Raw genomic sequence first — 128,327 nt, 5'->3', positions numbered from 1 at the left:
GTTATTCTTACGCTTCAAAAATAACTAATGCATCCCAGAAGCAGGGGATAAAAATCAGCCTGGATGCACGCTTATTCATTTTTCAAATGTATTCAGGGTTTGACAGTTTGAATAGCGTCACAGACAGAGTCAGTCACCGACATTAGCAGTCATGCTATGCTACAGTGATGCCTCAGATAATAATAAATCCGTCTTGCCACTGCACTGATTGACAGGCGACCGAAAGCACACAAACATCTGTCTCGGTGGCTACACGCTTTTTTTGCGGGCAAGCCGCTCGCTGCACGTAAGCCGTGGAATTTGTCCCCCGGTCGTCTCCTAATTTGATTACCCAGTACGGATGTAAAGGATGAAAGGGAGTGATATGAAATCATTAAGTGCAGGAATACATATCACCCTTTTGTGTTTTACACCAATTTGCTTCACATAAGTGGATTGGTCAGAGCCCCTATCAGTGAATATACATCTCAGGGGGAAGCCAAGTGTAGTGAATGCAGACTTTCAGCCACACAGAGTACATCTGAAGGGGCGCTAATGCAGACAAATTGCATCAAATCACATATGCTTCGTTTTCTCACACCACTTATGATGCTGCTATTACTCACGAGTGTGTGTAATTCAATTAGAATAAACTAAATAAAGATAAGCAATGTTTTCAGACTGCAAAGGAAAAAAAAGAAAATGTGCTCATATTTCACTGTAGGTTAATATTCTCTCCCATTAACACAACCAAATGCATTGCCAGTGACATCTGTGTTGCTTTTATAATGCTTAAGATAAGTAGAATAACACTCAGTAGACCACAAAGCCAGATAACGGTGCAGACACAGGGAGAAGATGCAAACTCCACACAGAAAGACCCCAGTCGGCCTGGATTGAAACCTTCTTGCTGTGAGGCATCAGTGCTAACCGCCACGCCACTGTGCCGGCCGTCCATGACCACAGAGTCCAGTTTGTTTGTTTCTTCCATAGTTACCAATCTATGGACTATCAAAAGTATCAGAGCCACAAGACGCTCTCCTTAAAATGCACTTCAATGGTTAAGATTCATATCCTGCAAATATTATGTTGTTCAAAACCAGACTTTTCTGTGCTAGAGGTTAATTGTTAGCCAAACACCCAACCGCCTGATTACCGTAATGCTGTTGTAAATATGCCCTTTCAACTATGCAAACATCTAATATTTGCAAAAGAAGATACGAAGCTTTGCACAAAAACTTTGCACCATCCTTAAGGTCAGTGTTTTAACTCTGCAATGCTTTGATTTCTGACCAACCACACAGAGTCATAACCACAAGCTCTCAAGCTCAATTCAAAGGCAGCGCAAATATCTGCAGCTTTTGCAGCGTTCCCATTAATCTCAACTGTGCTCGATGCTTAAGGCTAACGGGAAAACTCCAGACTCAACCATTGTAGACCAAAAGCATCACTGTGAGCATATTAGCACGCTGCCGATGGCACAAAGCGCTGCTGTGTCTATGAAGCTGGAGGTAGACCTGGAATCATTAACACTAACACGTATTTTATTAGAAGCAGTGAAACTGAAGTGAGAATAATTATTAAGTGCACTGAGATGGCTACATAAAACAAAAGTCTCTATCTGGCTCTCTTCAAAGCCCCAGCTTGAAGAGGACAGATGAAGCAACGGAGCTTCTTCAACGTGGCTTCATCACTGCGGTATGAATTTACACAAGGCACGTTTTTTTTTTTTTGAGCAGTGATAATGGAGACAATTAAGACAATGCGATACTGACGGCAATTTAAGTGTTATTAACAGCAACTGGGACATCAGGGGCTGTAGAAATGCTGGACTGATGAGTTGATTTAAACCAAATGACAGAGTAGATTCAACCCCTGCTCATTCTCAGAGTCGTTCCAACGCTGACAAGGGACAAAAGCCGCGAGTATTTATGTGCTGTTAGACGCTGTTTTTTCTTTGCTTGTTGGCAAACGGGCCTCGTGGAGGAATTACACCGGAGTCGACGCCATTGCACCCTCTGACAGTTTCATTGCTCTGATTAAAAATTTCAAACGTGCTCGAGGATTCACCATAATTATTCTTTAACATTCATCATACGGTGAAGCTGGAGATGCAAACACTCAAGGGAAATAATGTTTTCACTCCAAACAGCTTCCGACCACTTGTTTCTGTCACCGGATCGCACGATTCATTAGTGCGAGAGGGCGGTGATGAGTGGGGAAGACAAAGAGGCTAAAAACTGACCTGGCCTCAATAAACAAACGATGAAGTAAATAAATAAATAAACAGGATTTGCATCTCTGCCTTGGCTTCGCGCTGGTGCAGGTGCCGGAGGGCAAACTTTGAAAAGAAGCTAAGTGTTTAATCTTATTACCTTGATACTGTAGGCGCGCAAATACAGCATTGGTGCTGAGGAGTTTGGACATGGTCTAAGCAAACAATGGGCTCTGTGGGCCCGGGCAGAGCGTGCCGCTTTCTGCAGAGGGCTGTCGAGTTGCCTCTGGCATCTACCATGAAACCATAAATATTCATGAGCACATTACATACATTTAAAACCTGCCCCATTACCATAATTTTAACCAGAAGATCTGTAATGAACATAAAGTAGTGGTCATAAAATAACCTTTAAACGCATGAGTTATAATGCACCGATCAGGCATAACATTATGACCACCTTTCTAATATTGTGTAGGTCTCCCTTGTGCTTCCAAAACAGTTGGGACTCATCAGAGAATGTACATGGGCCTTCTGAGGGTGTCCTGTGGTGTCTGGCAACAGAATGTTGTTAGTGGGGGGAACTTTGAGGGGAGGGGCCTCTGTGGATCATCCCACAGATACTTGATCAGTTTGGGATCGAGTGAATTTGGAAGACAGGTCAACACCTTGTGCTGTTTTTCATGTTTTTTTTAGTTGTTCCTAAACCGTTTTTGTGTGTGTGCCTGTCAGGCTGCATCCTGCTGGGGATGAGTGTCATTGCTGTGGGGTGGCGTTGCCTGGTCTGGTCTAGGTGGGTGCTACATGTCTAAGTAACATCCACACGAATGCCAGGTCCAAAAGTTTCCCAGAAGAACACTGAATTTTCACAAGATGCTCAATGAGACCATGGTCAATGTTATTCACTTCTCCTGTCAGTGGTTTTAATGTTGTGGCTGATCGGTGTAAGACGATACCAGCATTGGGATTTAATAAGGAGCAAGTCACGCAGCCAGGAAATCCAGATCAAGTGTGCACGAGCGCCATTACTATTCAGTTCCAGCCACCATGCTGCTTCTTATTTGCCAGTAGTATTCATGAGGCTTTCTCTCTCCGTGTGGTGCCACCATCAGGGCGTACATTCGCAAATTAACAACTGCTTGAAGAGTATTGTCTTCACCGTCTTTCACCAAGACGGTGAAGACAATGAACCGACAGGAAACTCCAACAAACGCACAAGAAGTGAACCGTTTTGCGGCCGAGCCCACTTTGCAGTTTGGTAGATTTTATGTTTGAGATTCTTCCAGGGTGCTCGCACTGAAATCAGCTGCTGATTAAAATGCATGCTGCTGCACTTTGCTTCAAATCTGCTCCCTCCCGTCTTCCACCACACCATATTATTCCCGATAAAGGGCTACAGGTCGCAAGTTCATAGTATTGTTATTCATCTGGTCCAACACGTTCTCTCCAAACATCCTCATAAGTACTCTTCATGTTTAAGAGAGTTTTGATAATCGGCTTGTGATTTTAAGACCTTCTTGTAAGAAACATTTCATAAAAGTTTCTAAAAGTTCTTTACAAATCAAGCTAATGTCAGTGGCTTCCTGTGGTAATTTTTCTTGCATATTTAATTTGATTGCAAAGGTATAACAGTCGAAGAACTAGATTGGTTTTTGAGCCTGTGAGCAGACACTAATCAAGATAAAGAGAGTATTATTAAGGCTTTCTTTTTCTTTACTATTAGAGAATTGGGAGCTTTTCTGAAATTGGTCCAGTTTTCTTTCATTGTTTTTACCTTCAACGTCACAGACAGAGTTGGAAAATTTAATGTAATGAGAAAAGATTAAGATAAACATAATTAAATAAAGCAAATTAGCTTCGATCTCCCATAACTACATCTGTGAAAATATCCTTTGTGTGAAATGAAGCTCACAGTCTCACAGTGTTCTCGCTGTATTTCTTCAGTGTGATTTAAATCAATCTGATTAGAGGTTCCAGCTTAACTGTTTACACGTTAAATAATAAAATAATATACACACTGATCAGCCACAATATTAAAACCACTAACAGGAGAAAGGAATAACATTGACCATCTTTTGACAATCCAATGTTCTGCTGGGAAACTTTTGGACCTGGCATTCATTCATGTGGATGTTACTTAGACATGTAGCACCCACCTAGACCAGACCAGGCACCCCCACCCCATACTAATGACACTCCCTGATGGCAGCAGCCATCCCCAGCGTAATGCAGCCTGACACAGACACACACACAGAAATAGTTTAGAAACAACTGAAAAAAAACAAACAAAAAAAAACAAGGAAAACAGCACAAGATGTTGACCTGGCCTCTAAATTCACTAGATCCCAAATTGATCAAGTATCTATGAGATGATCCACAGAGTCCCCCCTCCCCTCAGCCCATAGGACAACCCAACATTCTGTTGGAGGCACAGGGGAGACCCACACAATATTAGGAAGGTGGTCAAGTATGTGCCCACTTGCCAGAAAACATCAATCAGTATAGAACCTTTTGTCCTTACAGCTGTGAAGCGTGAAATCTGCAGGAAATATAACAACTTTATTGGCCACACGAAATTCACTCAATAAAAGAAGACGACTAAGACGCACCCACATTTCCAGCTTAGTTCATCTTTTCATCGTTTTTCCTTTGAACAATTTGTTGTTTTGAACCTTTTGACCATCAAAAACTTTTTAACTCTTGTGAGGTTTCCAGATAAAATGTTTCTACCAGCCACAGAAACTTGCACTTCTCACTTGTTGCACAGGAAGATTGTGTTTATCACAACTAGAGAAATGACCGGATCAAGCATTAGCAGCACTAGGCCTTAATATTTCCAGTTTAAACAGATTATCAGAGGTGTACCTGAACCCTGAAAATCAATTCCCATAGAGTCAATTTGTTGCAACAGAGGTGGTAAATGTTCATGTAATTATATAGTGCTTTTCTATGTATTGGTACTGGAAGTGCTTTACAGTCACAGTGACACATCTACCCATTCGCTCGCACAAGCACACACACACTTTCACACACACCGCCCTAGGTGGTTAATGGAGGTATTTTTATTCCGACTTGGGTATTATTCTAAAACCATTTTCAATAACAAATAGAGTATTTTGATTTACAAATGAACATTTAGTGGTAAAACCTTGGGATAAAATATGATGAGGCAACCATGAGAAAACAAAAAAACGTCTCGGTTCCGTTCACGCCGCGTTGCGGTCCAATGAAACGCTGTAAATTTAGCTGGTGCATTATTTCCAGACTGTCCTTCTCACATCAGAGCCTATAGATGCGAGTTATGGAGCTTATGCTGTGCAGGCTTCTTCTCAAAATAATTACGTTTCATGCTGAGATGCAAGCGAACAGGTGGCCATTTTTCCTCTGCTTTCTGAGTCTCAAAGATAAATGAGGGTTAACGTGTGTGGGAGGAATCCTGACGAGTTCCACACACTGGGCTTCACTGAGCACTCGCTGTACCAATGCACCTGCACACACTGAGAAGCCCTGCGTTTTTTATTTCATGATTATTGAATAACTGCGCTTGCACCATTTGAAAGCAGAGCACTGAACTCACTGTATTCCAAGTGCCCTTTAAATTGGTTACCCTAGTGCAGAAGTACAGCTGTTCACTACTCCTGAATAATTGGGCTGCATCCAATTTGAAAGACAAAATTACCTAAAGCACTATTTCACCGATCCATGTACAGTACACACCATATATGGCTTAGAGTGTAATGGTTTTGCAGTGGGATTAATGCAGCAGACAAGCTCGTGTCATAGCCCTTCAACTGGAGCAGAAGAAGTCAGACTCAGCAGGGTGTAGCCGCTGAGGAAAAATCAGAGAGTGCACATTTTCCACTTTGACAGTGAAACAAAACTCTCGTCTAATTCTGCACCCATGTCACACCCCCGTACAGTGTGTGCAGCTCGTACAGCTGCAGGAGCCAGAGGTGAAGCCTCACGTCATGAAATGCTCCCACTCTTTTCTCACTTACCAAAGCAAGCTTGTTAAAGTAAACGCTGACCCTGAATCTGTGGCTACCAATAGAGCTCCTGCATCTCTCCAGCATCCTTGTTCACTTTTGTCTGTAAAAAAACAAAATTATCATCATCCACATCATTAAAGACTTGGGTTATACACCACTCAGCCATAACATTAAAACCAGTGACAGGAGGAGTACATAGCATTGACCATCTTGTGACATTTCCATATTCTGCTGGGAAACATTTGGACCTGGCATTCGTGTGGATGTTACTTAGACATGTAGCACCCACCTAGACCAGACCAGGCACACACACAAAAACACTTTAGGAACAACTAAAAAAACATGAAAAACAGTACCTGGCCTCCAAATTCACTAGATCCCAAACTGATCAAGTATCTGTGGGATGATCCACAGAGGCCCCTCCCCTCAACCCATAGGACAACCCAAAGGCCCCCACTAACAATATTAAGGACACCCTCAGGAGGCCTACATCCATTCTCTGATCAGTCACAGCTGTTTTGGAGGCACAAAGGAGACCTACGCAATATTAGGAAGGTGGTCATAATGTAATGCCTGATCGGTGTATATAGGCATGACGGATTACTCAGAACTGGTGTTCATTTCTTCTCAGGAAGAGCAGTTCAGACAAACGTAAAAGCAGCAGTCCTCTCGTTTTACAAACAAATACTGTGAATCAAATTGTCATGAAGAGCACCGCTCGTCTTCACAATTTTAATACTGCATGTGGAGGAAGCTCGGGGCTGTTGTTGAGTTAGACTTCAAACATGTGACAGGAAACCCGTAATAGAATCTTACAGAATGACATCTGAAAGATGAGGGAAGGTGCAAATGTATAGTCAAAGGATTCTATCGGGTTGCATTACGGGAAATATTGCAACTCGTTTGACTCACAGGGGAGAAAAAAGATAGGAGAAATCATATAACATCTATTCAAGGTCCACCTATTCAGAGTTGAGATATTTGTGTGCATCGGGGCGACATTCTACTATATTTTTGTGACTACTTTTTCAGATGTCAACCTTTTTTCCATGACATTGAAAATAAGCACAGTGCACGCTTACGTTGGACAGCTGACACCGTCTCTCCTCTCAAGGCCGATGACACATTGTACGATGCATCAGCCTGAACAGAGACACAGAGTGTGTTGTTCCCCTGCCGATAAAACTGATTAACTAAAGAATGAATGTCTGGTTCTCCACTGTGCAGACACACACACACAAATATCCTTTTCTCTCCTCGTTCCCCCATTATTTATCTCAGATGACCGGTCATTTACTGTAATTGGCTGTGATTCGTTCCCCCATATATGCCATTAATTGCAAATTTCTCTATGTTATATATTCTGCTTGTACAGTGTTGTTTATGTTTTTTCTTTCTCCACTTTCTTCGTGTCCTTGCTGCCGTGACTTCCAAGTCCAAGACAAATTCTCCTGCAAGGGTAATAAAGTTTATTTGATCAAATCTAATCTTCTCTCCGGATAGGCAGCTGGCGGACGCTTAGTATTCAGAAATATTTTAATCGGTATCAGTAGGCTGACACTGTGACAGCGAACTATTTATTTTACAAGTGGACAAGCTATAAAACCAATCATGCCTAACTGATGGTTAAGAGCCGGCAGCATTTTGACTTTCAGCACTTGTCCTTAGCACCGGCTTTAAATGAAGCCGGCCCGTTTCCCTGCACAGGTTGAACACCTCCTGTGGCTTCTTAAAGAGACCTCTTTCCAGCTCAGTGTTGTTATTTGACACTGGGTTCATGCTTATGAGCTAAATCATGCAGGCAAAATCATATTACCCCTACAGGGCATTGATGAATTATAAATATACATGAAAATAATTAATTTGCCACCGTTGCCAACATTCATTATCATTGTGAATTTCTTATTCTAAACAGACAAGCAAGGAGATGACGCCTGCCGAGGAACACATTTTGAATGCGTAATGTTTATTATCAGCACGATCTAATTTATTTAGAAACTGTCAGTAAAATGTCCCCCGGGCAAAATGAGATTTCAGACACCTATAAAGCCTCTGTCTCTGCGTCTATAAATTCAAACCCATGTGACATGCCAGACTTATAAAACTGACTAATTTCTGGCCCTTTGTATGTGTGCATGTGAGCGCGAGAGACAAAGAGGTGGGATTGTAATTCTAGTGGTCGCACATTAATGAGAAAGTTACCTTATGAATGAATCAGTTTGCACCCTCGCCCTGACCTTTTAGCTGAGGCTGAAATTATGTAAAAAGATTCAGTTTGGCAAAATGACATTCATATTATTGACGCGATTCCCCTGAATGACCGGCCACCGTGCATTAAAGACACAACACACAGATGAATTATCTACATTACAGTTTGAAAGCGACTGTGCTTGTCTAATTTACAAAGCGGCACTTTATGTCACATGACGTCAAAAATGGTTTATGGTGGTGTTGATCGTAATAGACCTTCAGCCATGCGAGCAGATAGACGGACAGCAATGCTCTGAGATGAATGCTAATGTTAGCACTTGCTGACCGTGAGAAATACTATATTACCATGGTGATATTTAGCAGGAAGCCCATAATATTTACTGTGTATTTTAATTCAGTGTGTTAGCATGCTAACCTTTGCTAATTGGCACTAAATACAATGTGCAGTTGAGACAAAGGGCAATGACCGTAGTTTTACGTATACCAATCAGCCACAACATTATGACCAGGAGAAGTGAATAACATTGACCATCTTGTGACAATTCAGTGTCCGCCTGGGAAACCTTTGGACCTGGCATTCATTCATGTGGATGTTACTTAGACATGTAGCACCCACCTAGACCAGACCAGGCACCCCCACCCCATAGCAATGACACTCCTTGATGCCAGCAGCCATCCCCAGCAGGACGCAGCCTGACACAGGCACACACACACAAAAACGGTTTAGGAACAACTAAAAAAAAAAAAAACATGAAGAACAGCACAAGGTGTTGACCTGGCCTCCAAATTCACTAGATGCCAAACTGATCAAGTATCTGTGGGATGATCCACAGAGCCCCCTCCTCTCAACCCATAGGATCCAAAGGCCCCTACAAACAACATTCTGTTGCCAGACACCACAGGACACCCTCAGAAGGCCCATGTCCATTCTCTGATGAGTCACAGCTGTTTTGGAGGCTACACGATATTAGGGGGGTGGCCATAATGTTATGCCTGATCGCTGTATGTCAGGGGTTTACTAAGGTCATTAGGATTCATCCTCTGGGGACAATAAATATTAGTATGCTAGTGATAGTTCCTGATAGTTCCCGAATTAGTTCCTGAAAATGTTGGTGTGTTTGCAGAGGCTGCACACTTGCACTGTTGTTGACATGAGATACACAAAAAACATGAGCAAATATCATGTCCACATTCAGACTCAAAAGAACATGAGCACACTGAAGTGGGACAAACAACCTCCCGACTTGGGAAATGGGACTATCTACAATTGAATGCACTTTATCTGTACAGACTGTGACCACAATTCATCATAAGATGCTTAGACACTGTGCCAAAGTGGTGGACCGACCAACTGACCTGCAAATGCCAACCATAAAGCAATCGTGGAACAGAAGTAAAGTTCTTTATTTCTTGTGCAGCTTTATCTACTTCATGCTTCCAATGTACATAGATGGGGAAAATGTGAGGAGGTCAAAACTTCAGCTACACTTGCGATATATAGAATGATTTTATTTTTTGCAGCCTGGCGCAGTTCATCAGGGTCATCTAGATGATGCTACAGGCCTAAAACACTCCAGCTTAAATGTGAAATATATTGCAATAGCAACACGGCTGAGACCACTTACTCCAACAGCAGCGCAAGGCTCATGAATGTTGTTTTTTAAAGAGGTCTCTGCAGTCACTGTTGTTCCTCTGGAGGGATGGAAAACAGATTGGCAACAAGTGGGACAAGTGAGTGATGATAAAAGCCCCAGCTGGGACGACAGTAACAGAGATTGGAGATGTCACCGGCTGCAGCAGCTCTTCTCATCCGCTCCACTTTGGAGGCCACGCTGCTGGTCACGGCGAATCCTCTGAGGAAAACACGCTTAAGCTCAAACAGTCCCAACTGCTCTCTATACTTCACTTTTCACGCCTTTCAAACTAACCCGACATGTTCATTTACGAAGGTATGATGAGTTAAGATGGTGAAATGTAATGGATAAATCGATCTTTCTGCACAATAAACTGGAACAAAGGCAAATAAAGGTGCAAAGAGGGTGTCAATAATATGCCATCTCCGAACTTGGTGCTGCTCCAAACTTAACCTGCAGCAATGTTCACAGTTTCATAGCTGATGTTTGTAACTCTGTTAACTGTAAAGTCATTTTTCCTGGAAAACAAGACATTTCTATGTTTGGGAGTTCAAAGTAACCCAGGATTTTTTATACGATTCACAACAAAATTGTGCCGTGTGCCTCCAAAACGGTTGGGACTCACCAGAGAATGGACATGGGCCTTCTGAGGGTGTCCTGTGGTGTCTGGCAACACAATGTTAGTGGGGGCCTTTGGGTCCTATGGGTTGAGAGGAAGGGCCTCTGTGGATCATCCCATAGAAAATTGATCAGTTTGGGATCTAGGGAATTTGGAGGCCAGGTCAACACCTTGTGCTGTTCTTCATGTTTTTTTGAGTTTTTTCTAAACCGTTTTTGTATGTGAGCCTGTGTCAGGCTGCATCCTGCTGGGGATGAGTGTTATTGCTATGGGGTGGGGGTGCCTGGTCTGGTCTAGGTGGGTGCTACATGTCTAAGTAAAATCCACACCAATGACTGCCAGGTCCAAAAGTTTCCCAGCAGAACACTGAATTGTCACAAGATGGTCAGTGTTATTTACTTCTCCTGTCAGTGGTTTTATGTTGTGGCTGATATATAGAGTATATGTTCTTTTTTGAGTGTCTGGTCAACTTGCTGCTGGGTAGGTGGAGTTCATAAGCTCAGTACTTTTTTAAATCCTTGCTGGAGGTTGACTCTTAGCTAAACAAGACATGGAAGACTGCTTTTTATAGCAACATACTCCTGTTTTATTGTTTTGGACTAAGACTAAAGAGTAAAATTCAACATCAAAGTTCAACCCGACTAGGATGTTGGAGATTTTTAAATTACTCTGAGGATTTCCCCTCAGTGCAAAGCCCCATCTTACCATCACTCATCACTTCATGTGTGGGTGAATCCCTCCCGGAATTTAATTTGTTTCCTCCAAATAGGTTACAATTCATAGGTGTGTTAGGGGACGTCTGCTCTGAGTTATTGCACTGCTTCAAATGCCTGAAGCTATTAAGGCTTTTCATGAACTTGCGCGAAGCCCATTGTTCTTTCAGGGCAGTGTAAATTTAGCACCACAATGCCGACAAAATCTTTAAGTAGAGGAACATCTTGTGTCACACAGAGAGCATTGGAAAGACGGTAATGAGTTTTCCTTTATTAACAATTCCAATTTCTATTAGTTATGTGTAATTAATATCAAGCCTTTCATTATCGGCAGGTTTTCTAAAGCTTTTGTGGCCATTATGCGGCAGCGGTCTTGTGAGAATGAAACATTACAGCTGTGCATTAATTTTTCAAGATGGCAAACAGCCAGAAGAAATGTTTAATTCTTCGACTGTGGCTGAAGGTCTTAAGAAGACCTTTAATAATGGTCAGCAAATTACTGAGTCTGCCGATTAATTATCTGAGACTGAGGGGGGAAAAAAGGGGGAAGAGAAAGTGGTACCGAAGCTAATAAATCCTTTTTCTACCTCATACATCAAGATATTAAGTAATGTTTTACAAGAATGTATATACATGAAACTAATCCCCTTTTTTTGGATTCTGTAGCTTCGTTTGAGGTCGGAGTGACCCTTGAGGAACAGATGGTTTTAGCATAAATGCAATGCAAGACATTTATCTGCCTGTGCACAAGTAGGAGCCTATAAAAAAGCACATGCTGGGCACATTTTAGAAGTAATTAACAAACCTTCAGGATGCTTTAAGGAGCTTTAATTCGGCTTCACACTGTAGTTTCACCTTCTTAGCCTTAGCCTAAAAAAAAAACTTCATCATTAACACATAACAGGGTGGAAGTAAATCCCGTAAGAGGTCTGTCACCCAACGAAAAATCAAAAAGCGAAACGTTTTCAAATACTTTTATGACAAAATAGAGCACATTGTACAGCATTAGTGATCATTTTAAAAGATACAGAAAAACATATGCTCCTATTGTAAGGTTTCGATTATTCGTATGATATAAATATACACACATTATATTTCCAAAATTAACAGTAGCCTCAACATGCAGCTCAGTCATGAAAACACGCTGGTATTAAGTCACGGACGCACGCTAGCATGGTCCCTCTTAATAGCGGCTCAACATCGACGATACAAAAACATTTACATCTGTGAATAGATAACTGCTCAATGACAACACGCGCACTCACACCCACACACGCTCTGTACATACATACATATTCCTACAGGACAGCGGTGTGCTTTTAATGACTATAACTCTGTCTTAGCACTCTTATTAAGTTCATCTGACGTGCTCTCCCTCGAGTCATCCTTAAGCCATTTGTTGAAAACGGCAATGGGGTCGATGTTCCAGTGTTTATGGAAAGAGATGGGCACCTGGTGAGCGAGCAAGTCTCTGGCGTAGTCCTCTGGGCGTGCCTGAAAGGTAAGATAAAGCACAGTAATTTATATTTGGAAGCAGTCACGGGAGACTGAGTGCAAGCGCTGCAAAAAGCCCCGCGTGAAAGCATGAAAAGCTGAGTTTAGGCTCTGACACTGAATACTGAAAACAGAGACACTGATATTTATGATGTCTTAATAAAGCTCTGCTTACTCGGGAGATTTCGGTTATGTACGCAAACAGGTGTACGGGCTTCATTTACCATCTTACTCTTTTGTGGTTTTGCTAAAATGGGACAAATGAGATTTTTTGGACTGTCACAGCGGTAAAAGCACAGGTGCAACGCTGCCTTCATATGAACTCGTGGTTACTAATGGGAACGTTTGGCGTTCAAATGGTAACATCAGCCGTATACACCGATCAGCCACAACATTAAAACCACGTACTGACAGGAGAAGTAAACATTAACCATCTTGTTACATTGTTGTGCTGGGAAACTTTTGGACCTGGCATTCATTGGTGTGGATCTTACTTAGACATGTAGCACCCACCCAGACCAGACCAGACACCCCCACCCCATAGCAATGACACTCCTTGATGGCAGCAGCCATCCCCAGCAGGATGCAGCCTGACACAGGAACACACACAAAAACGGTTTAGGAACAACTTAAAAAAAACATGAAAAACAGCACAAGGGCCTCCAAATTCACTAGATCTCAAACTGATCAAGTATCTGTGAGATGATCCACAGAGGCCCCTCCTCTCAACCCATAGGACCCAAAGGCCCCACACTAACAACATTCTGTTACCAGACACCACAGGACACCCTAAGAAGGCCCATGTCCATTCTCTGATGAGTCCCAACTGTTTTGGAGGCACAAGGGAGACCTACACAATATCAGGAAGGTGGTCATAATGTTACGCCTGATCGGTGTAGAGTCAGTAGCTGCAAAAAGGCATTCACACAGGGAGAGACTAGCAGCAAAGTGACTAATTGAGAGAAACGAGTTGCGTCTCTCTAAACTATCTTATCTTATTCTGAGAGTGGAGCTTAGAGCGAACCTGGATGGAGTAGCAGCATAACTAATGGTATTTTCTTTAAAAATACAGAGCGCTGACGGCAAGGCGAGCTAACTCTGCCCATATAATATCAATATTTTAATGTTCTGCTCATTTCACTTTAAAATATTTGGGATGGGAAATATACAAGAGGGTTACCTCGGCAACCAGAGCTCGGAATATCCACTAGCGACCAAGTGTCCGCTCCAAAGCGATGGATGGAGAGTAAATCGCTTGTGGACGTGGCTTAAGTTTTTGAGAAGGCGGCTACTAAACAAGCAAACGCGCCACAACTTGTGAGCTCAGATCATTCGTTTCAAACGGATTCCTCTCGTGAAACACAGTCAACACAGCCCTGTTTGAAGGGAGCAGATACATTCAGCTGCGTTGGTTAGAGGGTCCAACACTGTGATGTGGAACATTCTCTGGTTTTCCTCACATGCTATATTTCACCGTATATCTCTGAATGGCAATCAATGGCACAATTATGCTGAGAATGAAATACTATAATTACCCCTTATAATTATGCCCCCGTATTTTTTTTTTTCTCAAATTGCTCTGACATATTCGAACAATATAAGCTGAATAGGTTAATAGATGGATTCTCTAGTCACATATATGCCTGGTCTTTTCTGTTCTGTGGCTTTGAAATGTCTCAAATTAAGAAGTACAGAGACTGACATGTAGGGTATTCCCACTCACCTTGTAATTACAGAATCTATGAATCTTAAATGCTCTAACCTGTCTAATCAACCAGAAAGAAAAAAACAACCCCTGTGTGTGTGTGTGTGAGAGTGTGCAAGGCTTTTCAAAAAGAAAATTAAGCTGCGGCAAAAGTTCAATAGGAAAAATTTGTTCACACGTTCTTTCTCTATCCCTCCTCGATCAAATTGGGCTATTTCTTCTCCATTCTCACCCCACCCGCTATTCCCACGCTGTCGAAATCACCTCATTCTCAATTTCAGCATCACTTACTCTCGTCCCATTATCCGTTTGCCCTCGTTCTCCGCGTCAATCAGGGGCTCATTCTTTAAATTCATTCCAGCTTTGTCACTCCGCATTTAAGCCCTACACCTCCCACATCTCCACCTCATCCTAGTTGTCCTGGGGGTCTCATGTCTCAGTCTCCACCTGCAGCGTCTTGTCTCCAGGTGGTGCGGTACCCACCTAAGGAACGTTGCCCCACGGTGTCGCTTCTCATCATAGTCTAACTGCCAAAATATTTACTCTAACAAGCTCTTGTGGGTTCAATATACACTGATCAGGCATAACATTATGATCACCATCCTAATATTGTGTAGGTCTCCCTTGTGACTCATTAGAGAATGGAAATGGCCTTCTGAAGGTGTCCTGTGGTGTCTGGCAACAGAATGTTGTTAGTGGGTCCTATGGGTTGAAGGGAATGGCCTCTGTGGATCGTCCCACAGATATTGGATCAGTTTGGGATCTAGTGAATTTGGAGGCCAGGTCAACACCTTGTGCTGTTTTTCATGTTTGTTTTTTTTTTGTTTGTTTTTTTTAGTTGTTCCTAAACAGTTTTTATGTGTGTGGCTGTGTCAGGCAGAACACTGAATTGTCACAAGATGGTCAATGTTATTTACTTCTCCTGTCAGTGGTTTTAATGTTGTGGCTGATCATTATGTCGCTTTACTTTCCAATTATCTCTCCTTCTGGAAATCAGTAGTCAGTCAGTTGTGTTGTTCCCTATCAAAAGGGTTCCAATCGCTCTTTGGATGATCAATCCGCAGAGGTGGCAAAAGTATTCACATTCTGTACTTAAGTAAAAGATACGGATACTTGTGTAAAATAATACTCTGGTAAAAGTAAAAGTACTGATTCAACTCCTTTACTCAAGTAAAAGTAAGAAAGTACAGGCTCTGAAATGTACTTAAGTAAAGTAAAAATGATTTTGCCATTAATGAAACAATTCATCTGTTGATAATTTTGCAAAATGAAAAAGGTTCTAGCAGAATAATCTAGACTGAACTGACCAGAGGTCCTGCATGAGCATCCAGATAATTTTTAATAATAAATTAAGTGCTATTGGGTTGTTGTTGTTTTTAAACCGAGAGCGATGTGTTCCCATAGCATTGCTAACGTTGTAAACTGGCTTCCAAAAAATGCTCAAAAAGCTACAGATAGCAACAGAAACCACACCATATCTGAATTTGTTGTTATGAGCGGCAGCGTGGACTTTCAGTGTCTTTAATGATGCTTGAACAATTAACAAGCCTCCAGTCACTAGATGACTGTTCAACTCAGTAGAAGAAGTATACAGGAACACCGGTGTATAGAACTGATGGAGGGTATTGGAGGGTATTTTCCTTCATAACTGTAGGCATGTGCATAGATCACGTTTTTACTAAATATGACGCCATTGGTCTAATTCTAGGCTCAGTTTCTCAGTCCCCTGTGAATTTCCATTGATTGATAACAGGCACCTTCAGCATCAGCATCAGGTGAACAGGTATCACCAACAGGCCGGTCATTTTGTGAGCGCAGTCCATCACTGACTTTCCCTCTCTAGTCCGATGCTCTAGTCATGTCCGATTATGTCACGTCTTTTACGTCATGTCATCCGTAGAAGTTAAAAAAGTAACGAGCCTGTTTTTCCAATGTAAGGAGTAGAAAGTACAGATATTTGTCTACAAATGTAGGGAGTAAAAGTAAAAAGTCGCTAGAAAAATAAATAAAACTCAAGTAAAGTACAGATACCTGAAAAATCTACTTAAGTACAGTAACTAAGTATTTGTACTTTGTTACTTCCCACCTCTGTCAGTCTGTAATACCTTCCTTACAATCCACAATGCATCTCAATAAAAAGTCTCTGTCATAGCAGATATACCTCGCCAAAATATCATATATCTCAGTATATTTTGGCATGATGGTATTTCATAAAATAAAAAAATAAAAAACATCCAAAATCTTTCTCACAGTAGGTAAAAAAAAAAAAAAAAAAAAATACAACTGAATACAACCTGGTGGAAGAGGGGACTGTGTGTGATGGGAAGCCCCAGAGCATTGAGGCACATTCCCAGCACCATGTCATCTGGCGCATCATTGCTGTAGCACTTGCAGCCACTGTTAAGAAGTCGGTCCACTGCCTCCCTGCTGAACACCATCCTGCAGCAACGCATGGGGAGACATAAAAAAAAGAAAAAGCATATTACGGCTGAGTTACTTGCACTGTAAAATATCACTTTAGAAGCAAGTGACATAACTTTGAGCTATCATCTTATGGTTCATTGTGTGCATTTTATTCATTCAAAAAGAGCCCGATAGAGTAAATAGTGACAGTATATTGAGCGAGATGTGTTGTTTTTCCTCCGCGTATCAGTTCTGCCCAAAAAGCGGCGTGACACCTCTTTGAAATGAAACAATTACGCATGAAAAAACAAATCTTAAGCTGCCAGAAAAATCATTCATTGCCACTCGATACAGGTTTTTAGGAGACATCACTTTCGAGGAGACTGCCAGCTGTGGTGATGTAAAGTGTCACGGCAGCTGAAGGGACCCTAAGTGGAGTTCCTCACACAGCTCAGGATATATGTAGGGTGCAGATTTTGATATATGAAATCAGGACTATAGAAATGTAGAACCTTTGCTTCTTGTCCACTTAAAAAAAAAAAAAATACATATTTTATGTAGAAAAAGGAGCGATGAAATGGGAATTTTAATTTATTGCAGTTTGTCATGATTTAGAGTATAACAAAGCATCGACTTTCTGTCTGGTCTTATCAATTGATGACCATTTCTCGACTTAATTCTGCAGTGGATTTTTTCAGTGCTTTAATTAAGTACCTTGACTGTAATGCAGCCTGTGAGCCAATTTCCCTTAGGGGAGCAACACATCTTTTTTTTTTTTTAAACTAAATTGAAATGCTTTATCTGTAAATTACAGATTACATACTTCATAGTTCCTCTGCCACCTCTGTATCTTTCATCATTATTCCCAGAGCATTTAAGCGGTGATACTCACCCTCCACCTCCTGTGATGTAACTGTAGCCACCTTGGCTCAAGCCATAGCCGTATCTCTCCCCTAGACACACCGGTTCAGAGGGGTCATAACAGCTCAGCAAGACTTGCAGTCTGGGGATGCTGCAGAAAGCACAGATCAAACTCATCACGCGCTGGTCATCATCATCGCACGCGCACACACACATGGCTGCCTGCGCCTGCACGCCGATGAAACTGTCCATTTAGAGGCTGAAATAACTGCTCTCCCTTGGGCACTAATCCACATCCAGAGGATTCCACGTGAAGGGGCAACCTGGCGGAAAGTAAAGCGAGCTGGACGTGGATTTATGTACTGAGCTTTTTAGATGTTCGACAAGATGGTAATATCTCTGGAACTCATTTTCCCAAAGTGACTCTCGTCCAAGAGTCTCTCTCTTTTTACTGTGCAAACCCTTTTATGGATGAGACAGAATCTCTTGGAAAATTTATGAGCAGCTGTCAGTCAAACTTTGGTTTAAATGAAAGTGTGGCATTTAAACAATAAAACATTGTGTCCCAGTTTCAAAAAGAGGGAGCCGGACCGTGTTGAAAAAAACTACTCGTAGACCACGAGACTGTACCTGATAAGAGTGTCATCGTCCACAACAAGGAGCCACTTGGTGTCCGGGACAGCGCTGCTTAAAAATCTTTGAAGGATTGCAAATGTTTTCCCGCAGTGGCCTGCAAATAGAGACATACTATCAATACAAAGGCCAGTGCGACTTAATCACTGTGTGCTTATTGACCGTGCTGTATTCAGGCTTACAAAGATAAATGACCCTGTTAGGAGGAAAAACACACTTGGTATAAGCAGTTATTTACATGCACACGGCTGCACGCACATAAACACAAACACAGGACAACAGCATACAGTAAATTACAGTCATTAATTATCCCGACAATAAATGATTTGAAGGGAAGGCGGGGGAGCAAATGTCACAATCGAGCGCCAACCTCCAGTGTTGAAAAATGAAGCCAGCATAATGGCGCCAAAGCTGCAGTTCATCAAACGGCCACTTGAGACCAGTTCTGAATGAGAGGCAATCCCCATATACCGCCATTGTTAAAATGTATAACCCTACAGCAGACATAAACACCTTTAAAGCTTTGGATGGTGGTCTCTATGGCTAATTTTCACAATTGGTATATATGGTAATATAAAACTGAGCTCCTGTCCTCTAATTTCTTCTCTATTGCCACTCATGCAATTGTGAGCTACTACTGTATGTTAACTGCTGTGTGTCCCTCCCTCCATCTCCCCTCCCCTCCCCTCGTCCTCCATCTTCTTGTGAGTGTTTCTGACTCGTGGAGCTCCATACTACTCCATCTGTTGCCCTGGTCTCATCAACCTGCCCAGTCTTCACGGCCTGCAGTGATCCACTTCAACCTGAATGCATCATTTTCCAACCGGACTATGTTACCGCTTATACTGTATCCAACCATCATAGCAGCTAACTCACCTGTGATAGAACAACTGCTGTCACTAACAGCTTTATTTGTATTCATTATCAAACTGTCCTGTAACAAACATCCGCTATATCTTGTATTTGTATCAAAATCAGATTCTACATGCTCGCTTTAGTCAGATGCGTGTATCTATGACAGATGTATGTTCGTCTCGTCGTTATCTCGTCTCTACCCGGCCGGCCTTAGGCAGATGGGTCCCTCCACATGAGCTTAAGGTTCTGCTCAAGGTTTCTTCCTGTTTAAAAAGGAGTTTTTCCTTGCCGCCGACTGTTTATTTTTACACTACAGACACAGCATCTTTTAACTCAGGACATATAGTAAAGCTCCAACTATTACAGCAAACAAATGACTATTTAGTCTTTTCATTCTCTTGATTGGAGCCGCTGCGTAGGCAATATGAATAAAAAGGTCTATTGACTAGGGAGCGCTACTTTTGTGTTTGCATCTTTCGTTTGTATAGCCGCATTAAACTGATGATCATGCCCATCATGAGTGTGAACAAGCATCAGTTATGCATTCTCCTCAAGGACACCTCAAACGTATATATGCATCAGTGGGCACACACATCATACACTGCAGAGATCAAACCTGTGGCCTCACATTTAAAGGTACTATAGAAGTTAAGCCACTGAGGTACAACCGCTATTTGAATACATATCTGTATTACGGCTCCAACAGTATTTTTTTAAGATTTGGTGTTCGGCAGCATTAAACAACCTCCTCTTTGGCCTTTGCAACGTAAAGATGTAATGCACAAATACCTAGCTCCTCTGTAGCTCTGTGAGCAGAAACAGAGCTATTGTCTGCATTCTGACATCTCAACGAAATAATAAGGTAGGTTTGGCATGATGGACCAGGAGGAACAAACTTTTACTCCGACGTGTTTGACATGACGGCCAGATGGAACAAAATGTTCTGCCAACTCCTGAAAATAAAAGCATTGATGCAGCAGTACACAGCACATACGAGGAAACCAAAGAAATATATCAGAATCCAAATATCTGCTCACCATCGGGGCTGAGAGCAGAGACTTGGAAATCCCTGTTGGTAAGCAACACAAAGAATTCTGAGGCCCCACTGTTTTATTTATAAGGCACCCAAGGTGTTTTTTTTTTTACTACTATCTGAATATAAAATGAGCAAGGACACCTTGAACTGCTGACAGGAATAAAATCCAAAAATGCACTTTTAGAGACAGATCTCCAGACGAGGCTGGTAATCATATTTCTAGTTGGAGGAGGTTAGCGTTGCTCAGCGGCCTTGAAAGATGAAGCAGTTTCCTTCTTCGTGTTGCATGCAGCACGAATTGCTGAAATGTACAAATAAAAAAGAAAGAGCAATCACGGCTTCATTCATTTGTACATAAAACTACACAAGTTGACTTATTGTCCTTCAGAGAATTGTTTTTTTAAACACACTTGACCAGTGTGACTAGTGTGCGTATTTACCTGATAAAGTTCCTGTGCTATTTTCCCATTTCAAGGTTTTGCATCATCCTTTTCCCTCATTTACTCAAACAATCGAAATGTTTTACCTCAAACTATTCCTATTTTTTTGTGTTCATGTGTTCAAAATGCATGTACATATTGTAAGAATATGTGTTTTCACAAAATGTTAGAATTCTTTAATGACTACAGACAGCAGCATAAAAAAAACAACCAGTTTTAAATCAGGTCAAAGCTTGATTTATTTCTTTCTTTCTTTATTTATTTATTTATTTTCCCCCCATTGCAGCCCTTGGAATAATTCTGCCTATCTGCTTTCTTCACGAATGTTACTGCTCATACTGTACTCCATTTTCTTCGGTTCACATAATATAGTTTTAAGATTTGTCTCTTAGAAGGGAATTACCATTTTTTACAACCCGGACCTTATTTCTGGCATAAAATACGATGGCTTATGATGGTGTCATTCGGAGTCGTTTAGAAGATATTTAGCTCCAGCGGAGCGCCACATACAGTATATCCATATAGTGGGGGTGACTGGGGTACCGAAACGCAGCCTCTAAATAACGCATTATCTGCCACGAAACTCGTTCATTTCACCAATATTTTGTTATGATACGCTAGTGCTATTCCCCGTTGAGTCCGGAGTTATCTCTTATCTATTTGCGGACGTGCAGCGGTTTGTTGTTCTTTGGCCAGCTGTTCCTCTCTCTGCCTCCGCATCCTCCTTTCAACGAGCTCCTCATCCAGATACTCTGGCTCAAAACAGTAAGGACGTCCATCATAAACAAAGTCGTCGTCCACAACCTCAGAATCGGAAAAGTATTCAGCCATGTTGCAAAAAACTAGCAGTAGCAAATTACAGGTAAACAATCCGATCGTTTGAAGGTGCGCAAGGCGCTCAGAGATGACATCATCCAGGTCAGAGATTAGTAAATCAATCTGCAGACCCCAGATGATGGTAACAGGTAACTCCTGACTCAAGGGGGAATAGCACTAGCGTATCATAACAAAATATTGGTGAAATTAACAAGTTTGGCGGCAGGTAATGCGTTATTTAGAGGCTGCTTTTCGGTGCCCCATTCACTCCCACTTTATGGATATACGCAGTGCACCGCTGGATCTAATTATCTTCAAAACAACTTCAAATGACACCAAAGTTATATGGGTGACTAAACGATCGTATTTTATGCCAGAAATAAGGTCCAGGCTGTAAAAAATGGTAGTTCCCCTTTAAGGCTCAGGCAAGTATGTAAACAGACTCTTGACATATCGATGCCTGTTGATGAACTTCGAGGACGCTCAAAGGAATCATTATAGCATAAACTCAGAGGCCTCGGGAAACGAGTAAAAAAAAGAAGAAGAAGAAACAAGTAAACAAAAGAAGTAGGAATAAATCATGTATATCCCTACCATGTGGGTATTTGTCATTGAGAGACAGATAAACTGCTTATTTTTCAGTTGACCTTGCTCATATATCATTTCATTGCATGCTTATCAGATTGTTGCAGTGGCCGCAGGCTTCGTGTCCCTTAGTGACTGATTCTATAGCATATTTCTGTTTAAACAAAGATGGAGTTGTCATGGTTTCCTTTTATACAGGACCAATCACGTTTAAAAACTCCAAACTGCTGTGCATCCACTACGATGTAAATACATTTATGAGGTCAGCTTGAATGACATTACGGATTGACAGTAAATTCAGTATCTGGCCGTTTACCAAACCAGAGAAGATCCCCTCCCTGGCTTGATGACGAACTGTGGACTGTTGCCAACACTGATAGTTTGTTTTTTTAAAAAATACACATCATAAAACTGGTGTGCAGTGGAAGGCAAAATTAAAGGGAAGGATAAGCTTTCCTCAAAATGATCCATGGGAAAGACTTTGCCAAGACACACAAGCATAAATTACTGGCTGAGAGAAGCCCAGCCATGGCTTTTTTCTTGAATAAGATGTCAAACTCAAGAAGAAAGTCACACCGACTCTTGGCACCCTCGGTTAGGTAACATGTGGAGCTATGCAAATGAACGGGTTTGGAGAAGCCAGGCGACTTCAGCCTAATTTTTTTTGTCAAAGCATAACCAGCTGCAGACTTGTTAGTTCGGCCGTATGCAAACCAAATGAAAGCACACTTCAGCTCCTTCTGTAATGACCCCAAGATCTGAGAAAATATATAACAACATCATTTAGAAGGGCGCTCTGCTTAGCGACAACGGCTGAACCGATGACCATTTAACAAATAGCACTTACTGTACACTGACACTGTAATTAGTTACTCATTTATTTATAACCTACCTAAAAGAGCTGCAGCGATTTCTTGTTTGGTGGATTTTTGGAAGCAAAAGTGGCACCTTTTTAAATGTGAGGATGTTTTTCCTGCCAATTATTTTTTTTAGGTTTTGTACTGTTGGCTGAATAAAATAGGCAGTATGAATACATTGTGTTTGGCTCTTGAATAAAATTACAACAGGCATTTTTTTTTTTTTATATTTCTTGAAATAAAGTCTGTTATCTGGCGCAATCAACTTGAAGATCTCTATACGAGGTTTCTAGTCTATACTTCTATAATGGTTCTGCACCACAATATAATTCTGTAAAAAACAGCGTGAGAAAGCAATAATTTAATCTTTTAAAACGGTATTTTAAACTCAACAAAGCAGTTAAATCTGTTCCACATTACCCCCCCTTTCAATTAATGCAAAAAACAGTCATTAAATCTATAATACAGTAATTTCTTCATGGCTCATAATGTTCTTAAATGTAATGCGTTTTTAGCATTTTAAAGCATTTTCTAGACGTTGCTTCCAGTCAGACGTGGCCTGACTCCTAACAGCTACACATTGTAAATGCATTATAAGCTGCAGAGAGGCACAGCGGTGGCCCAGGGGATTCTATTGTCACTTTCCTTCTTACCCGTCACACCTCGAACTTTTCACCAGTTATGCCAGCACAGGAAGTTGTGCAGTTGCGACTCCAGGTCAAGGTACAGTATACTAGCTGTTGTAATGATGTGAACTGCACGGATACTGGCAGCGTTCTTGTCCGATAATGCAAAAGAAAATGAACAAGTTGCAGGTTAGGGAGCGGTTACACTATATATTCTGTCTGTGAAGTAATTATTTTGGATTCTGGAGCAAAAGATAAATAGTTTTGAACCATCAGAGGCAAACTCGTTTTAGCAGAGAGAGCGGGAGAAATATGAATTTCTTTTAATCTGAGTCGTCGATGTCAGTCTTATTTTTTAACGTTTGCTTTCAAAATAAACACATAAATGATTTCAAAGTGAGAATACCTGAGATTTGAGACAGCTTGCACATACACAGAATGTGTCAGTGTCGGATAATCAAAGGAGCTGGTAGTGGATTTGTTACGGAGCAAAAGTGGGTGAGACCTGTCACTATTATACTATGTCACAACGAGGAGGTGGAGACGACGCGGCTCTCAGCGTACGGGGGCTGCATATCAACAACAAACTGGACTGATAACTTGAGTAACTTTACAAGAAGACGTTGACTCTTATTCTTGATGAGCTCTGCAGCAGACGAGTCCACATGTACAAGCGAGTAGCCAGTGGCAGTTTGCATCCTTCACTGTCTCGATGGAAAAAAGGTTGCAAAAGGCGTCCTTGTTAAAGAAAGCTGCCCGGAGGAATAAAACTGAAGGGAGGCTGGAGACTAGACCATTCTCCTTTGAACAACAACCTTTAGCTATTCTACATTGGACTGAAAAATGCCTTGAGTCAGTGCAGCATCCCATTAAGGTGCAACATGAGAGGTCTTCTGTGCCATTTTGTGCTGACAGCCATCAGACTGTAGAATAATTCTCACCCAAATGGACCCTGCCTGAAGCGAGCAGAGAGGCACTGAAGCAGAGAGTTTGCATCGTCTTTACAAACTCAGAGCAAATTGCTCTGAGCATTTTAAGGTTTATTTAGATACAAGTTGATTTCTGTTGTGGAATCTCTGAAACTCGTGCATGAACTATAAAAATGAATCCAACATTTGAAAAGAGTCGAGCAGGCCTGTAAATAAAACGCCAGAGGTATTCTTGTCAGAATATCTTGACAGCAACGACTGATGAAATAGACCTTCCTGATAAGTTCAATCACAGATGACAGGAGCAACACTCAAAATGTTGCCTGAAGGAAAATCTGACTTTGGACCAAACTCATATGGAGGATAATGTCAAGAGCAGACTATGCCATGTTAAAATAATAATTATCACTTCCTACATTTCAGCTATGAGTAACGGTGAAGGAACAATATCCTGACAGTAGCTATCTATCATTCTCTTTCTTATCTGGTTCAAAGCATTAGTTGAAAACAGGCCAACTCTGCATTGTTTAACTCAACAACATCCTCTCGTTTCTCCCTCAGGAGAAGCTGGCGGATGCTGTTGGGTTAAAGCTCCTCCTGAGGGATCACAACGCTTAAGACCAGCAGAGGATGTGTTTTCCTAGCAGGGAAACCTGGTGTGTCCCAAGGCCTTATTTCAGTCAATCAGGCCTGCTGCACCTCCAGGGAGACACCTTTGGGTCTTGTTAGCAGGTGCAGCCACTGGTTGTTAACTGTCCCTGATTTTAACTTAACCATACCTGTCAAGTTTTGGATTTAAAAATAAGGGAAATTTTCCGGCGCCCGCCGCAAGCAGTCCCACCACCCCAACCAAGCTCCAGTATCCCTTATATCAGGGGTGCCCACATTTTTCTGGCTTGCGAGCTACTTTTACAATGACCAAGTCAAAGTGATCTACCCGTATATATATATATATATATTATATATATACATATACACATTTTTTTTTTAATTGTTATATTAATAGTTGTTACAGTGTTAAAAGCTCTATCCATCTTTGTTTTTATTTTTATCAAGAAAAATTGGTGCACTGCACCTTTACAAAAATAGCGCTGTCTCTTTAAGAAAGACGGTAGTCTGGAGTTGTTGCGTGGCTGTGGATGTGTGCCTCTGGACTGAGGGCATGTTGCAACTATAAAGTAAAAATAAAGATGAAGGTTTGTCTTGCTGTTTGTTTTGGAGTTGCAATGGATGCATGTTTTAGACTAACATCAAAAAAAAAAAAATAATAATAATAATAATAATTCAATGGCACGCGATCTACCCGCACTACCATCGCGATCTACAGTACCTGTAGTATGCTACTGCAGGTGGCAGTTATCGCGACGCTAGTGACAGAGCTCAGATTGGGAATATTTTTATTTTATTTTTTTTACTCCGCCCGGGCCCGGGGTATTATTATTTTTTAATAACGCATGTTAAAATACGGGAGATTTACGGGAAAATACTAATACGGGAGGACGGCGGGAAAGAAGGGTAAAATACGGGACTTTCCCGGCCAAAACGGGATACTTGACAGGTATGAACTTAACTCTTGTACATTTTAGGAAAGGTGTTCTTGCACGATGTTAAATAAGAAGATAATTTCCACTCTCTCACATCTTTCAAATACAAAAATGCACCAGTGATCTGACTGGCCTAGCTTAGCATAGCGTTAGAGAGAAATCCTTCTTGTCGAAATAAAGATACACTAAACACACATTATGTGTACACTAGTATTGTATGTGTAGGACAAACTGACTTCAAAGACGATAATATCCGTGTAAAGGTTTCAAATCAAGTTCCGAGATAGTTGGTAAAGGTGTACCACAGGGATGAATATTAGGCCCACTGCAGATTCAGCTTTTTAAATGGTGGTGACAGCACCTTGAATGCAGTTATCTACAACATAATCTAGGTCTTCTAGAGAATACAGTGTGCTTTCAATGACCTGTACACCTCTTGGTTTAATTTAAACCCTATTCACATCCTATCCTATCCATCAAACAGTTCAACAGGGTTGGAAACTCTTTGGGAGAGGTCAGACAACTTCATGTCAAATCCAAAACTCTGATTTATAATTTGATCCTTACATTGAAACTGAGCTCCTTGGAAAGTTGAACACCCATTGCATAATCCAACATAATCTCTGTATGAGATTCTGCGGAATATAAACCTATTTCCAAAATAAAACTATTATGGTGGTGAAAATGGGAAATTAACTAATTTCAGATTTTCACTTTCCGTTCAATAAACATCTAAAGCAAACATTTTAATCACTAAATACTGACAGTCTGGCAGTGGGTGGAATCAGCAGGGGTTATATACTACAGGGCCAACCCTTCAGTATATAAATGTGGAGGTTATATTGCCTAGTCTGATCTAAGATCCCTAAATTCAAGAACAGATGGTTTCCAGAAGGCCCATTTTTATACAAAAAAATATAAAGGATATATATATATATATTATAATCTAAAATGTTTCTAGTTCTTATTCAGGTCACTCATTCTGCCAGCTACAGTAAACACACTTTTCGAGTCAAAAAGTTATAATTCACTGCTGACAGGGGTAATCCCACTCACTTCAGTACCAGTTCTCCTGCAATATTAGGTTTGAATTACATCCCCTTCACAAGGTGTTAGGTTAAAGAAGAACTTTCAATCCTAGTTTGCCGGCTCATTTTTCATGTACCTTTGTGTATGCAGCTGAGCCTGCACCATTACACAAGGCAAGTATCTGTGGGCACAACAGAGGCAGAAGCAGCCGAGGCTGTAAAAGAAGAAGAACTCACCTCTTTCGGTATTTGGGACTCCCAAGTTAATGGTTGGTATGGAAGGATCAGCATGGTCACTGTAGTACTCTAAAAACACGGCTTCCTTTTCCCAAGTCTTCTTTATAACTGGAACTAGAAGAAGAAAGAAGGAGAATCAGCAGAGCATTCACAAAGTTTCACAACAAGCCACCCCCTGGTTCTGTGCAATGCAGATTTGCTCCCAGAGCAAATCATTATTTCATGTTCATTTCAATACATGGTTTCTCTGATGTTTCTGTTTGTTTTTGGAAAACAGAATCCAAATACGGATAGTGAGATGAAATGCCCTTTAATCTTCACTCCTTGTTCAAAATTACGTCAAAACTGGATAGTGGGGGCAGATGCTAGGTTATTTTGTCACTTAGGGAAAAGACTCATTCTTATGCTAGCTTGGATAAGTCAAACCTGTGGCACTAAATATTTGATTTGTCTTATAAATGCTTATTCCATAAGTAAATAAATCACAAAACTGTTGAATTGTGACCTGTAAAATAAAGATTTCGTTTTTACTTTCAGAGCTGCAGTATGAATCATTGGATACCTGTCAGTCTTTTTCAAGAAAACATTTGGTAACTTCTAGTGTGTGCTAAATGCCTGGGAGCACATGGAGACCTGCGGCCTCTGACTGTCTGCCCTGTCTGTTGAAAAACAGCACAAAGCCAGTGTAGGCTAGCAGACTGTTGCATCTGCGCGAACACTGTCTTTCCGCATTTAGTACAGAGAAAACTCATGAGTCTCTGACCTAATTCCTGGCCAAGTTTTTCTATATATTTGATTGGGATGGGACTGATGAGAACTGAAGGCTTTGTGATAAGTTTCTAGGATTCTGAGGTGAGAGAGTACGAGTGGTAAGAAACACAGAATACCCAGACATCTACAGCAGCTGCTTGAAGCTGTGTGCAACTCCCATAAATCAACAAAAAAAGAGCCAGAGTGGCGTATCTAACACCAGATTGAACAAAAATCAAAAATGTTGGCTGCCCTTCAGTGCCTGTATAGCCTCTCGGAAACAGACAACTGAACCTAAACTTTAAACACTGTGATACAGGAAGCTTAGATGTGTATAAAATGGGATTTTATTTAACGTTTGATGCAAAGGCTTCTTCCTAAAAGAAAACTAAGTAAGAGTAGACAGCTATGATAAGAATATACTGTATGTAGAAGATTATCAGTACACTTAAAGGTCCCATATTATTGCCATTTTCTTTTAAAATTAATATAAATCTGGACTCAGACTACAAGAGATTGGAAATTCTACCCAACTTTGAAATCAGGTTGCATCAGAAACTTGAAGAAAAACTTCAAAGATATTCTTCTCACCTCTCCCACACGACAGAATTAGAAAATAATAGTGCAACACACAACAAACAAGATGTCATATAGGCTACTGTGCTCGACCAGGAAGCACTGAATGCACCGTCCCTCGGGATTTCTCCGGGAAATGGATATAAGAATGAAACGGAGACGGCGGTGCAACAACTTGCTGTAAATCTATTGATCCACACTCTGGTTCTTGCCAGCGACCAATCAACCAAAAGCAGGAACAGAAGAAGGAGAGCTCGCTGCAACTTCATAATGTTGTGCAGTGAAAAAAACAAAACAAAACAAAACAAAGGTGGACAAACAAATGTTTTGGAAGAAACTCCGTCAGCAGTAACATGCTAGCTGACATTAACCTCAAATGCTAGAAAGTGTATTGTTGCTTGACAACACACTTGGCTGCTCCTGCGTCCTTGTAGGTTATTTTCTGTGGCTGTTGTGAAAGAACTGACGTAATTATTTAGATATTAAATTCTAAATGTCAAGCATGTTTGATGTTATTGAGACGGCCCAGATGAGTCTGCGAGGAATTCGTTAAGTTTAAGAGCAAATCTGTGAACAACTCACATTACAAGACAATCTGGGCTGAACCTCGAGTACCCAGTGATGTCGAGATTTCTCTGCCAGGGTGAATTTGGGGATGAACCAGCGAAAACGTCTGCAATCTGAGTTTAGCATTAGTCTCAGATGTTCCCAGAATATGTCTTACTACAGAGTACGACAGAGATCGATCATACTAGTATGCTGGTATTTCCCTGATTTTATTCCAGACTCTTCAGGTCTCTGCGCCTCTAAACGCTACTGCTGCTGTCCACGACCCCTTATGAAACAAGGTTGGGCCCTTTCCCACCAGAACCAGGGATAGCTTGGTAAAATCACGGCAGGAGAAGAAAAAACAGCTGGTACCAAAGCAAGTCCAACCGTAAATGTCTGAACCAGCAGCGATTCTTATCTCCTTATGACGTCCTGAGGGTCAACAGACCTGAACGGATCACTCGGATACACTCTTTTTGATCGACGGAGAAAGAAAGGAAATCGGAGAGTAGACTTTTGTGCAGTTTCGTGGGTTTCCAGAGACACTGGGAACACGCAACTATGTTCAAAAGTGATGAAAAAGTCAATGTCGTCCCTAAGCAGGCGGTGAACGGCAATAGCTGCCGCTGTGGTTTGAGTTGTGTCTTTTGTTGTGGATTTCTTCTCTCCGACTTTGTGAAGCTTCGGAAAGAATGCCCAACAATAATGTGGTTTGTTTCTGACAGAATAAAACTCAATGCAAAAAAAAAGAAAAGAAAAAGCTGAACAAATCCAACCCTGAAACACGGACTGAGAGCAATTTTCCACAATTTTATTTTGTTTTTTTTCAATGTGTAAAATCTATGAAGGCACAAAAGAAAAACTTCAAGTGATAATAGTGAAGTGATAATAAATACTGTGTAACTCTTTATGTTCTTGGTAGTTGAAGGTAGAAGTATGGAAATATTAAAAGAAATTATAATAAATTCAAATCATAATGGTAAGACACATGACTGAGCATCCTGTTTTATATGATATACATGATAAATGTATGATTGTGCATTTTTGTCAAGATAAAACATTTTAAAGCCTCAACATTGAGTTCATGTCTAACCTTTGATATATAAATCTAATCTCATCTCATCTATCTTCCTTAAAGTGATAATGGCACCCTGGCAGGGAAAATGTTAATCAAGCTAATTAGCGAAATCACTTCTGAGCTGCACCCTTTAAACGTAAGTGCAATTTGTTTGCAGTTGACTTAACCTGCTTCATTTTTATCTGTTTGTTCAAAAGAGAAGCAGATTCACTGCAAATAGCTTAATGTCAGGCAGCATGTGCCAGTGAGTCGCATTGTCGGATGATCACGCAATTCCAGCATCAAGGGAGGTACAAAATTAAGCACTTCAAGGTTTGTTTGTTTGTTTCACCCTCAAACACTATTAAATCCTTTAAGACAGCGTGGTGGAATAATTCAGAGAAAGGTTTTATTATAACAAGGAGGAGAATTGCTCACGCAGTCACACATGTCAAAGGTGAAACAAATCCATTACGGGGAAACAACGGGACAAAAAAACGTGTGCCATCGCGTGAGGGAAAATAGTGCGTCTTTGTCTCTGTTGGATTCTGTAAGAGTGGGAGTGTGACTCACCTCTTTCACTGTGAAACTTCCCACACGTTTTCACGGCAACAAATATTTCTTCTTTATTTACAGGCTCCCCCTTTGAGGAAAACAGGAGACACAAAAATCAAAGAACTGTCTTTATGAACAAACCATATAAATCACACACAGTTAAAAAAGAATCTATATTACATGCAGTCGAGTGTGTAAGTGATCAGTGGAATACTTCAAAGTGAAATTAGAGCTGGATTTTATTATTTATTTAGTTAGTTTGTACATGGTTTGAAGTGATCTGACTCCCCTGGTTCTCCTTTTGGATCTGATAACCATACAGCATATTTACACTAACGCTGACTTAGACCTACATGTGTAGCATCTGCAGCCTTGGAAGTAAAAATGAAGATAATGAAGATAAACCAAAGGAAAGTGGATAAAACTCTGTTACAAGAAATTATCCCATACTGAAAAGATCAACGCATGAAAGATTCACTAAATCAACAACAGACAGAGTGCATTAAAAATGAATGCCAGATTTAAAATATAATCAGCTGCTGAACAAATACCAGTTTTCCAGTAATCATAATGGATTGGATATTGGGCACTGTATCTCTGTAGCTTGGTTTATACACCTGCAAGGGATCTATGTAGAGATTAAAGTTAGAGCTAAAGTTAATAAAAATTAAACAACAGTTACACAGAAACACAGAAAAGAGAAAAGAGCTGTACACCGTCCAGGCATAACATTACGACCACCTTCCTAATATTGTGCAGTTCTCTCTTGTGCCTCCAAAACAGTTGTGACTCATCAGAGACTGGACATTGGCCTTCTGAGGGTGTCCTGAATGTTGTTAGTGGGGGCCTTTAGGTCCTATGGGTTGAGGGGAGGGGCCTCTGTGGATCATGCCACAGTTTGGGATCTAGTGAATTTGGAGGCCAGGTCAACACCTTGTACTGTTTTTTTAAGTTGTTCCTAAAGCGTTTTTGTGTGTGCGTCTGTGTCAGGCTGCATCCTGCTGGGGATGGCTGCTGCCATCAAGGAGTGACATTGCTATGGGGTGGGGGTGTCTGGTCTGGTCTAGGTGGGTGCTACATGTACAAGTAACATCCACCCCAATGAATGCCAGGTCCAAAAGTTTCCCAGCAGAACACCGAATTGTCACAAGATGGTCAACATTATTTACTTCTCCTGTCAGTGGTTTTAATGTTGTGGCTGATCAGTGTAGATAACATGTAGGAGACAGATGTTTGACTTTTACTTTGTTATCAATCAAAGACAGACAGAATCTTATCCAAATATTAGAGGACAGAGATGCTTTACTGACCCTAAAAACCTCAAGAATACTAAAATACATTCTTATTATGGGCCTTTGGTTTTCTTCTCAGACCTCATTGTCTCTTGTTTGTCTGTGTATTACTCATTTATGAAAATGACTCATATTTCTTAAGAACAATGCCCTGTGCTGAAATGGTGTGCAGGTAGAAAGGAAGTACACTTGAGAAGGTTTAGCTATTGCCCAAAATACAAAAAAAAAAAGGCACGTTTTGCCGCAGTCACTTTGATTGAAGTCCTTCACCTTGAATCTGCCTCTTGAGGCTCTTGATTGTTTTATTTATTTTTTTGGACGCTGCAGCCAAGTGCTACTTCTGGCCACTTGGCAATTTGTCTCGCAAGAATTCTGAGCACCGCGCGATTACAACACGTCCCTTCTTGTTTTGTCTGAATGGAAACTTTTCACTGAATGCTCATTAAACCTGTGACCTGCCGCCCAAGCTGCGTTTTGTTCAAATGAATGTGATTTTACGAGGACAGCGATTTTCACAGAGCGGGATGTGGGAACGGCATGAATATAAATCTGACAGTTCAGACTGCAACAAACGTGTTCCAGATTTAACACCACAAATGTGCACGCAGTATGTGATTGGAATAACAACTAACAAGATCGGATTTACTTCTTCTCTGTCGTAACTAGAAGAATTGGGACACTTTCAGCTGCAGTTCTGCCTTCCCAGATTCAGCTCCCTTCACCGAAATACAGTCACATACACATTAAAACAAAACAGCAGAAACTTTATTGACTTTTTGATGCGTGTGGGGTCAATTAATGCGGGTTAAGGGAAGCCTAACCCCTTCTTATCAGCTCACAAAGGCTAACTTCTTCCAGAAAGAACAAATATGAATAAATCATGTATTTCGTGGGGGAATCGTGCTCATAATTCAACACACAGACATAGCTGGAAATATTTTCATATTTTTCAAAGTAAAAGAATAATAATAACGTGCATCAAAATCACTGACACTAAAAGCCCTGGCCTTACTTACAGTGTGACCCAGTCATAATGCATTTTTTCTTTGTCACACCCACTCACTGGCTCTCGCTCAGATACAATGCAGCAAAAAGTATGGCCTAACGAGAGTGCAAATTATTCCCTGCAGGATTATTCCGAGAAACCATCTGGATCTTGAACATAAAACTGCATTTTAATAATACGGTACATAAGAAGCTACATGTGATTCCTAACTTTGTAATAATGACTTCACCACACGCTGAGAAACATTTAAGTGTTGTACCTTACACACACTTTTGCATTTGCAGACTCTTCATGAGTGGCATTACTTCTTTGATACCAAGTTTCCTTCACTTCCATGTAATTAACCAAACTAGCTCCTCACATATGAAGCTGCAGCAAACTCGATTATTTAGAGGGCACAGATTTCCTTCAGACGTCCAGGATTTGCATACATCATGTGGCATGATTTGTGTTTTCATGTTAAATATGTGGCAAATAAATGAGATGAAGAGGATCAAGGACAAAGAGGAACTGAGAGGGTGTTTAGTCACCAGCTGTGGACAACACGAATTTACATGTGAATTTCAGTTTCCTTGATGTAGATGTGACAAAAAGTTAAATCCAGCAGAAGAGGAGGAAGAAGAAGAAGAGCTGAAGAAATGCACCAGTCTGTATACTTTGAAGCAGTATTAGTTAAGATGGAGATGGACAAATATCCAACATATTTATTTAAAAGAACATAAGTCAGAATCACCATGTCTGATGTACCTTCTGGAAATGATGCAAGAAGATGTCGCTTAGCAACGGGGGGTAATTGCTTTCTTGGTGGATGACAAAATTTGATTTAGCAAAACAGACCCAAGACGTCTGTCTTTTTAGGTTAATGCACAACGTTCTACTGAATGGTGTCTGACAGCGATAACACACAAGACAGTTCTTCACTGTAAAATATTGCTGCTGTATAGACATGTCCTTGGGCACAAAGGCCACAGGGCTGCACACATATCACTGTGAACCATTCTCTGTTTTATGTTGTCATTCAATTTTGTTCCCCTCTCCAGTTCCTGGGAATTGAAGGCAATGAAACTGATCAGGATACAGAGCAGATACTCACACACAGTGGAGGGTCTCTGCTCAGGGTGGTCGCACAGTCCCGGGCTTGAGGAGAATCCTCCGGTTCAGTGCACAGCTCGGGAACAGCGGTGAGATGTGGACCCTTCCCATTGTCCCAGATATACAAGGCAACCTGCAATGATACGAACAGATCTGCTTGTGTTCGAGGGCGACAGGCAGGATGCATTCTCTCAGACATGAATTATTTACTAAAAACTGAAACGATGTGCGCTTCTTTTTGTATTCTTTTACAGTAAACATGACAAATTTGCTCTCTCAACAAAATTCCACTGAGCATATTTAATATTTAAGCTGAACAACAAAAGAGATAAAGAAGAGGATGGAGGGGAAGAACCTGAGCGGAGCAGAACAAAATTTAGGGTTGTATTTAAGCACTCTGCAGGGGGATGATGGAGATGTTACAGTAAAAGAATGTGTAATGAGGATGGTACAATTACTGCTGTTTGGATTGTGGCAACAACCAGAAACAATGCAAACCGTAATCTGTGATGTTTTGCAGACTTAGAGCTAAATTACCAACAGTAAACTAGACTGACATAGCAGCAAATACAGTAATCTGTATAAATCCAACTTTCTTTTTTCCATGTGTAATCTCTGCAGACGAAAATCAATCTATTTTCTTTTCAATATGAATAAGGTGTAGCATTTTAATTGAATCTCCAAGAAAGAACTCATGCCATCTCTAACTGAAGCACCTTTTCCAGACGGAGCCCGATAAGTCTGATGTTGTGTTTACTCAACAAAATCCCCAGACGCCTCACCGACTGAATTTCAGTGATAAAAAATAAGAGGCTCAATGCGGCGCCATGACAATTCTCCAAAGTAATGAGATTTCAGTTCAAGGTTAGATGGATTTCATGCCTTGCTCTTTTTGTGCAAATAAATTATAGTATGTTGGCACTGGCTTGAGTGTGAGAAACAAGAAAATAGTTAGAAAATGGCTGAAAACCAGGAGACTCATCATCCCTCTCCAGACAAAAACAGGTCTCAGGGTAACCGCGCGCCTTGCATTTCATCTTACCTCATGTTTCAGGTCAATAGTGAAGTCAGATTTAAGTGGCTCGTCTCTCACTTTGTTTGCGAGCCTAAAAACAAGAGTTTCAAATCCATAAATGAACAAGAAATCCAACCGAATCCACTACATCCTGCATGATGAGAATAAATAACACACTTACTGCACATACTCACCGAACAACTAATGGGATGCTTAAGGCCCAGGCTGCAGCAAAGTCTGGATATTTAAAGATGGAGGGATTCTCCGCAAAGGCGTAGTGGTGGATGATGGTCGACTCCTCATCACGTAGGGGCTTACCGAGAAACCACTCCTGATAAATAAGTTTAGGAGACAAAGTTCAACATGTTAAAAGGTTAAAAAGAAAAAAAAAGAGGATTTTTCTCCGTTAACGTGCTTCTGGTGAAACGCTTCTGGTCTTATTTTTGGAGTTTTCATCCCGCACTTGTCAGAAACATCTTTGAAATTATTTTGGGTGGGTAGGTGAAATAATGAGATTGCTTGACAGAAAAAAATGTTCTCAAAGATTCTAGGCACAAAGGCTCTGATCATAATTCTTGACATATCTGAAGTAAAAATAATCTGAAATTTTTTTTTTTAAAAAAAGAAAGAAAATCCTTTGGGAAGTTCAGCTAGCAGCCGGTTAGCATAGCTTAGCACCAGCACTTCTAAACCCCTCTCTAAATCCCACCTTCATAAAGGCTATAAAGTTCCTTCATAAGGGATCCAGTTTTGGAGGTTTTTAGAGACGTGTATCATTTATTGATGTAAATGGTTTGCCACAATAAAGGCAGACCACATTTGGTTTGGCTTGACGAGCTGGCACCTGAATAGACGGATTTCCGTTAATATGGATTTAAGGTTTGTTTACAGCTTTTCAATCAAACATTGGCTCTCGTTTCCTCTATTTTTTATTTTTTGTCTGTACGTGTCAGATAATTGTCACGGTAATGCATCTCATTCGCTGAGGTTAATTTGGCAACTTGGAAAAAAAAACTAAATCTGCCTTTCTGAGCTTAAAATGAGGCTGACCACGCTGAGCTCTAACACCTGAGAGAGAAGTCTTTGCTTGGGGCTTTGTTGTAATGAATCAAGTCATCAGGATGTTGTCTCGCCGCCTCCTCCTCCTCCTCCTCCAAATGAGGTTGTGGATATGCATGCAATAATGAAATCCACCTCTGCCATAGAACTGAAATACCATGCAAGCAGTCTAAATAGGCCGGCATGACAATAAAAAGGGAGAGCAAATCAAATCTTACCTATCTGCATAAAGAAATAAAGGCTTTTCCCTGCAGGCTTTACATCAATTAACATCATATTTAGCCTTGTTTCAGCTAGATCTTGTTGTGTTGTGAGGGTTTGACAAGAGAAAAAAACTATATCTCTAGATCAAACCATCAAAATGTGCCAGTTATTTAAAACAAAATCATAAAAAAATTAACAAAATATTGATTAAAAACAAAAAAAAAATGGTATGATTTCCTGCAGAGCCCATTCAATATTTATATTCAACCAACCCCACCAACCCATATGGAAGAAAAATAATTTCATGAGTGGAGGGACAGGGCTTAAATTAGGTCGACAGCTGAGACTGGATTGACATGTCTGACAGGTTACGCTGTGAGCTGGTGGAGCTCAGTGTAGCTCAACAGCTGCAAAGAGGCTGAGCCAGCCCGATACAGTATCTCTTAATTGATGCAATGATGGGCTAAGCTGGAGCTCTGAGCAGGAGGCTCTGGTGTTGCTGATGAATTTGGCAAACGGAGACGGAGACAGGAAAACAAAGAGAAAGAGAGAGAGAGAGAGACAGAGATGAGGGTTTAGAGGGACTATTGTATGCTTACTTTATTCCTGTCAAATTTCCCAAGGACTTGCAGAAGGGTAGCCATCTTCACATTTGTTTCCTCCTCAAGAAATACAATCCAGGAGGAGTTCTTCCCAAAGGAGTATGAAAAACTGAGGGACACACAAACACGGACACAAATTATAGCATCATCTACTGTTATTAAATAATGATGCAAGGTCGAGTGGAACATTAGCATTTTTTAAAAAATTTCAGTCCAGACCGAGGAGCTTGTCTAATTAAGATTCCTGGCCCAATCAGGTAGAGGCAGCTTCAAGGAAACAAAGGCAAATACATCACAGGCACTTTTTCAGGGCGGGTGGACGTCTAATGGTTTCGTGTGACTTTAATGATCTAGGTCCTAAAATCTTTGGATGAAGAAGACAGACCCAGACAGATCTCAAAACAATCATTGAGCACATATTGGATTTTTTAAAAAGGCCAGGGCATGTAGACAGCTGTGGCTAATGTCATTATCATGCTGTTCACCCCGCTGACTAACTGCTGTAATAGGCTTACTGTCACACTTACAGACACATTAAGACGGCATTTATTATAATGTGGAGCAATCAATCACGGTCACTGTGTACATAATGGCAACGAAAGTGTCCTCAAAAATTAAATACGACCTTCGGAATCTCAACATCTGAACATTTTGTCCACATTATGAGCCATTAAACAGTAAAAACAGTTCAGGGATACTCACTAAGGCAGCAGAGGAAGGATACTCCAGTCACCCTCATTATCTGATAAACTGTGGAGAAGCAGAATGACCGGTGGTTTCTGCAAGAAACGTGACACAAAGCAGAGATCACTGTTAGCGCTGTGCAGTAGCCACACAAAGCTAAAGACAATTAATGCTGCTTTTCTGCAATCAAGGACCCTGAGGATGAACCTGGTGTTTAAGGAGACTATACTGTAACTGGAGGGTCAACCGTCTGATCAGTGCTAATGAGCTACTTCTGGGCCTTGCTTGTCCCAGTTGTCCCCGTGGTTTTGGCTCATTTAACTACAGACCCCAAATACTGTGCAATAGAGCTCACTGTTCTTGCAAGTTTTAAATGGATTTTAATTCTAATGCAACGCACAGCCATTGTTTCAATTCTATACAATGTAAAAATCTATTAACATACTTTGAAATCCTCTGTGAGCTGGGCATCTATGACTCAAGTTTTTGCACCGTGTCTGTCAGCATGTTAAATGAGTCGGTCAGAGAGACCACTCAGATTGGCTGTACAGGTTACGGTAAAACAAAATAAAATATTTCACAAAAACCCAGAATAAATAAACTGTAGACCCAATGATCAGCATGATTCAGACAGCTTTGTACGACAGTTAGTCACTCTTCCTAGTTTCCTAGCTGGTTCGAGCTCTTCCGGTTTCACATTTGAAATACTGTATGCAGAACTATGTGCTAGCCTGGTGCTAGCTGGCTGCCTGCCGAGTGGTCAAGTGCAACTTTTTGGTCCAGACACAGGCAATGCAAAGGTGCCTGTGGTGCTACGTGTTGACTGAGACCATTTACTGTATATAAATATGGACAACGCGTGCCCATTTCCTTCCATTGGCCATACTGACACTATTTCCCCGGGGACACAGGCGGCGCCATCTTGTGAGTTTGAAGCCACCACTTAAAAATAAATATTGGATTATACACTGTACTTATCTTTACCCACAGTACCGCTTTACAGAGTGCTTGGCCTGGCAACTGGTAGTCAACATGATGTCACATCCTGTTTCTATAGCATCAAAAAACTCAAGCGAACATTATATTGACTACTTAAAATAATAGAAACCAGCCTTGAAATGATTTGATGTGTATTTTATTTTGGCCCAAGTGCCATCCACTAACATGGAGGGGGTGGAGCTTATGGCCTATACTGCAACCAGTCACCAGGGGGAGCTCTACTTGCTTTGGCTTCACCTTTGTGGAGTCTTTCAGTCTATGGTTGAGACGCATGTCATGAAACTTCAGATGGCTTCAAATTTTTGTTGCTCTTTGAGGTCGCTTTGGTGTGTCCTGGCCTTACAACGTCTTATTCTGATCACAGAATACCCGACTTGGAACAACAAGAAGAATAATCATACTGAAAGATGTAAGCACATGTCATAGTTGCTAAACGCGGCAAGAACTCAAGACACAGCTCCATAGTAATAATCAACAACTGATGCAATCATGTGCTAAAAACTCATAAAATCTTTATATTTGTGAGCTATATTTTATTTTTAAAGATGTTTCAAGGCAAAAAAAAAAAAAACATAGAGATTTCCAGCCAGACTAATGATTCAGACGGCATGGTGTTTTTTTTTTTTTTCTTATCCAGTGGTCTCTGTGTCAGATGAACAGATCATAGAGTTATAAATTCCTGTCATGGCAGAGACATGACAGATAAAACCGATGCTCCCTCCTGAGCTGCTGCTCCTTCCGGCCTTCGCACAAAGAAATAAACTTGTAAGAAAGAAGGATCACTGAGAACAAGCACAGGATATTTCAGGACATTGACAGAGCGCACAATCCCTTTCCAAATAAGAAGAAAGTGTTTCTGGAACATTTGCCGTAGTGTGGACAGAGCGTGGAAGGTGTGCGAGGATTGTCTGAGCGAGCCAGTGCTTCACACTGTGAGGAAAACAAAGCAGCAGAGCGTAAGACCCTGTGGTTCATTACTGCACGGTCCACTCATCATGCAGGAAGTCAGGGAGAACAGTCTCCTCTCAGACGCTCTGTCTAACGGCAGCCTGTTTGATTTACGCAATGAGTCTGAAACTGTTTACATCCCTATTAGTCAGCTGAGGTTTATTAAGTCCGATCTAATTACCTGCGAGTTTAATTTTAGAATTAATCGCATAACAATGTTTTATTACGCCGCTCTCTACTTGACATTCACACCATCACTGAAGAGCCACATAGTGATTCAGAGAAAAAAAAGTTAAACCGCAGAAGCAGGGCCTTCAGATAATAATGCAATTTCACAAACACAGCGTTTGCTTCAAAAGCTATTGACATTCCTCTGATAAAGGAGGCATTCAAGAAGAACAGGCGGATACTTTTACGGCAGCTGTGAGCAAGCTGCAAACTCCTAATCATCGGATAAGAGCCGGTCCTTGTGGGGACATGCTTGCAACGAATATAACACTGATTGCTTGGTGACTGTGGAGAAAATGGAGGTCACTGAGACCTGGTTGCAAAGGAGGGATGGGAAGCAGGACTGGTTTTAAACATGTGGAGGGGGGAGATGGAGAAGCCAAGCTGTCACAACCGCTTCAGAAATGAGCTGCAGTCGAAAATGACACATTTGATGGCCGCGAAGTCAAGCCAGCGAGGGTGGAATCGCTAACGGAAAAGCAGGTTTTTATACTGAAAACACCTTTTTATTGTAGTTGCTCCTTGAATTAATAAAGAGCAGCAACGCTAGCGATGCATTTAAAAAACATTCCACAACTGCTGTTACAGGATTTAGTTTAATCTCATTGTAGCAGTAGTCTTGGCGTGTCTCTGTGGATATGAGCATTGGCTAAATGACAAAAAATACTGTATTAATGTAATGTGGATTTTCCCAGCAGGCAGAATGTCAGACTGGAGGAACACGGGCTGTGAGCCAACGCAGAATACACAAGTTCCCGTACGTGTAAATCTCTAGAAATCACAAAAACCTTGTTCAGTCAGACGAAGATAAAATTTAAAATATCTGCTGTGTGTGGAAGTACTGCCTCTGATCATCCCATAATTTTTGATCATAATTATCCCTCCACAATGCTTTTGAGCAGCGTTTTATAAAGTCAGAACATAACGTCACAACCTGAACCGTCTTTTTTGAGAGAGAACAGAAAACAATCTATAATGTTGCTGCAACACAGTTTCATGCCGAACCTGAAAGATTATGTGTAACAAAAGGCAGTATTCATTGTTTTGCCGTGACAGTATTGTTGTTTTTTGTGTACATGACCACAAAATTCACATTTTTCTCTTGTGACATTGACCACAACTGGTAAGAACGTGGAGGACTGGCAGGAATAAAGACCAAAGACAAGTTGACAATTTCACTGGTGGGGCTGGTTCATGACTCACACATGGGACTGTCACTCAATCTGGATTGTGATTCCTGTGTGGACACGCTGGTTTTACGATTTAATTCAACACTTATACCAATCAGGCACAACATTACGACCACTGACAGGAGAAGTGAATAACATTGACCATATTGTGACAATTCAGTGTTCTGTTGGGAAACTTTTGGACTTGACATTCATTCATATGGATGTTACTTGTAGCACCCACCTAGACCAGACCAGGCACCCCCACCCCATAATGACACTCCTTGATGGCAGCAGCCATCCCCAGCAGGATGCAGCCTGACACAGACACACACACAAAAACGCTTTAGGAACAACTAAAAACAAAACATGAAGAACAGCACAAGGTGTTGACCTGGCCTCCAAATTCACTAGATCCCAAACTGATCAAATATCTGTGGCATGATCCACGGAGGCCCCTCCCATCAACCCATAGGACCCAAAGGCCCCCGTCTAACTATATTCAGTTGTGACACCACAGGACACCCTCAGAAGGCCCATGTCCATACTCTGATGAGTCCCAACTGTTTTGGAGGCACAAGGGAGACCTGCACAATATTAGGAAGGTGGTCATAATGTTACGCCTGATCGGTGTATGTTTTGCTTTCTCTCAGTTTACTTTCACATTCTCGCCTCCAGCCGCCGCTTGGTTAGGTTGGTTGGGTTAAAATACATAAATCTGTGGTGCAAATACTTCCATTTGAACTGCATTATTTTCAAATTTGTTTTCGAGGAATCGGTTAAACTTCATTCTGTGACTATATCACCCGGAGATTGGGCTGGTCCCCGTTGGCTTTCTCATCTTAGAACTGATTTTAAGATAATTTTTAAGACATTAAAGGCTTAGCAGAGACCTCTCAGTGGCAATGTAACACAACAAACTGTACTGAACCCGCTGCACACCTACAAACTGAGCAAATCTCTTTGGGTTTGATCATTTTCTTTTAGTAACCCAGGAACATGCTCTAAGACTGTTAAACAGCTGTTTAGGGCTTTGGTGTTTTGTTACAGTTCTATCCAATTTGGTAGATTTAAATGGACAATTAGGCCACTCAGCCACTCAGAGATTGGTTGGTTGTTTAACACTGAATTAAGGGGAATATCTTCCCATCAACTACTTAATCAAATTAGAGAAAAACACAAAGTTTTTTACTACGATGCAGGTATTACTACCCCTTTTGAAGAAAATAATGCTACTTTGATTGTGACACAACCTTTTTTATGTTTTATAAGATCATTTCCTCATTATAATGACATTTTCTCATAAGACTAAAAGAAAATGTTGATTAAAATTAAACCAAACCTTGTTATTGCAGTGGTTTGTGTGTATATATATATATATATATATATATATATATATATATATATACACACACACACACACACACACAAAAAGTAAGCATTTCCATATAATACCTCTCAGTGTAACCAGACTAAAATTTGAAAATCAAAACTGAAAAAAAGGGAAACTTTAGGACAAATTTGAATAATGTATAAGAAAATTGGAAGTGGGAAAGTAACTATTCACATATATATATATATATATATATATATATATATATATATATATATATATATATATATATATTTCATTTCTCATCCTTCCTTTTAACATCTGCAGTTTTCCATCTGGCATTTCCAGCTGTATAAATTCTAGTACTTTTTCCAATTTAACTCTGGGTAAAATTATCCTGCATGCAGAGCTAGACCAAGATTAAAAATTTAATTTTTAATATTTTCTGCTAAAAAAAAAAAAATGCCCATTTTGAGGACACCACAGCCACGATGATGTAGTTTGCTCTGTGAGTGCTTTGCTGGTAGGCTTGAGTATTTTGACGCATTGACTGATCACAAATCTTTGTCTCTATCAATCCTTTGCCTGTTGTCTCTTTAAAAACTGAAATCAGTTTGTGTGATTTCACGCAACAGATGCTAAACTGCCAAACATCTGTGAAATAATACGTGCAAACACGACATGATGCGTCGAGTCCGTCTAATCTCATAAAATTTGATTTGCATAACTAACTACTGTATCAATCTTTTCATGACGAACCTTATCTGCTTGCACAAATTAATGCCACTATTTATTACGGGAAACATAAAGCTGTAAAAGTTTGCGTCTAACAACAGAACAAACTTCAGTACATATTTATCCTTATCTCTTATTTTAGAATTTACACTGAGGTGGAGAGCAGCATTTCATGGGTGCCGCGAGACACACAGGAGACAGAAATGTGTTATGTTCAAACGATAATAACTCCACTAAGCAGAGAAATAATGAGTCACTGAAGGTTTGGTACAGTCCTGCAGATAAAAGATATTTAGCATCCAGCAGTGGAGGATACAGAGACAACAGCAGCTCATAATGTTTCTGAGTCAGTGACAAATCCAAGAGGACAGAAATACGAAAACAAATATGTCTCTCTGTAGAGTGAACACGAGCAGTTGTTTCAGCCAATTCAACGCAATGCTGCAGCTAGTGATGCTGCATCCACTGTTTGACCAAACAAAATATAACTCATGCGTTCCATCAGCTCTTAAGAGATTTAATGAAAAGACACAAAGGGTATTTTGACCTGTTTGCCTTCATTTGACGTGCTTACTGACTTTACAAATTCCCACAAAATGGGAATTTACATCCCCTGAGAAAACATATTTTCTTTGTTTGTATGTCTTTGGATGATCAGCACGTCTCATTAAAAATTTACCTAAAAGTGGCCCGGGATGGAAACTTGGTTTGTTGAGTAGAGCGATACATATCTAAACATCAAAGCTGCACAAATGTCTGGATTTCCTAAATACATAAAATTATGAGCTGAGTGCATGATTTGCTGTCACAAGGAGCTGAGACTGTTGCATATTTCAAAGTACACTTTTTACTTTTGGACTTAAATGCATTCTAAGGGTTTAATCTGGAGGGTACCATAAATAATTCTTCATACTATCGTTCCGTATTAAAATGTATGAGTAGTGTGTAATGTGTGGTGTCGAAAACTCCAAGTGTATTTGGTTCTGTGCAGTGAAATTATGTGTACCACCATGTGGCAACATAAACTGGCTAAACATCTAAACGAGGACTCATGTTTAGATGGGACTTTTGCTGATTGTGAAGACTGTACACCTATCAGGCATAACATTATGACCACCTTCCTAATAATGTGTAGGTCTCCCTTGTGCCTCCAGAAAAGATTTGACTCATCAGAAAATGGACATCGGCCTTCTGAGGGTGTCCTGTGGTGTCTGGCAACACAATGTTATTATTGGGGGGCCTTTGAGGGGAGGGGCCTCTGTGGATCATCCCACAGATACTTGATCAGTTGGGGATCTTGTGAATTTGGAGGCCAGGTCAACACCTTGTGCTGTTCTTCATGTTTTTTCATGTTGTTCCTAAAGCGTTTATGTGTGTGTGTCTGTGTCAGGCTGCATCCTGCTGGGGATGGTTGCTGCCATCAAGGAGTGTCATTGCTATGCGGTGGGGGTGCCTGGTCTGGTCTAGGTGGGTGCTACATGTCTAAGTAACATCCACACTAATAAATGCCAGGTCCAAAAGTTTCCCAGCAGAACACTGAATTGTCACAACATGGTCGATGTTATTCATTTCACGCATCAGTGGTCATAATGTTATGCCTGACTGGTGTATATGTCGTATATGTATTTATCCTAGAATGTATACTGTATGTGCTTTTTGTAGGTGAAAATAACACGTGTGGATGAGTGAAAAATAGCTTGAATCTTACCTCCGTCAGACTGTGTGCCTGCTTGAGTAAATCTGCTCTCCGCCTTTCCGCCTGCCTGACATGGAAGGAGTTGCTTTGACTCTGGATGACGAACACTATCTCCCGAAGGTCTGCAGGAACACAAAGGACAGACATGTGAGGCCGCGCACATACTGTGAAAAGGGATCATGGCAATCGATGACCTTCTGAGAGCAAGACAAGATAAGAGCCACATTCTGAATAACTGAGGTGACTTTTGCTAATCTCCATTATTGGACTGGTGATAATAACCAGCACATCAAGAGCTTAATTGGCTTGGGGAGGGAGTATGCAAATGTCACAGCCCAGACTGTTTTACTTAATAAAAGATTAGCAGTCAGAGGCGTCTTCCTCTGAGGTGCTGTAACACCCAAAAGGTTGACACAGCCCAGCTGTCCACTTCTGGCTGAGCGACACATCTGCAATGTCAGTAAAACTCAGCATTGTGGCTGTAATGTTAAAGCCAAGGTTAACAGGGAGCGGTTAGCTCGATAATGTCTGTCAAAAAGCTGCTTATACCAGCTGCTTCGACACTAACAACATGTTTAGACTCCATTGTTACGACTGATCCAGGCAGCTGCAGTTCCTCTTCATGTGAAATCCATTTACAGGGCAGCAATAGTGACACAGCCCAGTGAAGAATGACATTGGCTTCACAAGTCCGCGTAAACCCTGAAGTCCTCACGGCCAGTACAATCCAAACTAGACCAAAAGACTGGGGGGGAAAGAAGGGAATAAAAAAAAAATAGATCTGTCATTTTGTCTTTGGCTCTGTACAATTACATCTGACAACTGCTAAATCCTGTACGCCGTCCTTCAAAATAAATCAAAATAAAGCCCGCAGCACCTGCCTCGAACGACGCCGACAACAAAAGGGCTTTTCAGGCGATAGGTGGGAACCAACATCAGGTGTGAAATAAGACGGAAAAAGAGAAGAGATGTCGGAGTTTGCCAGTCATGACAGGCAGCTCAGAAACCTTCCAGTAATGGGCTGTGCAGGTTGTGTTTGTGTATACGTTTTCATTAATAGGAGCTCAAACAAGCAACATGATCTGTGCCAAGCCATTCTCACTTGCTTTATACGTTTTAATTAAAGCATTTGCATAGAATATAGCCATAAATGTGTCACAAATTATGATTACCAGAAGGAAATTTCCCACGACGCTCCGTCAAATTTGCTGACTAGGTGCATTTTATTGTATCAAAACATAAATAAGAAGCAGTCACCACTGACAGGTCTAGAGTCTTCCCTTAGGAATTGATGCGCAAGAGCACTGCAAGGCAAGAGAGGAAGGGCGAGTGCTGACAATGGCAGGATTAGATGGATTGCCTCCGCCTCAATTACACCGCTCCGACCTAGTCCCACCCTGGGTTCAGATATTAGCATCGGGGTCAGGGGCAGACATTACGTACGGAGCACAGAGTACAGTATCTGTGTCAAATCTTTTTAATTAAGTGTTGGTGGGTGGGACGCTCCTCGGCCCAGCTCATAACAAAGATCCCATTGATCCCGAAGCCCTGGTGAAGGGATGTGGGGGGGGGGATTACTTGCTAAATCTCGGCATGTCCATCTCCCAACAGATCTAACCCCTGAGAGCTGAGCTTAGAGACTGAATACCCCAACACCACCTCTAAATGTCCTTCTGCTGAGTGTGCTAAATGAGCGACTACGTGCGTGTGCATTAGGTTTCACGTAAAGCAGGGCGTTTTAAAGTCCCAGGTGGGGCGCCGGCCTCTTGATACTGCCCAGTAAAGCAATAACAGCAGCTACAAGAGACTAAAAGCAGGATCAGATAAGCAGTTTGCCAATCCGTCATTGTGTAGATAATGTGTGCCCCATGTCAAAGCAAAGGAGAATGAAGGGTAAAAAAAAGAAACTAATTAAAACCGAATTCACTGGGCTCGACTCCACACTAATGGGTTTCGATTAATCATCAAACAACAAGGGGACAAGGGGAAAAGGAAAAATCCTGTTATAGCGCCCTTCTTCCTTCACCTCTATCATTCCGGTGTCCTTCTCCTTTCAGGTAAAAATCACCTTGTTGCGCTCCCTCAATTCTTATGGCAGAGCAACGGCCCAATCAATACCTCCACCTGTACTTCATTATAGGATAAAGATTTTAAACAATGCCTCTGGTGCCAAAGATGCCACAAAGCACTTTTCAGTGTCCAGGTGAGCTTAAGCAAAGATGGCTTCAGGCACAGATGGATATGGATTTATCTCAAGACCAATACAGGCTAGCATGGTATCCTATGCCCGTACACCGATCAGGCATAACATTATGACCACTGACAGGAGAAGTGAATAACATTGAGCATCTTGTGACAATACAATGTTCTGCTGTGAAACTTTTGGACCTGGCATTCACGTGGATGTTACTTAGATATGTAGCACCCACCTAGACCAGACCAGGCACCCCCACCTCATAGGAATGACACTCCTTGATGGCAGCAGCCATCCCCAGCAGGATGCAGCTTGACGGTTTAGGAGCAACTCAAAAAAACATGAAAAACAGCACAAGGTGTTGACCTGGCCTACAAATTCCCTAGATCCCAAACTGTTTAAGTATCTGTGGGATGCACTGGAACGAGCCTGATCCACACAGCCTCTTCACCTCAACCCATAGGGCCCAAAAAACCCTACTTAACGACATTGTGTTGCCAGACACCACAGGACACCCTCAGAAGGTCCATGTCCATTCTCTGATGTCTCACAACTGTAATATAATAATGCATAATAATGTTATGCCTGGTCAGTGTATAGGTGGATGATTGGTTGGATGTTTTGAGTGGTTGCTACTTTGCACTATAGATCACTGTAAGTTGTTTGTTGTTGTGAAGACAGCAGTAGATAAATCGTACTTTGAATATTCCCAGAACTTCCTCTGGTTGACATTACTTAACAAAATTTTGGAACAGAAATAAATGTCCGCCTCAGGATGTAATGTAAATGTCATGCCAAACTTAGGCTTGTTTTTTATGGCAAGAAAAAAAAACATTCAAATGCCATCAGTGTCTAAAGCCAATTACAAAATGGTAGAATGGATTAAGCTGTAAGCAAAAAAAATGACACAGGTTAGAGCATTCCCATTTCCTGACACAGAGTGATCAAAGTCTTAGCTTGGAGGCCATTTTAGCAAGTGAAGGGCTTGCTGTAGCCACGAATAGAAGCCCCTTGCATACTCCTTGTCCTCTAGTCCTCTAGAGGAAATGCATCCTCTGGCTGAACATGCATTGCATGCTAAGCTACTCACTGAAGTTGTACACCTTAATGTGAAGGCACTAAGCAAAGGCAGACATAAAAATGGGAGAAATGGGAGATTATGGGAGAAAGAAAGAATTTAGTCAATATAGACGATCATTAACACACAATCATCAAGGAAGGCTTGGGTCAGTCATGAAGAGTGGATTCATACGAAACCTAAATCAGGTCATATGGGATAAGATTTTAGGAAGACTTAGTTTAATAGGGTGATAAAAGAGGGCTGCAATTTGTGTGTTTTGGATTGGAATGCATAAGGAAATCAGTGCAAGCACAGAAGAGTAAAGACTCAAAAAAATAAAAGAATAATAGCTACAGCAGCCTAGTCATGCTACCATGGCTCACAGCACCTTTCTCTTGTTGGTAACCTTAGTTGTTAGCCGAATGTTTGCTGTTTTTACAACTGCCACAGAGTTGATTATCCTTAGAGCCAGTAGCAGTCACTGCATTAACAGCCATATCTCCAGAGGGGAAAGTATGCAATCAACTCATCAATCAAATAGTAGGGTAAAGATGTGAGAGCTTTCTTCGCTAAGTGAAATTATGAAAGGATCCTTATTTGTTGGAAATAATACGCTTCGAATGAAAGAGACTTGAAGGTTCGTGAGGAGGCGAAGCCAGAGCCGCGGTCCCATCAGTACGGATGATTTTATTTTTGCCAGGTCGATGGAACTAGAAAGCACGAGTCTAGTGTTCGTTTATCTCTCCTCGTTGAGTATTCCGCAGAGGCCACTCTATAAGAAAAAAAGAGACTGTATCAGCCTTGAAATATATTGGATGAAATGAGACACAGGAGAATTCTGCCTCCTTCTCCCTCTCTGATCTGATGCTTTTCTCAAAGCATGAAGCCACTCTTTAAAGGCCATCGCCATGTGGTCTATAGCAAACTCTGCGTGAAGGCTTTGAGCGTAAACTCGCTGCTTCATTCGTCTCTGCATATGAGAGCTCGGAGAATCAGGCTGATTAAAGAGTCAGACTAAAATGTGTTTGTACTTCTAGGTGAGCGCACGCGTAAAGGAAGGAGCAGTAAATATTTACAAATGTAAACCGTGTGCTCTTTCCGCGTAGCGTTGTGCCCTCGCTGACACAAATCAATAGTGACACATCCTTAGAGCGGGACTGCAGATGTTGCCAAGTGGCAGAGCGAGCTGAGAGCACGCTGACCTCTAGGCACTCCTGCAGCTCTGTCATCTCCATCAGAGTCACAGAGCAGGTGTGTGTAGTCACCGGAACTGTCACGGGAACGTTTCATTTCAGCCCGGAGCATCTCTATCCCGACCGACGAATAAGTACGCATCCACGGCAAGGCAACAAGCCGCCAACAACATGCACAAATGAACGAGTGCAAAGTCTGGGACGGATTTTAAATCTGGTTCAATATTTCTCAAAGATGCACAAGTACGGAAAGCAGATCAGTGGTGTAATTTCAATGACAAATGTCTGCAAAAATCTAGAGGGATGAGATTCGGCGGATGGGGCCATTAAGCTGTTGTGGGAACAATGAAACCGTCATGACAGATCCAGAGCACTTCATTGCCAGCACATAGTCAGAGACGACAGAGGATGTCAATAGCTCATTTCCATAGTCCGCAGACCTAACTCCCCATCTCGCAGCTCATTGTGCTGGTGTAAAACCTGCCACACTCCAATGAATCACATCATTGGACTGCCCGAGACAAGATGGCCCAGAGTCATCCTTCTCCCTAAAAGAAAAAAAAAAAAAAAACCTTCATCCCTCCCCTGCTCATGTCCAAAGTGAGGCCTCCAAAAGACAGGGTGCACCGAAGCAAATTGTGTTGCAGTTTTCTTACCAAACTAACCATGACCGTCACATCAGCCAGCACCAGGATTTAACAGCCAATCCGCAGACACGCGTTGATATCCAATCTGGAAGCCCAGATTCAATATAGCCAACTTTTTAGGCTCCTGAGAGTTTGATTTTGGAATAAAAGTAATTTACCTTCCCCACAGGGAATCGTCTAGTGTGGCAGTGGCCTATGTGTCATGCAGCAAGTGAAAATGATTTTCCATCAGCCTTCCTCCCTTATTAATACAGCTTTTTAATTGCCTCGCACAATATCAATAGAGAGCATGGTGTATTTAACTTTCAGCCTACTGCTGAAAAGGTCAGTATCATAAATATCTCTCAATAAAACACAGAGGAAAAAGGCAGAGAGGGGGAAGACATAGAAGCAGACCAGCAGAGAGAGGCTCGCCGGTGCATTATAACCGCAACAAAAGAAAGAGAAGAAGAAGAGTCGTAGCCATAAGAGTCATTGTGCTATAAAAATAAGCTTATTACAATTCCCTACAAGTAGTAAAACAGAAGCACAAAATAAGCACAAAGCTTAAACTTTTGAGAAAAATCCTGCTCCAACCTGTGATAATCGCTCTCATTAGAGGTTCTCCAGAGTTCGTGACTCTATGGACAACCCTGCAGAAGAGTAATGAGTGTCGAACTCAACCCTTAAACCTCACTTAGAATCAATAATTCAGGAAGCTCAGGCAATTAATGCTTAACAACTTCCAGATTTTTGCTTATGAGGCCCATTCATTACGCACTACAGTACAAAAACGGATGAGGCATCCCTTAACAACACACACACACATATATATATTTTGTTTCTCATTTCCGAGAGCTGTATATTTGGGAGGATGCATGTATTCAGATCCCATTTGCCCATACAGTACGTGCCGCCACCACCAGAAAATAAAGCCATCAGTTCAGAATTCCTTATGCACATTGCACTATATAAATAAAATATAGCTGCAGAAGGTGCAGCATCCCTGCTTTTCTAGGGTTAATTATTGCTACAGTAATAACCCGATTTCAGTTTTGGCATACTGTCTTTGCTTTCAATCAATACCAATTCATTGCTCCAGTACAGAGTTGCCTCTATGTCCTCAGCTAACTAACACTGTTCGGAAAAAATCCACCTTTTTGGCAACGTACAGTACTTTGTACCTGCTGCTTCCTGGTACATTTTTCTGTCTCCCAAAGATAAACAAAGAAACCTGTAGGTCGTTTATTTTTCAACTGTAAACACCAGGTTGGTGCTATTCCAATAAAGACAAAGAGCCAGAATTTATGACTGTATTTATATTCAGCACTACGAAGCACACATACGGGTCGTGACAGAAATAACCGGCAGAGACAGTAAAGAAATGTACCATCACAGCATCACTAGACCAATAATGTAATTCATGAGGTTTGGTTTGAAGGTTCGTTTCCACCCACACATACGCAATGTTTACATCCATTCTCTTACTCCCTTATTTTTTCACACTCCACTGTCTACCTAATAGTGGAAGAGGGACCATCTGACAAAAGAGACACATTTTCAAAAGTGGAATTGTATGACTTCTAATTGAATTGAATTGCTATCGCACAAAAGCCAGAACAACGAGATTTCGGTTACAGTCAAGGTGTCGTTTTTCTTAAGGCCCCTTCTCATATAAAGCTGGGTTGGTGCCTTCTGGGAATTTTGCTAAACCTTCTATTATACTTCCTACCTGAAATGTTTCAAACTGAGACAAAATGAACATAAAATACTGCTAGTGTCTGGATGGAGCTAGCTCTTCTTGCAGTTTGAAAAGAAAAAAATATCGTCAAATATGCCACGGCTCCATCTGGGTTCACACAGCGCTCCAAGCTCTCGATCCGCATGGAGTTTGCATGTTCTCCCTGTGTCTGCGTGGGTTCTCTCTGGGTACTCCAGCTTCCTCCCACTATCCAAAGACGTGCTCATTAGGTTAATTGGTGATTCTAAATTGGCCGTAGGTGTGCATGTGAGTGTGAATGGTTGTCTGTCTCTCTGTGTTAGCCTTGCGATAGACTGGAGACCTGTCCAAGGTGTACCCCGCCTCTTGCCCAGTGACAGCTAAGATAGGCTGCAGCCCCCCCCCCCCCCCCCCCGCGAGAAGATGAATGTATGAATGAATAAATTTAGAGAAAGAATCAAAGTTAGAAAAGGTGTTTCTTTGCGGTAAACGTTTGGATGACTATGTCTGGATACGTTAATCAACCATGTGACATATCTGATGCTTCCACGGATCATCGCCTCAAAGTTGAGTCTAAATTCATTAACATGTCATAGTCTGCTTTTCTCCTCCTGCCTGCCTACTCTGATTAAAAGTCTGTACATTCAATTTAAAAGGTATATATAATACAGACTCCATCTAAAAGTATCTTGGGTAACGCTTTACTATAGTCTGCGTGAACAGCCAAGTGGACTTTTAGATTGGCTCAATCAGACATTACATAAGACTTAAGAACATTAGTGGGTCACTTCATTAAAAAGCTGAACTCGGCAGGCGAGAGACGGAAATGTCTGAGTTAAACTTGAGCGTTATCCTTGTTTTACCTCCATTTACTGCACATTTTCACCACAGACCGACACAGACACACGCACTGTGTCTGGTCTTAACACTTTAATATCTTATAATAAAGCTGCTTCAGTTATTTTTTACATGCATTACTATTCATTACTGAGACTTCTCCGCTGTGATGCTGTGCATGCAAAACATCATTTTATCCGTTTTATCGAGTCTGGAAATGAACGAATCCACCACCGAACTGATTGGTCCAGACAGCTACAGGCTCTAGAAGATTTAGATTATGATGATGTTTATTGTTTTCGTGGTGCTGAAGAGTGTAATTGCTTTTTTCCCCCAATCTTTTAATATAAACCAACTTAAGAGAAGAAAAAGAAGAAGATGAGAGATGCCATGTAGTGTTAGTGTAATGCTTCAATATCTGTAAGATAAATTTGAAGAAGTGGGCTCTTGTCAGCTTGCAGCATATTCACTGTGTACGATGGTAGTGTGGAGCTGCAACAAAAGTCTGAATCAGATCTTGGTATTTCTGATTCCATTTGTTGATCGTGTTGCAGGAGGTTAAGCTACATTCAACAGAGACTTGAAGCGAGTGTTGTGCATGTATACTGGTATACAGGTGGTGTCCTTCAAGGTTTCAGCTACCTGTGTTATGCAGCACAATACGCCCAGAGGATTCATGTCGCTTCTTGTTTGCTCTGGAAACATGTAACTATGTGGATATATCTGCAGTGTGTACATAATGTATACAAATAATAATTTTTACTGAGATTTAAATGAGACATTTCTGTATTTAGATAGTTTGAGAAATCTATTCCCTTTTAAAGGTCGTCATGCTTTTTAAATATAAGTGAGTCAGTTACACCTTTTGGTGTTTGCTCTTGTTAAAACAATAGGAAGTCAGACTTTCCTTTATTCATCTTTTAAATTCCTGCCCACAAACAACACTCTCTGCAGGGGAGCGTGGCTTTTCTGGTGTGACAAAGGGAATTACTACGGCAGTGCCAGATAGTGTAGCTCCATTTTTCAGATAGCTGTCTGTTTGTATTTCCTCTCTGTGCTGAGGTGCCAAATGAGAGCATTACGAAGTTGCTTTTGTGTGCTATTGCGTCTGTGGTGACCCAGCTGAATGAACAGGCAAAGGTCCAGAAAACAGGCTCCAAACTCCTCTGCTGGCTCCCTGAAAATCACTCTCAGATGGTGATTGTATGAGCCCCCTGAAGCATGAATGCCATGCATGAGATCCTTTTATTTGCTCTACTTGTGAAATTCCTGGTTGATGTCAAATCGATGAAGAGATTGGACTATATTTATGAGGTCTGAAAATGAAATTTTCATGGCAGCAATCAGAGAAAAGCCCATTTTACCATTGTCACTTGCTCATATTTGCCCTTTAAATTTCACACTGTCCGGTATTGTTTCAATTCAGGATTTACTATTCATGATTTTATCAGGAGATTATGCATTTCAATTCTTTGAGCACACTGTTCTCTTAAAACTGAAAGTACTCATCCCTTTGAATGTCATCCAAGATTACAAATTAGTTCCACTGATGTGGACTGATCTGAAATATCAAACACAATAACAGAGTTCAAAAATATGACACGCACGATGAACAACAGCTTTGAACACATGTGGGCTACTATCAAAGGCAAGAATAACATAATGGATTCAAATGAATACAAGTATGAATACGCACCCACATGTGGATTACTTTCACGATGTGTAATAGTTTCTGACAATGCCTGAAAATAAAAAAGTATTTAGTTAGCATGCGCGCTAACTATTACTGTTGCCGGGCGATGAGACAAGACTGGCCAGTGTTTGTATAATTTACGTTAAAACTAAAGTTGACACTGGGTAATTGCATTGAAGCTTTTTGTGGTTATTATTAATATAATTTTGTTGCTGGAGAAGAAACATGAGTCAAACATGGTTGTTAGGGAGGAATTTGTGGTGATGCCGATGAAGAAGAAGAAGTACCAGAGTCCTGTATGTCTTATGCTGAAGGAGTTTATTTAGGCTCGATCGAGGAGAACAGAAGATTCGTCATCACAACATAAGTGCATGAGTCCACCTCAATTCTAAGGGTCAAACAGTAAAGCTCAGATTCTTATACTAGAAAGGTGGGCCGAGGCAACAAAGGGGAGATGTGTTAACATCCAATTGGCTACAGTACATAAACATGAAGATAAGGATTCACACCAGCTAGGAAATACAAATTGTCATCCAGTGACGGAGGGCGTTATCATCTAACTCTACAGCTGTGTCTGTAGACAGCCAGAGAGTGAGATTGAAGGCGCCAAAGAGGGACCATGGCCTTGGCATATTCCTCAGAGAGAAAATAGGGCAGATAACTGACCCCAGCAGTAATCAAACAGAAAGTCACTATGACACAGATGGATTGACTATTAACTACACAAACTATCTACAGGCAAGTGAAATTATTCTCTAACAATGGGGGTCGTGTCACAGGTTGGCAACTGTACCCCGCCAACTCCAACTCCAATCGCTTCCTGTTTTTTTAATAAGTTGGGATGTGAATGAGGTCAGGCACTACTTCCAAACAGCTGCACAGGAAACCTATGGTGACATCATGGATTGTTTCTCATTTTATAAAGACCAAAGTCTGGACCTTGTAGTTACTACATTACTGTACGATGTAATGTAGTTCCGTTTTAAACCTAAAAACAAATGAGTTTTTTCCTTATTCTTGCGTTTCCCTTTTGCCCTTTTATCCAGGCCTTCCTAATTTTAATACTAATTAGAGAAAAGAAAAGACTTACCAAGTTGATTGTTGTGGATGACATGCATATCATCTTGGCTCTGAAAAGACAGAGAGACTTTTTAATAATTCACATCGCAGTCTTCAAATAATGACCTACATACATTCAGTTTTTTTTGGTTTTAACAAAAGATGTAGAAACTGTGGAAAGACAGGCTTGTGTGAAGACGCTCGTTTTCTGCTAAATACTCCATTTCCTCTTCCTAATCACTAATTAAGACTTAGTGATACCAAATATGGAATCCCCCATAGGTTATTTGGAGAAATAATGGGCGATACCCTGCGTCATTAGTCCTTCCTAATTGTGTGGGTTTTGTGCCTGCAGCATTTAAGCCCTGAGCATTCAGCTCAATTAAGGGATCCAGCACTGTTGCACCTCCAGAGCTGTCAGCGCACGCTGCAGACCATGGAGGGATGAGTAAATCAATCACAAGCCGGGGAAACTTTGAAGAGCTGTCTTTTACCTCCATCTTTCAGAGGAAATCTTTCAGTCTTGGGAGAAGGCAAGAACGTGCCAGTTCTGGCAGTTTCCTGAGCTCTAGAGCGAGAGCGGCAGAGTATTAATAGATAATGACAAACCGAGACCTGTTTTGATTTATGACTTCCTCTAGACTAACAATCATTTCACCGGCAAGCTGTTGCAGCCTTCAGAGACCTTAACTAAGTCATAAATTCACTCTCAGCGGGTGTGGTACAGTGGTTACAGAGAATCACAGTAGTTTGGAGGCAGTTGCATGAGCCGGCCTATATATAACCCACTATCTCAGCACATTTAGAGGACTACCAATTTTACAGACTAACCTATTAATTCAGCCAATTTCCTGCGCTCCAATAGCTTCCTGTTTCCACCGTGACTTCACATCATTTTCCTGTAATTCATCGAATCCTAAATTGACAAGCGTCGAATGAGAAAGTTCAGCCGGTACAAAGATATATTCCCAGCAAGGATTTGTGCACGTGCAATGCACTTGCCTTCGCTTATTTCTTTCGCAGGTGATCAGAGTTGGAGGCAAATGTATGCAGAGGCAGACAAGATCATATCATGGTGATTTGATTCAGTGGGCACGTCAGCTTAATTGGACTCTGTAACGTTAGTCATGCCCACAAGGCTTCAGTCCCAACATATCAGACACTTCTCATTTGAAATCACTTCCTCAGCTTAAGAGAGGAGGAAAAAAAAAGTGCACCTCGTACGAAGGAGAATCTTAGTCGTTATCAGATAATTACACTTTTAAAAAATCTCTTTAGCTTGAGAATGTATATTATAGAGCAGATTCTTGTAGAGAGGGTGGAAGACTACTCCAAAATAGTCATAAAACAAAAGAAGGGGTATTGATGTGTGTGGTAGCTGTGACAGGAGTGGCACATGTTTTTTCGCCCGGCCTCCTGCAGCAGAAGGGCCACAGAGGAAACAGTATATCACTGCACTGTGACTGCCAAGCAAAATAAATCAAGGCATCCTTTGTGAGGAATTAACTGCCCTGTCAAACATCACCAATTAAATTGATTGTATGTGCGCAACCGCGTGTGTTTGCAACGCGTGCATGTCTGTCTACGGCGTGATTTGGTACAAGCGCTAATGCCGCGTGACAGATTTTAATGAGGAATCTCTAAATCTAGGTGGACACTCTTTCACTGTTGTCCATCAATTTGCAAAGTTCTGTCTTTTTCCCCCGAGCTGGGATCTGTTGTAATATAAGCTGTGTTGAGTCAGGGAGAGAGAGATAGGGAGCCTCCTCATTCATTTCACTTAGACCACTGTTTTGGCACAACGGAGCTCCGGGCCCAGCTGCCTTGGGCAAAAACACACTGGGTCATCTGGCAAAAAAAAACAAAAACAGCAGAACCTGGCTCAAGCTTTTCACAATACAACATCATCCAACAAAGCACTGGTCTGACACATGCGAGTCCACATTCTTGGCTTGGCAGATAACTTTTTACAGCTACTGATCACCGACGCTGCTGGAGGATAATATAAATGTTATTGTGTTACAGTATTATAAACCTCTGTGCTGTGTTTCACCCTCTCTTTAGCCTTCCAACTCATGGATGCATTGCTGATCCTAGATCCTGGGTTATATTTAATCTTCTCACCTGTGCACACCTCCCCCCCCCCCCCCCACAAACATCCTGTGCTTATTAATGCAAAGCTATTTTCAGGTGTGAACGCCTGCTGAAATTACTACTATGAACTTCATGATTTGGGGCGGCACAGTGGGGTGGTGGTTCGCACTGATGCCTCACAGCAAGAAGGTTCTGGGTTTGAATCCATGGGCCGACTGCATGTTCTCCCTGTGTCTGCATGGGTTCTCTCCAGGTACTCTGGCTTACTCCCACTGTCCAAAGACATGCTTGTTAGGTTCATTGGTGGTGTTCGTAGATGTGAGTGTGAATGGTTGTCTGTCTCTCTGTGTTAGACCTGCGATAGACTGGAGACCTGTCCAGGGTGTACCCTGCCTCTCACCCAATGACATCTGGGATAAGCTCCAGCCCCCTCAGCGAGCAGTTACTGAAAATGAATGAATAAACTCCATGATTTCCTTTTACCTGTGAAATATTACATAGATAACAGACTGATGTACTGTTAACCTCCAATCTACTGTAGACGAGACTGACATATTCTAAAATGATGTCACATTATCTTCATTTCGCTCTTCATCAGTATCAAAACAATAAATCTGAAGAGAAATATGGGCTTGGTAATGTATTGTCTTACATGGTTTCTTTTTTATGATATTTATAAAACACATGTCAGACAATAAAATCCTGGCCTTATTTCCAATGTCCTTCCTTGATGTCTATATAATCATAACATACTATATATAATAGCAATTGTTGCCGTTTGTTTTTTTCCATCTGCCAGGTTTTATGTTTCATCAATGTGCAAATAGAAAAAAACACTGAATGGAAATGCTATAAATTATAAATAAACATTTTATCCTTGGCTGAGGTGGAAACGTTTTATGTATCAATAAAACCGAAAATGCATTGTACACACATATTGATGGATACGGAAACAGAATACGACTTCAGCTTCAATGAAGAGACAATAAACAGCGGCAAGTGGAAATCCGAGCAGAGCAAAGGAGGAAACGGTAACCGTCCTCAAATTAATACATGAAACTAACATACATTTTGCATTTATATCATCATTCTTTTTGCCCCTCTTTTTAATTCCATCTTCTTGCTGAAGCCTCTTGTTATGCAAAGGTTTAATTGGACCCTACTGGAGACAAAGTAAAAACAGGTGCATTTGCAGATTTCCTGGAAATGTGATTTAAATTTAGATGGAAATATGGTTAGAGCAGATGTTTTATTAGGTGTATTTATACATTTGAAAGTGCATCTATGAAATGCATGTAAAGAACAAGGTTGATGAGAGCCACGTGCAGATATTAAAAGATATGACTCTACCTAAAATGCCTTCTAAATCCTGCTCCTGGGCTGCACTTCATTATGCTTCTGAAGTTGGATGACACAGGGACAACAAATCTTTCTCCAGTAAATGATCTAATATTCCACAGAAGACTGAACTCAGATCGGGTCACACCATTTTTACCGTTACCCAGAGATTAATTAGTCTCAGCTCACAGAACCCCGGCTCTCTTTTGGCCTTGTGTGATTCCACACGCAGGTAAGCGCTCTCTGTAATCCCATCTGACAGCTGGCTGTCAGCCATTTGCAGGGGGATTCAGACACCCATAGGTGTTAAAAAGAATTCGCTATGAGCCCTACACTGTCCATCTGAAGGGGTTAGTTTCACCATCCCTTGAGCGCTTTTGATCTGAGACACCACAACGCTGATGCAGACAGACGGGAAGATTGTGCCGCGTGAAGTTCAACACCGGCGAAGGTGCTCTCGGCCGAGGTGTACACGTGTAAAATCCTCGAGAACGATGCTCCGACTACGTAATGTGATTGTTACGTTACCAAGGACACCCACAATGACAGCCCTTTGATCCCGGCGTTTGATTTGGAAGCTCTTCACATACAGACAGCAGAGCTCCTGCCCCCTGCTACATCTCACAGTCCCCAAGGGCGCAGACGCTTCACTGATGTGAGTGACCCGTCAGGTCACATTAGCTTTTTGTTCACTGACGGCAAGAATGATTCAAGGTTGCAGGATTTTCTCAATTTTGACATGCGAGAGGAGAATGTGTGATGTTGACACAAGTCACAGGAGTATCTGGAAGCACGCTATTCATGTTTTCACTCCATACTTACATTAACCAGGGGGTAGAGTGACTGCAAATTGTCGGCTTCATTTTGTGGATGCTTTCAGATCTATCGAGCGGTTTTAAGAATTAAAAACGCCTTTTGTATCCCTCCTCCGGGGTGCCAAGAGAACTGACAGATTAAAATTTCATTCAATAGTCATTTTTCACACACAAGCGAAACCTCTTCATGTGTAATGACTTAATGACTTGAAACGTCTGCCGCCTGCGAGCATCAGCAGGCCATTCTTCTCAGGTCTGCCTCGCAGCACCTTTTCTGCATTTGTTGGCTTCAGTTGGAAATTAGGAAAGCAAAAGAAAAAGGCTGCTGGTAACAGCTTGTAACTGTTAGCTTGCACTTACTGACACCAGCCAAAGATTATTACTGTCAGCAAATTCAATTATAAGCCCTGGACTGTGCCCATTATTAGTATTGATTAACCATTTGCTTGTTTTTATTATTATTATTTAAAAGCCCCAAGGGTATACCATAAGGCAGCAAATCCTCACATCTGAGAGCTTGGAATCAGGACTTCTATTCACCTTTTTGCTTATAAAATGACTTAAATAATCAATCAGCTAATTGTTTGCGCCGCCAGGAAGACCGAGCCCGACAATGAATGCATCCCAGAAAACAGATATGGCCTGTGTAGCCCGATGAAGCTCATTCCTCTGTCCCACAGAGCTCTGCTGCTGTCCAAAGACTGTTAAACGTGTCAGTGAGTCCGCCAGTGATCCACTGCTCCTCACAACGAACACACGCTATGCTTTGTCTTGAGTCAGTCTCAGATTCACCATCCCGCTGCTATAAATGCTATGAAAACAGACCAGAGCCATGCTTTTCCCTGTAACATTTGCAAAAAAAATGACAGTTCCCAGCCATTACTTCTCAAGTTTTTACCCTGCGCCATTACGCTGTAAGCATCATGTCAACTAGCCACTGATCACGTGACAATAACAACATGGACGCCTCTGAGAAGGCAGGTGAGGAGCCCAGTGGGTCATTGCAGCAAACTAGCAGTGGTTCTGCACAGTGATTTGAAAAGGCATCCGCTAACGCTAGCAGAGGAACGGTCCAAATCCTATGACAGCAGTCAATTAATAAGTTCACCAATCGTCCTGCAGTAACAGAGAGAGGGAGGCTGCAAATCAACAATTTTCTGGTGAATCTCATTGTCCAAGTTATTAGACATTTAGCTTTGGAGTACTATTAAATGCTACTGATGATGCTGAGTTGCAGCCTGTTTTTATACAGGCTATACATTTATGCAGCGCACAATATGTTCTCAGCATCTCAGAATATAGATTTCATTGTTGTAAAGCATTACTTTCTTCTGTGTTTTTATTAGTGACGTCATCAGAGACTACAGTCGGCTTTGAAAAATCACTAGGTAGCAACCATAGGTAACAGTAGGAACTGATTGGCCACAGATATGATAGAGATGTAAGAGAGTAGGGAGCAACTTATTGCTTTTCATGTAAAATAATAAAACAAAGAACAAAGATAAGTAAGAAGGTAACAGCCAGTCTACAGAGCTACAGATGTTTTTATTCCCTCTGCCTCCGTGACAAACACAGAAGAAGCAATCGAACCATGGGGACCTCCCTGACAGATTCACTTGATGTTGATTTGTTCCGCTCGTCATAAAAAGTCCCCGTTCTCCTTGAGAAGACACAAGTACAGTGTGGGGGGGGGGGGGGGGGGGGGGGGTGCAGTGTGTGGCTAGCTAACAGCTACAGCTGCTGTTACTCATTTTCACCACGCAGCCAAAACAAAACAAACGTCAGCGAGTAATGACATACATCCAGTCAGGACAACTTCAACATGTAATTAACTGGCATGAAACGTGGCCGGTTATAGCTTCAGATGGTATCCATAGCGACAAGCATCACATATCTGATTAGAGAAGCTCGGCTTTATTAATAATACAAAATAAAAGTGAGAATGAAATACTAATGCGACTGCATTTAGAGTTCACATTTGCAAAGAAATGTAATTAGCGTGATAAATTACAAAGGGCTGAATATTTAACTCCTGCAAGCCGGGTTTAATCTACAATTCAGTCTGAGAGTTTTTTGATCTGGGGACACTCAGAGCGGCTGAAAAGGGTTCTTTGTTGTCCAGATTGTGCTGAAGAATAATCATCATTTGTAGAGCTCTTGTCTTTAGCTCATAAAATTGGGATTTGGTTAGTCCTCCTATCAGTGCAACAGCTACTTTATCTATACTCCTGTATGTTTTAGCTTAATTATCAGCCTTGTGACTGCAAATTTTTTTTTTTTTTTTACCAGGATAAGAAAATCTCTTTTTCACTGATGGAAATGTGAGTTTGTGGTATCTTTTTTTTTTTTTTATTTTACTTCTAAAAAATAAAATACAAAGTTTGCAAAGATTCCACTTTTTTTATACGACTCCTTTCTTGTGTGGTTATTCTATAAAGTTGATGGGTTAAACGTTGTAATGTTTACAGTTCATTTCTCACACAAGTGAACTAGTTCAACGGGGGCACTCTCACTTTGTTAGAAGGCTGTACTCTGAGGGATTCGGCCTTGTTTTCATAAGCACAGGAGAACTGTTGCCAACAGAGTCGACCAGGCCGCAAAAAAAAATTGTTGACAGCGGTCCAAATCTGGTTGCCTGGGGCAACGGGCAACGGTTACCGCCAAGCCCCGCTGTGCAAGTTATTTAAGGTCAGAGTGTGCTCTGTGGCCTCTGCATGAGATGCCTGATAGATGCTTTTGACCACAGTTTAGCCATTAAAGTTTTTGTGGTGCATCATTCAAGCTCTAACGTGCTCGAACATTCTGAATCACATCTCAGCGTTTATAAGAATTTCTTCAGCAACGTATTGAATGTTGCAAAGGACGTTGCGTAAATAAACAAAATGAAAGAGTTACAAGAAGAATATGATACGAAGTGGCAAGAAACAAATTAGCACAAAAAAAAGAGCCCTCATTAAAGTAAATTAGAGGAATCCATAATTATAACAAGATAAAGAAAGTGGTTTCAGTTCAACTTATTGCTGCTAGTGTCTTACAGGAAGAAAAATACATCAAAGCTATTTATTTTTCTGCTTTCAGATGAAGCCTTCTTCTCACTGAACTTACAAATATGAACTTGTCCTCACCCCATTTAGTTCCTCTCGTGTACTGACATAAACCTTTTCTTAGAAGATCATTAACCTGCAACGTTTGAAAGCACTTGCAGTTTTCTGAATGTATTTAAAGAGTCTTCTAACCATCCATACGAAACCTGGAGATTCTGAATATCTCCTAATGCCTAATATAATCAAAACAGCTCAACTGCTTCTAAAACGTCCAAGGTGGTTAACTTGTTCTTAGGTAAGCTGAATGCTGGGGTCAGGCCTGTCTTTGCTTGTTGAAATGTTTGGATCGGTGCAGCTCATTAAACAGCGCGAGGCTTTGATTTAGACAAAGACAAATTAACTCATTTACAGGTTTTCTAAGAGAACACATGAAGTCTTTCCAGCTGATGCAGAAGGTGTTAACACGTACGACAGGTTTTGTCCAAATAACGCGGTTCAAGAAAAAGGCCATGTTCGAGGCCGAGGACTGCTGTCAAATCTCCAGGTAAATATTAACAGTATTCTTAGCTCTCCTCTTCAGTTTGACTTTTCTTGAAACTAACGCCCAAAGCTAGGGGATGGAGAAGAAGAAACAACGGGGTAGTGACAGCCATTTGTGCTGGATGTTTGGCAGAAAGCAGAGAAATCTGCAAACACCAGCGAAGATGTTATTGTCCAGTCACAGTATGTTGTTAATGGATTGCCGTTATCCTTCAACACTGATCATTATGTTACTGAAGACAGAGTGCAGCCTATATAACATTTGAAGGGCAAAGAAATCAGGCAGCTGGTGGCATATTAAAGCTGTCTATGTTTCTTTTCTGGGTAGACTTTATTTTAGGTAATTTTGAAATAACTGTTGATGTGTTTACATAGAAACTACTTCACTAATTATTGTCAATTACAGTTGTCAGTAATGTTGGGGGAGAAAAAACTTCTTCTGTTTTATTTCTGGTTGATTCAATGCGCCACAGAGGGCAGAAACAATCACACTGGAATAAGTACAATATATTCTGACTGTCAACACATACACCGATCAGCCACAACATTAAAACCACTGACAGGACAAGTGAATAACACTGACCATCTTGTGACAATTCAATGTTCTGCTGGGAAACATTTGGACCTCTCATTCATGTGGACGTTACTTAGACATGTACCACCCACCTAGACCAGACCAGACCAGGTACCCCGACCCCATAGCAATGACACTCCTTGATGGCAGCAGTCATCCCCAGCAGGATGCACAAAAACGCTTTAGGAACAACTCAAAAAAACATGAAGAACAGCAGAAGGTGTTGACCTGGCCTCCAAATTCACTAGATCCCTATCTGATCAAGTATCTGTGAGATGATGCACAGAGGCCCCTCCCATGAACCCATAGGACCCGAAGGCTCCCACTAACAACATTCTGTTGTCAGACACCACAGGACACCCTCAGAGGGCCCATGTCCATTCTCTGATGAGTCACAACTGTTTTGGAGGCACAAGGGAGACTTACACAATATTAGGAAGGTGGTCATAATGTTATGCCTGATTGGTTTATGTCATCAGATCCTTTTAATCAGCGTCCAAATGAACTCTCTAACCTGAATGATTTCAGTCAGTCTGCAGAGATATTGTCGCTGTAAAGGCAGCCAGTGTTGTTCCTGTCGGTGGAGCACACCTTGTCTCTTCCTGCACAGCTTCAAGATGAACTCAAGAAAATGTTTGGATTATGTAACTTAGTGAAGCTACCATTTAGCCTCAAAAACACAAGAAGTGACTCAATGACTCACTTGTGTGTGTGTGCTTGTGTTTGGCTTGTGACTGCTTATGGCTTTTTCCCTGACATCTAGTAAAACCGCCAGAGGGAGAAGACGACCCTTTCAGAGTAAAACTTCCTGTTCGTGCCCTGCAGTTTCTTTAGAAAGTGTCCCCACGCCTCATGTAGCTAGCTCGAGAGTTAGGAAGATTTGCAATGACTTTGCAGGATGTTTGTAAGTAATCTCTAACATTGTGTTGTTCTCCCGCATCTGTTTTCTCACTACTCGACCGAGTACATGAGATTAAGGCATTTCTGCTTACATAAGCAGATGTGTAGTATATGTGTTGTTTAGGGTGCTTATGAAGCCCTGAAGCGACAGATAATCACAGTACCTGTGTTTGCCTCCGCCAACTTCTGCAAGTCATTCTGAGTTCAAACCGTTGTCAATCATCACAGGCTTCAGGCCATCTTCAAAGGACACTGTGATTTTTTATTTTTAACAGTTGCAGCCATCCTTACCCACTACAACCCTCTTTTCCCAACGTTAGACGCAACAATATCTGAGCTTTACATTATGAGATCAGTGTCGGCCATATCACAAACTACCAGAGCCCCTGCAGATTTAGGCGTGAATCTGAATCATTCTGGGACGAGCCCAACTGTTTGAAGTCAGACAGGGAAGCCTCTGTCATGTGCAGCACCAGACCTGCTGTGCTGACCGTTTCCGATCTGAGAGAAATAAGCTCTAAAGCTACAGAACAACGATGGTTTGAATCTATAAAATGAAAAACAATCTTTACAATGAAGTTAACATTGACTTTTTAAGCCAATGTGTAGATTTTGTTTTAGAATTGCCTGTAGCTGATATAAACAATCACATTTTTCCGAGTTTATGTAATAATTTATTACAAATAAATCCCTTTAACATGCACTGAAGAAGCAAGAGGAAATTCTCAAAAAAAAATAAATTCATAAAAATAAAATAGCTCTAAAAGGCAATAACCCTTTAGCATTATCAACTGCTTTGAGTTTCAAATAAATCCATTAACTTTAGAGTCCATTAATTTATAAACAAGCCTCCCGTCAAGGCCCTGATCCAAATGCCATGATGTTCCACCACCAAACTGGAGCGCTTCCATGACCTAAAAATTTGCATTCCTTTCTAATTTGTTAATGTTATTCTTCAGCTCAGGAGATCTAAAAAAAAAAAAAAAGGGAAAAAAAAAAGAAGGGGGGCAGCAACCTGGTCCACACTATGCAGCTGGGTTTTAAGTTGTGGATAAAAAACCCACGAATATCAATAAATACTGTAAAAGTGTCACTTTCTTTTTAGGACAACCTCTCAAAATGCCGTGTTGTTTAGAGTCAATTCAAATGCGGTGGGGACAAGCTCTTATGAGAGCATTAAGAAGCTTAAAAGTATGTTGTGAGTGTGAAGAGGCTGCTGTGGTCCCGCGGTAACTAGGCAACGTCCACCCCGTGAGCTCTCAAACCAAGTAGCAGCCGCCACATGTTAGGGTCAACAGAGGAGAAGACAGAAGGAAATGTCATTTCTCCGATGCTTTTGCGCACATTTAAGCGTAATGATAGATGCTTTGTAATAGTTTGGATTAAAAAAAATAAAAAATAAAGACACACCTGAAACCCATTTCTCAGCTTTTATAATGTCTTTTGCTTCAGCACATTAGACATAACTGCTCTTCCTGATTATGTGAAAACTCGTCTCCTTTCAGTCCCATAATAGGTTTCTCCTGCACTTTATCACAGTGACAGGCAGCTGTCCCTAATGGGTCCTTTACAGAAAAAGGGAGACTAGTGTGCTGATAATGCGGCTGATTTATTCTAAATTAAATGTCCAATACATTTGTGTGCTTCTTAAATATACAATCTAATAAAGAGCCACGTGTTTTTTTTTATTATTATTTTTTATTTTCACTTACATCACGCTGGAGGTTTAGTCAAAGACAATTACTGTGCAGAAACATTTAAAAGGAGATAAAACGGTGAAACTTTGCCAGCAGAGGAAGTATTAGTTGACATCAGTCATAAGCGAGGCGGTAATTTCCCATTTCTGTGATGCTAAGCACCTCTGCCAGGAGGCTTACTGTCAACATCCTCTCACACCAATAAGAAGTAGAGCATCTGAACACGTTAATTATTTATCAAGCAGCAACTGCAGAAAATGCGAGAGCAAGAAATTCATCTTGAACCGGGAGGACGGAGGAAATGGACTGCTGAGCAATCAAACTTCTTCTTCTGTGTTTAAAAAAAAAAAAAAAAAACTGGTTGCGACACTCGGGCTTTAATGGAGGCGAGGACACCATGAAATGAGGGAGAACACTGGCAGTGAACTTGCAGCGAGCGGCCGAAGGTTTCACACAGGAAACAAGAGAATAATAGGGGTCAAGCAGTTTTCTTACCTGTGAGCCTTTTCCTGAGCTGCCAGCAGCAAAGTTGATGTGACCTGAAAGAAGAAGGCGAAAGAGTAATTACATTATTTCAGATGCACCCAGCAATCAATTATTCTGTTTTTCTTCGGCAGTCTCCATCTGAAAGCTATCGAACAGAGGCAGCACTAAAAGAAAACTTTTTTTTTTTAATTTATATGCAACAAACAGATTTAAAAGATGTTTCGGCTCTCTCTTTGTTCCCAGTCACTGTTGGGTCTCTGAAAGCACCGTTCATTCATCCATCCAAGTTTGTAATTAGAGCCCAGAGAGCCTCTATCCAATTACGCCGCCATCGATTCAGACACGAGAAAATCTTCGCAGAAAGACGCCCAAGATTTCGAATCAATACGTCAAAAAAAATAAATAAAAAAAGACAGCGTCGATGAGAATGAATTAATAGAGCAGTTTATATTAAATCCTTACCACCTCCCCTCTGACATCACTCAGCTTTAAATCTCACTTTAATTGGATGATATAACAGAGAAATAGCTAAACTGCCAGACTCACCGCAGGAGCCATTAAAGGGCAACTGAGAGTGCAGAATTAAGCCTTCAAGCAGCAGATGTGTTTTCCAAGAACAAGCCAGCTGAAATTATAGCACAGAATCCAACAAAGTCCAATATAAATGTACATATTTCATGAGATTGATGCAATTTTCTGTGACTTTCTTTGCTTTCATGACCCAGACTGCGGCGAATTTGGTCAGATATTAATTCTATCCATTGCAAGGAAACCCTCGACTTAAATTATTTAACAGAGCCGAGTTAACTTCAAAACACTTCTGTGTGCGAGGCCTGGAACAAAGCCACCAGTTAGAACAAATGAACAACGCCATGAACCTAATTACTTTAGTCATGGCAGCACCAAAAAACAACAACGGAGAAGAGGGAATATTATTTTTCCTTGTTCGTTAAGACGTCTTTAACAGAGCAGAAAATATTCACATTTGTCGTACTGATTTCATTTAAGGGCTTTATATATTTCTCAGAGAGAATATGAGATTTTCGCACATGATTTCTCCGTTTTCCCCCCCGCCGCCGCCTTGTGTTTTGTTGCTGCAGGACAACACGGTTCACAGCAGTTCACAGTTAATAGAGTGTTTTTGTGACGAGGACAGAATGAGACAAACGGAGAGGAAACAACAAAAGAGCCACTGATGATCTGTTCAATCAAAAGAAGCCCTTTGTTATAAGGAAAATAATCAGAGAAATACTACATGTGAGCGGCAAACAGTGTACTAATCACATTTCAAGTGTGATTTCAATTTGATACTCATTTAAAATTACATCAGGAATGATAAACATACTATTAGTGATGTTGTGAACGCAGTGGCAAGTTCAACTTTTAAGGCAAAATGATCATTCACTCATTCATTCATTTTCTGTAACTGCTTGTCCTGTGGAGGGTCACAGGGGGGCTGGAGCCTATCCCAGCTGTCATTGGGCGGGGCAGGGCTAACACAGAGAGACAGACAACCATTCACATCACATGCACACCTACGACCAATTTAGTATCATCAATTAACCTAGCGAGCATGTCTTTGGACAGTGGGAGGAAGACGGAGTACCCGGACAAAACCCATGCAGACACAGGGAGAACTTGCAAACTCCATGCCTGCCTGTCACCTGCCAAAATGGATGAGAGGAACTGAATCAGCATTTCTTAGCACTGCTGCTGCTGAGCTTCTTTTCTGGACATACAAGAGCACAGTATATACCAACTCATGTCCTTTTTGTGAAATACTTGGTGTGACTCCTTTTGGAGTTTGGTTTATTCATGATATTCATGAATGTCAATGTGTATACTCAGCCTCCTTACCACCTCAACCCTCTATTTACACTAGTATGTTTTTTCAACTTTCGGTTAGCTACTGAAAACCTGATGCAATATGTAAATGTTTTTGTACCATAAAGCATTTATTTTATATAGTTTATCTTATCTACTTTATTCGAATTTTTGTATCTTTTTGTATCTTGCACTGTTGTTCCCTGCCGCTGTAACACCCTCATTTCCCCACAAGGCATTAAATAAAGTCCAATCCTATCTTATCTTAAAAACTGAAGCACTAAAAGCAAATCCAAAAAGCATTTAAAAAAAGGCAACTGGACTTAGAGTTTTTTTTGAGAAGATGTTTCACCACTCATCCAAGTAGCTTCTCCAGTTCTTAGGTTGTTAACAGAAACAAGTCAAGCAAGTTTCCTATTTAAACCTCAAACTTCCCACCAGTCCCCTAGAACTGAAGAAGTTACTCGGATGAGTGGTGAATCGTCTTCTCAAAAAACTCTACAAGTCCATTTGCCTTTATTTAAACGCTTTTTGGATATACCATGCCCTGGATGACTGGGAACCCTTACACACTAAAAGCAAAGAGTGCCTTATCTCCGAACACAAAAGTAAGCGTACCTTGAACAGAAATAATTTTGGAGGTACTGTCTGCAAATTTAAGAACAAACATAAAAGTGTTTAGTTTTGGATTGAAACAAAGCCGATAAAATGGGGTAGAGAGGACCCTCCTACTCGGGGGAACTGGCTGGACATAGTGGAGGAGATAATCAACATGGAAAAATTTACTTATATATTGAGACTTCAACAAACAAAATTTGATAAGAAATGTGAGAAATGGATGGACTATAAAACCCAAAGCAGAGTCACCACTGAAAACTTGGACTGATCTCAGAGACAATTGAAGACTATTAATAACATGCACCCCACTGACCCTGTTATATGTTCTGTAATGTTTTTCTTTGTGTGTTTCTTTTTGAAAAAATTAATAAAATTTGAGTAAAAAAAAAAAGAAACAAAGCCGATACATATTTTAAACACTTATTGCTCCAAACTGCGAAAGGAACGAAAGGGAAACTCTTTGCATGCAGATAAAGGGAGAAATCAAAGATATTAAAGTACAACGTGTGAAAATATAATAGAAATTTAAATTACACTGCATCCATTTTTGTTTATCAGCGAAAGGATTCAGGCCTAAACCCATTATTCACTCGTCTGCGAGTCGTGATTGCCCCGTGAAGTTCACAAACGCGTGAATTGGGTCCAGAGAATCCTGAGCTCTGCAGATCGACCAGAGCGACTACATCATCATCTGGCATCAAGCGTTACTGTCCGTATTAAAAATGCAACATCTGGCGTGAAACGGAGCGTCCTACAGGAATACATTCGCGTTTGCAATACATTCTGCTACATCTGCTCAAACTTCTTTTCATGACTCACCCTGGGGAGGGAGAGACTCGCGGAGAGAGGGGGAGAGATGGGAGAGACGGGAGAGATGGGGGGGGGGGGGGGGTGTGTGCAGCTCTCTACATAATGTCAGGAGTGCTGATGGGAGCACCTCCATCTCATCGCCTCTTCAACCCGCATAATCAAGTCTGTTGTTTCCAGCCATGTTTCCAATTGAGCCACGCCGAGGGGAACTTGCTAGCTTTGATTTGGGAAATTCTGGAAATCACTTTACATGATGAAAGCGAGTGGCTCAGCCGAATGCTTTTCAGCGAGCTGCTGAATTTACATTGTCATTGTAATAAAAGCAGATGTCCGACGCAATTAGCCAGGAAACACTGCGCTCATAACAATGAGACGGGATCTGGCTGGTAAGAAGGGTGTATCTTAGAAAGAATCTTGACAATGGAAAATATGTTTAGCGGAGAAGAGTTCCACTGAGAGCTATTTCCATCTAATGAACTTTTTTGTCGGTAATGTAAAAGTCTTGATGGGCTCATAGTAATTAAGCAATGGTTTTCTTGTTTGACAGTCAGTGTTTGACTTCTAATTCATCCAACGTTTAATGGGCACAGAGGGAGAGGGGGGGAAAAAAAGACGCCACATGAAAGTGCTTTGAAGTAACTAAAGCACATTAACAAAGGCAGCTATGCAGGTGTATTATATTAACTGGAATGCAAATTAACAGTCAGCGTCAGCTCTAAAGCAGCTCTGATAATCACCGTGACAATGTGGATGTGTATTCAAAGCAAAATGAGAACAAAAAAAGCTGAGCAGTGGAGAGGCTGAACTGCAGCGCTGCACTAGTTCTACAAAAACATAGTTTATCTGGCAAACACAATAAAATCTGAAATCATGTTAGGGTCACAATGCTGAGATATATGGCAGGGCTGCAATCCAAGCACCACTTCTGAGACCAATGCACAAAAACGGCCGAGCTGAGGACTCTTCTAAAACCGCAGACAGCAGCTCTTACAGGCCTCGAGCTCACGCAAGAACGGTACCTGCGTTGCACAACACTGGGTAAAGTGGCTGCTGAGGACAAGCAAACAATCAGGAAAAAGTCCAACTGGAGATAAGAGAGGAGTGAATATTCAACTTTAAAAAAACAAACAAACTCATTTGGGTTTCCTCCTTCACTCTGTTTCAAGTGTTTTCAAATTTAACACAAAGTGAATATTCATCTTGTTTTATTAATGCAAATTTGACGGCGGCAGTCTCTAGTTTGCAGTCTTCAGTCACAGCGGCGTAAACACAGAATGCAAAAAGGTTAGCGGCAGCTAGTCAACCGTGTGGCTGCAGCTACGTAATCCTGGGAATTCATGTCTAATACCAAACTCTCAATGCAACAATGCAGGAACAGCAGGAATAGTGTAGGGATTGTAGTGACTGTGTTAAACTTTTTATTATGACCATAATTTCTCCTAATCTTAAACTCAACATATGATGCATAAATTCCAGTATTAGAGTCCAGTATTTGTAATAACCTCAGTCTTTCAATTTTAAGATTATATGCACTGGATGTGTTTGTTTACATCCTACTTCTTGTTCTTCCAATAAAATCTATTATTTTTAATGACTTGAAGCCATAATTTAGTCTGTAAAAAGTCTGAAAAGGCTGGTTTCTGGTTTGGTTCTGAGCATCAGTTCTGTTTGGAACCACAGATCGAATAGAAAACCAATGCATTGTGACTGTAGCACCAGTTCAACACTCGGGTTCAGTAGGTGGCTAAAAATTTAATTCCAGGCACCACAAACTTGTCAGAACGCTCTGCAGACAGCACAGTTTGCTTTTTTTTTTTTTTACTGGAGCCTTTGAGCTTCTGCTGAACTTTAGCAGATGTCTAAACTGACATTAAAAGGAGTTTCTTTGGACGAGGAGGCAGCACACTTCATCACCATTTTGCCTCGTTTATTTTTCATGGGTTTAGTACTCGGATCACTTCCCATTCAAATACATCTGGTTCTTTAGGGTTAGGTCAGAATCATCCTATTCGTGGTCACGCTTTGGAAGTTTGACAGCAAACAAGAGTCGAACTGGTTCTTGTTTGTCAGGCCGGGTGGTCACAACTCAAATATATTTACTTTTTCAGGATGTAGAATAGAGCTCTCCTCACTTTTCAGAATCATGAATATGAAGAACTTTTCGCACAATAAAACAGATCATCAAAACAACTGAGTGATGAGAAATCTACTTTCCTTCTCACCATGTCTGAATTTTCCATCTGTGCAAACACGTCTTAACCTCATTTGTATCATATATGAGGTGACATATAACCAGTCAGGCACAACATTATGACCACCTTCCTAATATTGTGTAGGTGCCTCCAAAACAGTTGTGACTCATCAGAGAATGGACACGGGCTTTCTGAGGGTGTCCTGTGGTGTATGGCAACAAAATGTTGTTAGTGGGGGCCTTTGCGTCCTATGGGTTGAGGGGAGGGTCCTCTGTGGATCATCCCACAGATACTTTATCAGTTTGGGATCTAGTGAATTTGGAGGCCAGGTCAACACCTTGTAGTGATCTTCATGTTTCTTTGAGTTGTTCCTAAAGCGTTTTTTTGTGTGTGTCTGTGTCAGACTGCATCCTGCTGGGGATGGCTGCTGCCATCAAGTACCATCAAGGAGTGTCATTGCTATGGGGTGGGGGTGCCTGGTCTGGTCTGGGTGGGTGCTACATGTCTAAGTAACATCCACATTAATGCCAGGTCCAAAAGTTTTCTAGCAGAACATTGAATTGTCCCAAGATGGTCAATGTTATTCATTTTAATGTTGTGGCTGATCGGTGTATGTATCTGCTCCCTCTGTATTTGTGTATTTGTAGTGTATATCAAGTTTTGTTGCCGTGAGTTTCAGTCCCTGGAGATCAAAAATGACTTAATCCAGCATGATTATGTTCTGCTGTAGTTTCAAAGTCTGCGCATATTATTCTAATTCTTCCATGGGGATTGAATTATTATAATAAAAGTAGCTCCTCAAAGGCTTGGCACAGATGGCACACAGTGTGCACTGCGCACATACAGTTGTAATAATGCATTTGATTTGTATTTTTGACAACTGCTCTGCCAACTCTTAGGCATGCAAGAGGCCCGGGCATCATCCGGCATCGTGTCATATTAAATTTAAACTTTCTATTCCTGCTCAAGCAACGGCAGCAGCTATGCAGGACCCATGGAAGCTACACCTAACCCAGTTACAGCTATGGCGGGCTCTCTCTCCATGGTAAAGCTTTTTTCTTTAAATGCAGTTAACATGAAATGCATTACATTTCAGCCCTGGGCTTCTAGGATTCAGAGTATGCAGCATCACCCCATGGCTTGAAAAGATGCTTTTAAATAATAACAATAATTCACACCATTGAAAAGGCACAATTTCGGAAAATAACTGCACCCTGTAGAACACATTTTATAGACCATTGTGTATGGTGTGTGAAGTAGACCATTATCCATCCATTATCTATAACCGATAATTTTGTAAAGAGTCACAGTGAGCTGGCGTTGGACAAGAGGCTTGGTCCACAGAGGACAGGGCTAACACTGTCCTCACAAGCACAAATGTGACCAATTCAGAACCAACAATTGACTTAAAGACTGTGACACGCCGAGCCAACAGTTGTTGGGCGTCTGTTGGCCGCGTGTTTGAGGTTTGTTCTACATGAGTAGTGTTGAATCTGCAGCAGAACGAATTGCACAGAGAGATCCCTCCGATTGGCCGATCAGCGTAAAGAGACCATGCGTGAGAAAAGAAGATGAGGCGACAAAATGAAAGAAAAAGATGATGTTCAACGGGCACACGCAGAAGGGTGCTCTCGTTCTTTTTATTCTACATCTTATCTGGACTAGCCTGGCGTCCATCACCACAGAAAGCCCAACCGAACAATTTAATTGGCCCAGTAGAGTTTTGCTGTGGTCTAATCAGACCAATTTCAGAAGTTCAGGCTGGCTTCCTGGCTCAGACCATTCAAATACACAAATATTCTCACAATAACATGATCATCTACAACAAATAAACTGTAAACCCACTGAACTGCATGATTCAGGAGCTAGGTGTGCTCTGTACAACGGTTTGTAGCTCTTCCTAGCATCCTAACCTCCTAGCTAATAGTAGTTTTTCTGGTTTCCCTTTTGAATGACAAACACTACTGCCCCCTGCAGGTATGGAGAGTTATTGCCTCTAACAAAGGTTCTGTACGTACAGTATGTCCCTGCTGGCCAATGGCCGCAGTCTTCGCTTTGTGTTCAAGTTCAACTTTTTTCAGACACGGGTGGCGTAAGGTGACGCCACAGTCCGGTTTGGTGTATCCATATCTTAATCTTAACATTGTGCATGTTTTTGGACTGTGAGAGAAAGGCAATCCATGTAGGCAAAGGGAGAACTCTCTAATTCACCTGCAGAAATCAAAACACAGTCAGTACAGTGACCACGTAGCAACACAACACCGATAGAGATGCTGCAACACAAAGCAACTTCACCGTTTGTGACTGAAAGCATTTGTTTTATTGGGAGCTTTATTAGTGCGACTCTGCCAGCCAGAACACTGTTTACAGTCAAAGGGAAACCTAATTTATCTTTGGTGCGAAACTTCTCGCTTTCTAAGACCTCAACTGAGAAATTGCTAATGAATGAAGGACCTTGCTACAGGTTTTATTCTAAGATTTCTGAGATCCATCTGCTCTTTCCCTTCTGTGACATGTCAAAATATCTGCTCTGAAACCGGTGCGTCAATAGAAAAAACACATCAATAATAATCAATACTGAAATTAAGTGTGAGCAGCAGCCCAGGGTCATGGAGCTGAATCACAGCCCACACTGGCCAAATACTAACAGTCGGATGTATTTAAGGGAGAGATAAAGCAACATCTCTGACACCACTAAGTGTGTTAGTGAATGGAGCTTAATAAATGTTCTTAATCAATGATTTAAATGACTGAGACTTCAATCCAACCATTTGTCCCTGAGCCAAGAGCTGCTCATTGAGGCCCACAGAGGAGACTTTACCACGTCTTTTATCTCTTCCAGCTTTCTATTAGATGTACCTCCAGCTAAGCGCGAGGCCATTTGAACCACTCTTAGCTGGCCACACCAGCTGCTGAACTCCAAGGTCCTCTCAAATCCCAGACCTCCTCACCCTGTCAGCCACAGTGAGGCCACGCAGCCTGCAGAGAAAACGCAACGTGGCTGCGATCTCACTGCTTCAGTCGCCACCCAAAATCCGTGACCACAGCTGAGGCTCAGAACAAAGGCATGAGTTTGAGCGCTGCTCCTTGTGGCTCAGCTCTGTCCTCACCACCGTCACCCACATGAATCTCACAGTCCTTATTAGTGTCACTGATTTGAGCCAGCTGAAGGTGGAGGGAAGGAGATAAAATTGCAATCAGTAAGTTTCATTATTTGAGCTTTAATCGTCAAATCCATAGTTAGTGTGCAGCACTTCCTCTCGAAATATTGTGCGTCATTGCACAGTCCCTGCATGAACAAGCAAAAGCAGAGTGCGCCACAATTGACATGCGCCCCATGTGGACTTAAAAACTGTGCCCCAAACCGGGAGATGCTGCTTCTCATGCCATAACACTCGGCTCCAGTGCACATCAGAAATGACAGCGGGCCGAAGCTTCGCGGACAACATCGTTGAAAAACAGCAGTGGTGGCACCCTAATGTCACCAAACTGGCCACTCTCCAGATCTCAGCGGTCCTTCGAAGTTATAGGTCCATGAATATTACATACGGGGGGGGGGGGGCAGACAAGCAGCCTTGTCAGAGTGTGATGCCCAACTAAACGTCCTTGACTCGGTGCCAGACACACAAACAGAGCTTTTGCTCGTGGGCAGGGTCAACTGCAGCAGCAGAAACCATGGCGGGGCATATTCTTCAGACTGTATTGTATTTTTGACACATCCGCTAGCTTTAGTAGGTGTTCATGTGTATAGAGCATGTTAAGATAAGTGAAAAGGAAACACTTACTTTACATACTCTCTTGATTAAACTGAGATCAAGCCGGTGCTATATGATACGTGACAACTTTTCTTGCGTTCCCGGGAAAAACGCAAATTACTGTAAAATGAAGAGAGCACGCTTTTACATGAGGTGTAAAGCAAGCAGAGAGGTGATGTAAATGAGTGACTAAGTGTAGGTTAAAAACTCATTATTCTACGTCGAATCCAGTTAATAATAAATGAGCGACCAGCAGTGATTTCTTACAACATTAAGACTCTATTTTAGCCTGTAACCTATGCTACAGTCTTAACTATAACAGTGTATTATTATTTCTTGTGTCAGTGATCTCCTTTTTTCCATCTTTGTGTCTTGTCGTTTCATTTTACCCCCCACACTGTGACCATTTTCACAGCCAGCAAGGCCAGCAGACTCTCCTGCACTCTATTTATCTCATTCTGTTCAGTCGGACCCCCATATGGTGCACTGGGCAGAAGCAATATTGGTCACTCAGTGCAATTCTCTCCACAGCTGCAGCCGAGCGTTCTGTGCTGCACTGCACTGCACATCACATCACATGAAATATCTTATCATGTTTTATTCTGAAATGCAAACTGATTGAAACATGCTTTTATCCCTCTTAACGGTAAATTCACCTAACATGTTTTACATTTAAGCCATGACTATTCTGTCTAAAAATCCAATTTAGCCACAATTTCTGCAACAAATTTAACAGGAATGCATAACAGAGGCACACAGGCAGTTTTTGAAATGGTTTGCAGGTTTGAATGTGGTTTCTTTGCACCCATACGGCAACAAAAAGAGGAAGAAATCAGGGCATTAACTGTGCCTGTCGTTCAGTCTTCTACTTTAGCTGCTAAAAATCCACTGCGCGCTTGCAGAGAGACAAAGCAAAGCCTAACTTGGAGCTTGTGTGTGGAGCTACAGTGCAGCCGGAGGTGCACTGATCCTCGGGCTTGACTCCTGCCAGCGCAGCGTCGATGTGTCAGGAAGAAGCAACGCAGCTTGCCGAGACACGGACACGGGAAGGGGAGAGGGGAGAGGGGAGAAGGGGGCTGATTTCAACAGGGTTGCCTTGGTTTTAAAAGTAGACAGCTTTAAACCCTTCCCTGTGATTAACTCTAATGCGCAGTCATTAGTGTGCATGAAACCCACATGGCAACCGGTGCGTGCAAATCGCCTTTCAACTCCTCAGGAAGTTGAGGCGGATCATGGCTCCGCACTTCTCAAACTGTTATGAAAACACTCGCCTCTTCTCCGCGTCTGAAACATTGCCATTTTCAGTGTCGCTGCTTTCCAAACACAAACTGTTTAGTGTTGCGGGCGTCCTTCCGCCCCTCTCAGAGGTCTGGTCCGAGCCTCCTGACATGAGGATTAGAAAGTAAAGTGAGTACTTACAGAAGGAGAGGAAAAGCAAGCAGCATGCCACTTTGTGCCCGATGTGCGGGCTGTTCGACAGCATCCTGGGAGAGTCCTGGGAGCAGTGGAGGAGGTGGAGAAAGCTCACAGTGCATGGGCTTTCTGACAGTGTGTTTTTTTTTGTTTTTTTTAAGAAAACAACAGGGCTTTCCCTTTTCACAGTTTCGCGGAAAACGGGGAGTGGGTTTGCGCCGTGGAAGGAGGCATCCCCAGTTTCTGCAGAAGGCGCAGGGACGCGCTCTGCTGGCGGAAGGAATTCACTGAGCTCAGCTGACAGGCTGCTCCACCAGATGGTGAGAAAAAAAATCACATACAGGAGGCTCGCTGCCGCTGCTGCTGCTGCTGCTGCCTTCAAGTGCTCTTATGGAAATCCTGCTTCTGAGCACCCGAGCTGGAAACGCAGTCTTGGTGGTGGACAGCCTTTTTTTTTTTTGGAGGAAATCATGACAAAATAATTGCAAAAGCCTCCTTTCCATCTAAGAGTGTGTTCAGTTCTGACCTTTAATCCTCCCAAGAAGAGCTTTAACAGAAACATAATTGTAATTTTATAAGACCAGGGGAAGCTGTAACACATTCAGTTTTTCAAAAAAGAGACAAACCAGAGCTATGGTAATTACTCTGCACACGCTCAGGAGGAAAAAAAAAGCAGCACCACTTCATCTTGGAAGAATCTGTTACGCCCCTCTATAACCCCACTGGCCTTGCAGTGGCAGTGCAGGTGTCTCTGGATGGTGCATGTGGTTGATTGCGTTAATCAGGCATAAAGGTCTGGATAAAAGACCCTAACCCTAACCACTCTTCTGCTGCAGTAGCCCGCCACATCTTGTTTTATCACCCATTTGCCCTTTCAGTGTAATTTATTAAAAGAAACCGTTTATTTATTTATTTTTGCAGCACTAAAATCTCCTCTCCACCTTATGTTGCGGCCCTCGAGCCAGGTCGTAAAAAAGTTTCCTCAAAAATAAGATGATTTTGAGGATTGAAAACTATTATTATTGGAAAGTTTACACGAATAAATGTATATCTGGTTAAAAAAACGAACAACCTAGCCCGATAACAAAGGTGTTGCTTGCTGGAATGCACATTTTCTTTATGATGGCCACCAGATCGGGGCCACCTGTAAACCCATGTCTCATTGTGATATTGCACCATTTCATTAAAATAACACTAAAATCCAGGACTTCAGGAATAATTGCCCCCTTCTGAAGAGAGCAGAAATACACTTTTGCTCTGTATTTGAGATACAGCAGGTTAAATGCTGCATATGCACATTTTTATCTCACCTCTCTCCCAGCAGATGTTCTCACAGCAGAATTAAGCACACGTGTAGCTAACAACATTAATCAATGACAGTTTGGTTCCATGTACGTGTCCCAGTAAACTATGTGAGCTGTCATGCATAATAATAAAAATAATAATAATAATAATAATAATGGGACCCCGGGAACTGGGGCACCTAAATGGGGTGCAGACCTCATTAGTGTTACAAATTCCACATGTGCTCTTCTTGCTGTGTTGTCGTGAAAAATGAAAGTCAGAGCTCATGGCTTTTGGCCCCGATAATGATGATGTGCACACCTGCTGTATGCACTACACATTTCACAAACAAACTGCTTCTGTCACACTGCCATGGATTAGTGTGACACCTGAATAGAAAAGAAGGATTGTTTCTCAAGATTTCCGAGCCCACGACGCGCTTATTTTATCAGACTGGACTTGTTCTCGACTCCGTGAAGAGACTGCGGTTGGCTGACATCTGGCTTACTTTAATTTGAGTTAATTTGAAGTTGTTGGAGTGGGACAATTTACACCTTTATTAATCTTATCAGTAGACAGAGATTGGTTACATCGTTTATTCGGGGCATAACCTGAGCAGGAGTCTAATTGACAACAAGAACTGAAATCACTTGAATAGCTGTTCTTGGCCTGCAAATATGCTAAGCTGCATAATTGCATTGCTCTGTCCCCTTGAGGACATGGCAATGTTGGGCTAATAATGTTATGCTATGATCCCAGGACTTGTGGCAATGTGCCACAGTATCGTGAAACGGTTTAACTAGTTTAAATAATCTCCCAGTGCATCAAGATGCAGGACAAGAGCAAAACAATTTTCAACAAGCCAGGGAAGACATCATTTGAAGAGAGAATGGTTTTCCGAAAGCTGTAATGAAGCTGAGAGTTTAATGATCCAGCAGAAATGAGGGTGAGCTCCAACCAACAGTGGCTTGATTCTGTTTCAAACTCTAGAAGGGGAACATTAAATCCTGCTGACTGTCATATGAGCGCTGTAATTACTTTATTTCACATTGTGATTTTCCTTTCCTTTATTTATTAAAAGCATGAATGTGAGAGGATGCTTTACTTGCAGTTATTTAACGAAAGCTGCTGCGTAATTATTCTTTCTTTCTTTATTATCCTTTCACTGTGTGACGGCAGAAGCCGTATTTCCAACCTCATGTGAACGCAGCATTCATTCAAACGAGGGATCAGTCCAGATTTGTGACTGTGAGCACAACCAGACACAAGAGGTGACTGTGAGCAGTGACAGTTTCTTGATTTTACAGACACACACAGTCAGGTCGTCGGGTTCGTGACGGCTGACACAAGAAGCAAATTGTTTGAAGTTCACCGACACTGACGTTCTGTGTCTAGTTCCCCCTTGAACGTCGCACACCTGTGTGTAACTAACACACCTGGATTTGTGCATAGCTGTGACCTGTAATTAAGGATATGTTTGTCTTCCATTTCTTAAAATAACCCTTTATACATCCCACTGTGGGTGCCTCGTTCTCACTCTCAGTCTTTCAGAGCTCCTGCTGCTTTGAATGTGCAAAAGTAACTAGATTTGGAAGAAAGGCCAAGCGCTAATAGTCACTGTAATCAAAAAATAAATGTGATGTGGATAACCTGCAGTGGCTTTTTCTTGCCATTATTGTTTGTTAACATTGAATTCCACACCTTTATACTCTCCTGGTAAGAGACAGATTGAGAGCATTTGTGTGTGTTTATTCTGTGCATACAACGGGATGATGGATTGCAGTTTTTCAGGAGCTCCATGGATAGCGTTTCTGGGAACGGTGGCCCAACATAAACTAAACCCCACAGTGACAATTTACGTCATGGACTTTGGAAAATGTAGCTGCACTCACGCACTATATAGTAAACGTCATGCCCTCGTTTTTTAATTTTATGGCCACGCTGTATTTGGCTGCTCAGTCATTGCAGACCATTAAATCTCACTTTCCCTTTACTCATAGCAAAACTGCACAGCTAAAAACTTTTAAAATATTACAATATACCACTGATTATACACTAACGACAGTCACTGTTGCGCCTTGAATGCGGGTCGCTCCAGTATAAGATAGACCTTTGAAATAGCTGAATGGTTAAAACAATGGCATGTACATATATGAAACTGTAATGTTTTATTAATAAAGTTCAAGGCTGACAAATAAGAAGCCACGCAGGCAATCATTAAACAAAATGTATGCAAGAGCACCTTCAGAAGATCATGAATTATGCATTTATTGCACCGATGATACATTATATTACAAAACTAGAGTCATTATAACTGAAACTGCATTTGATCATTAACGTCTAAAAAAGAAAGATGAAGCAAAATCGGGAAACTAACTTTAAAACTTTTTAAACTTTTATAACCTTTAATATTTATATTTATATATATAAATATTAAAGGTTCCTGTAGATACAAGAAAACAGTGAACCAAAGAACGTAAAGCTGAAAGATGTTGTAAACTGCATAGGTTAATTAGTTAGTTAGTTATTTAGACAATAATTATTTGTGCCTTTGTCACTATGACAACTATCACTTTTAAATACGCAAATATTTAAAAAGAAGATCAATATCTCCTTTGGAAGAGAGGCCAAACATATGAAGCTGAATACATTCATGAGATGCAGAACTGAGCGTGAGCTCCAACCAACAGCGGCTCTATTTTGTTTTAAATATTAAACATTAAATCCTGCTGACTGTCATATGAGCGCCATGATTACTTTATTTCACATTGTGATTTTCCTTTTAATTATTAAAAGCATGAATGTGAGAGGATGGAAGAGACAAACAAAGCTGAATACATTCATGATAACACGGTTTGTCCATTCGAGACAGCACTCACACATGCACGACTAGCATCTCTCATTAAAACACAGAATATACACCCATCAGGCATAACATTATGACCACCTTCCTAATATTGTGTAGGTCTCCCTTGTGCCTCCAAAACAGTTGTGACTTGTCAGAGAATGGACATGGGAACCTCTGAGGGTGTCCTGTGGTGTCTGGTAACAGGATGTTGTTAGTGGGGACCTTTGGGTCCTATGGGTTGAGGGGAGGGGCCTCTGTGGATCATCCCACAGATACTTGATCAGTTTGGGATCTAGTAAATTTGGAGGCCAGGTCAACACCTTGTGCTGTTCTTCATGTCTTTTTTTTTTAGTTGTTCCTAACCTTTTTTGTGTGTGTGCCTGTGTCAGGCTGCATCCTGCTGGGGATGGCTGCTGCCATGTCATTGCTATTAGGTGGGTGCTGTCTAAGTGACATCCACATGAATGAATGCCAGGTATAAAGGTTTCCCAGCAGAACACTGAATTGTCACAAGATGGTCAATGTTATTCACTTCTTGTCAGTGCTTTTAATTTTGTGGCTGAGCAGTGTAAGTTGAATGAGCATCTAACTGATCTACAGTCCATTCTCATAGTGAGGCGCAATATACAGCTGTCATCGGGCGAGAGGCGGGGTACACCCTGGACAGGTCTCCAGTCTATCGCAGGGCTAACACAGAGAGACAGACAACCATTCACACCTACGGCCAATTTAGAATCACCAATTAACCTAACAAGCATGTCTTTGGACGGTGGGAGGAAGCTGGAGTACCTGGAGAGAACCCACACAGACACATGGGGAACATGCAAACTCCAGTCGGCTTGGATTCGAACCCAGAACCTTCTTGCTGTGAGGCATCAGTGCTAACTAATCCTATTTAATGTATATTTAATTTTAAATTCATTCCATGTTGATTTATTTTGTAGGAAATCCCTCAGTAAATTGGTTTATTTGAGCATTTCTCTTATAAACATGCTCTTCTTCACACTCTAACGTCATTATTGTCATATACTGTAAGTCATCACAGCTAATTAAGTGTAAACCATTTACTGCTTTTTGTCAGTTGCAGAGCAACCAGTTACTCAGTGTCTTCTGGTTTCATTAAGTCAGTTCAGCAAGTGTAACATATTAATTTTGCTGAAAAGGTCTGTTGCGTACGTATATTACACAGAGTTGTAAATCTTGCCATTATTTAATTCATTTGTTTATTTATTTATTTATTTTGCATAGCTCTGTCTTTATAGAATCAAATATTGCAGTGACCCAGTTTCCCAGTGTTGGTCAATACAGTTTCAGTTGTCTCCAGTTCCTCAGAGCTGCTGTGAAAGGATCAATACCAGAGGGGAGGGAGAGGGCAGGTGGTTTGCTGGTGCTTGGTGGCTCCACAGTATCAAAGTGCAGCAGTTCAGTAGCTTGTTAGCATGCCCCGCCATTTCATCATAGAGTCTGAAATGCAGAAGAAGATGCTCTAAATATAAATCTACCACAGTTTAAAGTGAGTCTGGTGTAAGACCGTGACCCAGGCTCACCCATTCGTATATATATATATATATATTCCTCTGGGTAAGGTGAGCTTTTTAATCTCTCTCACTGTCAGTGATGGATGTTGGAGGAAGTTCTGTCGAACATTTCGAGGGTGAATAGGCAGACGGAGGAACACACAGTTCGGATAATCATCTGTGAAATAATGCGGCTCACCTTTAGTTCCCCTCCATCAGCCTCAGACTTGTCAGCATTGACGACTTCAGAAAGATGTGTTTTCACGGCAAGAACTTCGTGATCCGGCGTGCTCAGAGGATCAATCAGAACTTCAAAGGGGACACCGGGATGCATCCAGGACGAGGATATGTGGACGCTCCAGCTCTCGGGCTGCCCAAAGGTCCCTGTGGATTCAGATCAAAACTCTCGATTTTAATATCTTGCCAGACTGCGCGGCGTGGCGCTGAACGAATGTGACTCAGTCAAAACTGCGGCTTCTTAAAATGTCACATTGTCTGAATCCATTTGAAATCACTTCTCTGCAGCAGTGCCCTACTGTGCTGCACACCTCCTACAGTCCCAGGGAAAAATTAAACCTTTATATCCACATTTTATATGAATCAGTTTGCTTTAAAGAGTATTTTCTGTCAGTAGGCAAAACTAAAGATCGTCGATTTGAAATAAGATGGATTAGAAATCTTCATATATAAAAATGTAGATACATCTGCTATCTGCCTAGTTATCTTAGAAGCTATGAAGTTGTTATTAAGAGGCAGATGGATCAGTGTGGGATTACGTCATGCTGTTGGGTGCATTTGGAGAAACACTGAAAAGAGTCAGTCAGACTAGCTTTGTCCAAATGTAACTAAACTCATATAAAAAATATAAGATATGTTTTCAGGCTCCAGCTCCTAATCACCCTTGGTTCACGCTTTCTCAGCTGGTTTGTTTAAACATACATTTGTTTGATATTTCTAAATGACTCACAGGTCAGGTAGGGTCAGGTAGTGAGTGTGAGTCCTTGGTTTACTGCATCTCTAGACACAATATAATTGATCTGCCATGCATTTCGCAGCACAAACTACTCTTGATGGCTACTTGAAGCTGACAGCTACAGCTCACTTTTACCCAAGAGCCACCTAGTGGGTCAGCCCAGTCGCGTCAGTCACACAGAATTGATTAACATTAATGTTGTTTGAATGAATAAATCATCAGTAGAGTCTGGAACAAGGGCAGGTGACGTATGCCGAATGACACCCACCTATGAATTCTCCCCGCGCACTCCACAGGCGCACGGTGCAGTCGGCGGATGAAGTGAGCACCACTTGATCACTGTCAACAATCTGCAGGCTGGACCACAACAAAGAGACACGGGATGAAATGGGAGAAGGCATTCCTGTCAGAACGCTCTAAATCATCCACTCTGTTGGTACGTGTGATGGCAGATGCACCCCGGGCGGCATCTCACCTATACGGATCGTCTGCTGAAGACCTTCCCAAACACAGTCTCCTCTACACTTTGTCTGTCTACTGCAGTGGGAGCAAGCTGTACTGTTTCTGACACCTCACACTGAAAAAGTATTGGATCCACTAGGGATAAATAACTATACGCTAAGCACACAGCAAATCTAAATTCTGGTGATTGTTAAATTGATGAGATGAAGTTGTGTCTGACAACGATGAAGAGGATTGTGTATTTTACATACCCAGTAACTGTGCTGGTGTGGGCACGCCAGAAGTTTTCAGCTGAATTAATGTTAAAAAAAAAAAGAAAAAAATGTTGGAAAATGTTCTAATAAACAGTACAGCTGTTTTTTTATATATATATATATCAGATCAGGCATAACATTATGACCACTTTCCTAATATTGTGTAGGTCTCCCTTGTGCCTCCAAAACAGTTGTGACTTATCAGACAATGGCCATGGGAACTTCTGAGGGTGTCCTGTGGTGTCTGGCAACAGGATGTTGTTAGTGGGGGCCTTTGGGTCCTATGGGTTGAGGGGAGGGGCCTCTGTGGATCATCCCATAGATACTTGATCAGTTTGAGTGAATTTAGAGGCCTGGTCAACAGGTTTGAGTTGTTCCTAAAGCGTTTTTGTGTGTGTGTCTGTGTCAGGCTGCATCCTGTTGGGGATGGCTGCTGCCGTCAAGGAGTGTCATTGCTATGGGGTGAGGGTGCCTGGTCTGGTCTAGGTGCGTGGTACATGTCTAAGTCACATCCACACGAAAGCCAGGTCCAAAAGTTTCCCAGAAGAACATTGTATTGTCACAAGATGGTCAGTGTTATTCACTTCTCCTGTCAGTGGTCATAATGTTACGCCTCATCGGTGTTGCGCTGTGCGATCAAATGTAAAAGTAAATGAAACTAACCTCTTGGTGATTTTTGCTCAGGGGCGAACTTCTCCATGTTGTAAACATAGATGTAACCAATTCTGTCAGCAGCGTACAACCGCATGTCCCCGTCTGATTTAGCCAGCTTCGTTATCTTTTCTTTGAATTTAGACTGAAAATGCAAAAAAAGAGGATTAGATCTATAATGAATACTTTTACACAGACATGCCACCGACCATATTCATTAGGCGGAAATGGCTCTGTTGTACTGATACAATGGATAAAATCAAACAGAGACAGACAGTTATCTCCCCTGTGGTGACTAAGTGTTATTTTCCATGCAGAAAGACCTAATATATTCCACTAGATAGCTGCCCTCTCTAAATAATCTAATATATACAGCAATATAATACAAAATGTGCAATGCAGTAAACCAACTAATCACAAAGAAATAAAAGTGCGTGAAGCGTAGAGTGAAATGAAAGTGTTTGAACATTTACAAGATTATTTCCACTGTCTTTATGAGTATTGTAATTTAAGCGTTTGGGAGGATTATAACATGCCCCCATGTTCACCCACACTCCAGAAAGAAAATGTCCCTGCTTTGCATTATGTAGCAGCAAGGAAGGCATCTGCTAGTTCCCTAAAAACCAGAGCTAAGCAAAGAAACACTGCACTATAAATTATCTTATTCTTTATTCAGCAATTTCAGACATGAGAGAAAGAAAAAAATAATATTCCTTGATAGCCAAAAGGTAAAGCGAGAAGTTTTTAAAGTTTCTCACTGCTTTGAAGCTGCTCACAAACTTTCCTCCACTGAGCACATTCCACAGATTGACGGAGCCTTTAAAGAGAGAAAATACATAATTAACCCTGCAAGGAAAGACATGGTGGAAGATTGTAAAGTGCAATCAGGTGCCGCAATTAGACCCGTTCATAATAATGACCTTTGGTCCCAGATGACAAGAGAGCAGTACTCGACGAAAATTGCTGTAACTTTGAGTTTTTCAGGAAAATTACGCTGGGAACACTCGTGTCCAGTCCTGCGTATGACAGAGAGAGAGGAAAACATGAGACGAATGCAGATTTTTATAAAAACGGGAGATTTTTCTCTTTAAAGCTCCAAAATCACCTTCATCATTTTGGTGTTCAGCTGCAGGAGGGCAGACAAAGCGACACTGTATGCGTCCAGAAATCATGTTCCACACTATGATCTCTCCATCGTAGCTGCCAGTGGCCAGGAGCGATGGGGGACACTGCGCCGCACAAAGGATGTCATCCCTGTGGCCATTTTTCTGAGGAGAGACAAACTGTGAGTGTCGCCAAGAGGAAAGCAGTCATTTGTTAGTGCCGCGTCAAACAAAGGAGAAAAAAACATCAGTTTAATTTGGCTTATTATTCCGAGGAATTCCTTTCTGTGTTTGTACAAGATAAAAGTGTATTACTTTTTGGATCACTGCAGCCAGTTTAATGGAAATGAGTTAAAGCTTCACATTTATCTCTTACACTGGAAATAGAAGAAGAATTCTTTTAATACAGGAGGATGAAACTGATGATATGATCCATATGCAAACTTTCTCTGCAGATGAGTTAGATGAGAGGATCAGTAACATGCTTGTACAAAAAAATGTGCGGCTAATTAGCTTAGCCTGAGATGAGATGTTGAGGAAAGACTGAATCATGTTGAAGAAAATAATATATTTTCATTTCAACGTTATCAATTTAGAAACAATAAATGAGTTTGCACACAACACAGAGTGAGTGAATCTCTAAATCGTTGAGGAATCTGGATTAAAACTTTTTTTTTTAAAACCACCATTAACAGTTTCCACTGAAGTCTTGATTTTGCTCAGGGTGTTCTAGCCAAGCGTGTCACACGTGGATTGGCAACTCATTTGATGTCAAACCCCTGAGCAGGCACACGAGCCAAACGTTGCCCCGACCTCTCCACTTCACGCTGATTCATCTTAGTCTTTATGCGCTTATTCCTCACCGAGCTCAACAAGATTTGCTCGTAGTGACGATGCCAACGTGAAACTGTTTACACCGTGAACCGAATCGGGTGAGGCAGATGGCAGTTTGAACTTATTTTCATATTCCGTGCCAAAGTGAAATATTTAGCTGAACTGGGTCATGTTTTAAATTGTTAATGAGACGCGACACAACGTTGACCATCTGGAGGAAAATTCCCAGTGAACTGGAGGCACGTTGGCGGAAGGGAAGGAGACCAATAGATACTATAAAACAACCCATTGATCTTCTTCCTGCAGGCCATTAATGAAAAACTATTTCAGGCGGGGGGCTTTGTAGATAATCAAACGGGTCACTTTTCTTCTTGGCCAGTGTAATGCAATCTTTCTGCTCTGTTAATGGCTGTCTTTGGGGGTGAATGCAACCACCAGCCGTAATGACAGAGACTGAAGGGATCTGAGAGTCACCTCATCTAATGGATCATACGGCATTAGCAAGAATCGGTGTTCCCTCCTGCAGCTCGTCTTACAGTGAACTGTGTCCCGCTGTCAGAGATAACTTGACCACATTATACAGGTATAATCAGATATGGACGCCGTAATCTACTCTGCGCTATTTGCGGGGACTGATTATACAGTTTGAGAGCATAATTCACCTTCAGTGGAAAACTAATTGCTGCACTTTGCGATTTCACTCTATAATGAAGTGAGGTTTCGCCTGAACTGTGATGCGGATTTAATGTTTAGTGTTTTTAGTGTCATTCGTGTTTTATTGGAAGCTGCTTTGCAGAAGTGAGATCAGGCTGCGTGGGTTTTCTCTGGGCAACATGTGAGTCAGGTTAGTTGTTGGCTTTAAATTGGAGCAGTGATAGACTGGCAACCTGCCTAGGGCGTACCCCATGTCGATCAGACAAAGGTGACACGTATGACGCCGAGTTTTCCTCCTGTGCCATGATCAGATGAAAATGTTAAATTATCCGCCTCTTTGATTTATGAACAACTTCTTGCAGTGTTTCCATCAGCTACGGGAATATACTTTGTGTTTCATGCTAATTAGGACTAAATAAACTAAGATGGTGAACATAGCCAGCTGGACATGTTTTTTTTCCCTGTGACAACATGCTGACAATAACATTCAGCTCCAGGCACCATTGTACCAAAACACCACATGGCAGAGCTGCAAATGTTGGACACTGTTTACTTGATTGCACCGTTGGGAAATACTGTAATGTGCAGGTTTTGTAGTGAGATTGAATGAGTTTTTTTCTTTCACATGAAGACATACACCAAAATGTCATGAATGAATATCAGTGGCGTTGGCAGGTATACGACATGCCTTCGATTAAAAAATTGCAAGCCTGTAAGACACTGTGTTGGGAGTGCACATACCTTGTATTATAGATAAAAAAAACATATACTCATATTTCACTAGAAGCTCAGACTCTATGGAGCACAAAGTACAAGTACAAGTATCCTACGAGACGAAAGCCTAACAAAATTAACCAAATATCACCAATAATTATACATTTTAACAGATAGATTAGTTCTATCCGTCTGCACATTTGTGCAAGGAAAAATATATTCAAATATAAATTCTCAAAACTGAAAGAAATGGAACAAGGTAGGAGGAAGAAAGAAAAAAGGGGCAGGATGTCTGCAGGCAATGCTGCACAGCAGGGCAGGGATCAGGGTTTGTTACACATCTTTCTCATCGCTTTCTAGACAGTCAGAAAAATATTATTCTTATAGGACCTTCTTAATGCCAGTGTCCTCTGTGTGTCTGTGTAACATGAACACAGAGCCAGCAGGGAAGCCTTATCTTCACAGCTCTCTAGGTGCATCATTTAAGGGACTGAGCCAAAATGTGGACAGAACCCAGCAAGTAAATGCACCATAGTGCTGTTAATATAATTCTGCTTCCACCTGTGTAGATACAGATGCTTTGAATTTGAATTTAAGGGAGTGTTTGGCTTATTTACTGAAGTGAAAAGAAATCTGGTGAATGGCCCTTTATGAATCATAGAATCTGATTATTACATTTCAAACTGTGCTTCGCTGGTCAAGGTTTAACGTATAAAAATATAGCGTCTGTATCATCTTATTTAACAGTATGTTCTGTTGGTAAAAAAGAAAACCCAGCATCTGCCATGATCATTACAGACAGAATAGAGCTTCTTGTTGTGAATTTGTAAGATGTGCTTTCGATCGCACATTGAGTTCCTGACAGAAAGACCCACTCTGTCCTTTTGTCACTCTGCTTTTTAGAAACGAAAGAATAACGAATCGAAACGATGCAATGTTTCTACGGCTGTCAACTAGTCAGCCCTGAAATAAATGTCACGGGGTGGAATTCCAACTCAGAGTTGGGGAACACCGAACTGGCACTGAAGTTATCGTCAGAAGAGTTTTTCTGTTTATACTCACCAGATCATCCTGCCACGAAGGCTTCGGCCTCAGGATATGATGAAGATCCTCTGGTATGTCCTGAAAAAAGAAATAGGAGATGTTTTCTATGCCAGTATTAATGCATTTGTCATGTTTGGAACACGCTATTAGGATAAAATCTGAAATAATAACATGTGCAGAGTTTTTTTCTCACTTGTATGGTTTTATAATAAGATTCACAACTGACTGAATGCGGCATGAACTTTCAGTGCTATTCTGCTATTTCAGATTGGAGTTTCATCCAGTAATGATAATGTAAACAAATGCAAATTGGGTGCAATACGATGGAAGGATGGAGGAACTAGAGAAATAATTGGAAAGGGATTTCTGAAATGCATCTGTCAAATAATGCCTTGAATCCTGTCATCTCTTTTGTACTCACACAGTAAATGTCAATCCTCCGGTCTCTTCCGACAGACACCACGTTGCTTCAAATATAAATTGCACGAGCTCAGCGTGGATTCAAATTTATTTTGAGCCAAGAACACTTGCCAAATATCACATCGTTACTCACGAATTCCTGTGAACTTTGAAAAAGATGCAGTCGCACACCTCCTGACATTCACCATCTACAAGAAGGAGTGGGAGCGACTTTAACAGCAAGAGGGTAAAATGTTTTTTAGGTTCTGAGAGAGTAATGCCAATTTAAGATACGTACCCCTTTTTAGCGTCTTTAGGCACTGACCATTGTTGAAGTTCCAGATCTTTAAACATCCATCTCGTCCACCTGTGATGAGTCTGCAAACACAAGTAAATGCTGTGCAGTGATGAAGCAGAAGTGTCTAAATATATTTTATAAAAAGAGAAAGTAATTCTTGTACCGTACCGTCTCCCTGTGGAGTCAAATGTCATGCATGTGATGGAAGACTGATCATGCGTGCCGCCAAACTCAAAAACCTGACGTCCAGTGTCAAAATCCCAGACTTTCACCACCTAAAACCAGTAACAGCTTGCGTTAACTGTGCAGTTGATGTGTGGTACATTAAATATGTACCTATTTACTGGCTTCACTTTCAGATGAAAGCATTCATTTACTCACAGACCCCTCAGTGCAGCTGACAACTTGACGAAACTCCTCGCTGTAGCCGCAGCACATTACGGGCTCATTATGTGAAACGGTCAAACGACTGCGAAGCCGTGGCCTGACAGTGGGAAGGCGTAACATAATGAACGAAAGCGAGATTCATTTTAAGACGCTGCAAAGATCTCTGCAGAAAATAGAAGACGGCACAAAGGCGTGTCAACCAACCTTAACTTCAGGGAGAGCACAGCCATGCAGTCTGCTGCAATGTACAGAGATTTCATAGCAGGGGAATAGAAGCATGCAGATATATCGCCATGAACCCGGCTCGCTTTGGGGTCTGCTGTGAACAGGCAACACTGATCCTGAATATGCCAAATCTGCAAAGGCAATGGAAGAATAATTTACATAGTTTATTTCTTTAAAAATAACAATTAAAAACTATACAAAAGGAAGACATTTTAATTATACAGTACAGACGTGCTGGAAATAATATACATGCATGTATGAAAAGTAAAGGTGTTCATCATGCAGAATGGCTCCTGTTGTTGCAAGATCATTTGATATTACGTACTGTAGACATATGTAACTATGGCTGTAATAAAGTGTCATATTTCCTTCTAAAATGTTCTGAAAACTAGACTTAAAAGCATTAAAAAGAACTAATACCAAGTAATTAAGCACATGTCCATTTCTATCGCTGCTGGAGAAAACCCAACAGTGGTTGAGGAAAACTGCGTTTATTTGGATAATTCGAAAATCACAACATGAAAAGTGAGTCGTGAATTACCTTCACGGTGCAGTCTATGGAGACAGAGAAGATCTGACTGTCCTCTGACGAGATGCAGAGGAAAACGATGGGAGCGGCGTGGCCTTTCAAAACACCGGTAGGTTGCCTAAAAAAAAAAAAAAAAAAAAAACAGAATCAGGAGGAAGGTGAGGTGTTAATTTTAATTTCAAAGTACTGAATTCCGGTTCCTCACCCAGAAACGTGTGGGTTCCACAGGCGTATCAGTCTGTCCATGCCTCCCGTGACCAGCAAACTGTGCTTCTCACAGAGGTCAAAGGTCTTAACACCTTTGTAGACCGAGAAGACAGACTGATCACCCGAAGCCCGGACCTGCGGAGTCCAGCTCAGCTGGACCTTCTTGGTTTTACCTTCATAGCACGCCTCTCTGATCTCATTCAGTTGCTGTTCAGCATCTGTTAATGGCAGCGAACATCCTTGAGAAAGAAAAAAAAAATAAGCTGTGTGCACAAACATCGATCAAAACAGGCTCTTTGGAGCAAAGGGTAAGTCATTATCACAATAAATGACCAAGATGCCAAGTGGACATGCCCACGTACGGGGAGATTACGCACACACACACATCACGCTGCCATTGATTGCTTGAGTGTGTGATAGATGAGTCATCATGAGTCATTCTTCACAGCTCAAACCAAGCTGCCTAATGTTCAGCACCAGGTTTAATTACTGGACACTGTATAATGAAAGGAGTTATTTACCACTGTTTTCAGGAAACAATATAATTTGCTTGACTTACATGTGTGCGTAAAACAGACAAGCATTTGTTTTGAGTCTTCATATCTTCATATGTGTTGTGCTGGACATATGCAAGGCGTCATAGAGAAATTACCTACAACAAGAGACGAAGAGTCTTCATTCGATGAGGAGACGACAGCTTGATAACTGTGAAAATACTTTGCCTAAATTTAGAGAGAAGAGATTCAGCATCGTCAGTTTCCGACACAAATAAAAATGTCACTCCACTGAACCATACTTCTGCAGGTATTATCACTTGTGACTCGACTGAATTTAAATATATTTCCTTGTAAGGCAAGAGTGCGTAAAGGCGGAAAGGAAAACTTGTCACCTGTGTCACCCAGTCGTGATGAACCTTCCATCTGACAAATGTCACATTCGGAGAAAGCACTGCATTGTCAATTGAGACGTTGGGTATATTTTCAACCTTTGGTAGTTTATTCCATAACCTATAAAAAAACAGGTACATTCAGGTCTGTTGCTGATAACATACAATACATGTAATTAGTTTGACTTGCGGGGAATTGACAGGAAGCAAAGCTTTAATTTTCCACCGCATGTTTGAAGCAGACGTGCTCAGTCGGTCTAATTATTATTATTTATTTTTTTTAGTAGATTACATTCTGTTTCTGTAAAACCTGAAAATAACTGCGAGAGCTGCTTTGAAAGTCACACCAAGAAAGTCAGATACATGTTTTCATCCGCATCGAAAGATGCCATATTTATCTAAAAGAAAAAAAAAAACTGTGGTTGTTGTTGGTTACGAGGTGAGTGCAAGATAATGAGCTGCACATCAGTGGCTCTAGGTACTACTGACTCACTGGAACAACTGTACTGTACATAATGTACACCACAAATAGATTGCCTTTTTACTCAGGAATGATTAAAATTAGACACGTTTGTGATTGTTTTAAATCAAAGCAACTCCTGGAATTCACAGATAAAATACATCCAGAAAAATAAGTTCTCTTAGCAGCCCTGCTGATAGACTGGCGACCTGTCCAGGGTGTACCCAGCCTCTTGCCTGATGGCAGCTGGGACAGGCTCCAGCCCCACCCCTCGTGACCCTTCACAGGACAAGCAGTTACAGAAGATGAATGAATGAATGCAGAGCTAACAATCTTCATGCAAAATAATTCGAGAACCGATTTAGGCCTAAATGTCAGAGACAGTAAGAAGTCCTACCTATCAAAGCTAATATTTTAGGCATTATTTGGAAGATGGAAATCACATTATGTTAAAGGGGAACTACTGTTTTTTTTACAACCTGGACCTTATTTCTGGCATAAAATGCGGCCATTTACTCACCCATATAACTTTTGTGTAATTCGTATTCCTTCGGGAGATAATTAGATCAGTGTATATCCATATAGTGGGAGTGACTGGGGCACCGAAACGCAGCCTCTAAATAACGCATTATCTGCAGCGTAACTCGTTCATTTCACCAATATTTTGTTATCGTACGCTAGTGCTATTCCCCGTTGAGTCCAGAGTTACCTGTTATCATCATCCGGGGACTGTAGATTGACCTACAAACCCGGATGATGTCTTCTGACCTGGATGATGTCGTCTCTGAGCGCCGCACCACCCATGACGGTCAGCTTGCTTACCTGTAATTTGCTACTGCCATGGTTCGTCCACAACCTCAGAAGATATTCAGCCGTGTTGCAAAAAAACTAGCACCTAAATATCTCCTGAAGGAATACAGATTACGCAAAAGTTATATGGGTGAGTAAACAACCGTATTTTATGCTAGAAATAAGGTCCAGGTTGTAAAAAACATGTAGCTCCCCTTTAAGAGAACCTGCAGATATCATATGTATCACAGCTCGGATAAATATCCCAAAATAAACCTGGACCTTTAAAAAAAAGTTGCCAAGATTTCTTTTTACTTGCAAATTTATGCATCTACTTCAGCCATTTGGACTCTAATATGCCAGTTGTTTATGGTAGAGCTGTTACTCTGCAGCGAGCGCCAACTTTTAATTGTTGTTTTTCTGCTCGGGAATCATCAAACACTCATGTATCTCACTCACAGGAAATATTCTCGTTTTGTTTCCACTAATGAATTTCTTTTTGAGCAGCCAAGAACATGACCTGGGAGGAAAACAAACAAGCAAAAAAGAAAAAAGCACGCTGAAATCTGATTGCTTGTTAATGGTTCATATCTCCCTCAGGCTCAGCTGAGTTCTCTTTGGTCACCTGGCATTGCTGAAAATCACAGATCTAATCACTAACTGCAAAAAGCAGCCAGAATATTGCTGGGAAAACATGCCCACAGTTTTTATCGTACGATTATATTAATAGCACTTTTATAATGTATTCACGCTACCTTGCTATGGTGTCTTCTAATTCTCTTATAAATAATGCAAGGTAAAGAAAATTGGGGAATGCAGGAGGTGTCTAGAAAAGCAACGTTACCTGAGGGTATCTCCAACAGACGATATTAAAATGATGCTCACACATCCCTGAAACACAAAGATGACCCTCTCTCAGCAATTCTTGTTAGGTAATTGGATGAGGTTTTGACAAAGGACCTACTTCAGTGTCTCCATACAGAACACAACATTTATCATGGCCGGTGGAGCTGTGGGGAGAAAAACAAGCCTTAATGCGTTGAGAATTAATGGATGCTTCTCTGAGATGATGTTAACATGCAGCTTCGTGGCTCACCCGTAGTCTAGTGTCAATGGTATAGTGTCTAGGGCACTGATCTGACAATAAGGCTCCAGAGTGGAAAGCTCATAAAGTTGGATCTCTCTGTCCCTGAAAGATAAGGAAGACGTGCACAATGAAAGTAAAAATAAAAACAATCGGTCTGGGAGCTGCAGTAGAACAGATTTGTGCTTCAATCTTTTATATTTCACCATTTCTTATTACCCTGTTCCGATCATCAGCTTGTTGTACTCTGTCATCAGAGTAAAATCGCTTGCCCACTTGGACTTTCTGTTCGCGGGTCCTTCATTCTGTGCAAGTGAACACAATCATATGTAAAAAAAAACAACACATCTTGCCAGATGTGTTGTTTTTTTTAACCTGCTATAAAAACTACTGAAGCTCAGTGTGCTAATTCGACTGGGCTTGGTGTGGCTGACGAAAACATTATAGTTGCTGTGTCTATACTGTGGTGACATGGAAGGTTTTGTATTTTTCTTATTGTTCCTTTAAAATAATTATAAACACACATGTTGTGATTTTATTTTGAATCATTCACATAAACTGTATATTATCCTCCTGCAGAAGAAACACCAAAACACCAAAAATGCTCCTCAACAAAGGCACTAACCCATACTTGCAACCTCTTTCAGGAAATTACTTTTTAAACTATATATTTGCGATCCAATTTTTGAAGATATGTGTCTTCGGCAGGAGGAAATGAGACAGTATCACAAAGTGTTGGTTTTAGTTTTTTCATTATGTGCTGACAATAAGAAACCTACAGAATCCTAACACCTCTGTGGGTGCAAATACAGATTAAAACATACAAACATGAGCTTGGTCCTCTGGGGCTGAAGTTCAGGACTCCAGTGGCAAACAAACCCGTCTTCTCGCACCGTTATGACAGTGCCATCGTGGCTGGAGCGGATGTTTACGATAGGAATGCCATGACCGAAATTGTTCGTAGTGGCTGGCACAGTGAAGGCCACCTGCTTGTGGCGCCTTGCAGTTTCCTCCCTCTCTTTATACTCCTGCAGCATGTGTGTGCAGAACTCACCCTGCATCACAGTACTGTGCATTAGAAATCAGTGGAAATCAGATATATCGAAACAAACAATGAGATTTCTAATTTCTTAGCCTTATAAACCATACAATCTGTAAAAAATGAGCTGGAGAGACAAATGTACTATAAAATTAAGTCTGCCAATGCAAGCTATTCGAGTCAGCACAAGATAAATGCTTTATCATACAGTCAACTTGGCCCCAGGAAGGCTGAAATAGCTCAAATTACTGTGTTCAGGTTAGTTCAATCACCCCTGCTCCACAAATTGTGACTGAACCTTTTTTTTCCCGCAGATCCCTGGCGTTAGCATGAATGAGAAAGTATGGGAAGTGAGGCAATTCCCCTCACAGTGACCAAAAGGGCAGTATGCTCCATAAGAAACAGATCAGAATTTCATCTCACCCATGAAATCCTTTCTTGGCCTGAATAATCAATCTTCTTAAACAACCCTTGAATCTGTGCGTTGCTCTGTAAAACTCAAATAAAAGAAAAGAAAATGAATAATGACTTCTTTTTTTTTTTACAATGTGATCTGGTAATTTCAAAGACTTGTTCTTAATTGGAAAAAAAAAAGTGTGGTGCAGAGATATGAAGAGAAATGCGACGCCGTCTCACCGTGTTAGGCAAATCCAAACTCTTCTTCACTATACGTACAAAACTCTTCACATCAATGCATCGCAAGCCACGCGTTTCAAATTCCTTTATAAAGAGAAATACAGTCATATCTGAGACATGAATAACCAGACCAGCCACTGTGTTTTGGTTTGTTTAAAAAAGATATGCATTTCACACAGTACCTCAAAAGCTAGTTTCAGTTTCTGGAGGTTCTCCAGTGATATCGTCTCATCAATCTTATTGGGGAGGGGGAAATGATTGTAAATATTATAATAAGTCAGCACAGCGCACAATAAAAACGAGCAATTACATCTAATAAAAGCAAAGCCGTAAAAATGCTCCTTCCAATTCTGTTTTTTTTCCCACTCCACTCAAATCCACTCACCAGGCAGTTCCTAAAGTCTGAGTGCTAAAAATACAAATCAAGGTTAGAGAGGAGATATAATAACAGTGTTGTTGTATCATTATCAACACACATGATTAGCTCTACCTCGGAGTATTAATGACCATCTGTTATGGCCATCCCAAACGCCACCGCATATGTGCTCGAGCAAGGTCACATGACAGGTCATGCTCTCTGTGTTAATGGCCTGCCTTCAATTTTTCCACGGTTTCCTAGCAACTGGTCCTTGATCCATGAAGCTCTTTGATCCATCATTAATAAATAACAGGGATAAACAGCCTAATTCCTCGAGGATGTAACCAGAGTTAAGGTTTCCCCACGGTATCTCCTGGATTGGGGAGATAATTGTTTAATCAGTCAAAGTGATTGAAGTACTGAAAGTGTTCGCGGGACTTGGCCTGCTTTCCAAATCCCTTTATTAGAGATGCATAACTTTGAACTCCTGAGTCGGTTCTGCCTAATCTGTTATGGCACATTGCTCATTACATTAAGCAGGAGTGTGACTGACATCGCCAAGTAAAAGCCACAAACTTGAGCCGGTGCATTTGCACCAGCCTCCTACATCATTCCATCATTGCTGTCAGCTTGAGAGCTTCAATTTGAAATCTGCTGGGGACCTTTTAAGTAGTTAGCTCAGCAGCAACTGTGTTTGTTTTACTTTGGCCTGAAACATGGCCATCCCTGGGCTCTGCGATAGATTGTCCAGCCCGACGCGCTGTCAGGCTGCTAGTAAATTGATCATCAGCTTGATTTAAAATGACACTTTTGGCGTTACCTCACATGCATTCTGTGACTGGTGATGTATACTCAGCTGTAGCTGAGTACAAGCACTTTGGAAAGGGTCCATATAGTGGCGAATTTAACGCTGTAGCACTCTGGTGCCATCTTCAGGCACTATTAGCAAATCTAGAATAGTAGGCTGATATGTGAAGAGGTAATAATATATAATAGCAACAAATCACTGAGACTCTCTGTTCAAATTATTTCACATTTGAATGAATATTTTAAAAAAATGTACCTTGAGGCTGTCAGCTGAATCAATACTGAGGTGTTGTCGTCTCATGACTCGAGCCTTATCTCCAAGTGTGACTGAGTGCCTTCTCCTGTTCTGTTTTAGCAGCTCCCTCACCAACCATTCAGGCTGCTCTTTTTTGTCCTCGCTGACACCCACTCTTCTTGGTTCTGAGAAATCATCTGCTTTATCACTCTGACATCCTGGCCCAGAAGTGTTATTCGTCTTCTCCTTTGTGCCGGCGAGTTCAGAGAGGATGCTGGAGGATTTCAAATGTAAGTTTAGTTAAATGTATGCACTGTTATTTTATCACATTACTCTGATGTATTTATGTTGTTTGGCCCCTGTTTAGAGTATATTAAAATTAACTTTTCAGGGTATCCAGGTTTGCCACAAACTTGTCAGTGGAAGTGACACAGGATCTATTTATTTCCCAGGTGACCAGACCTCCTTCATTACTCGGTACTCGGTGATGCCCCAGATGGCAACTAAAGCACCATGACAACAGCAAACATTTTATGAACAAGACTCAAGAGAAAAACAAGGCAGCGTTTTCTTAAAAAATTGAACTCATTAAAATAAATGCGACTTTAAAACAGAATAACATACGACAGAAATGTTTACAGCAGTGGCATCAAAAAACATCAGATTACCTGGCCACATGTTGAGTTTCTAATCTTCCTGAAGCCGAAGAAGAGCGAGACTTTGCCCTCAGTGGCATTCTTGCGAAGTTAAGTATATTAAAGGTTGATGTGGCGTAAAAGGCGGACTTTAGGGTTGAAACATTCTTCAGTCTGACCTCCAAGCAGACGTTAATCAGACTCACTAGTCTACCTGACACTCACTCTAGCATTACACCTGAGCAGAACAGGTGGCCCCATGGTAACTAAGAAACCAGGAGTGACAACTGAGACTACAAAACACAAAACAAGACAATGCATCTGCAGAGATAGAGACACACAGATAGTGACTGTGAAATGCAATTTAAAATGAATTGTTGCACTGTTTATGTAGCCAGTTTGTGTAATTACTGTTTAGTTAATTCAATTAATGCATTTTTACGTTTCTTTAGATCTGCAAAGGGAATGAATGAATGAACCAAACCATAATCAATATCCCCTCTGGGAGATGTGGCATTATTCAGAATGCAAAACTGCTGATGATTATACGATGTGTAGAAAGAAATCTTGATATCAGCGTAGCAGGTTTTTATATTAATCAAGCTCTAAACAGACTGAGTACTTTAAGCAAAATATGTGGTGATGAAACATGACATCAGACAAATATCTTTACATCTGGTGCAGATGTTTAATTATCACGACACACAAGTTACACACAATTGCAAACAAATACTGCCAGACACTGCGCATAAGGCTATTTAGTTTTGTATGATTTATTTTATTTTAACTCATGAAACGTTAAAAATGAATACGTAAAAACACTACCATGCGTAACCAAACCACTAATATAAGCAGTAAGGTTCAGAGAGGTCCTGGCCAGCTTGATATCCACTCTGGTGAGCTGGAATTACGCCCGACTTCTGGAAGTTTGTTCACATTCTTCCCATTTTTTGCACAAGCATCCTTGCTAAGAACTGTTTTTACGTTCTCTTTTTCTGCAAAGCAAGAATGAAAAAAAAAACAAACATGAGTCACCTCTAAATCAGTAAAGCGTTGAAATGCTGGTAAAATTGTTCAAAGACAAAAGTCGATGATGACCTTTCTCAGGTAAGATACCGTGTAACTGCTGCAGCTCCTGAGGCAGCAGAGACTTAATCAGAGATGTGACATTACTGACTCTCTTTCCACAAAACTGGTCATAGGTTGTCAGATCCGATCCTTTCTGCTGGGTATGAACATGCCTCTTTACGACAGTTGGAACTGAAACACATGGAGCATGATCAGCCAGTAGACATCACTGAAGATGGTGTTTAAATTAGTCTTTAGTGTTTTTTAGACTGTACCTATACCACAGGAGGTCACATTCAGATCCGTGGTGTAGTGGGAGAGATTTTCCTGCAGTTCAGGTTTTTGCTTTAGCTGGCGATAATTGGCCCTCATCTCCGTGTTGTTGGAAAGTGGTATGTGGCGCCTGTTGTGCAGACGTGCAAGCCGTCTTTCTGCTTTATTGAAGTCATCACATCCTGACAAAAAAGTTTAGGAATGAAAGGAGAACAAGCTGAAGATGTAATCTGGACATGCCAGCATGCCTTTCTGCTTTCATGCACGCAAGACTGACTCAACACGCATGTGGTACCTTGAGGCATACCCATGAAGTTACACGCGTAGGTAGAGCAGTACTGCGCTGTCAAGGCCTTACGGATCTCCCCCTCAGAAGTAGGACTTTTCCACGGGAACGCAACATAGTCAGAACTTCGTGCAGCATCCCGAGGCTGTCTCCACATCATGAATGACTTGAGAAAAATAGCTTGATTTAAAGGTCACGGTGCACTGGGAGAGGTCAAGCATGGCATTCGGATAAATGTAAAAGTGAGGCTAACACAGCCTCAATACCAACCTGGCTTGGATGTGGATTGTTTCTCCTCTGTCCTGAGGCTGTTGCTGTGCGAATGCATTCAGGTTTACAGACCGGCTTCCAGCAAAACTCCTTCTTGTATACAGTTGAACCAAAACTTCCAGACCGGGAGTAGGAGTCTATAAATGTTGTTGACACTGGGCGTCTACATAATGCATCAACACAGACGAAGAATTACACACGCACGAGTGGAAAAAAAACATGCTTGCCACTTCAAAATGTTGACCTTGAACTCACAGCAGAAACTCTGCAGCAGAGTTTGGCTGGTAGATAAACTGTTTTCTGTGAGATGTTTCATATGGATCCCACCACGGTTTGCCCTCTACAAAACAGGGTTCAAATTTTGATATGGTAAAAAAAGGTAAAAGGAAGATTTACAAAATCACAAAATGTACAATAGTGGCTATACATTAATAGTGGCAATACTATATTTACTAAAAATAGAGTTTAATATAGCTTTAACCTAGCTTATTTAGTGAAATTATACAACATGATAATGCTTGGTTTAACATTACCTTTAGCTGCCATTGGTGACCACTGTTTTGTTTTGGCACCTTGTGTTATCGTTGTTTTCACTGTCCCGAAATCCTTTCCATGTCCAGATGAAAGTTCCCTTCACGGCTGGCTCGCTGAAAAGGCTGGACACTCAGATTGAGTTTAACAGTTAGAAAGCCTTTCTTTCAGGTATAAGCTTTATGTGTACAGAGGCAGAGCTGATCCCAGCAGCATGTTTCCAGGCGCTGTGGTTATGGAGACCTACAACATTTGAATCGCTGCACTGAGCTGCTCAGCGGGGGAGATGCTGCATTAAAAATGTAGCATTGCCACAGATGTTTTATTTATGTCGGTTACTGATGATGGTGGGCAGCATGTATGTACATTTATTCAAGTACTGTTCTTCAATCCAGCAACAGTTTTTTTGTCACTTTTTACGGCACTGCATTTACAGTGAATGACTTTTGTTTTCTTTTGCAGATAAATATGTTGCCCAACATGTACTCAACTTATTAAAGGTTGCACTGTATGTAGTTTAAATTCTTGCATGCAATTTTCTTCTTTATTACAAGAAACTCTTTGACTTTATTGCAATTCAATATTTTCCAAATATATACTGTAATTTTTTTTTTTATAACTTACCTGTCCAGGGTGTACCCCGCCTCTCGCCCAATGACAGCTGGGATAGGCGACCCTTCACAGGACAAGCGGTTACAGAAGATGAATTAATTAATTCTTTTTTTATAATTACAACCTGCAATCTGCAGAATAAAATCCTCCAGATTATTATTTGACATCTTCTTAAATTGTTTTTATCCCATAACATATTTAATACTGTAATTTTAATATATAGTGTCTTGGTAAATGTTATTAGGTTTTTGCTCGTCCCATTTGGCTACAATCAGTTGATTTGATTGTATTTCATTTATTTATTTTCTATGCTTAGAGTAGGTTAATTTCCTTTATTTTATTTTTTTATTTTAGTTGTTTCTTTAAGTTGTGTGAAGGGAAACTAAGAATTTCATTGCTCAGTGTAACCTTTGCTGTGTATATGACAATAAACTTCTTGAATCTTGAATTTAATTATAAACCTGTTAAAATAAATAAAATAATAAATAATAATAATAATAATAATAATAAATAGCTTCACATTGGCCAGCTACAGTATTAAAATGCTGCTTACATATTAATACATAAATAGTAATACAGTAGTATGATGCTGTATAGAAGGACTACAAAGCATTGCATTACATTACAATGCATTTTAAATAGTTTGTTGATAATACTACTTTTATTTAAGTGTACAATGAGTAATTTCACACTGTAACAGGCTTTCACTAATATGCATTTTCCTCTTTGCTTGACTGCCATTCAAGTTTAGCGCCATCTCACCGTCGTGTTTTGAACCAACCGTACAACAAGCAGGGCCGAGACAGCGAGTGTCCAATAAGATACTCCAAGGAGTTGGCGGCAGCCAATGTCCGACAGCCGGAGCCCAACACACGGGATAAACACAGACGGATCCTCAGCAGATAGACCTCGCACCGCACTGACTGACGGTGCTCTTTTTCCCCCATTGTTTGAAACACCCAACCGCAAAAATGGCTTCATACAGCGCAAGAGGGGTAAGCATTAGAAACATTATCTTATTAATAAAGCTGCTAGTGCGTACCTCCCATGAATGAAACAGTGGGCTGGGATGTGTTTTGAACAGTATACATCACCTTTGTACACGTTTAGTTGCAGGACTGAGCTGGATAAGATGCTAACTCACTGTCACGCTCCTATTGTTTAACGCTGCTAACTTGTTTTTCGCAGACGCAAATAGTGAGCACAGTAAAAAGTTAGATACACGTCAAAGGATGCCGGATTTAACGGCTACGCTGATGCTAACGTAACGTCCGTTTATGGGTTACCAGCCAACAGCGGCGAGCTAACTGATGTAGCCTGCTATGCTAGCATGATAACGGTTGTTCTTGCTACGAAGAAGGCTAAAGCTAGCAGGTAGCTGAACGTAAATACCTCCTGACTGGTGCTGAGGCAGACGTATGGGGTGATGCAGGCGGAGCATCCGTCTCCTACTTCGCTGCCACTTTAGCTGAAACTTAAATAATCTGAATTTCTCCCGACAGGCCGCGGGAGGTTAGACATGAAGCCGGCCTTTGTTAGCAACCAAATCAGCCATTTTAATAATCGTCTCGTGGGATGAGCATTGCTAGCTTAAAAGCTAACAAGCGAGAGGACACAAAGCGAGAGCGCAGCCATAATGGCTAACAGCTAGCGAACAATCAAAGGAAGCTAATGTTAATTTATTCATCTGCAACCCCGAAGCCGGCTAGCTGCGTGTTACATTATAATACGACACACTGTACTGTTTTCACTAGCCCCCTATTATATTATAAAAGATAAATGTAGCTAGTAAACTAACATGTATTTGATTTTATTGTAATAAAAGCATCATGTTGGCCTCTTTATACAATGGATCATCAGTCACCCCCAGACACCCTCCTCCCACCACACGATTTAAACAATAGATGGAACTGACAAAGCAAGAGGCAGACATTTGAGTTGGGGGGGATATTTCGGTTTTTATTTTTCCCCCACCTCTGCCTCTGCGTGAGTAGATATATTTCATTCAAAGCATGTTTTTCTTTCCTTCCTATTTAGAGGGTGAAGATGGTGAAGGATCCAAAGAAGCCACGGGGCAAAATGTCCTCGTATGCTTACTTTGTGCAAACATGCAGAGAGGAGCATAAGAAGAAGCACCCTGAAGCTAGTGTCAACTTTTCAGAGTTTTCCAAGAAATGCTCTGAGCGATGGAAGGTAAAATACATTATTATAAATATCTGATATTTTTTTTTTTATTATTATTATATTCTCTGAATGCATTATTTTCTTTTTTTTTTTCCTCAAAGACAATGTCACCAAAAGAGAAGGGCAAATTTGAAGATATGGCCAAACTAGACAAAGTGCGCTATGAGAGAGAAATGAAGAATTACATCCCTCCCAAGGGACAGAAGAAGAAGCGATTTAAGGACCCCAATGCTCCCAAGAGACCACCGTATGTGCCTTAAGTAATATTTCAGCAAGCAATAAGATGTTTTTTTATTTCTGGCTGTAAATGCATTATGATGGTCTAAATGCCTACACATTTTCCCCCCTCTTCCCACAGGTCTGCATTTTTCCTGTTCTGTGCAGACTTCCGCTCCAAGGTAAAAGGTGAGCATCCTGGACTTACCATCGGCGACACGGCAAAGAAGTTGGGAGAGATGTGGAACAGCTCATCTGCAGAAGACAAGCAGCCCTATGAGAAGAAGGCTGCCAAGTTGAAGGAGAAATATGACAAGGTAAGTAGCCACCATGTAATCAAAGCTTTTGAACCTTTACACGGTTTCTGCATAACACTAAAAAAAAAAAATGCCTTCTGCAGGATATTGTTGCTTACCGCACAAAGGGCAAAGTTGATTCCGCACCAGCTGCTGCGGCTGATGATGATGACGAGGAGGAGGAGGAAGACGAGGGAGAGGAGGAGGATGATGACGATGAGGACGACGACGACGAGTAGATCTCACAGGGATGAGACCTGCAGTTTTGTTTATGCCATAATAATCCTAATATACTCAATTCACCATCTTGAAACGGAAGTCAGATTGAACAAGAACATGTGTATATTTAATGTTTTTAAGATGTACAGTGTTATTCTCCTTTTTTTTGTAAAGTTAACTCTACATATCTTGAGTTTGAAATTTTCTAGTGGTAGTTCTTTATCCCTGCCATATTATGTAACTATTTAGGAGGACTACAAATCAGTATGGAAAGTAACTAGTCTTTAGGTGTTTGCAACTCAAAAATGAGATTTCTGAATTGGTAGTGTATTTTTGTTTGTTCTGAAAAATATTTTTTTATGTGCCGTCCCGATGTCTTTTTATTGTTCTTTGAATACCACTCTAATATCAAATGCAGCTGTCGACATTCAAGAATGTCTTCAATAAAGGTCGTTTTTTTTTTTTTTAAGATGTCGTGTTTCTTCCTTTATCTTGTTTTTTATTTTTATTTTTTTTAGATCCATATCTATGAAAACATTCAGTAAAAGATAATAAATCCGAACCTCGCCAGGTTTATTCCCCAATATCTTCTTGAAAAGAGTAATTTTTCTGACGATACAATAGTATGAGCAAGCTAAATCCAGAAGGTGGCGCCACGACGAGGTACTTTCTAGTGAGCTATAGTTAACGTGTTATGCCCAAACAGGGTTTACAGAAACTATTGTGTCAGTGAGCCGTTGGCCAGATGTGAGATTCCTACAGATCTTTGCAAACACAAAATATTGTCGTCTGTCCCGTGCTCTACAAATAAAATTCTCTTCCTATCATTTACCCAGAGTAAGTTGTCAGAAATTAATCACATTTTGCAAAATGAATAGACCTAAAGTAGTAAATCAGTGAGCTATAAATCATGAATTGGGCTTTAAGCTCACCTTCTACACATAAGAGTATTTTCTCCTTATGGAATGTTTCTGAATCTTATTGTGCAGACATAATTTGACATAAGGCTCTACTCTGTTACATTGTGCATCTACTTTGCTCTCACCAAAAGAAAAAGCCCTTTTGTACACGCTCTTCCCCCTTGGGTCGAGGCAGGGACCTTTGGTGATCCCTTGCTGGGATAGAGTTCCCTGTTCTCTGTAACTGGAGACAGTCTCACAGTCGTGGTGGCCCCACAGTCACTTAAAGGGGGTTCACATGTCCGTTTATCGGTCTTTTCTCGGCAGCGCTGGCCTTAGCTGTGCCAATAACGGTGCTCTTTTCAGAAGTGTTTGCAAATATAAATGCTCTCCTTTCAGTACACATAAACAGCCTCTGCGATCTTGCATGTAGCTAACGCTTAATTGATAATATGGTATCCCTCCTCCTTTGTATAACAGTTACATTATGTGCTGTAGTTACAGTAATTAAGTAAACCATAAATTAAATTTTGAAGGCTGAAGAAAATAATAATTAAACCAATTCATTAGTTCAATTTGCTCTAAGAAACCACTGGGTTTTAGTACACCAAAAATCTAAATCCAATTTCAACAACCCGTGCTACACTATCATGTCCGCTCTCTTTTGAAACCTGTGATTCAGAGGGGAGTTTCTTTTTTTCTTCTTCTTCTTCTGTCTTTTCTCTCCTTTTACTCGCTGAATGAAAGCCTAGCAGCCCCCTGAATGAATCCCCCATCTGACAAGCAACAAGAAAGCCTCCCTCTAGGCTACCTTACCGCAGGCAACTGTTCAAAGAGTCCATTTCATGTCTACACTGAGTAACCTCCACAGCAAACACCACGGAGAGAATACAGAACAGGCTGATTCAGCAAAACACAGACTCTGGCCGAGGTTTCTGAAGAAGAAGCTAGTGGGTGGGCTAATTAATTGAAAGCTTGTGGGACCTTGTGTTTTCTTTTGATGCGTGCATCTAACAACTGCAAACTTTTAATCTGCTTCATTTTTGGATTTTTTTTTCTTTTTTTTCTCAACTGCAGATTTGCATAGTGTGATGTCAAAGGGGCGTGTCAATCAGGATTACAAGCTGAGAAGATTGAGTAATCACTATGGATACAGCTTTTATAGTTTTCCATTTGTTGGCCTTGAAACACTGTGCAGCTTCAAGGACTTGCTTTTTCTTAGGATCTTATTCTCTTACATGGTTATGACCAAGGACAAAGCACACTGGAGGTAAACTTTAAAATGGACTCTACTGGACAAAGGAGGAAATATCCAATTATATTGTTGCATTTTGTGGTAAGTAGGCTTCAAATGCCGAGATAACAACTTTTTGAATATTAGTCTTTATATAGTACAATCACAAGGTCAATCATTTAAATGCTTCAAATGCTGTTGTGTCAAAAGGAATCTGCACTTTTCTTTCTCTTTCCTCAGGTGTTTAATGTTGCATCCTCTCATGAAGCTTCATCTGGAAATAAAGGGGATGTGAGTAGCGACAGGGAGCTTTCAGATATTGTTTCGGGGCAGCATACGTTCACCTCCTGGTATTATACATCTGCTGATACTGTGCTGAAGCATGGCACAGTCAGCTTACACTCTCACAACAGATGGCGATCACAGATGGCTTTCTCCAAAACCGTTTATTCATTTCAAGTGAAAGAAGACACAGTTCCAGGTTAGTTATCTCTCCTACTGTAAGCGCACACACATAACTGGGCTTTTTGGAAGTACTAATATACAACTTAACTTCCAGTTCGTAGGGTGGATAAGATCATTTTATTTTTTTGTCAATGCAGTTTTCTTTGCACTCTGTAATTATGCATCATCCACTGTGTTGACAGGAACAGTTGTGGGAAAGCTGGAAGCACAGTTTGAGGGTCTCACGCCTATCACATACTCAGTTCAGGAGGATGACGGAGAGAACCTGTTCCTCCTCAACCCCATCTCAGGGGAGTTCCTTTTATCCCGCGGCCTCGACTTCGAAGCACAAAGATTCTACATTCTCACAGTGGAGGCGCAGCAGGGGGATTCGCAGGTATCCAGTGTCAGGGTTTACTTCAACGTGCTGGACACCAACGACAACCCCCCTGCTTTCGGCCAGGACGCCTTTTACGCGTCGCTGCCGGAGGACACACACGCCGGCGCCTGCTTCCTGTCACTGAATGTGTCTGACAGAGATGATGGTAAGGCATCTGGAATATGACATTTAGTAAGTGTTAGGGAAATGTCAGTGTTGCAGCAGTCACTGTAAAAAATAAAATATATATATATATATATATATAAAAAATAAATGCAAATAAGTAAAAGTATAAATAAATTTAAATAATAAATCAATAAATGAATTTAAAAAAAGAGTATAATGAAGACTTATAAAACAACTGCTCCACTGTGGACTGAGAATACATACAAGTTTGAGAACTACCCCCTCTAGTGGCTGTGGTTGAATAACAGGCCTTACAACTTTACATGAATATAACTGGTTATAATTTATTAAAAAATAAAGCACAAATACATTTACAGATTTATAAAATTAAAAATAGGGAATCTTTAGTCGAATACATATTTTTAAAGAAGTCCTACTGGTAGTAGTTTCAAAGCTGTAGTTGCCACTCGCGTAGGCAGCGTGCATAAAAATTTTTTTTCACTCCATTCCCCCCTTTTTCATATTAGAGCTGCTCCTCCAGCAGGGGATTTAGAGGTCTAAGCAATTAATCCACAACCATCCATGCTTATCACAGTTCAACTGAGGCTAATTAAATGCTATTGGCATTTGATATGCTGCAGTACCAGAAAAGCACGTATGATTATGCAAATATTACATTTTTGGCTAGTCAAATCCAAACACACACACTTTTTTTAAAACGTTTTCATTTAATTATAACTTTCTAGAGAAGAAATTGAGGTCTGCAAAGACAAAACAGAACTTTTTTATGCTATTAATGAATGCCTGATTACAGCTCTTTTATGGAAATCATGTCTTACAATCAGTGCGTTATCTGGCTCCTTGACTTATACAAAAAGTCAAATTAGTAAAAAAAAAAAAGAAAAGAAGAGTGGTTTGTTTTGTATGATAATTGTCACGGTTAGGGAGGTGAACCCAAGTGCAAGCTCAGTAGGTAGAGTGGTAACTGGTTTACAGTTTATTTCTCTACACTAGAGGCTCTGGGGGCTGAGGCAGGAAGTGGAAGCTGATACCTGGGGTAAGGCTTAGTCTGGGACAGGTAGGAGGGAACCAGAGGAAGAGTTATGGGTTTGAAGTTGAGTTGAGCAGGGCAGGAAGCCAAGCAGAGAAGGGTCCTGAGATTTGGGAGCTGAGCGTTGAAGTGAGCTTATCTGACAAGGAAATCTGAAGAAGACTGAGGCATCCGAGGAAAAAAGGAACAGAGAAGAAGGAGAGAGGAGAAAGAGGAGAAGAACACTTATACACACAACCATGAATAAAAAGTGAGATGATCTGTGCTAGATGTCTTTCTTCCCCTTCATCATGAGGCCATTCCATCATTTGTTAATCACTCATGTGTCATGTCTTCCCCTCTGCCAGGTGAGAACAGAGAGCTGCGACTGAAAGTAGTCAGTGACGATGAAGAGGGAGTGTTCTTCATACACCCAGCTGGTAGTTTATGCCTGAACACGGAGTTAGACAGAGAGAGACAGTCCTCCTACAATCTAACAGTGACTGCCAATGACTGCGCCCAGCCCGTGGCGTTGCAGTTCACCAGCACAGCGCATGTTATCGTAGTCGTTGAAGATGTCAATGACAACGCTCCTTTGTTTGTCTCAGAAAGACGTGTTAGTGTACCTGAGGACGCAGCGCTCCATTCTGTTGTAATGACTGTATTAGCCGAGGATGAAGACACTGGACCCAATGGGGAGGTTTTGTATTATTTAGACAACACATCTGGTGGAATATTCAGCATCGATAACACAAGTGGGGAAATATACCTGGAGAAGATGTTAGACAGAGAAGAGATTGACATCTTGAGTATTACCGTAAGAGCCACGGATAGAGGCTCAACCAAGATGGCTACCACAGTGAACGTAACGGTGCACGTGGAGGATGCAAACGACCACGACCCTGAGCTGTCACAAAGCAACTACAGCTTAACAGTCAGAGAGGACATCTCCAGGGGAACAAGCCTGTTTCGGGTTCAGGCACGCGATCAAGACACTGGGTCAAATGGGCAAGTGAGATACACGCTGAGCCAGACGAGTCCGTTTGTGGTGGACAGAGTTCGAGGCGTAGTCGCTGTCATGGATCAGCTGGACAGAGAGACGGACTCAAACTACACCTTGACCGTAACCGCTGTGGATCAAGGGAGCACACCCAGATCTGCCACTGCTACAATCAGCATCACAGTGTTGGACGTCAATGACTTTGCGCCAAGGTTTTCTCCAGAAACACTGGTCATGCATGTCAAGGAGAATGAGGAGGATCTGAGTCGGCTGACACATCAGGTGCTGCAGGTTCTCACTAAACAAAGAGTTCACTGAAAGGCGTTATAGTGTTAATCTTGTCTTTATTTTTATTCATCAGGTCTCAGCTTTGGATGAAGATTTAGGTGTCAACAGTCAGCTTAATTATTTTATACAGAAAGGAAATGAGGATGATTTGTTCTCCATCACTCCCAGTGGCACGTTTCAAATTTCACAGAGCCTGGACAGGGAGAAGGAATCGCTGCATATCGTCACCATCACTGCTGTTGATTCAGGTAATTTAGATCAAAGCAGAACTGAAAGGCACTTTATTTCGTAAATAAATAATAATGAGTGTAATTTGGTCATTTGAAGGACTGCCACCGTTAACAGGCACTCTGACCGTACACGTCATAGTGGATGATGTCAATGATAATCAGCCAGAGTTTACGGAGGAAGTCTACAACACCATAGTGTACGAGGACAGTCCTGTAGGCACAGTGTTTGCCATGATATCTGCGTCTGACATGGATGAGGGCGTTAACGGGGAAATAAGGTAAAATGACAACATTATGAACACTGGTAGGTGAAGTGAATAACATCTTGTGACAATACAATGTTCTGCTGTGAAACTTTTGGTCCTGGGATTCTTGAGGATGTTACTTAGACGTGTAGCACCCACCTAGACCAGACCAGGCACTCCCACCCCATAGCAATGACACTCCTTGATGGCAGCAGCCATCCCCAGCAGGAGCACGCACACAAAAATGGTTTGGGAACAACAAAAAAAAACAAGAAGAACAGCACAAGGTGTTGACCTGGCCTCCAAATTCACTAGACCCCAAAGTGATCAAGTTTCTATGCGATGATCCACAGAGGCCCCTCCTCTTAAACCATAGGACCCAAAGGTCCCCACTAACAACATTCTGTTGCCAGACACCACAGGAAGGCCAATGTCCATTCTCTGAAAAGTCACAATTGTTGGAGGCACAAGGGAGACCTACACAATATCAGGAAGGTGGTCATAATATTAAGCCTGGTCATGTATCTTCAGTTTCTTACACAATAGTCTACTGAATCTGCTGGCTGCCCTGCATTAGAGCAACTTTCGGGTTGCTGCTTTATATACAGTATATGCACTTGTTTTATATTTTATTGCATTTCCCTTTAGGTATTTCATGGAAAACCTCGATGTACCTTTTGCTATTGAGGAAACATCCGGAGAACTGTTCACAACCAATTTCCTGGACAGGGAGTCAGTAGCCATTTACAGGTTGACGGTTATCTGCAGTGACAAGGATCCTACTCTGCCTCTGTCGAGCTCTGTGCTTGTGACTGTACTTATAGAAGACGTCAACGACCACTGGCCCCAGTTTATGAACGGCCCCTATGTGGCCTATGTGCCCACTGAGTTGGCTCCAGGTGAGATATAAGAACTTCTCTTAACATGCAAACTACCTATTATTATCTTTTTTATAGGGTGAGTTTTGTTTTTTTATAGGTGCAGTTCTTTGTGCAGTAAGAGCAACAGACGGAGACACTGAGATGAATGCAGAGCTACATTACTCACTATATGGACAGAGTTCAGACCTGTTTTCCATCAATCCATACAGCGGCACTGTATTCACTTCAAACACCCTCCGAAGAATGGAAGATATTATTGTCAACGTGCATGTGGAAGATGCTGGGGAAAACCCCAAATTTGACACAACTACTGTCAGTATCAGGTTTCAAAACGTCTCTGACTTCCCAGAGATGGATGTGGACGTTCTGAGTTATTCCCTTTCTGAGGATGAACCAGTGGGAACACTAGTGGCAGTGGTCTTTGCGGCGAGCGGCAGAGCTGAACCCGTCTCTTTTTATGTCGCGTCTGGAAACTTTGAAGACGTGTTTCATGTGGGGCAATTAAGTGGAGCGCTGATGGTGGAGAACCCCTTGGATTATGAAAACAGAAAGGAGTTTTCATTGTTGATAGAAGCCAGGGACTCGGGCTCGCCTCCCTTCTCATCATTTGCTGAAATTCACATCAACATCACTGATGTTAACGATAATTCCCCACATTTCACTCAGGCTGAGTACAGGTGTGAGGTTTTTGAGAATTCCCCACCGTCCTGGGTTTGCGATGTTCTCGCTGTTGATGCAGATTCCGGCCATTACGGCACGGTGCAGTACAACATCACAGACGGGAACACTCATAACTTTTTCACAATTGACCCTGAAAACGGTTTACTGAGCACAACTGCAAGTTTGGATAGAGAGAGTATTCCTGAATTCAATTTAACAGTTGAAGCTACGGAGCTAGACAACCCTCTTCATAAAGACAGCGCAACCGTTATCGTCAGTGTTTTAGACAGAAATGACAATGCACCTCGTTTTTCAGAAATTCTTCTCACAGAGGTGCCGGAAGACGCCCCTGTTGGACACACAATCATACAAGTCACCTCAACGGATGATGACACTGATGCTAATGCAGTAATTAATTACTCCATAATCGAGCAAAGTGATGATATGCCTTTTAAAATTGACTTCACCATGGGCTACATCACTGTTGAAAAGCATCTGGACAGGGAGGCGCAGGATAACTACATCCTGAAAGTGAATGCAAATGATTCAGCATGGAGCATAAGCACAGATGTCACTATAATCATTTTAGACGTCAATGATAACACGCCAGTATTTTCTGATCGTGTCTATAGCGTTGTGCTCCCTGAAACAAATGATGAAGAGGTGTTTGTTTTGCAGGTTCTTGCTACAGATGCAGACTTTGGGCAAAACAGTGAAATTTTCTACGTTATTGAACCTCAAAACGAGGAGTTTTGGGTGAATGCTTCCTCTGGTGAAATCCATACAAAGCAGCCCCTGATGCTGCATAATTCAGCTTTTGAAATCTATCAATTTACAGTTATTGCTTCTGATTGTGGCAAAGTTCCACTCTATAGTAATGCCAGCATCACAGTGAGATTAGAACAACCGAACCACTACGCACCGGTGTTTTTGCCTTCCCAGCCTCTCATTGCTATCCCTTATCACCTTGCTGTGGGAGCGGAGGTGGTTCAATTTACAGCAATAGATCTGGACGTCAATAGCAGTGCTAATATTGAGTATGCATTGAATGGGGGTAATGCATCTGGTCTCTTTTCGATTCAAACCGACAGTGGGAAAGTAATCCTAAATCAAACTTTAGCGGAGCGTGAAAATCTGTTGCTCGCTTTACTAGTCGTAGCCAAAGATCAGGGCTTCCCGTCTTTAACGTCACAGACTCAAATCGCTTTTGAAGTTACCGGGAGAAATCTATTTTCTCCGAGTTTTAGCGAACCGGATGTTACTTTCTCTGTACCCGAGGACTTGCCCGTAGGATCAGTAATTGGGAAAGTTCAAGCTGAAGACAGGGATTACGGTCCCAATGGTGCGATTATGTACTGCATTACCCCGGAAAATCGATATCTACCATTGTCTGTAGGAGAAGGCTCTGGGCTGCTAACGCTGATCAGAGAGCTGGACTTTGAAACAGAATCTGTTTATCACCTCCAAATCATAGCCAAAGATGGTGGCTGGGTCTCCAAAAGTGGAATATTAAACGTTACAGTAATAGTTATGGATGTGAATGACAATCCTCCCGTCTTTTCGTTGTCAGAGTACACCGCTTCAGTGCCCGAAAACTCGGAAATCGGAACAAACGTTTTAGCCGTGAAGGCTGCTGATATTGACTCAGGAGCAAACGCGCAAATATCCTACTCTCTAATTGCTGGATATGTGGATAAATTTGCAATTGATTCTAGAAATGGCACCATCACCACCTTGGAGGTCTTTGATTACGAGCGAGAGCAAGTGTTTGATTTAACGATCAAAGCTTCAAACACTGGCGGACATACTTTATTTAGTTTAGCACATGTCGTCATTCAAATCTCAGACGTCAATGAGTTCACACCCACATTCAGGACAAAAGAATTTAACTTATCAGTGTTTAAAAATGTGCCTGTTGGAAGTGTGATTGGAAAAGTGACAGCTGTAGATCATGACCAAGGCTCTGAAGGGCGGGTGTTTTACTTGATGTTTGGACAGGATAAAAGTTTGGGCTTCGACGTTGACTTGCTTTCTGGAGAAATATATACCACCGGCAGTTTGAGGAAACGAGGCAACAGCCACGTTGTTTTAAAGGTTTTGGCCAAGAATGCCGGTGTTATCACTGGCATGGACGTAGATGAGGCTTTAGTCCACATCAGTGTGATCGACACAAACGATGCACCCATGTTCACCTCTGAACACTACGTGGCAGACGTAGCAGAAGACAGCCCAGCTGGGACATCCGTGCTAACCGTTAGCGCTGTGGATCAGGACTCCATCTTGGACTGGAATCGCTTCTTCTACAGCGTTGAAAATGGAAACACAAACTCCTCCTTCTCTGTTGATCCCTCCAGTGGTGTTATTTCGGTAAACTTCCCACTTGACAGAGAAGTCTGGCCTGTTTATAATTTGACTGTGACGGCTACTGATAATGGCTCTCCACCAGCTACCGGGACCGCTATTGTCGTTGTGACTGTTGCTGATGTCAACGATAACGCCCCCAAACTCACGTCGACTGAGGCTCAGGTGAAGGAGAATCAGCCTGAAGGCACTGTAGTCGCCAGATTAAATGCGACTGATCTTGATTTACCACCAAACCAGGGTCCTTTTACATACTGGTTATTAAATCCCTCAGCAGGCGGTGCTTTTTCACTCACTCCAGATGGCGTTTTACTCACCACACAGATTATCGACCGGGAGCAAACCTCCACATACCGAGTCCTGGTGGCTGTTAGGGACGCAGGCTTTCCCTCGCCGTTATCATCAACAACAACGTTCCATATCAGGGTCATGGATGAAAACGATAACCCTTCCTTGCCTAGAAATATCGTCATTGAGGTGAAATATTTTGGCAGCTCTTTCCAAGGAGGCATGATCGGTAACGTCCATCCTGATGATCAAGACGAGTCCGATGCATTCATCTGCGCCATCAAAAGTGGGCCAAATAACATGTTCACAATACCCAACGGCACGTGTGAGCTGTGGTCTTCGCCCTTTCATGGCGAGGCTACGTTCAACGTCACTATCGAAGCTACGGACCAGCTTCACTTTCCGGTAAACAACAGCATCTATGTCAACTACAAGGGTTTCACAAATGCTTCTATAGACAGCTGTATATTATTCTACGTGATTTCACCCTCTGTGGAAGAGTTCTTGTCTAATAAGTATCTGAGGTTTGTGAAAGCTCTGGACAGTCTGTTCAACCTCCAGGCCTCTAAGACTCATGTATTTGGAATCAAACACATTGGAAATGAAATCCTTCTGTTGGCTGCAGTCAAAAACTACAACGGCCAGTATCTTAGCAGAGAGGTAGCGAGTGGTATATCAGCGGGACATAAGAAATTACTGGAGGCTCAGAGCGATGTGACAATTTCTCACATCGCCAGTGACCCGTGTCTTACCAGCCCTTGTCAAAATAGGGCGTTGTGCAAAAAAAACATTTACATCAGCCAGGAGGTTGCTGTCCTGGAAAGCGGAGCAGTCATCTTTGTGTCACCGCAGAAAGAGATTTTTAATTGCACCTGTCTAGTTGGATTTACAGGTACGCTCTGTGAAGATGACATCGATGAATGCGAGGCGAATCCCTGTCAGAATAAAGGCACATGCGTGAACGGCGCGGGAAGCTTCTACTGTCACTGTCAGAGCGGCTTCTCTGGCTCCGTCTGCTCTGCTGATGTAGACGAATGCCTGAAGGTGAAGTGTCAAAATGGTGGAACCTGTGTTCCCTCTGAAGATGGATATCACTGTCACTGTGTGCCTGGATTTGAAGGTAGGCTTTGGCATATGAAGAAGGGAAAAAAATGATATGTGAAAAAAAGATTTTCTTAAAAATCTGTTTTGTTTTTCTAGGAGAAACGTGTGGGCACTTCATAGACCACTGCAGATCAACGCCGTGTGTTCAGGGCACCTGCATCAATTCACAGAAAGGATTCTCCTGCAACTGTCCCTTTGGTGAGAATAATGCATAAAGGACATTTGTTTTCTTTCTTGCAAAAAGTTACATGAGAAAACAGCAAACAGGACATAAATAGTGCGTTAGCTTAGCTTAGCAGTAAAACAGGAGGACACAGTTAGCCTGGTGTTGTTCTAGCAAAAGAAAAACAATAATTTGCCCACCAATACCTCTAAATTTTACTAACTTACACATTTTTTTTTCTGTGTGATCCTTATAGCATAAAGTGTAAAGATGTCAATGAATTTGTGAGTTTTAAAGGTGCTAGCATACAAAACAGGAAATCATTCTGCATTCTACATTTCTAAGCTAAGCTAATTGACTGCTAGATATAACAAGTGCTAAAGGTCAAATGAACTGCTTCCTCAGATTAGTAAAACTAAAGAGAACAGGAGCTAAGTGTATTTCTCAAAGCATTTACTGCAGCTTGAATACACAAACTGTACATTTTAAACTGTAACTGTAAAAAAAAATGCATTTATTAAAACATTTTAATTCATCTCTACTTGAGGGGTCAGCGGAGTTCACTGTGAGGAGCACAGCTACGGCTTTGAGGAGCTGTCCTTCATGGAGCTTCCCCCACTGGACCGCAGGACTAATTTAATCTCTCTAGAGTTTGCGACGGTGCAGAGGAACTCCCTTCTCCTCTACAACCCCGGAGGATCATCAAGCAGGGAGTTCTTTGCATTAGAGATACTGGATGGAGCTGTGCTTCTCTCCTATGACCTGGGCTCGGGACCTGTGAGGCTGCAGACGCACAAACAAGTTGCAGATGGGTATTTTCACAGTGTCACTGCCAGGAGGATTGGCCACGTGAGTTTAAAATATGCTGCTGCTGCACAAGGTTAAACAGAATTCGGTTTTTGAAGAAAATGGAAAAAACAGTATAGTGCTATTTGCATTTCACAGATGGTTTCATTGCATGTGGACAACTGCACAGATGTCAAAACTGATGGATTTTGTTTTTCAAAGAGCGATGGCAGCAGCTCAGAAAGGTAGCAGTGAAATGAAAGTCACATATTTTTCAGCTCATTTCTGCTTGTAGCCCTGTGTCTGCACCATTAACCTTTCTTCTCTTTCTTTCTTCCCTCTTTCGTCTTTACATCCAATCAGGACACTAGATGTCGGCAACACGAATATGACATTTGGAGGACTGAGGACTATTGAATTTATTTTACAGCATCCTGCTCAGATAAAAACCCATGACTTTGTTGGGTGCATTCGAAACATTCACATTAACGGCATCCTGCTGAGACCTTCAATGGCCCTTGCAGCATATAATATCTTTGACAGGTAAGCTTATGTAATTTAAAACATGTAGATCAAGGTTAGAAAACAGCATATTCTTCAAATATATGTGGGTGTAGTAGAGAAAATGTGTCTCTGTGTTGTTTTGGTACACGTCTGAATTTCAGGAACTTGTCTTCCAACTTGTTTTTCTTTCTTAAAGGTGTCCTCGAGCAACAGCGCCAGGTTGTGTTAGCGTCCCATGCAAGAATGGTGGCGTGTGCCATGACCTTTGGTCTGACTATGTGTGTGAGTGCACAAGCCCTTTTATGGGAAGAAATTGTGCCAAAGGTAAAAAAAAAAAAAAAAAAAAAAAAGATCAGATTTTTTATTTTCTTTTATATTATTATTATAATAAAGTTTTTGTTCATTCTTTGAACAGAACTGTCAGAGGAGCTCGTGCTGAGATTTAACGGCAGTGACTACATTGAATATGTTATTAAGGAGAGTTTTAAGAGAGACTATCTCCTAAAGAACATGCTGGAGGATGAAAAAGAGGGAGACCAAACTGTGATTAACATCAAGTTCAAGACCAAAGATGACGGAGTGTTGGTGTTTGTTCTTGGACAGACAGGATACATAATGCTGAAGGCGAGTGTGAAACCTATGCAGATATTTACTTATCTCTCTAGTTATGTGTATTTATATAAGTGTAAAACTGCTTTATTTTTTTTTTTTACTCAGATAAAAGACAGAAGACCTGTGTATATTTTCAAAGACATGCTGTCGGGACAACTGTCAGAGTTCATCATGGAGCCTCCTGTGGGTGATGGCTTCTGGCATGTGCTCTCCTTGTTCAGCAATGGACAAATCATTTTTCTCTATGTGGACGGGAAACCTGTCTTAAACGGCACCGGCCGAAGTATAGATCTAAGTCCAGTTAGTGTGGAAAAGATCGTGCTTGGTGCAGCTCCAATTGGAGAAACAAAGCTCCAGCAGTCAGGTAAAGATAGGAATGGATCTAATTACTAATATCAACTAATGAATATATACACCAATCAGCTGCAACATTAAAACCACTGACAGGAGAAGTAAATAACATTGAACGTTTTGTGACAATGCAATGTTCTGCTGGGAAACTTATGTACCACTCACCTAGACCAGACCAGACCAGGCACCCCCACCCCATAGCAATGACACTCCTTGATGGCAGCAGCCATCTCTAGTAGGATGCAGCCTGACACAGGCACACACACAAAAACAGTTTAGGAACAACTCAAAAAATCATGAAGAACAGCACAAGATGTTGACCTGGCCTCCAAATTCACTAGATCCCAAACTGATCCAGTATCTGTGGGATGATCCAAAGAGGTCCCTCCCCTCAACCCATAAGACCCAAAGGCCCCCACTAACACCATTCTGGTGCCAGACACCACAGGACACCCTCAGAAGGGCCATGTCCATTCTCTGATGAGACACAACTGTTTTGGAGGCACAAGGGAGACCTACACAATAGGCAGGTGGTCATAATGTTATGCCTGATCGGTGTATATTGTATCTCCTGGTTTTGTTTCTCTGGCCAGCTATTCTTTCTGATCCTAAGCTGGAGACACTCTTTCACAGCAATGTTTATTTCTCATCTATCAGTAACACTGACACTGAACTGTCTTCACTGTTTTTGTGACAGGGTTCAGTGGATGTGTGCAGTATTTCAATGTGACCGGTTACGCTCTGCCTGTCAGCGGACACAGCTTAATGGTGGACGTGTGGCCGAGCTCAACGCTCACCCAGTCCAGCTGCAGCTCTGCAGGCGTTTGCCTCTCCTCGCCTTGCTCCGAGGAGCACGCTGCCAAGAGGACTTGTGGAGCTGCTGTGCAGAACAGGTCTTGCATCTGTTTACACAATGTCTCCGACCACTTCTGCGATATCTGCATCTCCACAACAGACAGCCAGGATCTGTGCTCTGCGATGAAGGGCAGCGTTCCTCTGTGGCTCATAGCTGTGGTTCTTCCTCTTGTCTCCCTCCTGGTGATTATAGGAATGATTTATATCCTTTACAGGGTGAGAAAGAGGGATGCAAAGTGTCAGAGTGAGAGCTTAACGCAGAAAACAGAGCAAGGGAAAGATAATGTAGCTTTTTGTTTTAATGCCAACACAATGCTCACAAAGGCCGTGTCTCCAGAAAAAGGAAAACGTCATGAGTCGATGGACGCCAGTCAGCAGGAGTTTTACTGTGATGTCAATCTGCCAAGTGTTCAGCCGGTGCCGAATAGTGAGCTGGAGTATTATGAAATCGGCAGCATCTGTAGTGCATTTCACTCAGACAACACTTCTCTGAAACTCAGCTGGCACAAGCATTTATACAGCACCAAGTGTGTGAAAACCAGCCCTAAGCAGTGGGGAGATTTGAGGATGCTGTTTGCGGGGTTTAACAAGGAAAGCTCCAGTGAGGAAAAACCGACTCAAAATGTTGCTTTCTTAACTGAGCAGTTGTTGACTGAGCTCGAGACAGAGCCAAAGCTACCTTGTTACATGAAGCAATTCGTACAACCAGAGCTCCTGGAGCCAATACAGAGTCTCACCTTCGAAGAAATAAGCAAACTGAACACTCCTCTGGAGCAAACACTGTCGCATCAAGCACACCTGAAGTCCGGACCCGCTAAGTCCACAACAATGACGGATGTCTCATCCGAGAGTGAAACAGGCAGCACATTCACCTGCTCAGAGTCTGACTACAGGCGGTTTTCTACCAGCCGTGGCAGGAAACACACAAATTACCAGTCATCCATGTCAGCCTGCAACTTAAGGCAGGAAGACATCCTGCATGTAAACTCATTCTTACAACAAGCCTGCCTCTCTGCTGCAGGTCACGTTACAGCTGACAGTACGCTGCCCTCCAATATGTTTCAACAATGGGAACATATTTTAAACTTGCACCTGCCTTTTAGCACCTATGCTCCGGTGTTTGAGGATATTGCGGGTCTACCCACTGAACCCAGTAATGGCTATGATATGCAAAGTGACATAGAGGAAATTATTTGATTGTCTTTACATAGGTGTAGGCAGATTAATGTTACTTGCACGTTAATAAAATATAATATTTTTGATGTTATGATATTGGTGTGGTGGTTAGCACTGATGCCTCACAGCAAGAAGGCTCTGGGTTCGAATCCATTGTGCAGAGTACAGGAATCTGATCTACAAACAGCATCCGTCTTGGGCCTTTCTGTGTGGAGTTTGCATGTTCTCCCTGTGTCTGTGTGGGTTCTCTCCAGGTACTTCCCACCATCCAAAGACATGCTCGTTGGGTTAACTGGTGATTCTAAAGTGGGTGTGAGTGTGAATGGTTGTCTGTCTCTCTGTATTAGCCCTGCAATAGACTGGCAACCTGTCCAGGGTGTACCCCGCCTCTCACCCAATCACAGCTGGGATACGCTCAAGCTCCCCCACGACCTTCCAGAGGACAAGCAGTTACAGAAAATGAATGAATGAATGATATTGTTAAATGCATCTATTGAATTGTAGCGGCAGATGGGTTTTAACTTTTACAAAAATACTTTTCATGTTGGTCAGTTTATTCCCAGAAGGCTTATCTTTTCAAGCTGAATTAAGGTTTACTTGTGTACAACCTCTATGTAGATAAGAGCATTTTATAATAATGGAAAAACTATTTTGTTCATAAGTTCCTCGTCACAGCCGATCTTGATGTTTGTCTTAAGACGACTGTTTCATTTATTTTTTAACTGAACATGCAGGATGCTGTTTGTAGATCAGATTCCTGTACTCTGCACCTGTCAAGTGCAAAAGGCCAATAAAAACTGTTGCATCCCTTCTGATGCAACATCAGCTGTGGATTAAATTGCGTTTACTGTGATGAATCTTAATGTTGTACTGGTTGTAGAAGAGAGAAAGCAAACCGCACTAATCATATTCCTGAATACAGTCACCTAATCTCAATTACCTGCTTTGGGTCATTGCATCTTTCAAATCCACTCAGCTATTAAAGGTTGATGCCTTTTAAAACAAAACACAGGCACATTTATTTATTTATTTTTACATGAGAAATTTAGCTTATAACAAAGTATCTTGCAAACCTTGATCATCAAGTCTGATATCATGACTCGTTCACCGCTTTCTCAACACTGCGTGCCGTCTTCTACAACCATGAATAGACAGGCTTTGCTTCATCAACATGCCCTGATGGTTTGGCTCTATCTAGTGGTCAAGTTTGAGGTTACATACTCCGCTCACAGTGTCCTCACAAAAAAAAAGTATACCCATAAATCTTTTTTTAAAGAGCAAATTTGCATCTGAAACCATGGTATTAGAATGCAGAGTATTTTATAAAAACTAATTAAAATTGTTTGAAATTTCGCACGTGCATATTTGCAGATGCAGAGTGGGATGATTAATGAATGAGCTATTCTCAGTCTGTAGAGGGTTTATTTTGCATTTAGATGTGGAACTATAGACAGATTCAAGACACATCAGGAAAAGAGTGGATTTAATCTGCACATAAATGAGTACGTGAGAACAGGCGGATTCTAGCAGGTGGCTCGGTTTTATTCTTCACGTACACAAACGAAAATATGCGCACATGTACATTTAAAATATCATACTTAACGCAATATATAAAATGCACAATTTGGAAATAATAATCAGTGAATAGAATTACTGGAATAAAAACTAAAAATAAGATGACACAAGCTAATAAGTTGATTTTCTATCATTTGAACTTTCTTGTTTATCTTGCATGTAACAGATTCCACAGATCTAAGACAGTATTGGTTTGCAAAATGTTATTTTTGTTATCTGTAGATAGCGACATTCAAAAAGTCCACCGTTTAAATATAAATAACTGAATAAAAGAGGGTGGAAACTGAGCAAATTACAATTTTCCATCCTGTATGGTCAACCCGTGGTTTCCCATTACTGGTGAAGAAAAATACTACTTAACATTGCGTTTACTATTAATCATAGCGCTAACCTTACTATTATTAAATCTCCTCTCCAAGGCATTTTTAATTTCCTTCATTTTGAAACAATATATTATCGGATTAACTACAGCAGGTATGAGGCTGTACATCATTGTGATAACAATACGAGCAAGAGGACTGAAACTGTAACCCAAATTGTTGGCAATATAAACAAAACACCTCGGCACGTAATAGAGGCAGGTAATGAAGAGCTGAGGGGCGCAGGTGGACAGCACTTTGTGGCGACGATCAGTGTGAGATATTCTCAAAACGGCTACGACGATAGAAAAGTAAGACAGAATGATGACTGTTAAAGGAACCAGGAGGGTGACCATTGCATTTGCAAATGAAACAGCTTTAACATATGCAAGCCCATCACCACATCCCAGGCGAGTAATTGATATGTGGTCACAGTAGCACTGCATGATGATATTAAGGTCACAGTAAGGCAGAGATGAGGCATGAAGCACAATCCCCAACATACGCATGAATGTCAAAGTCCAGCATAAACTGCAAGCTATAGACACCGCCTTGTTTGTAAATACAACAGGATATCTGAACGGAAACCATATGGAGACGAAACGATCCAAAGCCATCATCAGCAAAATTAAAGAGTGGATGGCGCCCAGAGCGTGTACAAAGTACATCTGTGCGAAGCAGACTTCAAACGAGGAGATCATGTCATTCCACCAGTATCTGGCAATGATTTTGGGAAGAGTCACGATGCCAAACGCGACGTCCGTCATTGCGAGGTGAAAGAATATCAAGTAAGTTGCCCTGTGAAGGGTCCGCTCGCACACGATAACAAACAGGACGAAAGCATTACCAAACACAATACTGAGGAAAACGAGCAGAAGAAGAACGGACACCGGTCCGTAATATTCAGGCGCAAGTCCAGGGAATCCAACAATGATGAAGTCTTTTATGTTTGTAACATTCATATATTTCATAATGACATGAACAGAAACACAGCCTTGAATCAGGAAACAAGGGGAAAAAAGCCTGGAAGTTGAAACAGAAAAAGCTCTTTCAATACTTTTGAAATAATATCAGAAAAAGGATAAACACTTGTAGAGTCTGAAGAGTATCACAAAAGTTACAGTGATGAACACTTTGCCCTGCATGTCATACATCATCAATACATCTCACCTTCTAAGCTCTAACTCTGAAAGAACCGACGCCTGAGGCACTTTATATTCAAAATGTTTCCAACAGAGTCTGGCTTGATGAAGAGTGCGGAAAACTCAGAGGAGCCATCTCCCATGTGGACTCAAGCATCTGAAGTGTCTCACTGCACACATTATGGTATACACAATAAACAGTTTCAGGTCTGCAATGGGATTGACTCTAAGCTTCCCTGTGTAATACCGAGGATGTTTTTTTGCATTTAACAGAAGAATATCTGAAACACGCTTATCAAAAAGATGTTTGACTGACACATATGACTGAAAGAGGGACAACTGTACTTTGTGCGCATGTGATATGTTCATGCAACGCCATATTTAGGTTTTGATATACACTTAACCACTTTAGCCTCTGTTGTTGTTTTCATCTGCTCGTGTTGTCAGGGTTGTCAAAGACTTACTGATGTTGAAGCAAAAACAACACGATGACAAGTTTTTATTTGTAGAGTTTCTGAGCGATCTTAAATATTCTCGCAAACGTTGCCAGCAGTCAAGAAGCACAGGAAGTTATTTTGTCCCACGCATATATTTCATTTGTCAGGGGTCAAATTGAATCATTTTGATTTCCTGCAAGGGGAAGTAGCTTTTCAAATATGGTCAAAATACTATATATTTGTAAGACGCCCATCAACATGTCTAAAATGAAATCATAGGTTGATTGAAGTGTACATCTATGGGGTTTAACGAACTCTGCATAGTCATCTGTAACAACGATTACTGTTTTGTTTTCAGCTTAAGAAGGAGCTCTCTAGGTTGCAATGCCATGTTTTTTATGGAGACTCAGAAAACGGAAAACCAAACACTAACTATAGAGAGGGCCTTTTGCAGTTGGCTTCCTTACATCAGGGCTGTCAAACATGCGGCCCTTGGGCCTAAACCAGCCCACCATAAGGTCCAATCTTTGCTTTGTAAATAATGTACTTCTTTGCACTAAAACAAAGGAAAATATTTGGAGTTGTTGTTATTTTTATGCCACTGTGTTACCGGTCCGGGCCTCCTGTGTCAAGGCTTTGTAATTTTGAATATTTTCTGTGACCTTGTTCAGTTTTCCTTGTGTTTGCTGTTTGTAAAGTTTGTGTTTCCTGTTTGTAAAGTTCGTCCTTGGTGTTTCTTGTCTTGCTGTGTTTTCCCCATTTGTTGGGTTGATTTCTCCTTGTGTGTTCCGGCCTCATTAGTTTCACCTGTGTCTCATTACCCCCTCGGCCCAAGTATGTATATATAGGCCTGTCTTTACCTTTGCTCTCAGTCAAGCTGCCTGTGATCTTACCCCTGTTTGTTCTCCTGTTCATTTCCTTGTGTTCTTGTCTTGGTTTTTGATCTTAACCCATTTCTTTTGGGTTTGTGTGTTTGGATTAACCTGCCATCCCTGCGAGTTCTGTTTAGTTTTTTTGTTTCTATTTAAGTCATTTTGTTTTCCTGATCCTGCCTCCCATTAGTGCCTTGCATGTGGGTCCTACTTCACCACAAATGTGAGATCAAACTGGGATGCGTATGGCTCCTGCACTGAAATGAGTTTGACACAACCTGCCTTACATGCTTGGAAATGGAGGGGCTGAGCGAAGGGTATGCAGTTGGTTGCAATATGCAGTCGCAGCACCAGATGGGACACGTGGGACCTTTAAATCACAATCTCTTTGATATAACCCTAACTAAAAGTTGACTCCTAAACATACGTTCCACTCAGCTAAGCTCTGTGTTTTTGTGTCTTTCATGGTCAGGTCTACTTCGTGGGACAACACATAAATATTTGTATTTATTTATTAGCACTATACAATATATTCACATTCAAGATGTGTTTTATAATAAACTATTATGTTATATGCAACTTATATGCAACTATTTACATAGACTGACAACAGTTTACTGCAGCTTACCACCTACTAGAGGTTTTCAAGAGTGTCTTTTTTTATATACAGCTGAGCTACTGCAACCAAGCAATTGTGGATCCCTGTGGAGCAATAAAGTCTAAGTGTTCCTACAGTGCAGACATCAGTACTTGCTCTCCAATTCTGTCACACTTTTTTTTTCTGCTATTAAAATCATTTATTAAATGCACAGTAGGTTAAAACTATATATTTTTTTTCAAATCTTATTAGACAAGTGAGGGCTACAATAGCTGCAGCTAGTTAACAGCAGGTTGATGTCCTTTTTCATTGAAACTAAGTGAGCTACACTCATAAACTGAAGTCGCAAAGCAATCTGTAGGATCAAGAGGTAATACTATAAGTCAAACATACTTGAAGAGTAATCATCCTCAACACAGTAGCAATATTTGAACTCAGATGTCACCCTGAAAACCGATATCTATTGTGGAGTCTGGACTTCTCTGCAAACAATAGAGCAGCTCACACCAAATTTACCTTAACATGTATGTTTCTGTGAGACAGACATTCATTTGACCTGAAGAATTTTTCTGTTTAATTACCACAAAAGTTTAAATAAGATGCTGATAGAAACTGTGTCTGCAAATTTGTTTAATTTGTGCCCTTCTCAAGCGATTTGGTTTTTACAGTCTACCTTACAGAACTCATAGAGAAACAATAAACTTATATAAAATAGTGTAGAAAGCAGGTTAAACATGATTAAAACAAAACACACAAACTTGTGATTCCAGTACAAAAAAAAAGGAGTCTCAGTCATCACTATTAACAGAATGTGGTTGAATGTGTTTTTTATAAATTGTAATACTCTAACTATGCAGTATCATCAAGTGCACGTTGCATATTATTTTTGCACATTCATATTCAGTATTTTTGCCGTTTTTGCCACAATATTAATTTTAGATACGAAGAATTTATTTTTCAAATTTTCTTTGATGTCCTTGGTCTTGAAACAGTATATCATTGGGTTGACAGCGGCAGGCAAAAGACTGTAGAGCATTACGACAACGATTCGGACCGGAACATTGAATGTGTATCCCACTATGTTTGCCAGGTACACGAAGCACCTCGGCATGTAAAAGAGTAATGTGATAAGAAGCTGCGGTGTGCAGGTAGAAAGCGTGCGAAGGCGGCGTTCAGATGTGGAAATTCTCATGACGGCAACAATGATGACAAAATAAGAGAAGATTATAAAACCCAGAGGCACCAGCAAACTGAACATGGCAAGACTAAATGCAACAAGCTCCACTTCTCGTACATTCTCACATCCAAGTTTTGCTATTGATATGTGGTCACAATAGCACTGTACAATTATGTTTGAATTACAGAAAGGTAGTGTAAGAGCATCTAAGACTAGACCCACCATCCAGGATAATGGCATAAACCATGATATTCCACAAAGCACAGACACTGTGGTGTTTGTGAAAAGCGATGTGTAACGCAGCGGAGCACAAATCGCAATAAAGCGATCAAGGGCCATCACCATCAGAATGAAAGAGTGAGTCGCCCCTACAAAATGAACAAAATACATTTGTGCAAAGCAGCTGTAAAATGAAATGATGCTGTCATTGAACCAGTATTTTGATATAATCTTTGGCAGAGTAACAGTCCCAAACACTAAGTCACTTAACGCCAAGTGGCAAAAGATAAGATATGAGGGTTTCTGTAGGGACCTTTCACATTTAACAAACACTAAAATGAAAATATTTCCCACAGCTATAGCCAAGTAGAGCAGAAAAAGCAGAGCTGACACGGGTCCATAATACTCCGGCAAAAGTCCAGGAAATCCAAGGATGAAAAAATTTTTTATCCGTGTTACATTAGTGAGTAACATATTCACTTGAATCAACAATAGCAACAGATTTTTTTCAAAATGAATAACTTCTTGACAATAAATCTACCACCACATCCTGAGTCTGACACAAATCATGAGAAAGTGCTTTCACATTTTCTGCAAAGGATCTTAAGCGTCTACCTTATATCCACTGTCATGAGCAACGCCTTATGATAGGTCCACCATGTACTCGTGTGATGGTGTAGCTCATGTAAACATAAAGGTCCCACTTGGGACATTTTCCCCAATGGGTGCAACTAGTTCTAAATTGGAGAACTAAAATAAAACTGATCAGTATTTTACACAGATCAGGCATAACATTATGACCACCTACCTAATATTGTGTACGTCTCCATTGTTACTCCAAAACAGTTGTGAGAGAATGGACATGAGCTTTCTGAGGGTGTCCTGTGGTGTCTGACAGCAGGATGTTGTTAGTGGGGGCCTTTGGGTCCTGTGGGTTAAGGGGAGTTTCCTCTGTGGATCATCCCACAGATACTTGATCAGTTTGGGATCTAGTGAATTTGGACGCCAGGTCAACACCTTGTGCCGTTTTTGTGTGTGTGCCTGTGTCAGGCTGCATCCTGCTGGATTGCTTTGCTATGGGGTGGGGGTGTCTGGTCGAGGTGGGTGTTACATGTGTAAGTAACATCTACATGAAATCCCAGGTCCAAATATTTCCAAGCAGAACATTGAATTGTCACAAAATGGTCAGTGTTATTCACGTCTCCTGTCAGTGGTTATAGTGTTATGCCTAATCTGTGTATGATAAGCCTCATAAATAATTTAAACAATACTTTCAGCCATACTTCCGTGTGCCAATCCATCAAGTTGCAGTTCCTAATACATATAGGGAAGATTTTGGAGGAGATTATATCAAATGATTTTTATTAATGTTTGTTTTCATTTTGGTAAGATCATGAGTCGTGGGGTATTTTCTGATGTTTTCAGAAATGGCAGGGGTGGACAATAAGTTAAGAGAAGAGTTTTCTTTGTTATTTTATGTTGATATTCCCCATGGTCTTTTATTATGGCTTTGCTTTACTGTGTTAAGTTACCAGGTAATTAGCTTGCAAAGCTGTGAGCCTCGTGGCTTCTAGACACCAACAGTTGCCTGGAAGCGGCCTTCTCACTACATATGGCTGGTGTTA

At 41.3% G+C, this 128,327-nt stretch overlaps 6 protein-coding genes across 6 annotated transcripts; 1 reads left to right on the top strand and 5 right to left on the bottom strand.

Moving 5' to 3' along the window:
* Positions 1–12,318: 12,318 nt before the first annotated feature.
* b3glcta (beta 3-glucosyltransferase a) lies at positions 12,319–77,723 on the bottom strand. The gene is made up of 15 exons (XM_084559190.1): positions 77,447–77,723; positions 66,838–66,881; positions 55,372–55,411; positions 44,971–45,080; positions 37,869–37,945; positions 37,164–37,275; positions 35,496–35,632; positions 35,329–35,392; positions 34,288–34,419; positions 30,915–30,984; positions 27,410–27,523; positions 18,454–18,553; positions 17,855–17,974; positions 16,854–16,998; positions 12,319–12,854 (listed from the first exon to the last, which is right to left on the bottom strand). Exons 1-15 carry the CDS (start codon positions 77,508–77,510, stop codon positions 12,687–12,689), a joined length of 1,497 nt encoding a protein of 498 aa, XP_084415316.1. The 5' UTR covers positions 77,511–77,723; the 3' UTR covers positions 12,319–12,686.
* Positions 77,724–83,140: 5,417 nt separating this feature from the next.
* wdr95 (WD40 repeat domain 95) lies at positions 83,141–99,253 on the bottom strand. The gene is made up of 28 exons (XM_084558229.1): positions 98,783–99,253; positions 98,139–98,391; positions 96,900–96,953; positions 96,718–96,801; positions 96,505–96,570; positions 95,867–96,097; positions 95,262–95,347; positions 95,055–95,147; positions 94,923–94,968; positions 94,803–94,849; positions 92,713–92,830; positions 92,476–92,545; positions 91,822–92,062; positions 91,629–91,734; positions 91,067–91,218; positions 90,857–90,959; positions 90,644–90,750; positions 90,476–90,555; positions 90,332–90,386; positions 90,200–90,245; positions 89,797–89,856; positions 86,535–86,697; positions 86,350–86,445; positions 86,188–86,246; positions 85,442–85,574; positions 84,776–84,815; positions 84,331–84,419; positions 83,141–83,473 (listed from the first exon to the last, which is right to left on the bottom strand). The coding sequence occupies exons 1-28, from the start codon at positions 98,851–98,853 to the stop codon at positions 83,184–83,186; spliced, it is 3,039 nt and encodes a 1,012-aa protein (XP_084414355.1). The 5' UTR covers positions 98,854–99,253; the 3' UTR covers positions 83,141–83,183.
* A 3-nt stretch (positions 99,254–99,256) lies between these two features.
* Positions 99,257–101,675, bottom strand: tex26 (testis expressed 26). The gene is made up of 7 exons (XM_084558306.1): positions 101,183–101,675; positions 100,905–100,989; positions 100,650–100,812; positions 100,389–100,545; positions 100,096–100,275; positions 99,851–100,012; positions 99,257–99,747 (listed from the first exon to the last, which is right to left on the bottom strand). The coding sequence occupies exons 1-7, from the start codon at positions 101,193–101,195 to the stop codon at positions 99,614–99,616; spliced, it is 894 nt and encodes a 297-aa protein (XP_084414432.1). The 5' UTR covers positions 101,196–101,675; the 3' UTR covers positions 99,257–99,613.
* A 913-nt stretch (positions 101,676–102,588) lies between these two features.
* On the top strand, positions 102,589–105,482 carry LOC311498723 (high mobility group protein B1-like). The gene is made up of 5 exons (XM_084559434.1): positions 102,589–102,787; positions 103,830–103,985; positions 104,078–104,223; positions 104,335–104,509; positions 104,593–105,482. The coding sequence occupies exons 1-5, from the start codon at positions 102,764–102,766 to the stop codon at positions 104,725–104,727; spliced, it is 636 nt and encodes a 211-aa protein (XP_084415560.1). The 5' UTR covers positions 102,589–102,763; the 3' UTR covers positions 104,728–105,482.
* A 16,467-nt stretch (positions 105,483–121,949) lies between these two features.
* Positions 121,950–123,635, bottom strand: LOC311498129 (olfactory receptor 52B2-like). The gene has a single exon (XM_084558570.1). The coding sequence runs from the start codon at positions 123,226–123,228 to the stop codon at positions 122,251–122,253; it is 978 nt and encodes a 325-aa protein (XP_084414696.1). The 5' UTR covers positions 123,229–123,635; the 3' UTR covers positions 121,950–122,250.
* Positions 123,636–126,021: 2,386 nt separating this feature from the next.
* LOC311498128 (olfactory receptor 52E8-like) lies at positions 126,022–127,176 on the bottom strand (the record flags this gene model as incomplete). The annotated part of the gene is made up of 1 exon (XM_084558569.1): positions 126,022–127,176. The coding sequence occupies one exon, from the start codon at positions 127,174–127,176 to the stop codon at positions 126,187–126,189; it is 990 nt and encodes a 329-aa protein (XP_084414695.1). The 3' UTR covers positions 126,022–126,186.
* Positions 127,177–128,327: the final 1,151 nt, after the last annotated feature.

The sequence above is a fragment of the Chelon labrosus genome (assembly GCF_963514085.1).
Source record: "Chelon labrosus genome assembly, chromosome: 13".
Taxonomy (NCBI): Eukaryota; Metazoa; Chordata; class Actinopteri; order Mugiliformes; family Mugilidae; genus Chelon; species Chelon labrosus.
The sequence above is the reverse complement of the archived record's forward strand: the minus strand, read 5'-3'. Positions and strand labels throughout refer to the sequence as shown.

Coding starts and splice junctions, on each gene's coding strand:
- b3glcta (XM_084559190.1), bottom strand. CDS start 77,510: ATGCTGTCGAACAGCCCGCACATCGGGCACAAAGTGGCATGCTGCTTG. Junction 18,554..27,409: donor AGTCCCAAATACCGAAAGAG/GTGAGTTCTTCT, acceptor CTCTATTTGCAG/GCCACTGCGGGAAAACATTT. Junction 17,975..18,453: donor GACGATGACACTCTTATCAG/GTACAGTCTCGT, acceptor TGCTTTCTGCAG/CATCCCCAGACTGCAAGTCT.
- wdr95 (XM_084558229.1), bottom strand. CDS start 98,853: ATGCCACTGAGGGCAAAGTCTCGCTCTTCTTCGGCTTCAGGAAGATTA. Junction 91,219..91,628: donor CCATAGACTGCACCGTGAAG/GTAATTCACGAC, acceptor TTGCCTTTGCAG/ATTTGGCATATTCAGGATCA. Junction 89,857..90,199: donor GGAGGATTGACATTTACTGT/GTGAGTACAAAA, acceptor TTCTTTTTTCAG/GACATACCAGAGGATCTTCA.
- tex26 (XM_084558306.1), bottom strand. Junction 100,546..100,649: donor ACAATCCACATCCAAGCCAG/GTTGGTATTGAG, acceptor ATTTTTCTCAAG/TCATTCATGATGTGGAGACA. Junction 100,276..100,388: donor CTTCATGGGTATGCCTCAAG/GTACCACATGCG, acceptor CTTTTTTGTCAG/GATGTGATGACTTCAATAAA.
- LOC311498723 (XM_084559434.1), top strand. CDS start 102,764: ATGGCTTCATACAGCGCAAGAGGG. Junction 102,788..103,829: donor CTTCATACAGCGCAAGAGGG/GTAAGCATTAGA, acceptor CTTCCTATTTAG/AGGGTGAAGATGGTGAAGGA. Junction 104,510..104,592: donor TGAAGGAGAAATATGACAAG/GTAAGTAGCCAC, acceptor TGCCTTCTGCAG/GATATTGTTGCTTACCGCAC.
- LOC311498129 (XM_084558570.1), bottom strand. CDS start 123,228: ATGAAATATATGAATGTTACAAACATAAAAGACTTCATCATTGTTGGA.